Below are 130,012 nucleotides of genomic sequence, written 5' to 3'. Positions count from 1 at the left end.
TTTGAAACAATTTTTTTCTAATACATATTAGAAAGACTTAATAATTACAGTGATATTGAATTACCGAAAAAAAGATTGACAAATAGATTAATAGTTTTGAATAGATAGCTCTGAATTTGATATGTAAGTAAATGAAACATCTCTAATGGAGAGGACATGGATTATCAACAAGCAGTGCTAGAGATCCTGGCCAGTGGTTGAGGAGACATCTGACTGAACTCATGCTTCATACATGCTGGAATCCATCCCCGGTTAAAGAGCAAGGTGTGAAGAGGGTAAAGGGAGCAGGGGGAAACTGAACGTGTAGTGCAAGACAAAAGTTAGAAATAGTAAGTCGGAGTGTAGCTGTTGGTGATGGCTATCACGTAGAAGAGTTAGTATTTGCATGCTAACATCGGTCCTTCACGGTGATCTGGGACTTTGTACAGTTGCATCAATATACGTGTATGTCAGTGGGAGAAAACCCTCAGAGGACAGCTCTTTGAAAGACTCACTCATGCCATTTCTTTTGGAATGCTCAGGTTTCTGCTGTTTGTATATTCTGTGTGTTCTCATTTCTCTTCCATGTGGTAAGATTTAGGTTGTAAATGCTTTTTTCTCCAGTTTCTTTTTCAAAAGTGTCCCTGAAACATGGCACTTTCCTATATTCTCTGGAAGAGGAGGATTTAAAAATTATGCTGAGATCTATAAAACGACACTAATGTAAATGATAGGGAGACTGTCGAGTGACAGTGGAAAGGATGCTTTTGTATTAATTTACACAATACTTTAGCCTACAAAATGTTAGAGACCCAATTGACCTCTTTACAATCCTCATTCTTCCAGACTAGAAAGGATGGTTTCTTCGTGTGTCTGCATGCACACACACACACACACACACACACACACACACACACACACCTTTTAAGCACACATTGATATCAAAGTGAAAAGTCAACATAAACCATTTGAAGTAAATGTATTAATGAAGCCATGGGGGTGAGCTGGGTTTGGTGAGAGGCAAAGGTACCTTCTAATCCTCAGAGGACTGTCCTCAACCAGCATCCTCACATGGGTTTGGTGAGAGGCAAAGGTACCTTCTAATCCTCAGAGGACTGTCCTCAACCAGCATCCTCACACCTTTCTGCTCCCATCCTTAACTGCCACAGGCTACGCTCAGGGGCTCTAGCTTAACTGTAGAAGTCCCAAAACAAGAACATACCCCAGAGGCCTCGGGCTACAGAGATGGGAGACTTAGAGGAAGTACCCTGACTTCAGTGGGAAACCCTGTAGCTACCTGCATTTGTGTTGGCGTTTACAGGGAACAGAGATGGCTGTAAGCATGTCTGACCTTCTGATCTGCAGGAATTACCTCCTGTAACCATTACCGAACAACCCTAGAATACAGGTAGTTTGATTCTCTCTATTTTTCTACATTATGGAACTGAGGTGCAGAGAAGTAAAGCATCTTGCTATCATCCACTCAAAAGGAAAGTGGTGAGGCTGTGGTTTGAGATCTTTGTAGGAGTCTCTTACAATCTTCACAGCTTTGTGAGGAAGTCAAGAAATACAATCCCTAGTTTATACTAAGGCAGTGGGAAGCAGAAATGGGATACAGGAGCTAATACATTTTTGTTCAATGGTCAGAAAGAAACTGAGCAGGGATAGATATGTGATCAGGAATGAGTGGAGGGAAAACAAGGCTTAAAAAGCCTGGGTCAGAAAAAAAAAGTGCCCTGAACTTTTTCAGATGAAACATGAGCTCCACAGAGGGGAAGAAGCAAGCGGTGGTAGTGTGGTGGCTGTCCTGAGCACAGTGAGAATCAAGCATGCCAGCCTTAGAAGATCCACAGCAGTCTGGATAGTAGACAGGAACAGAAATCACACCCACACTGCTCCCTCAGTGGTTTTGGAATCTACTTTCCTGAAATACCAGCCCCCGTCTGGTATCACTGTTTATGTCAGACTCTCATTCATTGTGTGCAACTGTTTATCTAAGACACTTGTTAATTTAGATCTCTGCTTATTTACATAGCTTTTGTTAGTTTAGATAACAAGAGTGTAAGTTGAATGTAAACCACCAAAATGAAGTTTCGATTCAGCAGAAGGATTTTTGCTTACTTTCTGAATATAAGCGTGGCAATGAAGTTTAGGTAACTATTTTTAGAGTTTTAGAACTAAATCAATATCAGAGTTAGCCTCTGAACTTGCTGCTTGACTTTTTTAATCACACTTTTTTGTTTGGTTGGTTGGTTTGGTTTTTTTCAAGACAGGGCTTCTCTGTGTAGTTTTGGTGCCTGTCCTGGATCTTGCTCTGTAGACAAGGCCGGCCTCGAACTCACAGAGATCCACCTGGCTATGCCTCCCGAGTGCTGGGATTAAAGATGTGCACCATCACTGTCTGGCTTAATCACACTTTTTTTTTTTTTAAAATAAAAATTGAAATATTCTAGAGGTAACCTCTCAAGCAACACACATATGATGAAAAGCTTTTATAAAATGATTTGCTAAATGTGATTCTTTTCCATTAAGATGGTCACTTGCCTGATTTTTGTCTGGCTAATTTGATAGATATCAAAACTGATGAATTGTTAAAAGTGTTTAGTTTGGTTTTTTTTTATTTAAAATTGATGCTTATCTGCCAGCCTCAAGGGGAATTTGTTTACCCCTTCCTGTTTCAACGTTGTCTAGTTCTGAATAAAGGTATGTCCCTATCACAATTACCATTACAAATATTGTTTCTTTAGTGTTAACACATAAATAACTGGAAATTCTAAAATCCTCCACCAAAGTAGCAAATTCCGTGTCCTAAGCCCTTTCCAGCTTCCCCTGCACCTCCCCACACACATTCTTTCCTCTCTAATCTCTGTCATCCAAGTCCCTCGGTGACTTAGAGCAACCAAACAGGTTTCTAGTGTTTGAACTAATAGGTTTTTTTTTTTTGTTTTTAAAAGATTTTTTAGTCTGAAATATTTTGGCTATGCCTTAGGGGAGAAAAATAGAAGATACTTTTTTAATCCATGGTTATAACAACCTCTTTATGATTTTTTTAAATTGCTAGACCTGGCATGAATAAATACAAGATGATTCATTCAGTAAGGATTTGGATACTGGTGGAAATCCAGGTGAGTTGAAAGAAAGACCTGGAACTTGGGGGGAAATGGTGCCTGGAGGAGAAAAAAAAAAAAAAAACTCAACACATGCAGGAAACCTACACAGCCATCTTGAGCTCTAATGTTTAAGCCGGATCAAGGCCAGTAACACACAACAAACACCAGGAACGGGGGGAGGGGGGATCCAAGGGTGAAAAGTTTCTAAGCTGACTATTAAATAGATGTAACTCACTGACTAGTGTGCCCACATGGGATTGTAATTACTCGGACATCTGTTTAGCCAAGTGTACTACTAAATAGGGATCAAATACAGAGATCAAATTACGTGGGGAGGAGAGTGGAGATGGCATTCATGAGTCAGAAGGGAGAGCTATCAGCCAGGGGAAAATCAATCCTGGCCTTACGTCTCACCAACAGAGAAGCAATTATTTTAGATGCGGGGCTGGTTAGCATCCTCAGTCATGAATTTAATTAAATAAGCCTCGAGTGGCGGAAAACAGAACAAAACACTGTATTTAACTGTCAGTAAGACGTGCAGCATATAAATGATCCAAATGCCTCCTCCTTACCCCTCCTCCTGCATAGGTCTGTCATAATTTTCCTTCCTTTGCCTAACTTAGTCTTTCCCTCCCAAAGGCCTCCAGTGAACCCATTGGTATAAAGATGGTTTAAACCAGAGAAGCAGAATGTAGCATGGACATCATTGCAAAGGAGTGATTGAAAACATGGAAGAAAAATAAGATGCAAGGATTGAGTCACCATTTGAGCTCCTTCCTTGGGCTCAGCACAAAAGCAAATAAATTCACAGGAATATCTTGAAAGAAAACCCTTGTGACACTCTTACTGATCCTTATTTGGCACCTTGGATGGATGAGGCAAAAGACAGAAAACTTAAAAGTTTAAGTGGTCAGAACAAGAACTGTAGGAAACTTCCCTAAGCATAGAAGAGACCAAGAAGAGAGTACTTGGGTGCTTTCACAATGGATATGGCCACTTAGAGCCCTCTTCTGAGTCTTTCACTGTCTCAGGACTAGCTCCACACTCTGGTCACCTTCCCCTTCCTCAACTACTTTTCTGGGCAACACCAAAGTTCTTCCACAGCGCAACCCGGATTCATCTGGTTTCATCTCACAGCAGTGTTTGGTAACAGCAGAATCCAGCAGGAGAGACCCTGAGTGAAACCACACATTTACAAATGTGATACTAGCATGGAACAACCAAGCTACTGCCCTATAAAACAAGTACTGTGTGCTTAGTTCCTAGTGCCTCAAAGCCACTCCGAAAGACTCAGTTATCACTATTTCAGGAGTGAATCCTAAAATTCCCAGGAGACTCTGATTGGTGAGTTCACACAGTAAATATTTAAGCAGCAGTTATGGGATTCATGTTGAAGGTCTCCTTACAGTGTGTGTGGGGGGGTGTCATTCCTTCTACATAGTGTTTTTTGTTTGTTTGTTTGTTTGTTTTTGTTTTTTGTTTGTTTTTGCTATTTTTAAATCCTAAGAACTGCTTCAGACATTGCTAACAGAGTCCGCCGGGCCCACACAGCTAGTTAGAGCAGCAGTCTTGCCGTAGCAGAACTTGAAAAGAAAGAGCCTGTTCCTGCTTGGGCAAGCTGTCCTTTCATAGTGTCTTCACCTGGGCCAGAGATGTAGTTCAGGGACAGAACATTTGACTATCATCCTGTAGACCCACCTGGGTTTCATCGACAGCCCTGAAAAAAGAAGACACAGCCAGAGCAGAGTTCCTTTAAGGATCACCAATGGCCAGGATGGTTCTTGGGACTCTGCAAGCTCATTCATTCCATCATCTCCTCTTGATCACTTCCTAGCACCAGGCTGAACAAACACAAAGACCACCAAGTACGGCTCCTTGCTTGCCCTTGGGAGTAAACCTAGATGTGGATCTAGAATAAGCAGCAATCTAAAGCTACTTCAGAATAACTTCATGTGAACGCTGGGTTCCAAAACCTCTTCCCTTGTACAAGGAACCTGAGGATTTTGCCTGGTGTGGGGCAGTCATTGCTGCTGAAGGTAAGATATCAACTATTCAGGGCCTTCATTACGTCACATGGAATGAGAGCTGAATTGACCCCATGAGGAAGCAGAGCCTGGTGTTATTTCTCTTCATGCTATAATTCAGAGGATGTGGTTTGATTATGGAGTTGCTTTTTGAGAAGTTGATGGTGGGCTGGCCAGTGAGATAGCTCAGCAGGGAAAAAAGTGTTTGCCCTTGACACACAAAATTTCATATAAAAAAGTACTTTCTGCCACTAACAATTCCAGAGCTTACTCCAGAGACACACTGTGCTTACCATGTAAATTCTAAAATTCTCAGGAAATCTGAAGAACTTGGATTATTTTAATCTGGCTGGATTCCAATGTAACCCAGTTGCCTCAATGCTCTTAAATTACTTTAGTCAAATGGAGGTGTTAATTTTAAAATTTGACAAATTATTAAGATTCATTCTGGCTGTGAGTAGATTTAATTCAGTTCATTTCTGGGGTTAGGACGTAAAACATGACTAGCCATATGGAGTAGTGCACATCTGTAATCACAACACTATGGAGGCAGAGGCAAGAGGATCTCAAGTTCACAGCCAGCTTAGGCTTCAAGCAAGACCGTCTCAGAAAAAAGGAAAAGGAATTTTTTTTTTTTTAAAGTGTGACTCTTAGATTCTCCACTTGAAACGAACAAGTGCAGGACCATTGCTGGCCTTTACTCCTGAGGAAGCTGGGCATATTTGTGGGGAAACTCCAGCTGCTGAGGCTGCAGTGGGTCTCCAGTGTGAAGTAAGTACCTCTCCCTTCTCCGAACCCTAGCCCATCCCATGCTGGTACATAACCTAGTGTGTGCAAAAACCCAGCTACTCATAGTCCCTGGCTTCCATGCCTACCCCAGACATAATTTCTGTTCTTGTCAGTTCTCTGTTAAAACTAAGAATGGACATCAAGAGATACCCCTAAATTGTATCACATGTGTCAAATATTCTTCCCTTCCTGCCTTCTGTAATGCAGCCTTACCTCCTCTGGGAGACCAGGTTCAATAATCGCTACTGCTACAGTATTGAGTACTGCACTGAGTGGCAGCTGCATTGGAAAGTATAATCAGATCCTGGATCCTTTAATGACACACACCCCTCTGGGAAACAAGGTTTCCTGACCCATAGACTATAAGGTTTGGGTAACAGGAAGCCCAATTGCCCAAATGTACCACTGAGAATGACATGAAGCAGGGTCGTGCCCACTTCCCTCAGGCCTGTGTTTCCAAATACTTTGGACATAGCACCCATAAAATGTTCATTGATTTAGGGGGGCATCTCAGTCTATGAAGTGTCATCTCTAGGCTGGAATCTCCAAACTGAGTAGAACTAGTGGTCCAAGGCACTGTTAACACGGGCATCCGATAGTAACAGTAGCTGGAACAGACTTACTACTGAAACTCTACCTAACCGTTGTCCCCGCCACACTTGACCTATCCCTGTACCCTTGTGTCAGCACTACATTACACTGAGCTGACTTATGTACGTGGCTTAGTGGTGAATGTTTTTCAGCATCATTTTGGTAGCAGCTGTTTTGAGGATAGTTGTCATGAAATGGGGAAGTTCAACCTTCATATTCATACTAGGGTTTCTCCTGGGTCCCTGATCAAACTACTACCATGCACCTTACTTTGAGCCAGATTTCTTCCCATGAAAAGTGGGTAACCGGTGGATCATCAGAAACCTTTCCCATTTTAGGGATTTCCCTTCACCACCCCTTTCAAGGTCATCTCAAGATTAGGTAGCACAGCAGCATCCACTCTTGACTAAGCCATCTGTGAAAAAATAGGTCGCTGTCCCCTCACCCATCAGTTTGTTCAAACGGCAGCCCCATGCAGCCATAGTTATGAAGACCAGTACAATGGCAGTGGGTGACATTTGGGTCTAGTCCCTGAACTGGTGTCTTCCCTCTATGTTCATGCCCAACACCGTGTCTGCCACTTCCTTTTAATGACCCATTACTTCTACGCCCACCCAGGTTTATGACTTGTGTATAACCAGACCTCTGGCTACACATCTGCATGATGTCCCATGGACAGATGACCCATCTAAGTCAGGCCATAGTGGTCTACAAGAACTTTTGGAATGTTGTTTTTATGGGTGGTGTGAATCTTGCTCCAGGGTCCTAGATGTCTATGCTGTGACTCCCCTAGTAACTTCCTGGCCTCATTTTCCCAAGAAATCCCACTAATACCACAGGGTATTCTGAGGTACATGTCAGAGCTTCCTGCTGTAAAGCTCTTCTACCTGTAAAAGGAATAGAACAACATTCTGGTGGTGAGAAAACACCACGAAGTACATTTCTGAGGTGACCACTCCCTCCTTAGACCGTGGGATTGAGGTCTGAGACGCCCACCACTCTGGAAGCTGGCCTAGCGACTGCAGCAGTAGCTGGTGGGGTTTCCATTTCTGTGATGGAACACAGAGCAAAAGCAGCCCGGGAAAGAAATGGTTGATCTGGCTCACAGGTACCAGTCCATCATCGAGGAATCCTAAGGCAGGACCCAGAGTCAGGAGCTGAAGCAGAGGCCACAGAGGCCTCCTCCAGCCTGTTAAAATCCTTTTCTTCGATAGCCCAGCCCCACCTGCTTAAGGATGGCACCACCCACAGTGGGCGGGCTACTTCCTAATCAGTAATTAAGAAAATACCCCCACAGACATGGAGACTCTTCTTCTTCTTCTTTTTTTTTTTTTTTTTTTTGTTCTTTTGGTGACAGGATTTGCAGACCAGGCTGGCCTTGAACTAAATCCACCTGCCTCTGCCTCCTCAGTGCTGGGATTGCAGACATGCACCACCACGCCCAGCTGGAGGCCATTTCTTAATTGAGATACCCCAGCACAGGCAGCTACTGAAGTCTCCTACCCATCCATTCTTAGTTTATCATTGTTTAAAGCTGTTACCCTCATCTTGCCTCTGGAACATGAAGTTCTATTCACTGTCTTCATAGATACTTGGATAGGACCACTGGATGGCACATTACCTTTTCCTTTGGTTGCAATAATTGCACATTTTGCTTCTGGCGCTATCTGGCTTCTGTTATTCTGGGGTCCTATCCTTGTTTCTGTCAAAGAGTCCCACTCTATAACTGTGTCTCTTCGGTCAGCTCTCCATGCAGAAGACAGCCTCCACTCACGTCCTTGCTAATCATTACCCTGTTGATGTCCTTTATCACATGCTCTGCCCCGTGGTCTCTGGCTGGTCAGTTCCATCCTTACATAGTATGACACTTGGAACTGTTGGCACCTTTTGCCACTCTGCTTTGGCAGTTGTAACATTTCACATCTTTACGATAGGCTATTGTTTTCTCCATGTTTCTATGAGCTACCTTCGCACCTGTGCTCCCTGCCAGGATGATAAATTCCTTATCCTGACAGTGTTCCCACTATGGATAAACTCTCCTTATGTAATGCTAGCCAGTATTCTCTGTGACTGTAGTGTTAGGAATGAAAATGAGCCAAAGTTTTCCTTTCGTGTGCAAAAGAAAACTGTTGTCACCACAATAAGGATTTCCTGCTAGAACAGAGACCTGTTATATCCCAGCCCAGGTTCTTGGCTAAATGGAACACAGCAGACTTGCCTTCCTGGGAGAGACCTGCCATCTTGTAATAAAGATATATTATCAGTATATTAATTTTCATCCAATTTTTAAAACAAAAGTGCATTTTAAAATAAAAATGTTATTTTACAATATGCTTTGCTTTCAATACATTTACAAAAATCTCCTAATTTGATCTTATATCCAATGTTTATAAGTGTAAGATTAATGGCTCAATTCGTTTTTTTAAGATGATGATGATGATGATGATGATGATTTGTGTGTGTATACACATGTGCATGCAAGAGTGTGCACATGGGTACCTACGGAGGCCAGAAGATGGTGTCGGATCTCCTGGACCTGGAGTTACAGATAACTCTGGTCCTCTGCAAAAAGTTTCAAGCACTCTTGAACTGCGACTCCTCCCCCGGCCTCGGCTAGTATTTCTGCTAACTTTAACTCTAGGGTTAACTCTGGGGTGTTCTTTTTGGGAAAGAAGTGGGAAATGGTGGAAGTAGTGAGCACAAATGTTTCTAGGCTTTGTAAAAGAAAAATGCTGATTCCTTTTACTGAGATTAACTTTGCTGCTGGCTCCATGGTGTGGAGTTAAGTGCTCTGAACTTGAATCCAGAGATTAACTCTGAATTTTGAATTTTTCAAATTAATTTATTTATACAACAGTATTACCTGGAGTGCTTTTCTAAACAGCATTTCACCAAAGTTAGAAGAGTAGCAATTGACTGTCATTGAGAACTTGCATGCACAACGGTGCAGGGCATGTTCTATACAACAGCACCGGTACTTCTTGGTGTCATGGTCAATGCATTGGACATCATAGATTTGCGTATTTACAAAGAGAATTTTCCAGCAGATGGCAGTCAAGTGTCTATTTTAACAAAATAAGATTATTCCACCAATGTCTGCCATGGAAATAAAATGTCTTGAGAATTGGCCACCCTTTTCAACTCACACAAAGATATGTAGGCTAATGGTGGCACTGCTCACTCTCCTGCCGAGTCCTATGCGTTTTCAGCCTTGTTGAACCCTCAGAACTGTATCCAGGGAGTGCTGCTGGTAACTAGCCCATGGCCTCACTCAGCTCATAGTAGTTTGGGGATTCTTAGGGATCTTAGTCTCCTTAAAACTATTAGTCCCTTCTACACTACACTATTTCAGAAAATTAAAACTCTTCAGAACTTGAAGAGACTTGACTGACCACAGTGAGAGGGCTGTCTCAGCCTCAATGAGCCAGGGGCTAGCAGCCTGTGCTCCTTCTACCCACTGCAGGCTTTCTGTGGTGCTGGGCACACTGGCAGCACCAACACGTACATGGTTTACCCTGTACATGCCACAGAAATATGTAAAATGGAGAACTCAATGTAGGCTGAAATCATTCCCATGCCACTGAACATCTTCATATCCAGCATACTTTGAACATCAGTAATGTATACATTTTATATTTTAGTATAAATTTTTACTAAGAATGTGTTGCCAATAAATTCTATGCATGGACAAACTAACAGGCTTTGTTTAATGTGTAGATATCTGTGTAATAATGTGCAATGTGTGATAATGTGTAATGTGTGATATACCAGGCCATCTTGTGATGGTGATATATAAATTTTCTTGGTCCAGCATTCAGTTAAAATTACTATAGAAAAAATACCAATCATGAATAAAAGAACCTCAGAAATACATATGTTTATACTGAGCACTAAATTAATTACTGAGGAAATACTTTCCCCTAAACCCATTTTAGGTAAATAGTGAGAACTCTGCTCTGTAAAGCAAAGAAACTGCTGTGTCTCCAGGAATTTTATTTTAAAATTCTTGAATAACATGGATACATTTCCCCCAATTTTTTCCTAACTGAACAAGGCTTAGGAAGCCATCTGAAGTTAAGCTAACTTCTTAATGGCATCTTTCCTGGGTTCTGTGATCTGGAATCTTTTTGCTTCCCTCCCCTGATTCCACACTATAACTGGCATTCACAAAGCTCTGCATTCTTTAAAGAGGTTCCTCCAATTAGGATCTGACTGGAGAGCCTCCAGGACTAGTGGAAAACAAAATGATGTTCATATTTTACCAAAATCTAACATTAGAACTCAAAAGGCTTTGAAGCAATTGGTAAATACAACAGTTTATGTAGACTTGTCACTTGATCCCGTCAATCTCTAAAAAGTAACTACAAATTAAATTTTCTAAATGTCAAATTTGATGGCCAAATAAGCCTCAGCATTTGCTAGCACCTATCTTAAAGAGATGGCTACAGAAATTTCTTCATCCTTTCAGTCAGTTTCTAAACCTGACTTCTTGGGGATGGCCTTTGGGATTTAAGGCCAGGGTGGCTGTTGAGCAGGGCTTTATTTCTAGCAACAAGTAAACCTTTCATTCTTTAAGGGCTTTTCGTTGAGAAGAAAAACAGGCCAATGTCCTATGAATATGAAGTTGTCATTTATTTTCACATGTGAATGAAATATGACTGCTTTGTGCTCAGCGGCTTGTGGCTGTTTTGCTCCATCTGGGAGAGCATGGTATGTGTTAGAAAACTCCATGAGGGCAGGAAATATAGCTCTACTTTATTACAAATCATTGGGCTTAACCCCCACTTACTAAGAATGAGGACTGGGAGACACCATGTAACTGCTGGCCAAAATGTCTAACTTTGTCCTTCAGATCTCCCACAGATCACATCAAGTCTATGTAGAATGGAGGCCTTACAACACTGTCACCTGCTTCATGACAGGTTGTTTTCATGAGCATCTTCTGAGAAAGCTGAATGTGTATCCTCACCCTTCCTCCCTTCGAGGCTAGTGACCAGAACCCAGGCTTCACTATCCTTTCAGAAAGGTACTGCTCATTTTACCTCTTCCCACACAGGTGAGGTAGCTTCTCTACAAAAAAGAAGGTCTGGCCAACTCTACTGCCAAAGCCCTGACAACAGTTACCCCTCATACGTGAGGAAGCCGTATAAAAAGTTAAAATTTGAATAAACTGCAGGGAACAGTGAGAGGGAGGTTAATCTGCAGAAACACAGGCGCCAACCAAACTCAAACCAGGAGTGAAGATACCAGAGAACATCGTCAATGGCAGACATGACGTTTGCTTTAACACATATAAGAGGGTTTTTAATGCCATATTTTAAAAAGTTTAATGTGGCTTAAAGTGTCTTGTAAAGAAACATTGTATACAGGTGGGTGTGGTGGCATACCCCTTAAAGCCAGTATTTCAAAGGCAGTGGCGAGCAGACCTCTCAGAGTTGGAGGCCAGCCTGGTCTACATTGTGAGTTCCAGGACAGCCAGGGCTACATAAAAGATACACCCTGCCTCAAACAAAACAAACAAAAAAAGAAACATAACTTAAAATTTCCTAATCCCATCTGATCAAATTAGAGACATCTAGCAGAACATTATTATTTTATTCTTAGTGTAATACTCTTTGATGAAGATAAAATGACACATAGAATGAACAATGTCAACTACAAAGTATAATGGTAATAGGAAGAAGCAAGAGAGAAATTACCATTCCAATATCTAACGATATTTTAACCTAGGTAAATTAATCTTTGTTACCACCGCCATGGTCATCTAAGCAAAACTGCTGTCGTGGTTTTGATGGTTGTTTTTGTTCCAGACCAGTCTCGGACTTGAACTCCTGATACCATAGCTTCCCCAGTGCTGAGCTATCACACATGATTGAAAAAGTCTAATTAATGATGAAGTCAGGCAGTGGTGGCAAATGCCTTCAATTCCAGCACTCAGAAGGCAGAGACCGGTGGATCTCTGTGAGTTCGAGGCCAGCCTGGTCTACAGAGTGAGTTCCAGGATAGCCAGGGCTACACAGAGAAACCCTGTCTTGAAGAGCCAAAACCAACCAAACAAACAAACACAAAAAAGAATGATGAAAGCTACTTTTATCTCCTCAAGTCATAAAATGGCTCATAAGACAAACTAGATAGAAAGGAAAGAGAAAGGAAAGCTAAAAAAAAATTGGGGGGAAAAAGCAATATTTTTCTATGCAATGAGTTTAAGAAAAAGAAAGTAAGGAAGTAAAATGGGCTATGAAAGTGTTAAGAGAGGAAATCAGGATTGAGGTTATGCATTGTACACACATGACCATGAGTGCAGTCCTCAGCATCCTCACAAGAAGGAAACCACTAGACATTCTAGTTCGACCAAGTAAAAGAGATGGGAGGAGGTTTGGTGCTGGTTATGAAGAAGCTTTTAAAGCTGCGACAAAGCTGTTTGCTGGTAGAAGGTAAGGAAGACAGAGGTAAACCCAGGAAAGTGCTCCATGTAAACAGGTAGGGGTCTAGGAAGGAAACTTGAAACCAGGTTTTCAGGACTGGGCCCTCTGTAGCCTGGGAATTTTCTGACCTATCCTGTCTCTTTCTGTTCTTCAGATCTCCAGGAAAGGCCACTCAAGAAATATAGCTTTAGGAGCTAGAGAGAGATGGCTTAGTGGTTAAGAGCCCTGGCTGCTTACTCTTTCAGAGGACCCTGGTTCAATTCCTCACACCCACATGATGGCTTACAATTATCTGTAACTCCAGTCCCAGGAGATCTAAAGCCTTCTTCTGGCCTCTGTGGACACCAGGCATGCACATGGTACACAGATACACATGTAAACAAAACACTCATACACATAAATAAAATTAATTAGAAGGAGAAATATCCCATTAGACCCAAAGACAAAGGCATAACAACCAAGATTCCTGAATCCAAGCACAAGTTTCTAAGGCCAGAAGTGCACTGGCTAAGTAGAAAATATTTTTTAAAAATTGCAATGCTATTTTTAATGTTCTGTTGGCATCTTCTTTGACCCCATCACAGCTTCTGAAGTGAAATGCATTAAGCCTGGGTCTGCTGCTATTCTGCACAAATTACACCTTAAATCCCTGAGTATGTGAATTTGGAAAATATGTTGGGCAGGTGAAGCTGGGACAAGGGGATCCTGAAGACCCATTTTCCATGACTGCAACCATCAATGGGAGCCATGAGATGACCTCTCAGTGAGAATGGAGAGCTTAACCGTCAGAGTTCATGGAAGGTAAGGAACACTTCATGAAGGGTAAGAAAAAAAGAGTTTTAAAACTTGTAATAGAAGAGGGCTTTTCCCAAATCCTTAGATTAGACAGGCTGGCTGTAGATCTCTTGTGTTAATTCAATGCACTTAAGTAGCCACACATCATTTGAGGGCCTTCATTTCCATCACGCTTTCCTCTTTCCATACTCCCTCCCCATTTTCTGGGTAATTGACAGGTCAGTTTTCCTTACTCACACCTATGAGGAAATAACTAAGGGTTTTATTTTTTTCTTTTTTTAATCCAAATAATGCATCATATACTTTTTAATTTATTTATTTTTTATTAAGAGATTTTCTATTTGTTTTACATATCAACCATGGATTAACTAAGAGTTTTCAAACAGCATGTCTCATTTATATCTAGTCATAAGGATGTGTGTGTTGTGTTGTGTTTATGTGTTTTGTAGAAAAATAAGTACCTTAAAACCCTTTATTGCCTTTTAAATCTTCCTTTATGCATATCTCTATGCATGCAAATGTTTATGACTAGTCTTTATACATTGCAGCTAATAATTTATAAAGAATTACATACATATAGAAAACATTAAGGTATTTCACATTGAACAAAAACTGAGATGTACTTAGTTCAAACATTTAGAAAGCACTTTAACAACTGCTGTGCACACTTTCCTGTGACTCTGAGTATAAAAATAGACTTTGTTCAGTTAGTAGGCGGCTGATAGCTGTCCACCCTCTGCAGAAGCATATCTGAGTATCCAGGGGAATAGTACCTGAAAAAGAAAGTCTGCTATCAGATATATGGGCATGTCTCATACAGTAGTCACAAGAGAGTCTATATACAGAACTTACTGAGGTAATTATGGGCCGGTGAGACGGCTCTACCAGTAAGAACACTTGCTGAGTTCATCCCTGGAGCCCACATAGTAGAAGTGAGCACCAAACCTTCAGGTCTGACCTTCACATGCACGCTGTGGTACACGTGCACATACATATATGTATGTGTACATGTGTGTGCACACATAAACATATGTAAAATGTTTTAATATAGATAATCATGGGTGAATCACATTTGTTCAGGTAATGCTTATGCATAGGGTTAGAGCATATGGAGAAGGAGGACCTGATTCACAGTGTTGTACTAGACACTTCAAGAATGTAAGTGTGATGACAGAGGAGACATGTTCCAAGTACATGCCTTCAGTCCAGTGGAATATTTCAGAGACTGCCTTTTTATCACATCAAGTGAGTGATGGTTCTTAAGGAGCATAGCTGATAAATGTCATTTGTATGTATACCATACAACCTATTATTTCTAATCAATTTCTGAATTCCAGTTGCTTTAGAAATCACATCTTGAAATATAACTTGGTCAGAATCAGTCATAATTCATGTTGAAAAGAGTTGAAATATGGTTTGTAAATACTCATTTTATATAAAATAGAAAATTAACCATCTTCATTGGTTCTTGGGCATATATAATACCATACATTTACACTTCTAGACTTCTAAATCAAGCATCTTATACAATATTTAGTATAAAGTATTAAATATATGAACAGTGATATACTATGAAAAGACTTTTAATTTACATAAAAAGCCAAATAAAATCTAGTACATATTCTAATGTAGAAATGGATTGAAAAACTTAGGAAATTATTTAAAATTTTCCAAAATATTTACTCAAAGTGATTAAGCCTCAGAAAATGATTTTTATAAATAAAAGTTAGTGTTGGAGCCTTGTCCCTTGTTAGTTGTCTTTATGTCTACTTAGAAAGTCATAATTCTGGAGCTGGAGAGATGGCTCAGTGGTTTAAAACACTTATTGCTTTTCCTGAGTACTGGATTCAATTCCCAATTATAACTCCAGTTCCAGCTTCTGAGGGTACCATGCACACAAATGGTACACAGTCACACATATGGGCAAAATACCAATACACATAAAATAAAAATTAAAAAATCCTTTTAAAAGTCATAATTTCTTCCACAATGTACATGTTAAGGTGGGCAAAACAGAGATATATTTTCTTTAGTAGTATCTTTGTTTATAATTAAACAGAACACACACTACCTAAGACATTCTTTTAAAGAGTGTTCTTTCCCCATGTACTCATGTACATAGACACAAACATATACACATAATTAAAAACTAAAAAGAAGACAAAATTTTAGCTGAGTGTGGTAGCACACACCTTTACTCCTAGCTCCCAGGAGGTAGATACAGGTGGATCTCTATGAGTTTGAGACCAGCCTCATCTACATAGCAAGTTCCAGATCAGCCAAGGTTACATAGTAAGACCCTGACCCTGTCTCAAAAACAGTTTTCATCAAAGGGCCAAAAAGGCCACCTAATCTAGAAAAATCCACTTCAAAAATGGGTTTTTTAGTTAAATCTGGCCTTGCTTTCACTGGTGCCTCATAAATATGTCATGCATAAGACAGGTAGTTTTTATAAAAGTGTGAGGAGGCAGGGTTTTAAAAACCTTTTCAGATGTGCTATCCACTAGTCACATAGGTCTAAGAACACCAGAAATATAGCTACTATGCTTAAGAAACTAAACTTCTACATTTTAACTTCCAAACTGACAGATCAACAAAGAAAACCACAGACATGTTTGGAATCATTGGTGAGTCTTCCTTTCCAGTGTAAGTTTTCTGTGGTCTAAATTTAACCCAAATACTTCCAATGAGATTTACCACTCGAATTAAGATATGTTAAAAGTAACAAATGTAAAATAACTCACAAATTTTATATTGATTACAAGTTGAAATTATATGGTTTGGATATTTGGATTGTTAAAAAAAATCATTAAAATCTACTTACCATTTCATTTTATTTTCTTAAATGTGACTACCAGAAAACTAGAAATTATACATGTGGCTCATGTTATATTTTCTACTGGACATTGTTATTTTAAGAGTCCCACTCTATCAATTAGGATGTGCCAATAATTTTTGAGGCTTTACTAGATTAATTTCCAAGCTTCCTGCCCTTGCCACAGTCCCTTCCCAGAGACCTCGGGAAAAACCATGTAATTCCAGCTCAGCAATGAAAGGCATTTGAAATGCACCAGAATAATTTTCTTTTATATTTGTTTGCTATGTATTTATCATCAAAACAAATAGCAAAAAAATCAGGAACCAAATATTACTATATAGTAATATGATTATAAAATTAAATTTTATTTACCTAAAAATGCTAGTTAACCTCAAGAGAAAAAATGAGAATGGAACCACTCCAACAGGGACAAAAAGAGATAGTGACTGAATTGAATTCTTACCAATACAAGCCCCTTGACTATCGTGCCATTTAATCCTAATGTTATGAGATAGGTAATAATATTTACAAATGCTATCTTAAAGAATTTCAACAATTGCCTGTAAGGTCACACAGGAAATTATTAGAACTGAGATAGTGACCTAGGTCTGTCTGTCCAGACACATGACCTACACTTTCATCAAACAGCCATAAAGAAACGTGAGAAATTCCTTCCTTCCCTCTAGCTATCAAACACTGCTACTCTAACCTAGCTCAAATGGTCTCTAATCTGAGGGTAAGCAAATTAACCTTACCTCAGACTATGAGGAACTTGGGTTATTCTTGCCTTGGCCTTTGGCCTCGGATCTAGCTACACTGTTAAGGACTAGAACTGTGCTGTGAAGCAGGCTGTATACACGCACCATCCCCACACAGATGTGTCTGTCCCAAAGGCTCCTTTCCTCCTGACAGTGGGCAGAGATCCAGAAGGCAAGCTCAGAACACACCTTGTGGCTGGGGAGCGGGCCAGACCTAGAGCATAGGTCTGTGGAAAGCCTCGTCCAGACCCCTTCCCTCTTATAACACCCACCTGTGCTAGAAATGATGGAATGAAATTAAGATTGGAAGGAAATATGAAATGACTATTGAGCTGATGCTATCTTATAAAAAATAATCAGTCCTAAAACACTTGTCACCAACTTAGTTTTGAGAAATAGATAATTAAAAATAAAACTATTTTGAAATTGTACTTGTCTATTTTCAGTGTTTTAAAGATTTCCATAAAAATGTTATTTTCTAACACTATGCTTTCTTAAAAATCAGAAAATTAAAGTTTGGCTAACCAAAATCCTCATGAAAATTAGTTAGTTTTGGTTTTTTGTTGTTGTTGTTGTCCCCCTCCCCCAACCCCCGGAGCTGAGGACCGAAACAAGGGTAAGCACTTTACCACTGAGCTAAATCCCCAACCCCGAAAATTAGTTTTTAAAATGAAATCTCAGCTGAGCATGATAGTGAATGCCTTTAACCCCAGCACTGAGGCAGAGGCAGGATCTCGATAAGCTTAAGGCCAGCCTGGTCTACAGAGCCAGTTCCAGGAAAGCCAGGACTACAAAGAGAAATCCTGTCTCAAAAAAAACAAAATAATAATAGTAATAATAACAATAATATAAATGAAATCTCAAAGCACAGAATTTAAGGATTTCAATTTTTATAATAGTATTTTGACAAAGCACCAGATTAAATTCTAATATGATAGGTTGCTTTTTTGTTTTTGTTTTTGTTTTTTTAATTTTCACTGGTTCTTAAACCTAGAAAAGGAAAAAAAGAACTGAATTTATTCAAAAAAGCACCTTATCATTGGTTGATCAATAGATCGTTTCCATTCTGGGGATCTTTAGTTTGCCTTTGTTTTCTCCATTTTTACTTTGTTTCTTTAAACACTGAATTGAAAGTTATCTTAAGCTTACATAAAATATTCTTAGATTAAAATACACAATATTCTTTCATGTACAAAAACAAATTTTATTAATAAAATTTTTTCAGAATTCCTTCATTTTATGGTTTTACAAGTATTTTTATACAGCTTTTTATTATTAATTTGTGTATTTTATATATGCTCTGGCACACTACTCCTTTGACATCATATACTAGTGTATTAATATTTTCAAAGCTGGCTTATTGGAATTGTTTCAAGCTGTCTTCAGCCTCTAGAGTGCATAACTTGGACTGTAGAGGCGGCTCAGTGTTTAAGAGACATACTGCTCTTGCAGAGGACCCAAGTGGGAACCTGAGTTTTGTTCCTGGCACCACCTCAGGTGCTCCACAGGATCCATCTAGGGGCACTGCCCTGATGTACACATACAGAAATGTAACTGTAAGTGCTTTAAAAGAGTTCAAGCTAGACATGGTAGCACATGCTTGTAATTCTAGCACTTGGGAGGCAGAGACAGGCAGAATCTGTGAGAGTTGAGGCCAGCCTGAACTCCATAGTGAGTTTCAGGCCAGCCAGGGCTACATGGTAAGACTCTGTCTCAAACAAACAAAAACAAAAAAAGAAAAAAAGAAAAAGAAAGAAGAGCACATATAGTTGTGAGTAAAAGAACAATTTAATCTTAATCTTCTGCTTTTTAACTCAATGTTACTATGTTTTTAAAACATCTTTAATGTCAATACTCAGGAGGCAGAGGCAGGCGGATCTTGAGTTTGAGGCCAGCCTGATCTACAAAGCAAGTTTCCAAGACAGCCAGGGCTACACAGAGAAACCCTGTCTCGAAAAAACAAAACATTAAGTTTTAAGTAGGAAGAGTAGGTGAAAGGTATAATTTTATATGTTATAGCCTGTGAGTTGTTATGGGGGGAGTTTGTATTTTCTCTTATTTATGGAGAAAATACAATTATATCTGTACTCTGTGTTCCATATTGTTTTTTTAAGACTCAAGTCTTTAGATTATTCTATTCTTTTCTTGGCAAATTTCCTTTTATTTAGGGCTTAACCATATAGTTTTCCTCTAGGTTTATAAGACCTGAGACTTGGGCTTAATGCTGTAAAAATGGACTTCATTTTGAGAAATCTTAATTTGGGTTGGAGGTGTAGCTCCGTGAGTGGCACAGGGCCTGAGAGTAGGTTCGAGTTGAGCCTGGTTTGGTGTGTTCCTGTACCATCGGCACTTGGGAGGCAAAGAGGGAAAGACAATGAATTCAGGGCAAAGTCCAATCTATACAGCAAGATCATCTCAAACAACAAATAAACAGTTATGACCTCCTTCTCCTAATCGTCGTCTTCTTGTGTGTGTTGGGGGGGGGGGTGGCATGTATGCACACGTGTGTGGATATAAGTGCATCACTTACCACCTTGTGCTGGGGACAACATCTCTCAGTGAACCTAAGTCTCACTGACATCAACTGAGGCGGCTAGCCTGTGAGCCTCCAGGTTCCACCTGTGTCTGCCCCAAGTCCTAGGACGTGCGCAGCCCAGGCTCTACACAGGTGTAGGAATCCTAACTCAGGCCCTCTTGCTTGCAAGCAGGCACCCCTATCATTGAGCCATCTCCCCAGCCCCCCAAATCTACATTTGGGCACAGATAGAAAAGCTAACTTTGACTTTTTCTTAAAAAGGTGTTTTGTAAAATGGAGCTGTTTAACGTCCATGTCCCCCACCTTACTATTTCCTCTGGGTAACAGCTGTTAATGTTGTTGATGTATTCTTGAAGGAGAGAACCAGGTTCTGCTTTTATCTCTTGGATCTTTTTAAGTCCACCACTCGTTACAAAAAGACGGCGAGCTTTGCTGTCATGCGGCAGCACCTTAAAAAGAGAAATGGATAAAAACTTCATCTTCGCTTTTCCAAGTGAGGTCATTCCTCTTTAAAAGCCATACTGTATCAGCAATAATGTAGAAGAGAATTTGTGTTCAATATATCACCTCTAAAATAAAGAGCCGATGACTGGAAGTGAAATACACTCTCTTCAAATTACATTAACCCTTATGTTACAGAGGTAGAATGAAGCAATTCAGTGAGCAAAGCTGATGGGTCCACTCCCACCTGAAGCATGAATCTGAGGTCTCCCTGCTAGCTCGACAAGTGAGGGCGAGCTCCTTAACACAGCAGGAAGGTCCTCTCCCACCATCTAAATACTCTCAAGTCCCCATTCTAAGCTTGTCTCCGGCACATCAGAGCAGGCATGCTATGTCTCCAGTTGCAATTCCCACTGAGGAAATGTCCCCTTGCCTGGTTAACTCTTTCTTGTTGTTCAATACTCAGCTCCTATAGTACCTCCTTTAAGAAAAGAGAGGTTGGGTATGGTGGCATACATCTATATCTCAGCAGGCAAAGGCCAGAGGGTCATGAGCTAGGCAGATTATGAACTGGAGGTCAACCTAGGCTATACAATGATACTCTGTCTTTAAAAATCTAAGTAGTTCAATGATAAGAACATTTGGCAAGCATGTACAAGATCCCAGCATTGGGGATAGAGGTGGGAGATAAAATGGAGGGAAGGGGTTGGGAGGAGGTGGAGGAAATGATCTTGTTTATAATAGCATTAAAATTGACTATTCAACAGAGTTTGTCTTCTTCCATGAACTAAAGAGAATTTAGTTGGCTTTAAACACGTGAATGTTTGTTTGTTTACTTATTATTGTGGGTGGGCCACAACATGCATGTGGACATTAGAGAACAACTCCATAAAGTCGGTTCTCTCTTCCCACCTTTCCACAGGCTGCAAGGATTGAACTCAGGTCAAGCCTGGCTGGCAAATGCCTGTACTTGCTGAGACAGCTCACCAGCCCCAGTGTGCGGTGTTGTTTTAATGTTTATTGATCTGTGTGATGGGGGGTGCACATGCCAGAGCACATGTGTGGAAGTCAGAAGATAACTCGGAAGAGTTGCTGGGCTCCGGTTTGCACTCATGGTCAGGTGTGGTGGAAGTGCCTTTACCTGCTGAGCCATGTCGCTGGGCCCAAATGTCTTGTTTTTTAAAACAAAATTTTGCTTGTTTTTGTTTTCAGTTTTGTTTTTTATGTACCGTAGCTTGAATTAAACTCTTACCATATGCCATCTCATTTAACCTCTACAACAATGTAAGGAGTAAGTACTTTTATTTCTGTCTTCTGTGTAGTAAAACTAAGGGTTAGAGAGGTCAAACTTTCCTGGAGAACTGGAGCGATAACTTGGAAAATGACTCAGTGGTAGAGCTGTTCCCATGTGTGTGGCCTCAAGAGCCATCCTCAGCACCAAAATCAAAACAAAAGATGTAGGGAAACAGAACCGAGCCTAAACCAATACACTCACACATAACTTATGCAGACACCACTTTCTCTTTTGCTGTTTGTTTGTTTTGTTTGCTTGTTGCTTTTGTTTTTTGGTTTTGTTTTTTTTGTTTTTGTTTTTGTTTTTTTTTTTTAGATATGTCTTACTTTAAAGCTCTGGCTGGCCTGGAAATCTTTTTATTGATCAGACTGGCCTCTAATTCCCAGACAACCACCTGCCTCTGCCTCAGCCTACATGGTAATAATTTATATTTTAAAATGTGTATGGTATTTGGTCTGTATTTAATTCTGTGTACCATGTGCATGCCTAGTGACCATGGAGACCAGAAGAAGCCATGGATCTCCTGGGAATGGAGTTAGAGACACTTATGGGTTGCAGTGTGTGGGTACTGGGAATCGAAGCCAAGTCCTCTGGAAGAACAGCCAGTATTCTTAACATCTGAGCCATCTCCAGCCCCTGTAGACCGTGTATTTTAACTCAGATGTGCAGAGTACAGTTCCCCAGTCTCCAGCAGCTGAGGGCACCACTCTGATGTCAGTGGCGATGACAGTCATTCACCGTTAGCCCTTCTGTCTTGCTTAGAGTCACAGGAAAACGGAATTTAGCTGCTATCACTGCTATATATTAATTAGCTGGTTCCTAAAATTATTTTCTTGCATGCTCGCAAATTATTTCTTTGCGTGTATGTAAATAAATACATGCTCCTAACAGTGTATTTATTTAACATGCCTATCAGACATCCAAGGCCAAACGAAGCTACACCTGTCTCCTAGGTCAGGCAGATAGCTTTATTTCTTGTGCAATTTAGGGTGAGACCCTTCTTTCTTATACAACCTTACAAATAGACTCCTAACTTCTTACCTAACCACTTCTCGGAATGTAGACTGAGCACATAGGTTCCTTTTTGATATACTAACCAGTCATTAGCACTCAGTTGACCTCCTTTTCCACTCCCATTTTGTAAAAGAAGGCCTGACAGTCTCTACCTGAGGGAAATTCTTTCCTGCCTTTATGACCCTGTAGAATTCAAGCCTGGTGACCTTGCTCAACCAGGGGATTGCTATTGTTTGAGTTTATACTGGATTTCTGGGAGACTTAGGAGGAACATGGAGAACTGAGAGACAGAGAACAGGAGAAGGATAAGGAGAATTTTGACCAGAGAGAATGTGTGGACGAGATGGAAGATGAGGAAGAGTCAGATGTGGAAGTACTGGCTGGGTAAGAATGAGATAAAAAGGACCTAGATGGGGCATAATTAAGATGAGAGAATTAAGATAGAACTTAGAGGGGACAGCAGATAAAAGCAGAGAGAAATCAGGCAAGAAAGGAGCTAGGCATGAGAGCAGAAGAGAAGCTGTGCAGAGAGAACCGACTCAGAAGAAGAAAGTGTATGGACTTTGGAGTTTCGTGTACATAGATTCATTTCCTATCATCAAAGATTAGATTATCAGCTGGTTGTAATTCTTCCTGGACTCTGGAGGGGACTATCGAGGGTGGACCCCTGTCCTGTGACTGTCTGAACCTGTGTTGCTGACGATCTGCAATGATCGATGAAATGTGACAGTTCCATCTGTTTACACTGTTCCCAGGAAGTCACTGTATCAAATGACTGAGATCGTCTCCAGCAAGTTCAATTTCTGAAAAAATATTTCAGTGGCTCAAAGACATTTTTCTAAAAATGTTTGCTATTTTCTTAGACTAAAGGACATGGGAAATTACTAAATGATAAGTTTCAGCATGAATTATCTATAAGTTTTTTATGTGTTGACATATTACTTCCTTTTTATACTGTTCAAGAAGATAGTCCAGAGCTATGAAAACTATAGGAAGAAGGAATGAAGTGCTTCATTTATCGGAGAGTTTTATTAACCTATGTTACCTGTATCATTTGAGATTGGTGAGAGCTAAGACTTAAATATAAAACCCAAATTTTATAGAAGAAAGCAGAAAAACAAGTCCACAAATCATTTTCATTTTCTTCCCTTTTTCCAGACTATGAGAGCATTTCTTACCTTACTGAACTGCCCAGCCACATACTTCAGGATATTGGGAGGTGCATCATAGAGAAAGGGCTCGAGAGCTGGGAGGTAGGTGCATTTTTGTATGATATTCTTTATGGCCTTTTTACTCTATTGAGACACAAAGCAGAATGCATACAAAGATTGGCAATTCATGTCTCATATTCCCAAATTTTGAAAATGAAATCAGTTTCTTGCAGTTGCTTCATTTTTAAACAGTTTTCTGAGGAATTCAGCAGCTGAACTCTCTCTCCAGCCCCTGTAGACCCTGTGTTCTAAGTCAGAAATGCAGGGTACGGGTTCACAAGTCCTCAACAGCTAAAGAACTATTTTGACTGGTTTTATTATCAGTTTTATCAGCTGGATTCCGTTAAATTCAAAACTATGCAGTGAGTTGCTGAGCTCTTAAATACTTATCAGGTCATTAAAATTATAAAGTGTACTTAGGCACTGTAAATGAACATTGTTTAAGTATAAATATATGGATAAGTATACATGTGTAATGATGAAACAGATAATTAAAGCATCCTATTTGTTTTAATCAACAACTGTGAGATAATAGTTATGATAGAGTATTCTATATTACCTATATGGTATAGGTATTCTATACTGTCTAAAAGATTTCATGCTCGTATAGATGCACTGATAAACTGCTAGCATATGACTTATTCAGTGTGCATTTGTAGACACTGCTATAGCTCGTGGGTAGAAATTGACCAATTCTCAAGAGGAATCAAAACAGAATCTAAGCTGTTGAATGAACTGTCAACTGAGAATCACTCTCCGAAACACAGGCACCACGTGTGCCTTTCCCACCTCCCCTTCCTGCCAGCATGCTTCTTCCGTCTGTTAAATGAATACCACATTGCTGCCCCCTCCTCCTGTTAATGTGGCTGAAGGGCCCAATGTGACTGCGGAACACTGTTGCACCTATAGCTGGTTGTGATTCTGTTTCTTTGACTGACATGGCTCCCCCTTCATATTGGAAAGCTTTTCAACTGCTGTGTTTGTCCACAGCTGTTTCCCCTGGAATTTCACGTCTTGTATGTGGTGTGCATCTGAGCTGCCTCAGGGACTTTGCTCTTTTCTCCCCCTGGCGCCACAGCCAATATGGTCTTCTGGTTTTGTTACTGTATGTCTGGCAATGCTCTTGAAATGAAGGACCATTTTGATTTTTACACCATGGACTTTATAAATGGTCATTGTATTCAACAAAACTTTTATCATATTTGTGCTATCAGCAAATTATCTCTTGAATTTTAGGTTTCTTTAGAGATCCAGACTAAGAAGTCTTACACATCCTCATCTACAGAGACACATTTGACTAAAACCATTGCTGCATAGGTTAAATAAGGAATGTAGAACTGTAGCCCACAAGTAGTGTAGGTTGAAAATAAACCCCAAGCTTTCAACACACCTGATTATACTATACCTTTATAAACCATCTTAAGACCACGATGACCTTAGCAGACCAAGAAATTTAACATAACTGCCATTGCTAACAAGGCCAAATAGCTACAATAGCACAGACTGTATCCATGGCACCTCAGGATGGCCCTACTCTGACTCTGACTACTCCAAGTTGATAATGTGTGATCAAGTGTGATCAAGTGGAGAGCTCTAAAGAACAATCTAATGACCTTAGAAGTTCATTGAACATATTATCCTCAATCTGAAAGATACATACTTAATTTATAACTATTCTCTTAGACAGGCATAGATGTTAGGATAATGATCAACATAATAACACTACTACTACTAATTTCATGTCTAGCATGAAAGAAACATTAGTTAGTTAAGATTTGGCTTACCTGCCTACCTCTGAGCTGTAATAATTGACAAATGACTCAGTTTAAAAATGAACAGGGCTGGAGATATAGCTCAGCGGCAGAAGGCTTGCCTAGCATGTGCCAGACCCTGGGACTGATGCCCACCACTGCAAAAAGATAGTTTAAATAATAAAATGGATAAAAGGTCAAAGAATACACATAAACAGCCAAGACATATATGAAAATATTTTCAACGCTACTGGCCATTAGGCAAATCAAAAGTACACATTAGGATAGCTGCAGTAAAAAATAGAATGAATGAACAAAATTCATTCACAATAATGCAAAAATTAGAACCTCCTATACTGCTGGTAGATGTAAAGCAGTACAGTTGTGTTAGAAAACAGTCCAATAGTTCCTCAAAATTTCCAGTGACCCAGCAATTTCACTTATGGAAATATACCCAAAAGAAATGCAGGCATGCATCCAGCTTGGAGACATGCCTCAGCACGTAAAGGTGCCTACTGCTCAAACCCGGCCCAGCAGCCTGAATTTGACCCCTAGATGGAAGGACAGAATCAACTCCAAAGAGCTGGCTTCTAACCTCCACATTCAGCCATGGCACACGTGTCCATGCATATACATCATGCACACACACACATGAACACACACACACTAATGAAAAAAATTTAAAAATTAAAAAAAATCTGCATGAAAACATATGCAAATAGCTAAAGAGTTTAAATATCCCAGTGTCCATCAACTGGTGAATGGATAAATAATGGAATATTATCTAGCACAAAGAGGAACAAGGGACTGATACATATTACATGGAAGAATCTCAAAACTCAGGTTCGGGGCTGGAGAGACATCTCACTGATTAACAGTGCTGCTCTTCCAGAGGACCCAGGTTTGAGTCCCAGCACCCACATGGTGGCTCGCAGTGACTGGTAAATTCCAGTGCTAGGAAAGCTGGTGCCCTCTTCTGGCCTCCATAGGCACAAGGTACACATGGTACACAGATACACAAGCAGGCAAAACGTCTGCACACATTAACAAACAAACTAACAAAACACCCTCAGACTAGGTAATAAAGACACCAAGCACAGAAGGACACATCTGTTATAGGATCCCTCTTAAATGAAATGCCCAGAAGAGGCAAATCCACAGAGATGGAAAGGAAAGTGACAGCTGTCTGGATTTTAGGTAGAGATGTGCAATTCTGTAAATACACTAAAAACTATTGAATCTTATACTTGATATGAGTGAATTGTATACATTATATCTCAATAAAGCTACTTAAGAATGCAATGAGAATTATGACCACAAGAACTTGAAAGCTATGTGAAATAAACAACCTAGAAAGTTCCATAACGATTCAAATGCCAACATGAGCTAAAGCATTTCAGCAAGACAGATGATCTTATCAGCTAACAGAATTTTCATTCTTTATTAAGATATTAGAATAACGTAGGGGCAGGCAAACAGTGACCACACAGGAGAAACTTCGAGAGGCTGCTCACTGGTTGTCCCAGATTAGAACCAATTAGCCGTGCTTACAGAAGCTGACATGCCTTTGAGAGAGAAAGAACCTTGAGGTAGCTTTATTCTTTGAAAACTGCCACAGAGTAACAAACGAGAGGCCACTAGACAGTTTCTAATGCTTTTGGATACACATTTTCTCACAAAGCAAGTGTTAAACGGAACAGACTCCCCCGACTTCACTCTAAAGCAGCAGCTATATGCTCCAAGAGACCCTACAGAAGAACAAAAGAGATGACATCCCACAGTAAGAAGCTACTCAGAGGAACTTCAAGTTTGGGGAAGGTTTTGTTGCCAGGGAAATTACTAAAGGTTTGCTTTTTACCTATAATGCCCAGTATATTTCCTGAAAGTAAATATTCTATCAAAAGAAACTTCATTTCTATTAGTTAACTTAACAAAACCATCTTTGATTAATTAAACCAGAATAAAGGTTATCTTATTTTAAAAAGTAATGGTTTTACTCCATGGATATTTATATAACATAATGTCACAGTTCATTTAAAAAAGTATATGGGTAGGGGAGATAGCTTAGTGATTGGGGGCTTACATGCCTGACATGTGCAAGCTCTGGAGTTAATCTCCAGTACCACCTAGAAGTATATAAAAAGTATCTAACTACATTGCCAGGGTTTCTCAAGCTATAATTACTGTTGATTACATTAATCAGCCATAGCTGGACAGATCAAGACTGCAAATGGAGCTGGGATTTCTGACTAGAAAGTCAAGGAATCAGACACCCCTTGAACTAGAAAAGACCTGGGAGGGCCCACTGTCCTTCTTTCTGTCAGCCAGTTAGTGCTAACTTGTTATATCACCTCAGTGCTATGGTCTTATGAGGGGAGCCCTAAATCTATGTAAGCTGTTACTTTTTTTTTTTTGGTTTGGTTTGGGCTTGGGGTGTGTCCCCAAAAGCTCATAGGGAGTGGCACTATTAGGAGGTATGGCTTTGTTGGAGTTGGTGTGGTCTTACTGGATGAAGTATGTCACTGTGGGGGTGGGCTTTGAGGTGTCCGTTGCTCAAGCCATGCCCAATATCTCAGTTCACTTCCTGTTGCCTTCAGATCAAGATGTAGAACTCTTAGCTCCCTCTCCAGCACCATGTCTGCCTGTATGAACCCATGTCCTGCAAGCCACTCAATTAAATGTTTTCCTTCACAAGAGTTGCCATGGTCATGGTGTCTCTTCACAGCAATAGAAACCCTAACTAAGACAGGGTTTTGTTTTGTTTGGTTTGGTTTTTGTTTTCTGTTTGTTTGGTTTTTGGTTTTTCAAGACAGAGTTTATGTAGCCCTGGCTGGCCTTGAACTCACAGAGATCCAACTACCTATACCTCCTCCTGAGTGCTGGGATAAAAGGCATGAGCCACTAAGCCCAGCTGTAAGCCATTGTTTTGATCTGGAAAATCTTACAACTACTAAGAAAAATCTTACTCTTGGAAATCAATTTGTAGAAACTTATCATGTAAGCATAACTAGATAAAGAAACTCACTTTCATGAAACTTGGGAACTTCCTACCTTGTCATCCAAGGTTACATTCAGTAAATATGTTTACTATTCATTAATTTTACCATCTAATTAAATTTTTATGTCCTTTACTATTAATTTTATTTTGGGTTTTAATTACATTTATTTATTTATTTTGTGTGTGCCTGCAGCAAGTACGTGAGGCTCAGTGGGTGGCGTGGCCTGGGTCAGATTCTCTTCTTCTTCCATGTGTGTCTTATAAAACTTGCCTTTTAAAAATGCATGATTCAAAAATGTTAGTGAATCTCATACACGCTTTAAAAAGAAGTAAGACAAAGAATTAAAAGATCAGACATCCTTTTAGGAGAAGTAAATTATAGCTTCAGGAATGTTCTCTTACTAGTTATATCTTTGAAAAGCAACTTAAATTCTTTTGGACTCTGTTTTTTAAAGTAAAAAGGGACAGCATACTCTCTAGCAAATTCAAATTCAAAAATTCTATTATTCTTCCATTTCTATTTCATAGAAAATGTCAACAAATATAGAATGCAAAACCTTGACATTCACTTTACAACCAAGTTTTTATCTGTGCAAAATTTCCTTGAAAATATATACTAAGTGGGGGAACAAGGGTAACCAGTTTTCAAAGATAAGTTACCCAGTCTTCTGACAGATTTGTATTTCCCGACTCAGAAAAGCAACACAGTCCATCTGAAAAATCAAAATATTTAAACCACGTATCTTAAAGTCTGAGTCAGTGTCCGCCCAGTCTCCCCAGTCGGCTGGTTCAAAGCAGTACTCACTTTCACCTGCAGGTCCTCGGAGCTCTCTGGGGACAGGTACTGGGCCAGCAGTACTGGCAGCACGTCTGTGATGGCCACGGCCCGGGCATGCTCCGGAGTGTGTCTCCCAACCTGTCCAAGAGCCCAGGCAGCTGCGGCTTTAATATGATCTTCCGGTTCCTCTGATAGGCAGGCCGACAACTGGGGCACACCCTGGAGTGGGGATCAAAAGAGCAAGTGTTCCAAATCTAGAGCAGGGTTAAAGAGTCCACCACGTCTCTTGGGCGTTAGAAGAAATCATTTCAGCCTTGATCTCTTCTTTTCCTAAATGGTTCGATAAATGTGCACATCACAAGGGCAGTCATTTCTTAAGTCAATAAAATGTCGAGGACTAAATTGCCTTAATTACCTGTAACAATCCAACTTAAATAAGAATGTCTCTACCACCTTTACCCCCCAAATAGAGGGACATGTAAGCAAACAGCAGAGATGCCTCAGACCAGGCAGAAACAGATTCCATGGTGACAAACTGAAATGTTTAGGATCTCCAAATTTATTTTCCTTTGTTTAAAAAGTAAAGACTGAGGACAGCCCTCAGTTCAGTCCTCGGCGACATACCCACCGAAGGCACAGCAATCTGAAATAAAACAACCACAACAAACTAAAAATCAAATGAATGTGAGCAAGAGTCCGCTCTAAGCCTTTTACACGGAACGTGCTCCACTAACATCTTCCCTGAAATGCCACATGCCTTCCCAGTACTTTACACTGGCAGTTCTGATGCTGCCACAGGCTGAACCCGCCAGGTTGCTTTTGTTATACAGGTGGTGTGTGGACATTTTGCATTTTAGACTCTAATTTTATTTAAATAAGAAAAACATCATCAAAGTGCCTCAAAAATCAGTTTATAGACCTAAGGAAGAATCAAATAAACATATCAAATTTTAATTCCAGCTTTTGTAGAGGCATAATTTTGTAACTAGTTTGAGACAATAGTAATTATTTCAAGTTTAGTACTGTACGAACCAGTATCACATGTTGATGCTGCTGTGGCAGAAGTCAAGACCATCACACGTGCCTTCCCCCGGCCTTTTAATCTGCTTTTTCTTTTCTTTATTCTTTCACCCACACCTTGAATCAGTTTCACAAAACTTACCATGTTTCCATATCTGCCCTTTTTCCAAGCACTAAAACGGTCTGTCCACAACAGACCAGACCAGACCTGCTGAGGGTGGGGTAACTTTGGAAAACCCATGTTTGTGGGACATAAGGTAGAGGAGGAGGGGTGAAGAGAGGAAGAGCAGGTGGCTCTTGTACCTCATCCCATGCTCCACATACTGGCCCCAACTGTGAATACTCAGATGAGACCAGCAGCATCTGTGTGCTTCAGAGGTAAGAGACAGCCATGAAGAAGCACGTCAGAGGACAAGGAGAAAACGCCTCACTGCTGTGTGTGTGGTTTGCTTCAGACACTGGGAGAGACTGGCAGCAGCCCTCCACCAAAGAAGGGGAGAGTGCCCTGGCCAGATGCAAAAGGATGTGTAGGATGCACAAGCAACTGCCCTGCTCTTTCCATCCTCTGAGAAGCTATCTTCCTGACAAAGGAATCAAGGATCAAACCCAGACACATCCCTAAACGACCCCTCCAGATGCACAGTCCTGCTCCAGACATTGCTGAGTCTGCAGTGACCAAGAACAAAAGAAAGGCAGGATGAGGGAGCTCAGTACCCAGAGCATCACAGTGGGCTAGGTAGAAAATCAAGATCTCCTTTGTATTCTGAGGATTAGCAAGGGGAAAAAGATCCCCATTTTTGTTTAACAAACAGGAGCAGGTTTTCTATGCTGATAAGAGCCCTACCCCCTAGAGGGCTGCCATACACAGTGTGAGCACATGGTCTTTGGGAAATCCATGTCTATGTACCAACCTGTTTTGTGAGTACCTACTATGGACCAAGGCTAACTGTAGGGTGGATTCATAGAATGCTGTAATTGAGAAAAGGCTAAATCCCCAGAACATGAAGAAAAAAAAAATACTGCTGTCTGCTGTGCCCTCTGATAGCCTGGTGACCACGTCTGAAAGAGAGACGGCCAGCACCATCTCCTCATCCAAGTGACAGGAACAGGATCAGGAGGAGTGCACAGACCTCTGAGATGCATAAATGGGAAGGTCGTTTAAATGATGTTTTTAACTATAGTCTCTTTTGCATGGGTGCACAATTAATCCCTCAAGATATCATATATATATATATATATATATAAAGACAGATTACAGTAATGTTAAAAAAAGAGTTGATATTAGATGTGGAAAGCTGTACTTTTTCCGTGACTCACACCTTTTGCCCAGGCTCCCCCTGGACAACAAACCATTCAGCACTGACATTAGCAGTCAAACAAGTGAGCGCGTTTAGACAATTCTTTCGCTGTGTGCAGCTGTTTCCTATTTGGTGTCAGTCTATGCTTGTCTTGGGATGTCCTGCCACACTGTCTAGGAGAAACGGAGCGAGCACCGACCTTGGAGACGATCACTGCCATGGCCAGGTTCTCGGAATGAGCGGCCACGTAACCGAGCATCATGATGCCGGGCAGCCGTATGTTTCCTCTGCAGGTCTCCATGCAGTCGATCACAGCGGCCACACCTCCTGCATTGACAATCAGCTGGGAAAGCTGAAAGGAAAGGACAAGGCCCCATAGCACAATATGGCCTTTAAATATGACGGGGCCACTTTATGTTGGACTTTAGAATACCTGGTAAAATTGAAATACCATTCAAAGAGATTACTTGCATTTATTAAGGAAATGCTCAAGTATAATAGTCCCGCTACTTCAAAAGCTCAACTATTCATAGTAGAAAAGTTTATTCTGTGGTTTAAAAAAATTACACAACTTTTATCCCTCTTGTAATGAATTTCAAAATTCCTCACTTAGACACTAAGCTAAGGGCCAATTCATACCTGGCTAACTACAGAAGTGCCCAATCACAATGCCTTAGTATAAAGATGAATCAATGTCCAAAGACATCAGACTTAACGTCTGACCTAATTATCCCACACACTAACGGTGATTACTAGCTGGGTTCTTCCATTCTTGAAAAGTCTCAACTACTATAGATGTTGGATAAAATAGGAGTGAGGATTTTAACATGTAATAAAATGAAAACAGATTAGTCAAAATACACACAGGAAAAGTCATCTCAGCCTCAAAATCGACACAGGCATGCTTTGCCTCTCCTTCTTTTACATCTGAAAACTCAGAGCAGAAAATCATATTACAGCAGCCAGCTATCAGAGGGTCACAGTAGGCCAGGAGCCCCTGTGGTCTGTCCCAGCCTACAGATGCAGTATCGTTCTCACTGCCCCCAGCTGCCATAAAATGATAAGGACGACAGCGGTTCATAGTCCCTACAATCTAGAAATGGAAAACTAGCAATGATTAGAAACTGGATTTCAGTCTCGGATGTCATTAATACAATTCAGGGGTTCTCAAATGGAGGTGATTTTGTACCCTAGAGAACGTTTGACAACGTGTGGAGTCGGTTTTATTACACTATTTGCGGGGGAGGGACAGTGATGCCATCAAGTGGGCAGAGCCCAGGAGCCCTGGTGAACACCCACTCTACCATGTACAGACAGCACAGCATCCAAAACGTCTGCAGTGCCGAGGACTTGGAGCAATGACCTAGTTAGAGGGCCTTGGAGCAAGCCTCAGACCTCATAAACAAATTGGTGTTTTATTTTAAAAGCTGAAACTAAGTATAACTGCACCTCAGAGACTGCTTTTTTGTTTTGTTTGTTTTGCTTTTACCTCGGGTGTATGCTTTGCGATCTCTCTAATTAAAGTGCACGCGTTTTTCTTCACATATTCATCTTTGTCCTTCAGACAGGTAAGTACAACCGGGAAAATCTCCGCTTCAACAACCATCTCTGCCAGGTCCACTGAGTGCTTTGCGATGTGACTGAGAGCTGAAAGGACCTGGTGCTGATAAGCAGAAAAATAGATAAGTAAAGCAGAGCACCATATAGAGTCCACTAGTCCACCTCGGTGTTCAGATGGAACGTAAACAGCTTTATAATATTCAAATTTCTTCATGAGAAAAAAAAAAAAAGAGCTACATAGATATTTAGTACAATCTAAGATTTCTGAGCATTGAGACTTTCACATATTAGTCACAAACTCAAATTTTTAGGTTCCCCCAGTAGTTCTCTATTGAGTACTTTAAGACCTTTTACAGGTAATTAAAATGTGGGACCTTTAGGTAAAAAAATCACTTCTTAATTACACAGTACACAGGTTGCTAATTTATGGTATGTATGGTATGTAATACAATAACAAGCTGAATTAATGTCTTTATCGAATGATATTGATACCATCTCAAAGACATTCCCATCACTTAGCTAATGTTAACAATTAATGTATGTGTGTGTTAGTTGTATAATTGGTGAATTTAAAAAGCTAACAGAGAACTAATAAATGTGAAAATTTCATAAGCAATTCAAATACTCTAGTGGTGGACTGGAAAATCTTTAGGTCCTTGTACTAGTCAAAGGTTCCCCTAACCAGCTGTTTTGTACTAGTCAAAGGTTCCCCTAACCAGCTGTTTTGTACTAGTCAAAGGTTCTCCTAACCAGCTGTTTTGGCCAGGCCAATGCCTTATTTTAATGATTAATGTTAATACTAATGCTACCTGGAGTCTTCAGTATTGCACATAGATTTTTAAATAACCTCTTAAAAGTGACACCCAAAGCATTATTCCCATGTGTTAAAAGACCCAAGACATTGGGGTTGGGGATTTAGCTCAGTGGTAGAGCACTTGCCTAGCAAGTGCAAGGTCCTGGGTTCGGTCCTCAGCTAAAAAAAAAAAAAAAAAAAAAAAAAAAAAAATCATGGTCCTTTGAGCAGGTTATTTATTTTCCGGAAAAAAGAAAAAAAACAAAAACAAAAGCCCAAGACACAATATATTTGTATCTGCTTTCATTCTGGATTTGCTGATTGTTTTCCTCTGTAACATTGGTCTGTACACATCTTCGTGTTCTTGGATTGTAAGAACCCTGGCTTGTCTGTTGTCTCGTGACCTCCATTTTAAATACCTTCAATTTTTCATCGGGGTTGAGGATCATCTGGGCTAAGTGAGCAATAGCTCCGACATCCACCACTGTCTGTGCTAGCTCTGGAGAGTGCTTTGAAATGTCGCTGAGGGCCGAGGCAGCAATCCTTTTCAAAGCGATTTCTGGCTCCTGGATACAGAGCACTAGAAGAGGGACGGCTCCCGCATCCACCACAGCTTGTGACAGTTCTGTAGGTCCGAGAAAAGTCATTGAGTGAGTTCGGGTGACTGACCCTTGTGCAAGCCATCTTTCACCCTGACAGACACGGCAAAGAGAAGAGCGGAGGGTGCACTCCACGCTCTCGACATCTGCATTTCAAATCAGCCTTCCTGGTTTCATAAACCATGTGGACCAATCCCGAGCTGAAAAGAACACAGGTCAATAGATGGACCTCCATTTACATGAACACATTTGAGGTAGATTAGGCTGAAATGGCTTGTTATCCTTTTTTTTTTAAGAGAGTAAGCAGATGTCAGCTGTTTAAGCTCTGGCAATCCTGCTCTTCTTTCTCAATAGCAAGCGTTTTATGCCTGGTTTACAATAACAGAGAAAATTAAAATGCCAAAAATTTACCAACCACACTAATTAGGCAGTATTTTTTCTATTTACATGAGTAAACATTAGCATGAATCATGGACCAATAATGTCGATTTTTAAATTCCTTTCATTTTCTAATACTTCAAAAAGATTTTAAAAAATTGTTTTATACAAAAAATTTTATGCAAAGTAAAAGACTGTCTTTTCATTGTATGCTAAAACACTTTAAAATTGAGGTCTAAAACTTATCAACATACTTTTATATATAAGTATTAATATAATTTAGATATGTCTATATAGATAATTTAGACAAGGGAATAAATTTATATTTACCATGTTATACAGAGAGCAAACAAATATCTTTTGAATATACATATTGATTTACTCATATGTGCAAGAATAACAGCTATAAAATAATAATTTTACATTTCAGAGAATGAGAGATGTTGGGGCAGACCCTTATAATATACATGCAATAAATTCCATTTGAGAAGTAGGAAGCTCTGTCCAGTAACACATTCTACTTCTGATGCATGTGTGGTCTCATGGACTCACATACACCACTTCTCCAATTTCTTCCTCCCAAATTACATCTGTATTTCTCCATATTTTTACTGCCTTAGATATAAATAATGTCTTAATTGTCGAGCTAAAATAGCTATTTACCATGTCGCTTTAGTCTTTGAAGAAAATACTTAATTTTTCAAAAGATTGGTAATACTATATTTTCTATTGTTAGCAAATACAGGTTAGTGTCTATAATTTGTTTTCCTCAAATTATCATAATTATCTTAGAAGTCTCAATAAGTATAAATATTTTATTCTTTCTTTCATTAAACAAGTATTAATGGAAGGTTATCATGTACCAGGGTCATTGAGTTCTAGAGCCTGTGACACACTTCTACAAATTAACACTACATTCATTAGCAAATTTTGATTTTTTTTTAATACTGGTGTGTAATATGATATAAATGTGAAGTTTAGTTGCCATCTCAAAAACCTGGGGAAATAAGAGGGATTTTTTTAAAAAAACAAACGTAATATCAGAAAGATTTGGGTACCACACAACAATGTAACAGGTCCCTCAGCAGTATCTGCTGCTCCATCCACCAGAAGATGGACAGGGCAGCAGGCACAGAAGGCAATCCCTGGTTCTCACACACACACCCACTGGAGGGAAAGAGAAGAGAATATGAAGTTCAGTGTGTGTCGTTTCTGAATACAACATTCAAATTTCCTGTTAACAGGTTCCTGAGAGATTCAAACCAACCCAAATTATACAGGTGTTATATGGTAATACCAATTTTATATGTGCCTACTGGAATATAACGGACACGATGGTAAATACTGTCAACTTGACACCCAGGAGGCAGATCTCCAAGCACACTTGTGAGGGACTGTTTAGATTAAGGTTAGCCTCTAAGAGTGTCCGGGGAGGATTGTCTTATTAAGTTAATTGATGTGGGGAGACCTATTTTGGACAATACCGTTCTCTGATGGGGGGGCTCTATAAGGCTGAGACTGCAAACTGAGCACTACCATGGATGACTTCATTCATCCCTCTCTGCTCTTGACTACAGACGCAATGTGACCAGTTCTTTCAAGTTCCTCCCACTGTGATGTCCCTGCCCCGATGGGCGGAAATCTGGAATTGTGATAAACCCTGTCTCCCTCACAGTATTTTTCACAGCTGCAGGAAAGAAACTAAGACAATTGGGCAAACATTTATCTAAAGAAAGTAGAAAGATTAATTCACTCCAGTGCTCTCTCCCTCTCATATAGTTTCCAGGAGTAAAGAGCACCCAGTGAGCTTCAACTCTTTAAAGGGAATATTAAACCATCTCCTGCTAAATAAATAAGTCATTAACAACAAAAACTTAAGGTTCTTTCTACAAGACACCTATTTTATAATATGCATATATTTTCTCATTGAATGGTTGTTGGAGTAACAAATGCTCCACCACTCAAATGCTGAACCATTAATAATAAAGCACATGTCCTGAAACTACCTTGCTCCACCCTATGCTGTTCTGCAACCTCCCCAGGTGTCAAGAGGCTGGGGATGTCCCTGGAAAACGATTTGCAGTAAGGTGATGAAATGTCCAAGGACCTGCACTAGGCCCAGCAACTCTGTGCTTAGATTCTCCCATCCTTTACATCAGTAAACGTATATGGTCCCAGGATGCTGGGATCTGCCCTTGAATACCACATGGTGTTCCTTAGAAATAATATTAACCTGTGACCTTCACACAGGCAGTCTCTATTAGCTGCTCTTCCCCACGTTAGCCTGGGAATGTGTTACACATCCTGCCCTCAATCCCGCTCTTTTCAAAGGTGTCTCTTCCTTCTTTTCTCAATTACTGCTTCCTAGTGTGTTGAGCTAGTGACCACTGGTGTATACCCAGCATACTTGTCAATGAGGGCATGGGCTTGGGAGTCCATCTTGACCAAAAGGACCTGAGTTGAAGTCTTCTAGAAGCTTTATAAAGAGCTTTTCTGCAGTAGACTAAGATTCACAATAGCAAACAGTGCTGTTTCTTCACTAGGTATGGCCATGTCTGCAAATGACATCTGGAACACTTACCTCCATCTTGTGGAAGACATCACCAATATTTTGAAAATGGCTGAGTACAAAAATGAAAAACATCTGGGTCCTCTATGACACTGTTGAGCTTGGAACTGCCCTGACTCTGAACTTTATGTCATCTGACATAATTTTTTTTTAAAGTTCTTATTGCTTAAGTCACTATGGTCAATATTCTATAACCTATAGCTAGAAACATCCAGATACAATCCTTTTCTGTCCTATGCTTGCTGGATCCATTTATCCACATCTTCCTTCACTTGCCAAGGATTCAGAGTGTGCTTCCTGCTGGCTGGAAACTTGGCTACACTTGGAGGAAGTAAACAGAGTAAAACCTAGTTCTAGACTAGAACTGGATCCAGGTGACTGCAGGAACAGACCCCACACGCAGAGCAGAACCAGACCTTGGGTCTGTGGTGCATTCCAGGAAATGGGGGGGGGGGGCTTCATTCCAGGAAGCACTTCCCACCTGCTGCCTTCTCCCCCTCATCCTTTCTTTGACTTTTCTACTCTACACGAAGGACAACAGAAACTGAACATCCAGAAAATTCTGCATATCTAAAACTTCTCTGAAGAAAAATCTCGGGGAGCTTGCTAATTTGTTTATTTTTTGTGTCTGGGTGTTTTGCCTGCACGGTAATCATGCCTGGTGCCCACAGAGGCCAGGAGAGGGTGTCAGATCCCTTGAGACTGGAGTCACACCGATGTGGTTGCTAGGACTCAAACTCAGGTCCTCTAGAAGAGCAGTCAGTACTCTTAACCACTGAGCCGTCTCTCCCCAAGGAGCTCATTTTAAAACTGTTTTAGAAGCCAGCTTTTGGATGTTCAATTAACATGCTTATGAAAGCAATGATTGGTATGAACACAGTTGCTCACTGAAGGCTGTTTCAAAAGTAAATATAGTGGGTTAGGTGTGGTGGTGGATGCCTCTAACCCCAGCACTCAGGAGGCAGATGTAGGCAAGTTCTGTGAATTCCATGTTAGCCTGGTCTACACAGTGAGTTCCAGGTCAATCAGGGCTACATAGTAAGACCTTATCTCCAAAATCAATTAATTTTTTAAGTGTAGCCAAGAAACTTGTATTCAGTATCTGAAAATATCTTAGCCTCATTTTAAATTGTAAACTAATCTTCAAAATTAATTTATAAACATCTTTTATTATATAATAACATGTGACAATCTTACACTGTTCAACAACAGATTAGAAGTGTATATAACTATGTTTCAGAAGTACATGGGAGGCTTGGTATGGTTGTGCACTCCTTGGTATGGTTGTGTAATGCAGAATTTGGAAGGGTAGGCATGACAATTAGTCCAAAGTCTTCCTCAACTCCATAGCAAGTTTAAAACCAGCCTAGGCTACATGAAATCCTGCTTATTGCCATTTTATACATAATAGCTAAGAAACAGAAGCAGCCTAGAAGTCCACCAACTGATGAATGGATAATGAAAATATGATATATAAAATGTAATCTTATTAACTTTTCAGGTTAATGTATGAAATTGGAAAAAAAAATATATTCAGTAAAGCAACCCAGACATATAAAAACAAGCCCCTCCCACCAGGACTGGTGACATACCTTTAATCCTAGCACTTGGGAGGCAGTAACAAGTGACCCTCTATGAGTTTGAAGCCAGCATGGTCTACATAGTGAGTTCCAGGCCATCCAGGGCTACATAGAGAGACCCTGTCTCAAAAGCAAGACAAAACAAAAAACGAACACCTTATGTTCTCCTTCATATATGGACTGTCTTAGTTGAGGTTACTTTTGCTCTGATGAAACACCATGATCAAAGCAACTTGGAAAGGAAAGGGTTTATTTGGCTCACACTTCCACATTATTGTCCATCACTGAAGGAAGTCAGGACAGAACCCAAACAGGGCAGGAGCCTGGAGGCAGGAGCTGATGCAGAGGTCATGGAGGGGTTTTGTACTTAATGGTTTGCTCATCGTGGTTTGCTCAGCCCACTTTCTTATAGAACCCAGGATCCCCAGCCCAGGGATAGCACCACCAGCAGTGTCCTATAGCTGAATCTTACGGGGGCATTTTCTCAGTTGAGGGTCCCTCCTTTCAAATGACTCTATTTGTGTCGAGGTGACGGAAGAGCAGTCAGCACAAGACCCTCACTTCAAATCTTTAATTGTGTGTGTTTAAGTTAGAAAGGGGCTGTTCTTTGCTGCCAGCTTTCATGAACCAGAAGATGCTCGGAAGGCAGCTGTGGGGGAAAGGGCATCAGAGGTCTGTCTTACCCATCTGTGAAACACTGGGCTATGCCCTAAACCCTCAATCTTACTTCTTAATTATGCATTAAGAAGTTGTCTGTTAAGATCAAAGTATGTGAACTCAGTGCCTACAGGGCCCAGGAAAGAAACTAAATAAAGCCTGAAGAAGTAAGGCAAACAGGACCCTTTGGAGCAGTGGAGAAGGGGAAGACCGGTATCTACAAAGGACAGCAGTTCCCAGCCAGAGCCCTGTGTGGCCGCACCAATAGAGGCATGCTGTTGTTAGAGCCTTCGCAAATGTGAAGCTCCCTGCCCTTTAAGGGTTGGCAACTTTCTTTTTGAAAAGAACTCTGTGTGAGACAACATAATGCAGGCCAAATCAAACACATCCACCTGGGAGCTGGCTTCCAACTCAGCCACCGTTTTACAGCCTCGGGCTTAACTCTAATGCCTTCTTAAACGGCCTGTGCAGGGGCTTTCTTGATATGGAAACATGATGTTCTTTCTCCCTTTAATTCTTAAAGACATGTTCAGGGCTCTCATAGAGGGAGGCCCACGACAGTGTTGATAAAAAGGAGAATGACCAACACAACAAATCTAAAAACAGATGCAGCTGCTGCCTCTGCTCAGAATCATAGGGGAGAATTTGAGCAAAAGGAAGTGGCTCTGGGGACTCATAAACAGTACACCAAATGAAGAGGCCTTCCAAAATGAAAAAAGGAAGAAAAAGTATGTGTGTGTGTGTGTGTGTGTGTGTGTGTGTGTGTGTGTGTGTTCTAGCATACAAATTCAGCAACTCCTCTGGAAACCTAATTTCTTTAACTTTACTTATTTTTATTTTATATCTAGGTCCTGCAAAGTTATATTTCAACCTGTTTCCTTATAAAAATACAAGAAGTCATAATCCAATTCCTTGTGCCCTATTTCAGTTTAAAAATCGGCTGGCTAGTTTTTGCTTTAGTCATAAAAATAAACTACATAGCTGTATCACTTCTAAACTTTCCTTTATTGTTTATTTATTCTGAGACAGGCTAGTGGCCTCAATCTCATTATTTTGTTGAAGGTGACCTTCAATTTCTGATTCTCCTGCTTAGGTCTCAAGAGTGTCGGGGATTGCATGTTACTTTACACAGGGCTGGAGATCCACACTCTGCATGTGCTAGGCAAGCATTCTGCTAACTGAACTACATCCCCAGCCCAATTAAAACTTAATATATATATATAATACATTGAGAACATAATCTTACATTAATAATAATCTGACAGCCCATTCAACCAGTTGTTCATAATTAGGTGAAACTACAATTAAAAAACAAACAAGCTTCAGTCCCAAAGTTTCAGTATGGATTTAACGACAGTTCTTCCAAAGCGAAATTCATTTAGTTTGGGTCTAGTCCAGCTGCTTACCATTGGTTTGGTTATCTACTGCTGTGTAATAAATCACACCAAACTTAGAAACCTAAAGCATTTACTTCCTAGTGGTTTCTGTTAGTCAGAAATTAGGAAATGGCTTAGTCAAGGGGCTCAAGTCTTTCACTGGGCTACAATCAAGGAGTCAGTCTGCTGAGTGGCTGCTGTAGTCATCTGAAATGCACTTCAAGTGTTCTCGTGAGTCTCGGGAGAACCTGCCCTTTCCAGTATGTGGGCTTCCTGATAGGCCAAGGAGGGTGTGTCTAAAATGAGTGATCCAGAACATGTGATCTAGCACAAAACCTGCAGTCTGTCATAACCAAACTTGGAAGTTACAAAACATCGCTTCTGTTGGGGGAAAGGACCACACAGGATGTGCACAGCAGGAAGCGGACATCACTGGCCTGGCTCCCACAGCACCCCGTTCTTCACCAACGAGTTGAAAGAGGCAACATCCCGAGCTAACAATCCCTCGATGTGGCTATAATCTTGAGCTGACTGCTTGACATTTCAATTTGCAGATAGAAATGAGAAAAGCGTGGAGAGGAAATGTCCGTGTACTATGAAAATCTTCATGTGATTTTCCTTTCTCCTCCACATACAAGCGTCATTGTCTTTCCCTCATCCCCATCTCACATCCTCTACTAGATGCTCATAGTCCTTGGTTTAGCCCTAACATATGTATTGAATGGTAGATTTGGGGGGTAACATATACATACATTTGTTTCTGAGGCAAAATGATTCTGGCACCTTTAAAAACTCAAGTGAGTCAAACAGGCCACTGATCTGCAGACAGTGGGGCTTTAGTTAGGAATTACAGTCAGCTGTTTGGACAGAGCGGGCAGCGTTTCCTCAGGCTCCTGTGAAGAGGCTCGAAACATTATGTGGGAAAGTCAAGAGAGGGAGACCAAGGAACAGAAAGAAGGACAATGAAACCTGGCTCTGGCCTGAGTGACAGCGGGTAGGAGGAGCTTGAAAGCATCCTGAGCCCACCCCAGCTCCCACCTTAGCCTTGAAAGCATCCTGAGCACACCCCAGCTCCCACCTTAGCCTTTGACTCTCCACAGCTAAGACCCAGCAAAGCGAAGCTACTGAGCAGGTCTACAGTGCCCCGGTATAAAAGAAACCAACCCAGGGAAGGAAGTGGAACCAGAGCTTTACAAACTATGTGTTTTGTATCTAGACCTCTTTTTATGTTTTCCACTTGCTTGATAGTGCTTTGCACCCGCGGTTGGGATTTCACTTAGCCTACAATGTTAAAAACAAATATCCTTCTGATGGGAAAAGCCACTGTTTATTACTCAGACTTCACTGGTATTCCTTTTGCTTCAGCCCAGTGCTAGGTGAGGCCCCTGCCTTCTAGAAACTCAGTAGGAGGGGAGCCAAGGAAGGAAGCCACTGAAAGACAGACAAAATAAGACACTGGAGATTAAAAGGTCACACCCGATGCCAGGTGTGGTGGTGCACACCTTTGATCCCAGCGTGCAGGAGGCAGAGGCAGGGGGATCTTCCTGTGTTCAAGGTCTGACTAGTCTGCAATTAGTGCCAAGACTACATAGAGAGACCTATCTTAGAACAAACAATCAAGTCACACCAGGCTCTTAGAAAAGGTCTCTGTTTACGAGTTTCCACTGTGCCTTCCCTGAGTGACTCCTGCAGGCTTCACCGTCTATTTTTAATTCTGGAAGTGGATCTAACCTAACATTTTAAAAAATATTTACCTTCTTATGTGTGTGCAGGTAGCTATGTGGGTGTTAGGTGAATCCACGAGTTTGTCAAAGGATATCAAGAGTTTATTAAGATATAAAATGGGGAGAAATACACTCTCAGATACAGAACAAAGTAAACAGCCATCGCTGTCCTCTGTTCTGCCCGGGGGTGAATGGAACTAGCTGTCCAGTCTCTGACCACTGAGAGAGAGAGAGAGAGAGAGAGAGAGAGAGAGAGAGAGAGAGAGCGAGGGAGGGAGGGAGGGAGGACAGAGAGACAGAAAACTACTCCCTTTTCAGTTTTAAGTAGTCATCTACGGGGGGGGGGGGGGGGACCCACACCTCTATCGGGCCAGATACCCCAAGGTCTTTGGCGGAGCAAATTCCCACAACAGGTAAGTGCAGGTACCCATGGAGTTACAGCGTGTGTGAGCCACCTGACATTGGCATTGGGATTGAACCCAGGTCCTCTGGAAGAGCAGTGTGTGCTCTTAACCACTGAGCTATCTCTCCTGCTCCTCGACTAGCATTTTTAATGTTTGTCTGAAATCACAATGGGTAAATATTGCCATTATTTCCTCAGCCAGTATAATAGTACTTGGCTCTAAGGAAAAATTAATTTTAAAAAATGTAGGAATAATGGACTTTTATAATATTGAGATCATACAATCTGACAAATGGTATGTTCTCTCTCATATATGGAACCTAGGCAATAATATATGTATATATGTAAAGAAATGTACATGTAGGTACAGTATAACACATAGAAAAGGGAGAAAGGAAGGCTAACTGTGAATGGTGAGGGAAGACTGATGCAGGTACTGGATGTGGATTATGAAAAAAGGATATAAAGCTAACCACTTTTCTAGTTCTGATTTCATCACGGAATTCTTGTTTGAAGTGGTAGATAAGAGCTAAGATATATTTGATACTTAAAGTGTATCAAACAAAAATTTTGGGGTTTTTTGTTGTTTTTTTTTCAAGGCAGGGTTTCTCTGTGTAGCCTTGGCTGTCTTGGAACTCATTCTGTAGACCAGGCTGGCCTCGAACTCAGAGATCTGCCTACCTCCCAAGTGCTGGGATTAAAGGCCTGAGTTCTTAACAATAACAACAACAACAACAAAATAAAAATCAAAAAACAAACAACAACAAAAACCACAAGAATTTAATAATACAAGAAAATCACAGTGTACTTCTTACCCACATGCACACTAATGACTAGCAAAGTAACTGCCCAGTGGAACATGGTTCTAACTAGAATGACATTTTAACACACGTGGCCTCTACTCCTCCAAAACACACAAGAGAAGTTTCTTTTCCATTTTCCCTAACACCTGGGTCATCAGAAAGGAATTTGGGAAAACAAGTGTCATATATTTGATAAAATATATATAAAATCTCATGACCCTCTAAGACTCATTTTCCTTGGTGTACTACAAGCACTCCAAGATTAAATAAATATATACATTAAAATAGAAAGCAAAAATGTTACAGAAATTGGCATTACTGTTTACAGTTACCAGTCTACAGGGCTTCGTTTTTGTTGTTGAGATGGGAGTATTCTCTCTGTTGCTTCACAGGATGATCCCCCCCTCACCTCCCCAGTACCTGAGACAGTAAAAGTGGCTGCTTATCTATTCTTACACTATTGGTAGAACATCACTAATACTTGTCTTCAACACGGATCATTAAAATTTGCACTTTTAAAAGTTAATTACTTTGAAAAGTGTTAAGTAGATTTAGGCAGTTTCTTCATAAATATGTGGTTTTAAAGTTGATCATCGCTTCCTAGGCCATTGTATCATCTTTGTGCCACAGATATTTGCACATTGAAGGAGATGAATGTTTATAAAAATTCTAAATTTTAAAGCCTTCTCCTTTTTCATTTCATTATTCTGCATAAAATGGTTAAGATTCCTTCCACACGCTGCCCTAAAAAGCGGTTGAAATGCAGCAAATGTTTGTGTGGTGTCCACAGTGGCCAGGCCTGAGAGGAAGGCCTCGGGCTGCAGAAACTCCATCTCCGGGCTGAGCTGCACATAAGTCAGGCCTGAAGAGGAAGAGCACATACGTTGAAGCCTGCCCCTGGCAATCAGAGGCAGAGGAGCCTAATGTCATGAGGAGCTCGACCTGAAGAGGAGGGCATCCTGGGACAGTCTTTCCTCACACAGACGAGGGGCTGCGAAGCTACTGAGTCCCATCAGAAGCTGCTCATGGCAGAGGCAGCTTCCTCGACTTGGCCCTGGCAGACAATCAGGCTTACGTTATAGACTATCTGTCTGATCCAATGTACTCCTCACTAGCCTTGGGTTCAACCAAAGCTTACTACCAAAAGATAGCCTGACTTTTAACTAAAGCTCTCAACACCTAAAACTTGGTTTTGAGCCCAGATGTAGAGAGGTTTCCCTCAAAACCCCAAGCCATTTCTCGCCTTTCCTTTCAATTAGGCTACCCATGGCACGGAGCGGTTCAGCTGGGGAGGCCGGGGACAAGGCTCCCGTGGCATCTCTCTGTACCCACTGCCCATTGCCCAGGTTTCTATAACCCTACTGTCCTGTCTACCTCATCCCTCATGCTTCTGGGCAGACACTTATCTCCAAAAGCAAGACCAGACCCTGAAAATCGAGACAGTCTTGTTAAGTAACTGACCTGTTAGCCAAGTGGGAAGACTAGGAAGGAAGGAAAAAGACCATTCTAAAAAATGGGTTAACCTCAGACCTCCCATATTCTCGTCCTCTTGCCCTTAAGTAAAGTATACCTCCTTTAGCATTTTACTTAAGGTCTAGAACATTTTAAACCACGGAGTGCCTTAGCATGGATAGCAAGAAAAGGGCAATGAATAGATGTTTCCAAGTGATCTTGATAAGTTCCACTTTTGGGGACGTTGGGAAATAAACCAGTTATTTGGGAGTAAATGTTCATTGTATTGGTGGAAATATTAAGGCAACTCCATGTAGTTAAAAGGGAGGTTTATTTTGGGGGGATACCTTACAACAAGTAAAGGGATAGGTTACAGGGTCTGGGAGAGGGGACGTGCATGCAGTCCAGCAGTATTCTCCAGAGAATTCTGCTCAGTCTACCATCCAACATCCAGGATTACCAGACACCAAGATAGCAGGCACATCTGGATCTTGGCTCTTAAGGGCTCCCATCTCAGCCCCACATCAGGGGTAGGCCATAGGTAGTAGGTGTGACAGTTACTGGAAGCCTCATTGGGGGTAGTACTTCCAGGTCAAAGCTGGAACAGCTACCCACTACAGTCTAGAACATTTTAAACCACGGAGTGCCTTAGCATGGATAGTAAGAAAAGGGCAATGAATGGATATTTCCAAGTGACCTTGATAAGTTCCACTTTTGGGGACGTTGGGAAATAAACCAATTATTTGGGGGTAAATGTTTATTGTCTTCGATTTGGCTGTGCCTGGTGACGTCTGTGGAACTGGACAGTAGTAGTTCCTTTTCCTTCTGAGAAATTGTAATTTCTTTGAGGAGTAACCTGGGCCCCAGGCCCCTAACTCCCGTGAAATATTAAGTTAGAGTGGGAGTTCCACACAGGATCCAGGACACTGAAAGAAAGTGGAATGTGATCCTTAAGTTGGATCCTGCTTGTGAACTACAGTAACATCTCCCAGATGGGGCAAAAACGGAAGCTAGGCAGGACATCCATGGCACATGCCCACCAGCGCGTGGCTGTTCCACAGAGCTTCTGTGTACTACTCGGAGAGGCTTACCACAGTGTGGACCAGCCCTCTGACTTATCAGAACCTACCAGATCCAACTGGGAAGCTTTTGACTTCTGATTGAAAACACCGGGTTCTCTCAACACGGTACATGACAGGCTGACAACCTGGGAACTCCAGACACCATGGGATGGAAATTGACTGGAGTATGAATCTTTCTAAACATGACAAGGGTGTTCTTTTCCTTCAACTCAGCTTCCTGCCGCCCTACTTCTATCCTGTTGCTGGCACCGTCCCCATTTTAAGACCCAAATTCAATCAGAGAGCGCCTCTGCCTGCTTCTGCGGCTTTCCTCCAGTACTGCCAGGAAGTGGCCAGTCCAGCTGCATGTGCAGCAGCTGACAGGAACTTGGAGGAGACAGGTTTAGAGCCCGATTCTGATGCCACCGATCACAGCATCCCAGGCCTTTTCACAAGCCACACTTTTCTCATGACCTCAGGGCAGCTGCAATCAACATGAGATAATGGAGCAGAACTGCAAGGTACAGAGCCAGCCTCGGAATACCCAGGCTCCCCACCCAGCAGCTGCCGTTCTCTACACACACTGGAAAATCTGGAAGCGAAAAGAGGCATCTTTAATTACCAGCTTGGTAATGCAACCGCATTTTATCAGCTACATCCATAGGAAAGCTCATTTGACAGTATTGTGACTATAACATACGACTTTGTCCTTTCTAGTATTTAATTACTTTTCCTCGTTAACATGTAAGGACTCTAATTACCTTTTACTTTGCTGCATGAGATTTCATTAAATGGGTTACTATAATTTAACCACTCAAGTTCTGTCAAATATTTGAGGCATTTGGTACTATAAATAATGTTATAGTAACATTTTTACAAGTACAGCTTTCTCCTTCTGGGACAGTCTTGCTTCGGGACTCATTTCCAAAGCAGGTGTTTGGGGTGAGCCTGAACTCTCCCAAGACCTCCACTAATTTTGACAAACTACTTTCCATTACTCTGTACAACTTGTACTTCCTCCTCCAATCTTATAAATGTCACTCTGTTTTACCTTACTTTTTTTTCTAAGATGCAAGCTTTACTATGTAGTATAAGGTGGCCTCAGACTTCCATTCTTCCATCCTCCACACCTGGCTAAAAGCCACCAGTGTTAAAACGTCCTTTCCAGCATCTCACACTGATGTCGACATCTTGTGTTCACCAGGCACATGCCAAGCACTGATTGGAGCCCTTTGTTTCTAAGTTCGCCGCCCTTGGAACCTCGGAAACAACTGTTAGCCCCCCTCTGTCCAGATGAGGGTGTTAGAGTCAGAAGTCCCAAAGCTGTGGCTGAGGTCACACAGCAGCGACGTGTGCTAGACTGGAATTCAGACCCTAACACTGGGCTGTCCTGTCCTGTGCCGCCTCCCCATCAGCAGATGGCTATCCTGTTTTAATGTGCGGTCTATTGATTCCTAGCAAAGCTGATCGTTCTCATATGCCATTTGTCATTTGTACTCTAGCAACTTCTACAGAGAGATGGAGTGAGTCCATCCCCCACATATCATTTATCCATCATGTGTCTGCACAGCCTTCCCCCTGGAGACCCCATCCCATCTTGTTGATTTCACCAAGATGTCAGTTTATAGAAGAATGTTGCCTTATTTTTTTCTCTCCTCTTTCCTGCTAACATAAGGGAATAAAACATTTTCTACAACTTTATATCATCTTTTCACATAATTCATTCATGTGATTTGGCTCCTTGATTGGCTTGGAATGTCTTGTCATGAGTGACACTGAGCTCAGAGAATGACAAGCCACAAAAACATCATTATTAGACCAGTTATCAAGAATATATTTATCTGGTTGGTTGGCTGAACGTTTTTGTTTTGTGTTATCTGGTTTAGTTTGGTTTCAAGACAGTGTCTTGCTGTGTAACCCAGGCTTGTTGAACTTACTTTGAATCTTCCTGCCTCTGTTTCTTCAATGCTGGGATTACAGGCATGCACCAATCCCGCTCTGCCATACCACCCATCTCCTTCAAATTTCCCTTCTGTTGGGACTCAAATGTGGAAGTGTTTTGTAAATATGTGATCCAAACAGTATGGCTCTGCTCTTTCATGGTATCCAGCAACACCTTTAAAACTCCATCGATTTACTAAAGAAAGCTGTTTTTTATCTAATAAATCTAAACTTGAGTCACCCAATTTTCAAACATACCCCAGTACCTGCATTATGCCTTGCAATATATGCAAGTGCCCAGGCTGCAGCTTCCTTGACTCCAGGGTCAAAATCTTCCAAGCATATCACCAGAGAGTCCAGGGCGCCACAGTCAACTGTGGCCTGTGCCAGCTGAGGAGAGTGTTTGCCAACTGCCCGCAGCACAAAGGCAGCTGCTTTCTTGTAGACACACTACAGGGAAAAGAGACAAACCCAGAATCTAAAATAGCCTGAAAGCAACATGAAACATGGCATTAGTGTAAAGCACAATGCCTCTGAATGCAAACAATGCAAACATGCTGATTCTCTGATATCCCCCATTGCTTCTGTTCAGTAACTAACCTGGAGAAGAGGTAAGGTTTAAATTATGCTACAAATGTTTTACTCTGAAGCATGCATTTGGAAATTGCATAAAATCAAATACAAACATGGCACTTTCTGCAAATTCATAAAATAATGGGATTTCTGTATCTGCTTGACACTGAAAGATTCTGCTTGGCTCCTGGGAACTCTAGAATGGTTCCATCCACTGACCACCTCTTTTCCTTTACTTCCTCTCAGCCTCTAAGCACGGCAAGCTCTCCTGACCTCAGCAAATCATCCTGAATAGCAGCTATGCTCCAAGATACACCTGGCAATCACAGGCATTAAGGTAAAACATTCACATTTCTAAAACTTCTCCTGGTTAAAAAATAATAATAAAAAGAAGATAAACAATAGGATATCTTATTTTTCTATCCTAGAAAGGCTTTTTTAAAGATAAAAAAACAAGCCAGCCATTGTGTGAATTGTGAATGCTGCTTCATATGTATAGTATGCCCTGTATATAAATTTCATTTGGCTAGGGAATAAAAAACTGAAAGTGAAACATAGGAGTAACACATTTCTCTCCATTTGCTAAAAGGTTACACATGCAGGGAATATTTGGCTACAACACAGTTGTTAAGTGACTAAAATAATATAGAGATGATCTCATAATTCTCTGTTGGTTTCATCGCTTATTTGTTTTTTTAAGACAAGGTCTCACTGTGTGCACTGGGCTGACCTGGAATGTACCACATAGCTGATGCTGGTCTTGAACTCATAGAGATCTGCCTGCCTTTACATCCAGAGTGCTGACATTAAAGGTGTGCACTACCATGTTCAGCTAATCTCACTATCCTTATTAATATAAAATTAATATTAATATTAATATAAAACCCAATTAATCTCCCACTTGATGTTACCAGTTTGAGTTCTTTATACTAACTATTGTCTTGGTTCCTTTTCTATTGTTGTGAAGACACAATGACCAAGGTAACTCATGGAAGAAAGAATTTCATCAAGGGCTCACGATTCTCAAAGGTTATAGTCCATAATCATCAGGGTCAGCAGCAGGGCAGCAACCAGGCAGGCATGGCTCTGGAGCAGCAGCTGAGAGCTCACATCTGATCCACAGCCAGGAGGCAGAAAGAAAACTAACTGGAAATGGGTAGCACTGGCTTTTGAAACCTCAAAGCCCACCCCCAGTGACACACCTCCTCTGAAAAGGCCACACCTTCTAATCCTTCCCAAACAGTTCCACCAACTGGGGAAACAAGCATTTTATACATGAGCATAAGATGGCCATTGTCGTCAAACCACCACATTACTAAAGAAGCTACCTTCTCTGAAAGATTTCTAGTCACTTAGGCTAAAAACATAAACAATAAAAATAGTAGGAAAAGAAAACATACCAAGTGTATGTTAACAAGTCAATCTTAAACAATGACACGTTAATATAAAAAAAATACTATGCTAGTACTGATGTTTTAATGTGGCATATTTCCTTTTGTTTCTAAAATTATGTCAAAAACCCAATCTCTACCAATTTATTCAAAACTAAGGTAGACTTCTAAAATAACTTTCTAAAGACTACTTTATTATAATCATAAAAGTAATGTTGTCACATTTCTTGTCATTATCTTAAACTAATTTGACTTTTATTCTGTAGAATTACCAATTCATAATGTACTAGTGCCTAATTACACTTTCTGATTACTTTCTCCTGTACATTATTAACATTTCACATTTCACATTCTTATTCCTATAACCAAAGAATTGAATACAAAAAGTAAAGTCTCAGGGCCTAACTGACAAATAGGGCGTGGTTTGCAGCCACTGCGGGGGGTGGCAGAGCATCATGGGTAATAATGCCTCGCATCCTTGCTTTATTGTAGTCAAGCCCCTCCTCGCTTCTCTACTGTTAGACGTCGGTTTACAACTAATGCACAGTCATACTCAGCAAACTGTCAAGACCTTACACATGGGAGGCAAAAGCAAAGAACCTGCTCTCCAAGGAAAGACTGAGTGGTCCAGAGGAAGAAAGCCTGGCAGTCCATATAGAGCAGGAACACCCACAGAAAAATGAGATTTTTATAATTCCTCTAAAAGGCATTATAAATAAACTTATGAAATAAAACAAATTTCTGTAGTTAAGATGTTTTAGTCTGGTAAAATAAATACATCATGAAATTCCCATCATAATTGTGATGCATTCCTAGTGTGTGCAGGTGTCGCTGCTGTCTGGTTCTAGAACATTTTCACCACCCAAGAATCCTTTACGGGGCTGGGCAGTGAAGGCGCACACCTTTAATCCCAGCATTCGGGAGGCAGAGGCAGACAGATCTCTGAGTTCAAGGCCAGCCTGGTCTACAGAGTGAGTTCCAGGACAGCCAGGGCTACACAGAGAAACCTTGTCTCAAAACCCACCCCCCAAAAGAATCCTTAAAAATAACTAGTTGCTCCTTTACTTCCCTCTTCCCTCAGCCTTCGGCACCCAGGAGTCTGCTTCTGCCTGATGGATTTGCATACTCTGTATATTCATATAAATTATACTATGCAGTCTTTTGTGTGTGGCATCTTTCACTTGGAATAATGATTTAAGAGTCATGCATGGTGTGATATTTATCAGCACCCAGTTCCCTTTTCTGACAGAGCAGCAGTCACTGTGTGGATAATGGGGTGGGTAGCATTCTGTTTTCTCACTCATCTGTTGACGGACCTGCACTGTTCTCTCTCCAGACCACCGAGAGCCATGCTGCTCTGAACACTTGGACATGACTTTTGAGCCTTGCAGTTGGTTCTTTCCGATGCATAGCTAGAAGAATTGCTCGTCCATATCATAAACCCTGAACTCACTGCATGCCTGCAGAATTACCTTCCATAGTGATCATGCCCTTCCACATTCCTTCCGGCAATAGCCGAGGGTTCATTTCTCCACATCATCACCACACTGCCAATTTTCCTTGAAAATATTTGTCATGCTCATCCTGATAAGTGGGCCGTGATACCACACCATGCCTTTAACTTGTACCTCTTACCAGTGCTGCCAAGTTTCTCTTTGTTTGTTCACCATTTGGAGATGTTCTTTTGGGCAAGTATCTATTCAAGTTCTCTGCCCATTCTTCAGTTCTTTTTATCTTTTTGTTAGATAAGTAGGAATCTAGTCTTAAAGATGTTAAAGGAAGGAGCAAACCTGCATTATGATAAACTAAGAGTGGAATAAATAGTCTAAAACTCTACTTACAGATACCAAATAGTCAGAGAAGCATAGGATAACACCAAAGTGCTCTGTGTGTGCATGCCTGTATGAGTGCGTGTATGTGTGTGTGTGTGTGTGTGTGTGTGTGTGTGTGTGTGTGTAGACCAGAGGTCAACTTTGGGGTCATCCTTAGGAAAGTCTTCTGCTCTTTCCTTTGAGACAGTGTCCCTCTTTGGCCCAGCTCATCAATTGTGCTAGCCTGGCTGGCCAGTGAACCCCAGGGGCCCTGATGTTCCTGCCTTTCATCCCTAGTGCTGAGATTAGAAGCATGTGACACTGTGCCTGCCATTTGTACATGGATTCTGGAGATTGAACACGGGTACTGATGCTAATGGGGTAAGGAGTTTATGTACTGAGCTACCTCTCCAGCCCCCGAGAGTGTTCTAAAAAAGTTAGAATGCTTGTTTACTTGGAAAAATGCTTTCTCAAACTTTCCGTGTGACACGGTCTCTCCCTCAGGACTGCCTCTCACTCTCTCACCTGCATGTTAGGGTTGCTAAAAGCAGCCATGTTCCTTCCCGAGGTGCTAGCCTCTTCCCTGAGGTGGATCCTAGAGCTCTGAAGTGAAGAGAAACACTGCATATGTCTAATCGCCTGAACATTTGCATAGTCCTCTTAAATTAAAAGTAATGGGGAAAAAAACTATCAGTCTCAAAGCAAAATTTCCTCAAGATGTTCTCATGCACACATAGGAATCCAAGGTTGTGTTAATATCCTAGTATTGCTAATGCCTTCAAGTTTACAACTGTGCCAAGGCTATCTATTTTTTAAATCTAAGGGGGGAAAAACCAAAAGTTTTTTTTAAGAAGTCTTACATTCTGCTCTGCCAATGAATAGACAAGCTGTGGAAGAATGTCGCCCTTCACAACTGCTTCTGCTAAGTCATCGTTATAATTGGCCAGCCTCCCCAGAGCCAAGGCAGCAGTCTGTTGAATGGTTGGGACCACGTCCAGAAGAAGAGGCCTCAGCAACGACATTATACCTGAGTTAAAGTATGAAAACCAGAACTCAGCAAAATTTTAATTTAAAAAGCAAAATGTGTGAGTCAACACATATGCAGTGAGAAAATGAAAGCTTAAAAACAAAACAAAAATCAGTAAAAAAAAATAAACAAACAAAAGTGAGCTAGGCATAGTACTACACACCTGTAATGCCCTAATGCCCTGCTTTCAAAAGGCTGAGGCAGAGGAATCATGAGTTCAAAGCTCTCTTGCTCTCCTCTCTCTCTCTCTCTCTCTCTCTCTCTCTCTCTCTCTCTCTCTCTCTCTCTCTCTCACACACACACACACACACACACACACACACACACACACACACACCACTATCCAGTGAAAACTAATTGGATACTAATAGAGGTATCTAACTGGTCAAGAGTATCTAACTGGTCAAGACACAAAATCATGCTAGCCTCCAAAATGACTCACACAGTGGGGAAATACAGGCTCTGGAGCTGGGTGAGAATTCTCATTTCTTACTCAGCAGGTAAACACCTATGATGTCATCAGGAGGAATGTGGAGAGAGGTTAGAGCATCTGGGGCAAAGCCCAGCCCCCAGCCCACCACCTTTGCAAGTCCTCTCTCTCAAGGATCATTCCAGGTCCTTTGTTCCATTTGATCTCTTTTTTTGACTGAACTACATTTTATTATGGAAAATGTTTTCAGGCTTTATCTCAGACTTGTGAGCCAGGAGAGTCATTGTACCCAGCCAGTACTCACACTCACAAAAGGCACAAGTGGATCTTTAAGCAAATCCTTGTGCTAAGGAAGCATAATGTGTCACTAGCTCTCCCATAATATTTGTGCCAGGGTTGACTACACAATGGCCACAGGGCCATCATCACACAGTAAGTCATTTATATGGACTGGGCGCTTCATGCAAAAGCATTGCTCTGGGAGCCTTCTCCTATATTAACTCACTTAACTCTCATGACACACCAAAGAACTCGGCCCTCTCTTCATGTCTATTTCGCCAATGAAGAAGTTGAAGGTGAGCATGACTAAGTATATTGTCCGCAATTAGGAACTAATGGAATGAATCTAGAATTCAGACATTCTCTATTGATAATTAGTGGACAAATGTGTATTGGGAACCGAGGAGGCTGGGGAAGGGAGCCAATAGCAAACGCTTTGTGGCTGCCTTACAGGACATTTCAACTCTTCACACTGACTTTATCTTACTATCTAATGCCATCAAAGTGCCTTGTGATGGATGCTTCTGCCTTTCTGTCAATACCCAAGTCTACAGTTACAAGGCATAAGGACAGCATCCAAACTGGAGCAAAGTGCCCCTTGACTTTCTAAATGTTTTTTACCACACACATTTATTAAATTTCATATCACCACATCTATTCTTTAAAAATATATCCTGGTGGGGGCCAACAACTCAGCAGGTAAAGGCACCTGCCACCATGCCTAACTACCTAAGTTCCATCCCCAGGACCCACATGGAGAGAACCAACTACTTCAAGTTGTCCTCTGACCTCCACATGCATCCTGTGGCACATAGACACCCACACAGACACACGCATACACATGTTGCACAAAATTAGTAAATAAAAATACAGTATTTTTTATAAAGAATATATATGGGCCTTACCCACTCTGAGGAGTGGATGGGGGTAGAGCGGGAGGGAGGTGAGGAGGTGGGAGAAGGGGAGGGAGGGGGAACTGGGGTTGGTATGTAAAATAGAAAGAATTTTAATAAATAAATATATTTTTTAAAAAGAATATATATGTAATTACATATGTTTTATATATATATATATATATGTATATATTCCTGTGATAGACAAACTCGAATATTGCCAAAGAGTCTTGTATCATTTTTTATTTAGAAATATTTGAAAAAGAAAAAATAGCATTTACAGTAACACGAAATCAGACCAAAAATAGCACTGCTGAATAGCGCGAGCTAGAAACAACTATGCTTGTCAAGATGGATCTAATTATGCAGCCTGTGAGTCTTGCTAGTTTTCCAGTTTCATTTGGTTATTATTTCTGTGTTTGAATTGGCTGGATTGGACCATGCTCCATAAGACCACAGGTGCCTGTATGGGAGAGGCTGCCTGCTCACATGTGCTTCGGGATCTGTGTTAACCAAGCCCCAACATTCATGAATGCTGTTTATTCTTGTATCTAGACCTTCTAATACAGAGAGCATCAGAAGTCTCATGACAAAAGTTTAAAGCACAGAATAAAGGATTAAAATTATTACCAAATGCTGACATGGGTTACTTCTGGAAAGATTCTGGATATTAAAAATATATATGGCTGGAGAGATGGCTCAGTGGTTAAGAGCCCTAACTGCTCTTCCAGAGGTCCTGAGTTCAATTCCCAGCAACCACATGGTGGCTCACAACCATCTGTAATGAGATCTGGTGCCCTCTTCTGGCCTGTAGGGACACATGCAGACAGAGTACTGTGTACATAATAAATAAATAAATCTTTAAAATATATATCTATTTCTTTTTAATACTTCAGTATTTGTTTTGTTTTGCTATGATAAAATACAAATGCCAAACTGACCATTCTCATCGTGTTTAAGTATATGGTGAGGGTGTTGTCCGATTACAATGCTGTTTAACTACCCAGCTGAGAACTGTTACCTGTCTTCCAAAGCAGCTGCCCACAAAGGCTCAGCACCTCTGCACCCTCCCCATCACAGTTGGTCTCCACTTCTGAAAATGGCAGCTATGCTCATGGCTGTGCATTGGTACTTCACTGTGGCTGATCTTCACTTCCCCAGCTAAGACTGAGAATCTTCTCACGTGCTTACTGGTCATGTCTATGCCGTTCTTCATTGGGTTGACTTGTCAAATGTTATTTGGCATATTTATAATAAATATATGACAGTTTTATTAGAGGCCAACAGCATAAACAGTAAAGTATCACATGAAAGCACCTTTGGGACCACAACCAGTCAGCTGCTTAAAATAGTTTTTTAAGAACCACAATGCGGTTTTATGTTTTATTTTTCTTTTTCCAGATGAATATGGTATTTTCTTTTTTTCCTTTTCTCTTTTTGATATATGTATGTGAAGGCAACAGCTTGTCATCTTTTGAAATATGTAATGGAGAAAACAGTCAATACTGTGTTATTCACATTGGATTGCATTTTAAATTAAACCACAATAACTCTGAATTGTTGGGGATGTGAGAAATAGCCAGGCATGGTAGTGCACATCTTCAGTCTCAGCACGAAGGAGGCAGAGGCAGGAGAATCTGTGAGTTTGAAACCAGCTTAGTTTCTGTAGCATGTTGCAATCCAGCCAGGGCAACATAGTGAGACCCTTCCCTGTCTTTAGAATTAATAAATAAATAAAAATTTAAAATCTCACAGTGAATTGTATCGCGGGTCATAATTTAATTATAAGTCTTTACTGTTAGCCATTTGTTAGTTACAACTAACCAACTACAAATCTCCCAACTTTGGAAGTTTTCAGTTTTTATTTCTCCAGTCCACACAGTCAAAGGAACTTTCTTCCGTTTATGTTTTCCTTGTTTTCCAAATACATCTGGCTCATAAAATATGAAGCCAGGGCTGGAGAGAGAGCTCAAAGGATAAGAGTCTTTGCTGTTCTTCCAAAGAACCTAAATTCAGTTCCCAGTGACATCAGAGAACTTAAAACACGCGTAACTGCACCTCCAGGGGGCGCTCGTCTGCCTCTCAGGCACCTGCACATAAGTGCACACACACACACACACACACACACACACACACACACACACACACACACACCTTTTTAAAAATGCAAAGTCAATAAATGATCGGTAATTCTTTTTCTTCTATTCCTTTGCGCTCACTTTCTATGTGCCATATCATATTTCTAAATTCCTTATTTTAGACAGTAGCACAATGCAAATTTTTTAAACCTCCAAAATTACAGAAAGGAGGACAGTCAGTTTGAAATACTTTGATTTGAATAACTTTTTTCAGTAAATGACCTTGAGAAAGGTAACTTTTTATTAGAGAAGAAAATAAATTTTCAAATATTGCCCCAAATGCCTACCTCCTAAATTACAGCTTATGCAGTCCTCAGGCACTTCTCTTTACCTGGATGTGTTCTTACCTTTACACAGGCATGGAGACTTCACTATTCTAAGTTTGGGGTTGAACATGTACCTCAGTGGTAGAGAACACTCACTGTGCTGGCTGGTTTTCTGTCAACTTGAAACAAGCTAGAACTATCTGAAGGGAGGGAGCCTCAATGCCTCCATAAGATCTGGCTGCAGGGCATTTCCTTAAGAAGTGATTGATGGGGGAGGGTATGCCATTCCTTGGCTGGTGGTCCTGGATTCTGTAAGAGGGCAAGCTGGGCAGACCACAGGGAGCAAGCTAGTAGGCAGCACCTTTCCATGGCCTCAGTATTAGCTCCTGCCTCCAAGTTCCTGCCCTGTTTGAGATCCACCCTGGCTTCCTTTGGTGATGGACTACAATGTGGAAGTGTAAGCCAAACAGACATTTTTCTCCCCAGCTTGCTTTTGGGCCACGGTGTTTCATGGCAGCAACAGAACCCGACACTGGCCTAATGTGTCTATGACCTTGGGCTTAATCCACAGAACCATATGACAGAGGACAGAGAAGGGGAGACAGGTAGGTAGGTAGGTGTGTTCCCCAAACATACAGATATGAGAGGAATGCTGTAAACCAAGCACTCACTAAAGGAGGAAGGGAAGTGAGAGAGAGCCAAGAAGGAAGTAGGAAAGTAAGAAGAAAACACAGAGCAGCTTTCTTCTTACCCAGCTGTCCCTGAGGACCCCGCGGTCACAATGAGTGCATGGAATTAAGAGCCCATTACGGGGCACAGAGCCTCTGGTCACCAAGCCTCTAATGAGGGGCTCTAATGCTATTACCAGCATTTCCTGTGAAGGCCCCAGCAAGCACTAACAGTTCTAAAGATTAGTTTTTATTCCTCGATAATCAATACACACATAAAATGAATTTTGGTCATTTCATCCCACCCCACCCCCATTACCTTTTCCCATGGCCCTCCCTCTCCCACTAAAGTCCCCCTTCATCTCAGAACGTCTCTGCCCTGTCTTGATGTCTTGTGTGTGTGACCCACTAGGTTAAATTAGGATTATTTGCATGAGCAAGGGTGGGCATTAGTTATTGGTGCATGGGTACCATATCAATGACGACACCACTGAAGTAAGATGACACTATCCCCCCAGTAAAACCAATTGCCAGTAGTCCTGCAAAAGGGGTGGGGCCTCATAGTCCCTCCCTATTCATGATGAAATGTCCATGGCGCTCAGTATTGTGCAGTCTTTTACCGGTAACTACAGCTTCTGTTAGCCCATGAGTATAATGGCCAAGTCACATCCAGAAGGTTCTGTTTTTTGTTTTGTTTTGTTTTGTTTTGTTTTGTTTTGTTTTGTTTTACAACACTCTTTCCTCATCATCTGGTTCTTACGTCCTTTCTGCCCCCTTCTGCCATGTTGTCCCTAAGCCTTGGTGGGTGGAACATATGACATAGGTGTCCTGTTTAGGACCCAGCCCTCCAGCCGTCACTTATTCTCAGCCTTTTGATTAGTTATGAGTCTGCATTAGCTGCCGCCCTGCTAACAGGTCCTTCTCTGACCGAATGCTCCACGTGGCTTTCTGTTGCTGTAATGAAACACTAACCAAAAGCAGCTGAGGAGAGAACAGGGTTTATTTGGCTTACACTCCAAGGTCCCAAATCCATCACTGAGGGATGGCAGGGCAGGAGCTCAAACAGGACTTGAAGCAGAAGCCACAGAGGAGTGTACTTACTTCCTGGCTCACTGGCTTGTGCTCAGCTAGCTCTCTTGTACAGTCCAGACCCACCTGCCTAGGGATGGCGCCTCCCACAGCGGACTGAGCCCTCCTACACTGATCATCAATCAAGACGATCTCTCACAGACTTGGCTACAGGCCAGTCTGATCTGGGGAGTCCCTCCGTCGAGAATCCTTCTTCCCAGATGACTCTGGTTCTGTCAAGCTGACTATAAAACTTAATTTTAAACTAAGTTTTAAAGAAACTAATTGTTCTGATTTGGGGTCTGATATATCCACAAGATCAAATATTTGAAAACTTGGTCCCCAGCTGTGGTGGTGTTCTGAGAGGTTATGGAACTTTTAACGTGGAGCCTCGCTGTCAGGTGAAGGCACTAAGGGCAGGTGTTTGCTGTCAGGTGAGGACACTAAGGGCAGGTGTTTGCTGTCAGGTGAAGGCACTAAGGGCAGGTGTTTGCTGTCAGGTGAAGGCACTAAGGGCAGGTGTTTGCTGTCAGGTGAAGGCACTAAGAACAGGTGTTTGCTGTCAGGTGAAGGCACTAAGAACAGGTGTTTGCTGTCAGGTGAAGGCACTAAGGGCAGGTGTTTGCTGTCAGGTGAAGGCACTAAGGGCAGGTGTTTGCTGTCAGGTGAAGGCACTAAGAACAGGTGTTTGCTGTCAGGTGAAGGACACTAAGGGCAGGTGTTTGCTGTCAGGTGAAGGACACTAAGGGCAGGTGTTTGCTGTCAGGTGAGGACACTAAGGGCAGGTGTTTGCTGTCAGGTGAAGGACACTAAGGGCAGGTGTTTGCTGTCAGGTGAAGGACACTAAGGGCAGGTGTTTGCTGTCAGGTGAAGGCACTAAGGGCAGGTGTTTGCTGTCAGGTGAGGACACTAAGGGCAGGTGTTTGCTGTCAGGTGAGGACACTAAGGGCAGGTGTTTGCTGTCAGGTGAAGGCACTAAGGGCAGGTGTTTGCTGTCAGGTGAGGACACTAAGAGCAGGTGTTTGACGGTTATAACCACCTTAGCTTCTAGTCTGGCTCTGAGGTCCTGTTCTCCAAACCGCTAAGACCCTGCCACAAGGACACTGGCAAGGACAGAGCTGCTCCTGTCACTAAGCCAGCACAGAGGACGGAGCCCTCTGAGACCGTGAGCCACAACCAGCCTCTTCTCCGCTAAGTCACTCCGCTAGACGTTCTGTCATGATAAAGAACGCAATTACACTCGAATAGTCAAGGGAGGTTACAGCCTCTAATAACACAACGCTGTCTGCCAGGCAACCCCTTATGCTGCAATGTAGGACAAATTACTTGAACTCTACATGTCAATGTTGCATAGAAATCATCAGGAAACAATAACTATTTCCAATGACAAAATTATTTTCATTTTACACACAGGTTACACACACACACACACACACACACACACACACACATATATATATATGGAGAGAGAGAGAGAGAGAAACACTACCTCTATCTGCTGTTTCTTTCCTTTTCTTTTTTGAGACAGGGTCTCTTTAGGTAGCCTGGCTGCCCTAGAACTTGATATGTAGACCAGGCTGGCCTTGAACTCACAGAGATCCAACTCACAGAACCTGTTTCCTGAGTGCTGGAATTAAATTGTACTTACTTTTTTTTTTTTAAGTATTGCCAATTTTTTTCTTCTAGTTGTGAAGCTATATCATAAAAATATTTAAAAGTATCACTGTAATAAAAAGTTAATATTATTCTTAAAAGGTCTGCCAATAGGCCTTTGGTCTACTTATGTCATAGTAAAGCCTTTCAGGCAAGTGAGGTGGGGCCCACAAATAGAACCAGCTACTCAAGAGGCCAAGAATTGTCTTCTATGAGCATAGAGCTTGGAGCCAGCTTGGGCAACACGGTGAGATCATGTCTTTTAAAAATAAAGTGTGGCATGGCAGCTCATACTCAGATTAGTGGTACTACTTATGCCTCTAAGGAGAAGCACTGGGGCTTGAAATAGCCATCATAGGCTCAAATGTCTGAGAGCTTGGTCCCCGATTGTCATGGAGCTAACTTGGACTACACAGCAAGCCCCTGTCTCTAAAAGAAAACAAAAATAAAAATACAAAGGCTAGCAAGATGGGCTGGGTAACAGTGCCTGCCTCAGGATTGACCGGAACCACAGGCCTCACATGGGAGGAGAGAAAGGTGACACCTGAAAGCTGTCTTCTGACCTCACACGGGCACTACACTACACTTTCTCTCTCTCCAAACTTTTAAAAAGAATGGAGAGAAGGAAGAGCAAAGGGGTATCCATTGTTGCTCAGGTTCTCCGTCATCAGCTTTGTTTAAATTTAAATTTAAATTTATATTTAAATTTAAATATCTTAAATTTACTTATGACTGACAAAAAATATGAAATAAATTTTAACTGTTTTAATTTTTAGTGTGTGTGTGTGTGTGTGTGTGTGTGTGTGTGTGTGTGTGTGTGTATAGGTGTAGTGCACATGTGGGCATCCGTATGCCACAACATGAACTTGTGGAAGTCAACAGACAGCTAAGAATGCATGGCGACTACAGCCCGGGAAGACAGAGGCGGGAGGCAAAGGGCTGAGAGAGCAGACCAAGTCTTCACGTTTCCCACTGACTGTTTGGAGTATTTTGAACTTCATCCCAGGAGTAAGGTGGTAACAGAATCAAATGTTAAATCTCTGATTACAGTGAGGGGAAAGGATGGCAGGGGACCACACGGGAGGTTGGAAGAACAAGTAGGAAGCTCTGTGAGGAACTGAAGGTACCCAGTGGGGAAACAAAACCTAAGGAGGCAACTGAGGAGGCAGGAGGATGAGCAACACTGTTGTCTCTGGCTAGGAAGAGCGATGGATCTCTGATCCTGATAAATTCCTATGGCCCTGAAATACAAGATTGGAGAAGGGCCATAAGGCAAGAGGTAAAGCTAGAAAGGTTGGTTGGTGCTAGATCAAATTTAGCTGCTGGTCAAACGCAGCTTCCAATTAATGTGCCTGGAATTGTGGTGGGAATTCATTTTACTGTTTGCACCACTTACTCTGAGGGAAGTACATAAATAAATGATTTTTACTAATGCCCAGCTGCACTGGGGATGGCTAGTCAGGTCGTGTACTGCTGGGGACACCACTTCCTTAAATCCTGCTACAAATGGTGCAGCAACCGTCACCACTGAAAGGGGTTTGAAGATGCAGGAAGGCCCAGCAGCCACCTCTGACACACCACTGGGTAATTCTGCGTTCTCTTGTTTATGTGAGGAAGTATGTTCTTCAAGTTACCTAGCATAGTTCTGAATATGCGGCTTACTCACACCCTTGACAGTGGCCCCAAAACACCCATCCACTTTTTCCTATTGTAAGCGTGTTCTAGTATAATAAAACTGGTTATTAAAGCTTATTCTAATTTTTCCAAGTTTATAGTGTGTGTGTGTGTGTGTGTGTGTGTGTGTGTGTGTGTGCGCGTGCGTGCGTGTGCGCGCGCCTAGGTGTATGTATGTGTACTATGTACATGTAAGAGCCTAAGAAGGCCAGAAGAGGGCATCAGATTCCCTGGAACTGGAGCTGCAGATGGTTGTGAGTTACCATATGGGTAATGAGAACCCAACCCAGGTCCTCAACCAGGGAAGCAAGTGCTCTGGCCTGCTGAGCCACCTCTCCAGCCCTCTAGTAGGTTTGTAATTTTGATTCCTCTATTTAAGGGGCTATATTTTACTGAAACTAGTTTCACAACACTGATTATATACAACATGCTCTTGTTTCCTTCACCTTTTTTTTCATTATAATAATTTGCCATTTTGATGCTTGCTTGTTTGTTCTTTCTACATGTTTTTATTGATTATTTGGGAATTTCTCATAATGTACCCAGTCACACTCACTTCCCAGTGACCCCACTACCACCATTGTAATGACCTCCCCCCCCAATAAAAGAAGAAGAGAAAAACAAAAGCAAATCCAATTTATGTTGCCCATATACTCACTGGAGCTTGGTCAAACTCGCAGTGGCCAGCGCCTTAAAGAAAACTCCCACCCCTGTCAGAAGCCGTCAGCTGAGGAGAGGAGCACTTCAGCATCCCCATCGTAATTTCTAAGTGTGCTCTTCAATGGCTTCCTGTCCAGACTGTTTCTTTTCTTTTTGAGGCTGGGGAGAGGTTGTCACAGAAGTGTAATGAGTCTTTTTCTGTCCTCCCAGCCAGCTCCCAAATAATGACATGGAGTCTTCTTATTAACCATGAAAGCTTGGCATATAGTCTATGAGGGTGGTTTTTGGTTGTTTGGTGGGTTATGGATGTTTGTGATCATTTAGGGGGTTGGTTACCAGTTGTTATTGGTCATGGTCAGGAAAAAAGCAGAACAAATAAATTAGATTCAGGGATCTCTTTCTGAAGGGAACAGGGAGGATATAGTATAGAAATGATGTGATAAAAGGGTGGATTGTTGAGTCTTCTTTTGAACAACAACTAGTCTCAAATGGACTAAACATTGTAAACAAAACATAATTCTTAGCTGATGATTGTTCTTATTGTATATAGTTTTACTATGTGATAGTTAAAACCTTTCCTTTTTATTTAGACAAAACTGGTGTGGTGGCACACGCCTTTAATCCCATCACTCAGGAGGCAGAGCCAGGTGGATCTCTGTGAGTTTGAGGCCAGCCTGGTCTACAGAGTGAGATCCAGCACAGGCACCAAAACTACACAGAGAAACCCTGTCTCAAAAAAAAAAAAAAAAAAAGAAGTCCCCTGGTCCCGTTATTATTTGTGAGCTGGTGGCCCAAAGAAAAAATATGACTACATACGGCATCCAACATGGAGGCCTGAGAAATATCCAAACACAGGGCCTGAGAAAGCTAAAAACAGTTCTGGACAAGGAGCGGGATGTGGATTCTAGTCCTGCAGTCTCTCAGGCAGCCCAGTGCTCAGTGGCATACAGAGACTCTGCTCCTGGCCTCTGCTTGAGGGCTGGAGCCAGCCACCAGCACCATGCACCAGAGCCATGTGCTAGGCTGAGCCTCATGGCAGATGACATGGCAGTTTAAGATTTGTCTCATGTGGTCAAAAAATGCTGCAGGCAGTAAATCCAGCTCCAGACACAGAAAACCTCTAAAAAGGTACAGCATGTTTGAAAATATGCTTAGATGATGAATAAAGGAAAAAATGTGTATAGACAGTCAATAGAAAAAATAGTTAAAAAATAATGTCTTTAAAGAGAAAGTAAAGTAATATAAAAAAAATAAGCCACATAAAGATGGAAAATAATAGGGTGTCTGGATCCTGTATGGTGTTGTTGACTTTGAATTTTTGAAATGCTAATGTACAAAAAAACAAATAGCTTCTGAGAGACATTGGGTTATGGAAACTGCTAAATTAAACCAACCTATATATTTTAAGAACATCTTAACTGCAAAATGGAAGTCAGAAAATGTGTTGCATTGGGGGAGAGGTTATGCCTTTGTTTCCACAGAACACAAAAGGTTATGGTTCTCTTCAAAATTAATAAAGATCCACTTTGATTGGGGGAGATCTCCTGAGGATCTTGGCTGCAGATATGAGGGAAAAAGCCAAGGAAGACTACAGGACAGGTGACATATATGCTGATCCCTTAACATGGGAACAGCTCTGCAACTGGATGAGATATGATAAATCTTGTTGGCTACAGCGACCTCATGATTTATGATGATGATGATGATGATACCATCCTTTCATACAACATGGATGGAGATTTATATTACAGTTTAGTTATACAGTCCAAACAGACTTATAACGTTGACAGATACCTTTTACCTGCTCAAACATACAACCAAATTTTTAAAAAATCCTTAGCTGACCTATGCACACTGCATATTCCATACGTGTGTCAATGCTGATATATATATGTTACCCTTACAAGTTTGTGTTTTCAGAAAAAAGGGCCAAACACCAATGAAGACAAGTAGCCCAGGTGATCCATTTTCTCAGAATTTCTCTGTTGCAGTTTCCTCAAAATTCTGCATCTAGAACAACTTCAAAGCTGCTAGCTGAAATGGTCCAGCCTCACACACTACTCCAGCCAAGACTTCAGATAAGTCCTGCATTTTCCCATTACACAGAGATTAAACAAAAAATAATATTGCTAGCTCTCCCAGGATTTGACCATTATCCCAACTTTCTCAGGGTCCCCTAGAGATGACATTGCCCCCCAGATAGCAGGAAGCAATCTAGAGAACACGATGCCCACATTCCCAAACGTCACACAGTGTACAAATATCCCATAACACAGAAGTTTTCTATGTCTCTCATTCTCAATTGTGAGTCTACAGTCATCGAGACCACTGCAAAAGAAGTGTCCTTGCCATTTACAGTCAGTGGCAACATGGATCATGGACTTCAACTTGGTTGCTGGTGACAGCATGAACCACAGACATCCATCCACATGGCCTCCAGGATCAGCACAGACCACAGACATCAACATGGCCTCCTGCAGGGACAGACCATGGACATCCACACTGTATCCGGCTGCCACATGGACCATGGATCTCAGTATGACCTCCAACAGCAGGACACCAACGTGGCCCCTGGCTGCAGCATGGGCCAGCATGGACCATAGACATCTACATGGCCTTCAGTGGTAACAGAGGCCACGGACATCAACATGGCCTCATGCCACCACATGGCCTTCAGTGGCAGCAAAGGCCACACACTGCTTATTTTTGTTTAAGTCTTTCTTGCATTTTAAAAACCGTGGCCTTCAGGACTTCATCCAGTTTCTTCTGAATTTTATGATTATTGCCTCTGACCACTAAAACCGCCCTTGATTACTCATAAATTTTAGCATATTTGTCATAGTTTTAGTACTATTCTACATAACTCAGTGTTCCATTGTTGTAGTTGTTGTGATCTAAGATGCCATGGCCCTTCCAGCACAGAAAGTCTTGTCATTGACTTAAAAAGTCAGAACAAGCTCCCAAAAGTATATTGTTTTTACAAAGAGCATTTGTAATGGCAAATGGTTCAAAAAACAGCCAGGAGTAAAACTTGCTCATTTTTATCTTTTCTATTTATTCTCATTAGCTGTAAGAACTTCTGAGATCTGCTTGGAGCTTCACTGTTAATCAGCATTGAGTGGAGGATTGCCACACCTGATGTCACTGCTGGAGGAGGAGACTGGGGAAGGTGGGACAGAGGCCACGGACACTTGCTGACCAACTAGTGACTCTTCTGAGAAGGCAGAAGTTATTACAAATCTGTTTCTTGTTTAACAAACACAGTCTTATCATGTATCAGGCACATCCCTAAGAAACAAGCAGATACCAACCCACTAAATCCTCACTTCAAACCTTGGGGTAGAGACCACTTCTAGCACTAGCCTATGTTGTCTGCTACTGTCAATTGTATCTCCTGGCCAATGAAAAGTGGCTCATATGCTGACTTTACAGAGGACACCGAAGGGTTCAATCTGTTTAATTCATATTACTCTGCCATTAGCATTACTATAATTACCTTCTATGGACACTAATTAAATGAAAGCTCCCCTCATTTTCCTAGTGTATCTACCTCACTCTTGACTTGAGCAACACCACTGCCATCTGTCCATGAGATTTCTAGAGAGAACCTAGAGGTTATTTCAGGGCAGAGTGCATAGCTCAGTGATGACATGTATAGGGCCCTGGATTCAATCTGGCTAACTTCTAGAAAATCAACAGAGGTAATAACTATACCAAGATGCATCCTTGATTTAGGTGTCCTTCAAATAAATAGTAATATATAGATACATATAACAATAGTAATATATAGTTACATAACTATAATATATAGTACATATATAACCTATATCCATTAGCAAATAAGCTACAGAAAGCAAGAACTGTCCCTTTTAAAATGTTTGCATAATCAGTGCATATATTCAGTGTCCATCTGGCACCTGTGCATGCAATAAATATTCACTAATGGCAAATGAGCCAACCGTGCAAACTAGTGTGCTTCTCTCCTTTCAGATAAACTTTAGTTAAAAGCAAAGTAAAAAAAATATTTCGCTGATAGTTATTTTCATGTTTGGCATACAATGTTAGGTACAGCAATCATGCAATTATATATTCATAAAACTTTAGGGAACTCTTATTGGTCGTTTAAACTGTCCCCTCCCTTGAAAACCACCCCATACCTTTCTGGAGTCCACTAATTGTGGTAGGACGCCTTGCTCAGCCTTGATGGAAGGGGAAGGGGCTTGGCCCTGCCTCAACTGAATGTTCCAGGCTTTGCTGACTCCCCATGGGAACCCCTTCACTTTTGGAGGAGGCAGGGGAAGGCTGGGGGAGAGTAGGAGGAGGGATGAGAGAAAGATCTATGGTTGGTGTGTAAAATGAATTTTAAAAATTTCTTAAGTTAAAAAAAAAATCACACCCCCCCAAAAAAAATCACACCATACAGACACAGTTTTATGTATTGTGAAAGTCATGCACATAGCTGGAAATTGATTTTATCTTGTCTTCTTTTACTAATGTGTTATTCTTTACTTGATATATATGATTATTTAACTTCAGATGATTAAAATATCTAGGGAGAAGGCAAAATGCTAAGTAAAAAGAGCTGTACCAGAAGGACTAGCTGCTGCTACATATTTCTTGGGTAATATCTGCAGAGAAAATATTTGTAAGGCAGTTCATTAGAAAAACCTGTTTGAAGGGTTGGAGATACGGCTCAGCAATTAAGAGCACTAACTGCTCTTTCAGAGGGGCCTGGGTTTAATTCCCAGCACCCACATGGCAGCTCACACAGTCTGTAACTCCAAGACCAGACACACATGCAGGCAAAGGCACATAAAATAAAGTAAATATTTTTTTTAAATATCTGTCTAAGGCGTAGGGCATATGTAATTCAGTGGGAGAGTATATGGCTAGCATACATGAGACTGGGGTTTAATCTACAGCAAAACACACACGCAGCCACAATCTTCACATAGAGTTAATTCCTTATTTCACATACTTTTTCTAAACTAGTTAGACAGTTTGCTCTATTTGTAAGCATGTTAGAGGAGGTTTGCTTAAAAGATGTGCATACATGGCACACTGTATGTTAGCATGTTAGCAGCCCTGGGTTCAATCCACAGCAAACACAAAAATGGCATGTTTAAAGTGCAACAATTAATAGCTCTTATCAGCGGAGGGGTTTGATAACTGTCGCAGAGATATAGAGTAAGGTTATTATTGAAGTTGAGAACTGAACACAAGTTTCCTGGCAGCAAGAGGGAGAATATTTTATCAAATAAAGAGGAACAATATTTTTTTTACCCAGAAATACCATATAGAGTAGCTAACTTGACATATAGTAAATAATTAATTAACAAGTAACTCTGGGACAAATAACTGTATCTTTTGATAACTCCTTTTAACAAGATGGCCAATGTCTTCATTGACAGGTATCTAGTTCATTTTAAAGTTAGACTTCGGTTTTCTAAAAAGTACATGTTCTATGCATTGTGTCGTGGTGCACACCTGAAATGCCAGCACTCGGGGAGCTGAGGCAGGATTGTGAGTTCCAGAGAAACCTAAGATACATAGTGAGTTCAAGGCCAGCCTGGATGACTTTAACAAGATGTATGTTGCTATAAAAACATTTCTATGGAAAAACAATACAGTCCACGCATACATTGACAATGACTGACTTGACCGGCATAAAACTTAGACTGTCTAGAAAACTAGGCAGAGATTATTCTCCCTAGAGATGTCCACTTGTACAAATATCACTTATTTTCAGCTGGACTTTTGAAAGAACTCAAACAAGCCAGGAATTTAACATTGAGGGGCTGGAGAGATAGATGGCTTAGCAGTTAAGAGGTCTTGTTGCTTACAATCATCCAACTGCTCATGACTCCAGTTCCAGGGGATTCTCTTTTGATCTCCATGGATACCAGTCTTAAACATGATGTACATACATACATAAGTGCAGGCAAAACATTCATACACACAAAATTAAATAAATCTTTAAAAAGCCATATTGAATGAGCATCATGGCAAGAAGCATAGGCAAATGGCAAATCCACCATCCCCTTTGGAAAGTAGGGTACCCTAGCTTGTATCCTTGCAAGCCATCCCATTAACTCTTAGGCAAAGCCAACATTCTTTCCAGAATATAGCCATGGGTTCTCTGTTCAGCAGAAATCCCAGCTTTTGTTCCACTGAAAAGAACTTCATACAAAGTATGATCTAAGCCAAGAACAAAGAATAAAGTGTTCATCACAGATTTAGTCAACCAACAACTAGCTAATTCACCTCTTGTCTCCTTCTATTTCTCACAGTCAGTAAATCATAGATCACTTGACTGCCCAGAGCTTGAAACAATGCTCTGTGGACCTGCCTGGATGCAGGCAGATTATCAGTCCAATCCTTTGAACTACTATCTTGGTTCTCAGAGCCTAGGGGATCCTAAACTCTTCTCTGTGAACTTTTAAAGAGCTTCTGGTTTGATAAGACTGTTTTAGGACAGAGAGCCTAAAGCTCCCTAAGAGACCAGCTTATTTTTACTATCAGCCCCACTCCCTCACACCTCCAGGGATTATCTGTTAAGGTTTGTCAAGGCTGGCTCATTCACATTCCCATAGTGGTTCCCAAGGAGATCTCAAAGGCTGACAAGTTTCACTGTTATTTAATAACCACTAGTACCTAAATATATAAACAGAGAACTTCTTTAAACAGTTAACATCAAAGTTCATTCATTTTTACCTTTAATATTACTTTCACATACAATGATTTAAAATTTTTAGCAAGGGAATTATGTCTTTCTCATTATGCCTATATGGAAAATGTTTTTCCTATTATCCTGGATCCATGCTGCATGTCTAATTAAAGAATATCTTGGGGTTGGAAGAGCAAAATAAAATTTTGCCAGATACATAGGCCATGTGTCAAAGTCAAGAGTAAAATGCATCCATACCTTACAATATCAAAGGAAGGCACTTGTCTGATGAAAGCTTGCCTGTAATACGAAATGCAAACACACTCCAAAGCATGTTTAAATCAATAGCGATTTTTTTTTCAAGAATAAACCATTAGAATGGTTAATCTTATTGACTAGTAAGGAAAAAAAGTTTTCATAATAAAATTTGTAGGTTATTTAAACTAAAGGAATATATATATAATATATATGTATGTAATATATATATATATATATATATATATATATATATATATATATATATATACAGGGATATTCATGAGTTTAAAGTACTTAAAGGATTATCAGATTTAGTAAATGTAAGTATTTTTAAAATGTTCCCCCAGGGGGGAAAAAAACTTAACATGCCATTAAGATGATAATCAAAAGCAGATAATTTTAAAAGACTACTATTTCTCTTTCGTATCCATTTCTTCACAAGCCAAACATAAGTGTAGAATGTCAAGTCTGAGTCACGTGCCTCTGTAGTTTGGTGATCACTTAGTCAGCTAATTTAAATTGAATTCCTCATACACTTGGGGGCATAACCCTGGCTACTTGGTAGAAGGAAGCAGGAGGATCATTTGAGACAGGGAGTTCAAGGCCAACCAAGTGGCCAAAGCTGAAACCTTGTCTTAAAAAGAAAAACAAAACAAACAAAATACAATGTATTCTACCTTGTACTCTTATGAGAAGAGGGAACCTGCCATTAAAAATCCCCAAAGGCACTCTACATCTTCAGTGTTATATACATTTCAGTATTTCAGAATTTTCTCTAAGTATTTTCTCATTTACAAAGTGTTCATTTGCCTGTGTACACATTGTCCCAGCAGCAAATCCTTGTAAATAGCAAGCATCCATTCACAGAGTACACTGAGTAGGACTGAGAAAAAAATAAATGTTTTTTAAAATGTAAAATGCCCTAATAAATGTAAAGTTTGTACACAGAATAAAGAAAATAAATCTACATGACACAATAGCAGAACAAAATGAGTCCTACAACGACAACGTTTTTAAAATAGGTTCAGTGGATGCCCAGGGGTTAGTGAGAGCAGGGAGTAATCATGAGTGTTAAAGGACAACACAAGGGCTGGCATGATGGCTCAGTGGGTGAAGCACTTAATGATAAGCCTGACAGCCTGCCTCAATTCCCAGGACCCATGAGATGGAAGGAGAGAGCTGACCTCCTAAAGCATCCTCTGACTTCTACCAATGCACCATGGCATGTGCACACACGCTACTTCCTCTAGAATTTAAAAGGGAAACACAAAAGAGCTTTGCAATAATCAAAGTATCTTGACTATGACAGAGGTTCTCGAGACAAAAGTTTATAGAATGAAACAAAAGAAACAAAACTAGGAAGATGTGAATTAGGATCAAGGAATATCTGCGTCAGAATCCTCACTGTAACTGTGACCTAAACTTTTGAAAGATGTCTCAGGAGGAAGCTAAATAAAAGGACTGGGTTATTCCCTGCAACTACACATACACCTATAATTATCTCTCAGATATTTAAATATTTTTTAAAAATACTCTCTTCATTGTAAATGGCTCCCTATCACAACCACAAACAGCTCACAAACCCAGTGAGGAAAGAAAGTATCTGGTAAGTTGAAGGGTCTTTCCACAAAGAAACCCAGAGTAAACACTGTCTAAATACTGTGGCCATGACAATCTGTTCTTCATTTATTTTTAATGATGTGTTTCTTTAAATTAGTCTTAAAGACCGCATCCTATAAACTAGGGATTTCTTAAGACCTAGTAAGTCGCATCTAGCTTACAGTTCAGTCAGTGACTCTTGTGGAAAGCTGTCCTCTGAGCAAGGCTGGTGCCCTCTTGAACTCTCAGCAACTGTGGTTACCAGTAGTCTCTCTCTCTCTCTCTCTCTCTCTCTCTCTCTCTCTCTCTCTCTCTCTCTCTCTCTCTCCTCCCCTCCCTCCATCCCTCCATCCCTCCATCCCTCACTCTCCCTTAGAGGTAGATAAAATAAGGACTGATATTGCCAAAAGTGAACTCCCCTCTCTCCCATCCTCCCCTTCAGACTAAGGGATGAAAATGGGATGCCTCGTGGAATTCACAAAGCCCTATCCTTACCTACTTTGAATATCTCGGAAAAGATTCAAGCAAACGACCACTCCCCTTCCATTAATGTCAAGAGGAGAACTGCGAAAATAGCCTGAAATTTCTCCGCTTCTAGGAAGCGAACGAGATCAAAGAGTGACAAGAAAGGGCATCGGGATAAATGGGTCTGGTTAGGGTTGATTCCCATCCAGGAAAATGACTTCCAGGCAGTTCATATGGCTGGCCGATTGCAACGAAGATGGAAACCAGGATGGATACCAGGCCTCCTCCATCTTCTCCGCTTCACCCACAAGTTCCCGCGGAGAGGAGAGGGTCCGGAGGAACTTGGCGGCACTTAAGCCCATACCCAAAGCTCCCAAAAGTTGAGCTGGTGAGAGGGCAAGGAGGCTGACAGCTGGGGCGAGAAGGGGGACCCCCGAACCTGGTGAGGCCCGCGCTGGGTGGTAGGAGGGCCGAGGATGGATGCGGGACGAGGTGTGGGGCCAAGGCGCCATGCGTGGTGCAGGCTCACCTGCATTCTGCAGTGTCTCGATGTTCTGAGGTCTGGTCGCCTGCTCCGCCACCATCTGCACAAATCGGGTCCGGGCATTCTGGTACAACTCGAACACTGGGGAGAGAGGCAAGGTGGAGCAGCCGGCCCCCGGCGCCATCCCGTCGGGGCGCCCGCCCAAAGCTCCCTACCTTGCAGCACCTGCCGCTGGCTCATGGCTTCGCGCGTGGAGTCCGCTCTCGGCGCCCCTCGGCCTCCGGCGGGACTGCTCTGTGTACCCAGGCTCCGGGGCAACCGACCGGAACCGGAACGCAGCCGTCTCGTGGCAACTGTAGGTCCCGGGCGTGACGTCACAACCATGATAGAAGGAGCGGCCGAGGGAAGACCTTGTACCCCGGGACTCACGTCGCGCCCGGTCTGGTGTCACTTCCCTGCAGACCGGGAACGGGGCGCAGGCGTCCACCTGGAGAACTCGGTCGGCGGCACCCACGCACCCAGAGCGGCAGGGTCCCCCGACTGCCGCGGGCTGGGCGCTGAGGAAAGGGCGCTGGGGGACCCGATGTCAGTTCCGATAGATGGGCGTCATCGGATCAATACAACTCTGGCAGCACAACCTCAAGTTCCTCGGTGTTCCTCTTCATGGCTCTCTGACCTACCAGGACGGTCACAGCAACTGTGTTCACACACTAAATTACAATATATCAACAGCAATTAAGGACACTTAGTCCGTATGAAAGCAGAGAAGGAAAAAGATATGATGAATCTCCTATCGTGCAGATTTTCCTAATTACTACCAAATTTGCTGTCTCCTTATTTCAATATGATTTTTTTTAAAGAATTTCTTTTAAATTCGGGCGTCATTTTGTTGCTGAGTGACATTTCCAAAAGAAGAGCCTGTACCTGGAAAGACTATCTTACATAAGTTGGCCTCCTCGGCGTTTCTTTTTACCAAATTTAAGCACTGTAGCTCACCATCAGTTCTAGCTACTCTTTGAAAATTCTGCACCAAATGTTTCAGTGGCAAGTGTCAACTTTAAATATTTCTCTCTGAAACTACCATTTCGCCAGGTGTCAAGTGGGCAGCTAGCCACAGCTGCTACCTAATAGTGGCAGACCGGAAATCATTGATGTCTCTCTTCCTCCCCAGGAGGAAGCACACACATCACTAGCTTTCACATGTGGAATCTTCTGCAATCACTTTAAAAATCTTGTCTGAAGGAGTCTTGGTAGTCTGTGGAATCCCCAGAAGGCTGGGGCAAGGACTATCTGTCCAAGAAAGGGAGAAGTGTGTGGAGTCCTCTGCTTCACACGTCAGGGCAGGTACAAGCCTTCCCCTTCTTGCAGCTCAGAAGCCAGCCACACAATTCTCTGACTTAACTCAAGTATAAGTTTCACGGTGGTCTTTCACATTCTTCCCAAAAGGGCCTTGAAAGTAGAAGTGTCTGTTCCCACGTAGAGGTGTAGAGGGAAACCCTGAGGGAATGATTCAAACTGCTAATGAAGTGTCTGAATTTTATTTTTTCAGGTCCCTGTTGCATTTTGAAGAATAAAAATCTCTTGAATCTAAAGGGTCCCGTTGCTTTGTTTCAGTCTTTAAACAAGTCAAACTCCTAAATTGCTACATCTTCCATTTTTAGTAGATCCTTCACTATGTATTTCCTACTTTAAAAATGTTAAGAGCTCAGTAATCTGCTTATGGGATGCTACACAGTTTGAAAAGTTAAGTAGAAAAAGTATTTTAAACTAGAAAGTCTGTGTATGTCATGAACAATGCCCACGAATAGAATTTATTGTCCTAATGAAACACATTATAGGATGCCTATTTCTTATCTGGTTATATATATTAAAAAGAAGATACATCTTTTTATCTAGTATTTTCCCCAAAAGTCATTAAAGTTCAATGAAGAAATGTAACATAATGATCATATTATACCCATAAGTGGAATTGTTGGTAATTTCAATATAAAATATAGTGAAGAGATAACTAATTGAAAAGAAAGCTACTCTATATTTTCTGATCCACTTTCAATTTATTAACTTTAAAACAAAATGCTTCTCTAATTACATAGTTAAATGAATGTTCCAAGATCACATATAAGTCTCTAAACTATTGGTTAAGTGAAGAACTACTCAAAATGTTATCAAACTAAGATTATTGTTCTTAAAGCACCATCTGCATTTACAGGTATATCATGTACTTGCCAAATAAAACTATACATTTGACTGGGAATGAAATATTAACTTGAAAAACTGTTTCAATAAAGTGTGGAAGTCTTTGCCTCCTTTTGGAAAGGCTAATTATACAATTTCAAAATCATTATCCACTTATTTATGAAAATGAGACTGAAAACCCAAAAGTATAAAACCAGTTTGTAAATCTTGTTCCATTTCTCTTTACAAATCTCTGAGAATCCAGAAAGATCCCACTATTGTGGGGCTGTATGCTACTCATACCTAAAAGCTTTGCTAATTTCAACACGACTGCTTTCCAGTTCCTAGCTGAATTTTAAAGGTAAAGTTCTCTATAACCATAGACTGATGTCCTCATTTTTAGAAACCTGTTGAGGTCTCTGAAGTGCACAGCTGTTGAACCTAGCACATAACAGTATCACTGTGTGTCCGACACTCTGCTCTTGAGAGAATGTGCCTGTCTTCCAGAGTATAATAAGAGAAATTCATTCTTCATATGATACAATCTCTATTAATTCAACACGTGTACGCCTAACACTGATTTCAGGTCTAAAATCACTCCAGATACTGTGTCTTGAGAGCAAAGACACAGAGAGTATGGGTAAAGTAGGGAATGGTAAACTATCTGAAACATGTCAATAAGGAAAAACTTCTTATTGTTAACAGACTATTGTCTGTTTTATATAGGACATGAAATCTCTTCAATTCAAACATGTTAGCATTTTTCAAAGGTATTCAATTGGTAATTGAATGTCATTTGTCAACTTGTGAGACATCAATAATTCTTTTTGCCAACATCAAGTGTAAAAATCACTGAAGTAGCTTCACATTTCCACACTTCAATTAAAGATAGAAGTACTGTCTGCGCCAGAGACAAATTGGTGAACTCAAATGTTATCTATAATAAGAAAGCAAACATAGACTATCTGAATTACGGTACAACCCTGATTGAAGGATAAGCATCAGGATCTTGCGTTTAGGTCTGAGCTGACCAGTCAGTTGTGCCAGCAAATTTGCCAGCAGATCAAAAAAAAGATGTGGACACTTCCTTATGAATCGGAAGACTGACATTTCTATGCAAGGGTTGTGGTTGTGTCTTATTGTGTCAAATTTGCCTTTGCTTCTCAAATCTTTTACAGTCGGCCTCATAAGTCTTAAGGGTCTAGTGTTTTTCAGGGCAGTACAGTGTCAAGGTGACAGTGAAGTCCGACAGACCTAGATACACCTAGACATGGCTTCTCTGGAAGTGTCTCAGTGGATGCAGAGCTTCAAGGCATCTGGTCCACTCCCAAAGAAAGCTATGATCAGGGTGATGACTTCTTTCCCCCCACCTCACCCCCAAAAGAACAAGGAGCACAGTGGTGATTACTAAAACATCTACGTTTTAAAAGCAGAAGTCAAACAGTGTAATATGTCTCATGCTGTAACATGCAGAGCAAAATCAAATTATTGCTGCGTCGTGTATGCCCGTATGCATCTTACTTACACAAGCGTTCTTAATTAAAAGTTGCTCCAAAGCCAGCATGACTACAAAAGTGAACACTCTGCGTTTAAGATTATCCACCGCCATCTCAAGAAACCCTGTGTCTCACACATTTTATTAATTTTTACTTTTCTTAGAAATCATGTGGGGGTTTTGCTCTCCCGTGCTTAAAAATCCTATTATTATTACTGTACATAACACAAGAGACAATGCTGGAAGGTGCTTCGCGGGAGACGACCCCGACCCCGGCATCAAGGACCGAGCCCACGCATCGCTCAAATGCTGGTCCCCAAAGTACAGACCCGGGGGCGGGGGGGGAAGGGGGCACCGGTGGATTACCCTGTGCCACCGGGTCCCCAGAGGAGGGGGGCTGCCCGCAACAGGCCACGGCGTGCGACGCTGGGTCGAGGGCAAGGCCCCGGCCTCCTTTTACTTTATCACTCGCCCCAAGTTCTCCAGCTCCCAGGAACAACCTCAGGACTTCAGGCCCAGGAGAGAGCAGCCGGGTGGAGACCGGGGGCAAAATGGTGAGACAACCCTGAGGCCACGGGGACGCGCGGGCAGCAGGGCGGTGAGCGCGCGGGGCCCCGGGAGGGGAGGGCGCGCGCCAGCGGAGTGCGGAAGCGCCTCGCCGCGCACCGGGCCTCGCCCTGCGGCCTCTGCTCCGGGCTCCCCACTCTGCCCTCCCGCCGGGCCGCGCTCAGGCCCGGGAGCCGGCGGGGCTGAGCTAAGCCAGGCCTCGCTGGCCTTCCGCTGGGCTTCTGCGGCCCGGCCTCCCACGCAAGCCGCGAGGGGTCTCGGCGGGAGTCCCTACTCCACTTCCCCGCGGCGCGCCTGCGGAGAGCGCGGCCACGACACGGGGCAGGCCTCCGCCGCCGACCCAGCCCGGAACCGAGCGGCCAGGCCGCGGCCAAGAAACGCCCCGCGGCGGCTGGCCCGGCCCGGCCCGGCCCGTCTCCTCCCCGGACGCTCCCGAGCTGCGGGGAGAGTGGGGAAGGGCTCGGGAACCCCTGGCCTGGACTGTGTGAGAACCCTGCGAGGTCCTCCCCGCGGCCAGCTCCTTCCGACCCCAGGCGCACACCCCGACCCAGAGGCGGGGACAGGACACTGTAGCTTATTTAAGGGGAAGGCGGAGGACGAGGGTGACGGAGCAGCTGCACCTCACTGCGCATGTGCGAGGCTCCAAAAAAAAAAAAAATTTTTTTTTTTTTTTTTAAACTTTTGCGGTTCTGAACAGCCCCAAGCCAAAATGTCTTGTGCCGCGATTATTTCAGAAACTAGTTGGCCGTGTGCGCTGACTCCTGAAAGTCACTGCAAAAGTACAGAAAAGGTTTGCGAGGTTTCTGAAACCTTTGAAGTAAAAATAGCGTCCCTTGTTTGTCAACTCTGCAGGTCCGTTCCTCTAAGAGAAATGGTCGGAGAGGTCAGTGATCCCCGCTGAAATGTAGAGTGAATTCAAGGACCCCTCAGCACTACGCACCATTCCTACAGGGGACATGCCTGCGCTATCATTAATTATTGTTTCAGAAGTGACGTGAATATTCTAAACTAAGTTATTTAAATTAACTTTTCACTATTAACCCATATTTAATTTTATACCGATGAGCAACGTTCTCATACAAATAACACAAAAGATAGTTCACATGAAGGAAATATGATTACCTTTCCCATTGATGAGAAAAATGTAGTCTTATAGTTCACATGAAGGAAATATGATTACCTTTCCCATTGATGAGAAAAATGTAGTCTTAACTGCGAAGGAATGCTTTCTGTTCTGGGAGCCTTGTTCTGGTAAAACAATATGGAATTGCTTAATGTTTTATTTACAAAGCAAGGGTAAAGTTCTTGAAAGTTTACAAATAATTTCAGCATTTTTATGGACATATCCCAGAGAGAAACAGCTGATGAAATCTTGGCAATACCAAGATGTGTGATGCCCAAAGTGGAGAGACTTCTTGTAACACAACAGGGTAGAAAGCATTGAGTTTTGGGTTTTTGTTTTTGTTGTTGTTGTTGTTGTTGTTGAAATGTGGCGCTCCTCCTGTAAAATGTCGCACATTGAGGCAGAAGTTCCAGGAGTGCCAAGTAACTGGCACTATGTATCTTTCTGGGAAAGGGTAACCCCAGAACCCATTGCAGACCAAGATAACAGAGTAAAATTGGGTTGCTCTAGTGTCCACCTTTAAGTTAAAAAAGACTACATATACTATGTTAAAGTTCATGAAAATGCATTTTCCTAATCCTAGATTAAAGGTTGCTCAAATTATCCAGTGTAAGGTTACTTTGTTGTAATGGGTCTCCTAAAAATGTGTTTTCCAAAGGGGTGGTGGCATGCTAATAAATGAATTCTTTGATCAGAATGAACATTTGGTAAAAGTAAGCAGGTTTCATTGAATCTGGTAGCCTCTTTCTCAGGAAAAAAAAAAAAAAGAGTTTGAAGAAAACCCAAGTGAAAATACTTTAAGAAAATTGTCATGAGGCGTAGATAGAAACAGCTGGTAAACACATTTTCTCAAGCTCGCCCCAAATGAGTTCTTCAGTTTCACTGGGGAACAAACTGTAATGAATCATGTTCAAAGCAAAAGTCACTCCCATGAACTAATTACTGATAACACTAATTTGTCTGGTTCCTGAACAGTTAGAAGTGTACCTCTGTACCTTCTCTTTGGGATCCATCCCTAGACATTTGGGAAGTGTTCTTGCTGAACACAGGAGTTTTGTTTTAAAAGCTGGAAAGAAGTCAAAATTTGAAGGCAAGAGTCTATAGAAATGTAACTGCTCCAGTGTTTTTGAGAATCGTTTGTACGTGCATTATGGAAATGGCACGGTTTGTCAGGCGTAATTGCTTGGTCTTTGCGTCCTCATACAAGTTCTACAGCCTTAAGGGTGTAGCCTCCAGAGCAGCAGTGTTCCAGGTTTCAATATAAATAACAATATAATCAATCATCATTCAAGTCAAAAGCAAGAATTCACATAAATATGAATACTCTTTGGTCTTCCCCTTCAGGTCACTGAAAGACCCAGTTGTAATGAAAAGGGGAGATAATCTCTTGAAGTTGGACCAAAGCAAGTTGTTGGCACTTTCCTTTTTGGAAAGAAGGTAGAAAGGAACTTTTCACTACAGCCTTGCCTTCCTGTTTTTAAGGGGATGATGGGAGTGGTTGGTAAAATACAGGTTTAGGTTGCCTCTAGGAACCAAGGAGGGCTATGTTTCTTTTTTGAAGTAAACTATCTTAATGAACTTGACATTTTGTAAGGCTTGAATGTGAACTACTTTTAGTAACATTTCCATGAGTCATTTTAATATACTTTACCATCGTAGATGATAAAGACATTGTAAGCATTTATTAGTGTAATTTAACATTTACTGCATAGGCATTTCAAAGTGCTCTGTCACAGCAGATCTACAATATCCCTCCCAGTCATTTGAGCATTCTCATAAACTGTTTGGTGAGTGTCCTATCTATGTTAGTTGAAAGTATGAAAAGCAATTTTAAGATCCTATCCATGGGCACTTAAGCAAAATTTCAGACATTTTGGATGAGAAAGGAACAATGTTACAAATTCTTATGTACAGGGAATCTTAGAATCCAGAAATATCTGTCAGATGTTTTAAAACACAACCCACCACATTTGAAATATAATTAAGTTAAAATATGTGTAGAAGATGGTGTCTGGTTAATGCCTCTAACTGGGAAAGATGCTGAACTTTTCATTGAATCCATTAAACATAGTTAAGATTGTGCTCTAATACTAAGTTTTTGTTTTCTGCTAAGGGTAGTGGATTTCCTCTGTAAATCCGACAAATGTCTGTTGAGTTGTAAAGAGGATTCCGGAGCATACAAAGGTAAATAAGACAGGTGCTTGTCCCCGAGGAACTCTGAACTTAGAAATTCCACCTCATTTGCGACTTAGGTAAAATTTCAATCCACAAAAACCACTCAGCTAAAAGTAATAGATACTTAAGGCCAGAACAAGTGTTAAGACCCAAAAAAAATCTGGCAATGTAGATTATATAATAGTTAAGTAAATCACTTAGCAAGATACTTTAAAGACCTTTCCTCAGTAATACCTGTGTGAAACACTTAAGATTTTGTTTTCCAAAGTTAGCGTCCTAAAAACATAGCCCCCCACTCACACCCACCCCGCGCGTACACACACACACACACACACACACACACACACACACACACACACACGGTGGGGAGGGGCGCGACATTTCTTGTCAATCACTTTATGCAACTCTTAAGTCTACACTGACTAAAGCTGCTGTGGGTCATCAAATGAAATCGGGTGGAGGAGGGGGGCTCTATGCACTTAACAAATAACAGGAACCAAGACCCTGCCCGCAATGCTGAAGTCAACGTGGCAAGTGATTACATATTCGTGGTGCACGAAGAAGGAAAAGCAGAGTGTGTTTATGCGTGTAGGAAAGCCACCCCTCACCAAGAGCAAACACAGTGAGCACGGCTTTGTGTCCGTGTTGCTAGAAAGGTGGTGACCATCTTGGTGTCGCTTTCTTTGACACCATCCTTGTTCCAATTAACTGGCCCTAGAGGAGGGATTTTGACCTCAGTCAGAGAAGAGGGCATCTACGGCTTGGGCTCAGGACACCGCCCGCATCCCGGAGGTGTGGGTTCCGCCCTGCGCTGCGGTGTGCGCCGGCAGCTGTCCCCATTGTCTGCCGTGGGGGCAGGGCGAAGCCCCGCACTCTGCCTTTGCAGCCCAGCGGAGGATCCTGCAGGATGCGGTCGCGGGTGGGGGAGAGAGCTGTCACCGAAGGCCACCCCCAGATTCAATTGCTCAGTCCCGAGGCGTCCGAGGAGGCGGCGGTCCCCGCGGCTGCGGCGACGGTCCGGGCTGCGAATCGCCGTCGTGTGGTTGCTACTGGCAACCGAGCCTCCGCCGAGCGCGCAGCCCGCAGCCGCGGGAGGAAGGTGGCAAAGGGAAGCGACTATGGCGCTGGGTGCTCGGCCCTGGCTGCCCACGGGACGGTCACCTCCCGCCGGTCCCCGTCCCCCCTCCCTCCCGAGGCCCTCCGCACCCCCGGACCGCAGCTGGGCACGGCGACGAGCCGGAGGCCTCCGCGCTCGGCCGCGGCGCTGCCCTGCCTGCGAGCGTCAAAATCCCGGCGCCCTCCGTGAAAGCAACATGGCAGCCCGGCCTCGAAGCCCCGCCAGGCCCCGGGCGGCGCGCGAGTCGCCCTTTGTTCTCCACTCGGTGGCCGGCCGACTCTCGCTGGGGGAGAGGGAGTCTGCATGACGACCCCGAGACGCCGCCACGGGGGCGGGGTGGGGGATCGGCTGTCGCACGTAGGGCTGTGACCCCCCGATCGCGTCACCCCTCCGTCCCCGGGCCCACGCTCGTCGGGTCGCCTCTTTCCACCCCGCGGGCCTGGGTTCCCATTTCCCCCTTCTCACACCTCGGAGGTGCGAAGCGGGAGACCCGGGAGGGGAAATGGCAGGGACGGAGAAATGAGATCTTCCGGACCGGGCAGAGGACATGCGGGCTCCACTGGCTGCCACACCAGCCCCCGGGTACAGCGGTCCGAGGGAAGGTCCCCCCCGGCCAGGCAGGGCGGTGCATTGGCCCGAGAGGAGGAAAGGCAGGCGGGGGATTTGCATTCGCGACCCTGGAGCGGGGTGTGCGTTGGATTTGTCAGACCGGAGCCACGTGCGCCGGCCAGTTGTGACGTTCCACACGGCGTGCTGCAGAAACCCCGAAAGCCGTCACCGAATGGCGGTTCCTGCAGCCGGCTGCACTGATAGGGCATTGGCCAGCCCGCGTCGCCCGTGGCAAGCCACTTTCACTTCTCCGCGGTCAGAGAAGCGCTGGCGCCGTCGCGTCCCCGCGGTGCCCAGCCTCTGTCCCCTCCGCTGCCCTCCCATCCCGGGGCCCACCCGGGAGAGTGGCACGCTCACAGACGGCGGCCCCGCCGCCTCCCGCCCCGTCCCCCGCGGGGACCTCGGGGGGCTCCGCGTTTGTTAGCAAACTTGGCTTCGGACCCATCCCACAAAGCCCACGGGCTCCAAGCTCCGACGACACCTCGTCGTCGGTGAGGGAGAAAGGGCCGTGCGACCGAAGCGAGCCGAGGGGAAGGGGACAAAGAGGCGACTGTCACGCCACCCCGGGTTAAAGACCCGGCCCACGCGGGACTCCGGCCTGCGCCTCGGTGCCCGCGCCCGCGCCCGCGCGCGCGGTCCTGGGGAGTGGACGGCCTCGGAGAAGGAGCCCCGTCCGGAGGCTGCAGCCCGGCAGTGGCCGCCTCTCGGCCCCGGGGCTCCGGTTCTGCAAGCCCGCAAGCCCGCCGAGTGCAGCGGCCTCCGGAGCCCGGTGGGGCCTGACAAGCTCCCTTTCGAATTTGGCGGGAGCGGCGTCCGCGGGGCCGAGGGCGGCGCGAGGCGAGCGGCGCACGCGCAAAATGGCCTCCCGGGTCCCCGCGGCCTGTGCTGGCGCGGGGGGAGAGTCGGCGGCGCGCGGCGCGCGGCGCGGCTGGGACCCGGGAGGAGGCCGGGGTGCTGCTCGAAGAGGGAGCTAAGAGGAGGGGCGGAGGGACGCTTTCTCTCTAGCCTGCCCCCGGCGAGGAGGGCAGCTCGGCCGTCCACGCGAGGTTACTCCCTCAGGCGTCCCGCTCCTTCCCACCCCGCACTGGAAACTGTTTTGGTTTTGAACAGGTGCGACAATCCAGACAGTCACCCTGGTCCCCGGCTTTATTGTCTGCAACTCTTTGGCTCGGTTGGACGGGAAGACTCTCAATCTGCAGCAACTCTTTTAACGTTTCTCGCCCCCAGTTTTCGACGCGTTTCCTTCTTACCCTGGTCCATAGCTTTCTAAGTCAAATTGCTCCCATCAGCCTGGGTTCTAGCTGATTGGGGACAGACTTGGAGATCTTCCAACCTGCCTGAACCTTGAAATCACGTCCATTTTGAAGTTAAGGTTTTAATGATAGCCCAAAATTAATGCCAAGCAGGGGTATTTTTATTGACGTGTAGGACCAAGAGAACACCAGCTTTTTTTTTTTTTTTTTAAGTTCTGATAATCTCTGGAAGTAGTATTTTTATGGCGAGGGTCAGAGAAAAGGTAATTTAATTCAAGTTTTTATTGAGTGCTTTACTATTTATTCAGAGGGCTAAATGAGATTTCAGGATGAGTTTTCTACGTGAACGTTTTCAGAAAACCTGTAAGATCCCTGGAATGACAAATGACTTCTGATGTCGTCGTCTTGGTGAAGGCAGTTAAGTGAAGTTCTTCGTGTGACAAAGACCTCCAGAAATTACACACTATGAAAAAGAAACTGATGCAAATAAAGGAAATCCGTTTCAGGAACCAAAAGAAAAAAACGTTTTAAAAATTAACTGCGGAAACAGGAAACACTAGACTGTGTAAACATTTTTCTGAGACTTTCATAATCAAAGCTCGGTGATCTTGAGATTTGCAGGGCGATTCTCTGGTTCAAGGACTTCGCGGGACTGTTTCTCAAGTCATTTTTACTGGAGGCTGGAATGTGTGATAACTTGTTTCTCTTCCTTACATAGAACCTGATCCTGTGGTCCCATTTGAGTTCAGGGGATATTTTTCGGAGGAGGGCTGTTATTGGTTCAGGAATCGGATTTTTTTTTTTTTAAGCTAGTTTTGGAAATAACCACCTGTTGTACTGTTCATTTTATATAGGAAGAGACTTCCTTAAGAGGTACATGTGTATCTAACTCCAGAGCTTTTAATTAAAGCCGGCGGTCCGTGCTCCATTCCATTAGGTGTCTTACAGGGATGTGCAATTTTTGAGAAGGGTTTTGTGTGGTGTTAGAAGATGCACAGATCTAAATGGTGGAAGGCAAGTTATTTTAAATGCAATTTGATTAAGAGCTTTTTGTTTGTTTCAATCTCTGGTGAAAGCACCATCAGAACTTGTCATTCCTGGTGCAATGGGAGGAAAGGTGTAGATCAAACCTTTAGAACACAAAAGAGAAAAGCAAAGCAACTTCCTTCCCCCCAGGATGCTGAGTTCCTGGTGCAGCGTGCTTCTGAATCTTATTCCGTCTAAAGCTATAAACTACGTTTAAAAAAGAAAATCATACATCTTCATTTCTTGCTGGTAGCTACACGTAGTATTTCATGTGGGTATTTAAGTTCCTGTTAAAGGCTTCAGAAAAAAAACTTTTTGATAGGCCCAAACATTACAGTGTAATGAAAGACGTCACTAGTTTAATTTCCACCCTTGGAGAAACAGGAAAAGGATGAAGGAAAGGTCCCAGCAGCTTGCTCTTGTATTTTACTTCCTGAGAACCCACCACCTGAACATACACATATGGAAATGAAGCAATGTGCTTGACTAGTTGAGTCAACCGAAGGGCAACCCTTTTCTACACGGTGCAATTCACGGCCTGCAGGCAATTTAGAGGTAAAAAGTACTTGTAAAGTGTTATGCATGTGTAAAGCAAGATAGATCACTATTTACACAACAGCAGCGGGGGAGGGGGGCATTTCTCTTTCTACCTTTAAGCTAAGTATCTGTGGGATCAATTTAGGCATTTTCTGTAGGCTACTTGGTTTAGCTTTGTATTCTAGGATTCTAGAATACATTTAGGAGTAAGTGTAAAGTTTAAAGTCAGTTTTTCATGTACTCTAACAATGACAAATTCAGGAGACTTGATAGATTTCACTTTCTTAAGGTGAAGGTTTTCAAGTGGTAACTTGGAGAGGTTTTAAATCTAGTGTTAAGAGCAATAATGACTAGTCATTTAAGAAGCAAACCATGATTCATCTTTCTCTTGTTTTATTAAAAGACAGGTTTTTGACTGAAATATCTTTTAAGCTTAAGCAATTTTTCAAATTGAATAAGGGTAAAAAGCCTCTTCCCAGATACAATAAATGGAAATGTTTTCAAGTATGATGACATACTGCCGAATAAGCCTCAAGTGCCTCAGTGCACTTTCAGAAGTAAGTCCATCATAGAGGGTGAGATGTCTTCTGTCTTAGATAACTTCATGAAAACCTTGAGGAAAAACCTAGAAAAATGAGTTTAATTCACCAAGAATTGGCAAACAGTGGTAACTTTCGCTTCAGAGATTGTAAATAAACAGATACATCTTTCATTGGGCTTTCAAGCAATATACAACAAAGCATTTACTTAGCAACATCATTTGAAGACAACAATGTATTCTCCTTAGGTTTTAGCTCTTGTAATCCACTACAGGGTTCCCAAAACTTATGCACATTGTGCTTTTCATAGCAAATTTTTAATTAAAGATGATAGCTATTTTCTAAATGAATATCCTTTTATTGAATTTTTCCAATTAAAAATGAAATTAAAATTTTACATCTATAATTAGAAACAACACACACAATAGGACTGTACAAATTTAGGTCAAAATAAAAATATATGTATTTTGTAGCTTCATAAAACATCATTTACTGAATCTTTAAAGAAAGCGGAAGTAACGTCAATGTATGTAAAAGTAATGATTTAATGGCTATAAGCAAGACAAAGCAATAGAATTGTGCTTCTTTTGCAGACTGGGGACAATGAAATGCTTAGCTACAATTTCCCATACAAACATGAAACAATATTCATATAGAATAAACATCCTCACAACCAACCGATAGATGATGAACACACACTAAGTTCGACCAAAGCAAAACAGAATTGGTGGGTCATTGATATCTTAAATTCAACATGTTTGCTCTATTTCAAAATACCTGTAGAAACTCATAATAAATTGCTTCTATTTCCAGACATTACAGAAAAGGCAGATTCCTTTAACTATGAAAACAACTCTTAAATTTGAAATTATTATTACGCCGCATACACTAAAATAATTGTAGATAAAATGCTTTCCTTCAGCAATCAGCTGGTTGACTTAAAAATCTACTTTAGAATTCCAGTGATAAACAGTATTTAAAAACACATTAATTCTATTTTAACCAATAGAAAATTAAAACACTATATTTCCATTTGCCTTGGTTAAAATTTTTCTTTACTGAAACATTAATTTTGAAAGTATTATTGGAGAAAAGCCAGAACTATGATATCTGCCATTTGGTTCTACGTGGTAAAGTATTTGAAACTAGTCATCAACATTAAAACAAATTCTGTGCTGGTGTAAGTAAGCCTCAACAAGGGGTGCACTATGGGTATCTGCAAAGGTCGAACCAGTTTGGAGAAGTTTAACAACTGTTTTTGAATGCATGAGACACACTATTTTTATAGTATTTATAAATATATCATACAATACTGTTTCCTGTTATGTCATATACCAATATGGCATTGTACAACAAGCATAATGCCATCTGATTCTTACAAAAGCGAATCATTTAAACAAGTCAGTAAAATAAACGGTAGTACCCGCTTTTTAGGCATACAGATTGTAAAACTGAAGTTTCCTTTGATCATTTTGCGTAGCAACAGAGAAGTAAAAATCAAACAGGAATTAAAATGGCTAAATATGCAAGAAATTGTTATTCACAGTGACATGGCTACATAGAATGCATTATTCTATGCTTATTCTTTCCATTTGTTGAAGTTCAAGATAAAAAGCACTTGTTTTCTACAGGTCCACAAAACAGCATAAGAACAAGAACAATCAAAGAGAATGTGATGTCGACAATGTTAGTTGAGATTAACAAACTATGGCCCAATGTTTCTACCCACTGCAGAACATTTCCAATCCAAACAATGGTCACAGAAGCCATTTCACATCTTTCCTAACACAGAAACAATCTTGCCTGCCTTCTCAGAATCCAATTCTTTACAGAAAGAATCTGTCTTTTCAATTAACATCCATATGATGCATCATATCACATATAGTTCATCTTTTATGGCCAAATTTAATGTCACTACAAAAGAAAGCAATACTGGACGACAGTCACATGTATTAGCATCTATAAAGCTGTAATGGATTTGAAGGTATCTAAATCAGGGTTGAAAAATCTTTTCCTTAACAGTCTCAGGTTTCAACCAGATGAAGTTGCTGATGAGCCATTTATTGATGATTTTCGAGGTCTACTGGCAAAGGAAGATTGGTGGTTACCACTGGGGCTGTTGCTGCTTCCATTCATAGTACTGGAAATGTGAGGGAACTGTGGGTGAGGAGACTGCACTGGAGTACTGGGGCTGGGCAAACAAGAAGAGGTGGAGGGGATACCTCCTGCTGGGCTGCTAGCCTTGTCACTTCCAGAGTCACTTTCCAGTTCTCCAGTGTTTGGCAGTCCATCTCTCTGGTGACTGATCTTCATTCTTTTACAAGTTGGCCGAACTCTGTATTTCAAAGGAAGTGGGCCATTCTACAAAGTTTAAAGGAAAAAGAAATATCACTCTCAATTCTTTACATGAATTTGGCCAACATAGGTTAAGGGTAGAGAGCCACTTACTCTTCTCCAGGTATAAATGTAGGCAATGTCCATCAGTGTATAGTAATCCTTTAAAGGTTCCTCTTCATACATGACATCAATCTATTGAAGTGTGTAGTTCAGGTATTCAGTGATAAAAAGACAAAGATCAACTCTTATGTTTTTGTCATCTAAATATAATCCAAAATGTTTTTAAAAGCATCTTCACCAGCTATTTTAAGAGAGATCTTAAACTTTGCCACCAAATGTAAGGTTTCTTTGTATTGCTTTTTAAGGTCCAGGATCAGAACTGGAAACGTAAATGTCCACATAAGTGCATGAGGTAGGTACCTGGAAAGTGTTCGGTATGTCCATCTTACTCCTGAGAAACTTCCTCAAGTGCATCACGGTCATTGCGGCTGGGCAGCGTAAGTATCTTTTATCATTCACCTAGAAGCACAGTTACAAACATAATTTTCTCCCAATTCCTAACTTTCAGGTAAAATCAAAGTTTGAATTGCCTATGATAAAAAGTACTACTATCCACACCAAAATGCAACAAAACTCTAATTATATTTGAATTTACTATTGAAAATACTAAATCAACAAATTCCCAACACAACTTGGCCATTTAACAGCATCATATGAGCCCCAAGTATTGGAAAGGACAACATAAAATGGAGAACCCCAAGTCCCCTTGTGTTCTTTAATGTGGGCTTACCTCCTCCTTAGACTTCTCTTTGTTGACCTTCCGATCAGATCTAAGAGACATACAGTGACTGGTGAAACCAAGCATCTAATAACCACTTTACCAACAAACACATTTCCTGGAGAACTTACCTGCTCTGATCAAAGAATTCAATAGATAAGCTTATTATCTCATCATCAGTTATAATTCGCTTATCTTCATCTGCAACTTCTCCCCTGTCTTCATTAGAGCCATTAGCAGCTATAAAGACATTTTGAAATTCTATTTTAAAAAACTGAATATTTTGCATATAAAAAGATAGAAAGGATAATTTTGAGTAGACACAATAAATTACTAAACAGATTTTCTTCCCCAAATAAAATATCTTTTGTCCCACAAAAGTTTACCATCAGCTGAAGGATGAGCTGCATAAAAATCCCTCCTTCTCTTCATTTCATCTGAAAGGTATGAGAAGGGAAATACAGAAATTTGGTCCAACAGGTAACACCAACCGTTTTTAAAATTCATTTAATCAAGTTACTCACTTTTGAAAAGCCCTGGAACTAGTTTGTATACAATATCTTGAAGAGTTTTATCTGACCTGAAAATGGAAGAATCAATTAATATGGCAAAACTAGAAATGTTCTTAAGTTTTGGGTATTTTTGGTGTCTTGGTTATTTTACTATTGTGATGCAGTGTGAAAGGGCACAATAAGAAAACAGTGAGGTCTCTGTAGTAGTTCTTCAAATCTGCGGATCCTTTGTATTTAATAATTAGTTCTTCACATTCATTGGGTCAAGGGAACTGGGTCTTTCATGTAACTAACTTCACTAATAAGATACAGAAAAGAATAGCGAAGCATTGAGAAATTATTCTTGTCTGTCATTATATCAATAAAGCAACGTACAAGAAAGGGCAACTAATTCAGTTTTAAAGGACAGAAAAGACACCTTATAACACTGGATGATACTGCTGAGCTTTGTCTAAACATAGTCATCATTAAGATGGCAAGAATTTAAAGTTCTATCCCCTATAAATCACATATCAGAGTAAGACTCAATAATAAGTATCCTTCAAAGCAAAAACAGGAATGCCTTCACCACTTGTGAATTATGCAATTCCAATAACAACTACCACCAAGAAATGTCAGCATTTCCCTACCTTATATTCAGTAGTGGTCTAGTTTTGTGAACTTGGACATCACAAATAGGACAATACTTGCTGGTCTCCAAGTAGCGCACAATACATGTTTTACAGACTAGAAAGAGGAACATAAAAAGGTTTCATAAGTTTACAAAGTAGAGGTTCAAGTATTAACAGTATCAGAACTTAAAATTCAAGGATGGGAAATGACAAGGGTTTTTCTCAAAGTAAAAAGTGAAACCAATCAATACCCTGAACACTACATACTGCCTAATTGTAACAAAATCAGTAACAAATCACTGTATGTAAAAGAAAGTAAATCCCACAACTGTGTACTAACATCTAAGAAATGTGGGAATGTTGTTAGTTTTAACACCAGGATGAGCTGTGAACTCTGCAGACACAGGAAGGCTAAGGTGTACTTACAGGAATGTAGACATTCTATTATGGTAGTGGCATCAATGAAGTACCCTCCACAAAGTACACACATTAGGTGGGGATTCAGCTCAGTGATCTTGATTCTGGTTGTTCGATGCATTTCTGCCTGATAAAAGATCCTGCAAGGCACAAAAATATTGGCTGTAATTCAAACAAAGAGAATCAAGATTATCTTCACAACTCTTAAGTAACCGTATACCCTGAAACACTGGGTAGTTCATAAAACTCGTTTAACACTGTACAGCTGGACTCTCCAAACAAACGTTTCCACTGAAGGAATTTACTAATGAGATCAGAATAACCTCCACTGAAATGGTGTAAAAGGATCCAACTAAATTTACTTCTGGCCTCTCAGGTCATTTCGGAGAGAGATGAAAAGGCCTGGGGTGGGGGCTGGGAGCTGAGTGGATTCAGGTCTCTTTCTTCCATCTGTCCTCCAACTCCTCAGACACACCATGAAACTCTTCCGACACCATGCAGTCCCCGCAGATATTTACCAGCCACTAGGGCTTGATCTAAGTCTCCGAATTTACTGTGGAATTTCCTGCAGGTCCTCCAGTCAAAAACTTCGGGATATTTTAGACAGCTCAAGCAACTAGAGCCTGGCAGGGCTCAGGCCCCACAAAGAGAAGGCGCTCGGTGCTGCCTCCTGCATCCCTGGCATTTCCGGACTGGGTGCAGAGGACAGAAGCACCTCGTGGGCCTCCGCTGAGGCCTGGGCGCCGAGGACACCGGCGGGATGTGAGGGGCGGATCCCGAGGTGCCCCAGGCTAGGTCTTGCTCCGGATTCGGAACTCGCCTCTGTTGGGGTTTCCATAGCAACTTACACTTACACTTGGCATCCGGCCACCGCTGCAACTCTGCCAGGAGCTGGCCGAGCCGAGCCTCTGCGGGCGTGCGGGGTGGCGGGCGCGGGGGAGGGGCGGGGCGGGGTCGTAGGGTGCGGATCTTCGGGTGACCGCCACCGCAGTTCCAGCCCCAAAGAGCGTGCACTGGCCATCCCAAACACTCTCCGGGACTCTTCCACATCCATTGGGAGGGAAGAGCTACTTTCTTATCTTGCCCTTTTTCTGTCTGTTAGCAATCGCTTCGCCAGAAATTTCACTTAGAGATCTTTTGAGAATTGCCAACTGTGCACTTAGCCCCAACCCGGCAAGGCTCGAGTTGCAAAGACGTTTATTGAACTGAACCTCTAAGGCTCCCTTCTCTAATAAGTCCTCCAGTAGATTAGATGAGCCATGTAAAGTTTTTAGAAGGGCTAAATACTGAAATCCGTTTTACAAGAGCAGAAGGAGAGCAAACTTCCATTTGATTAAACTACCCTGGAAGCAAGAAAAACTACTTTAGTGCGCAGGATAGTGACAACATGCAAAAAAGCCATGTGACCAGCCCATTCCCAGAGCTAAATGCAGAGCCAAGCTTGGGCACGGAGAAACAAATGTTATTTTCTCACCTAACTTCCATACAGTAGTCACAAGATGAAATGATAATCCCAACAGATACATTTTAGAAAACTCACAGTTGAGGACTGTCCGCAATACCATACCAGAAAGTAATCAGGGAAGTCAATTACCTAGATCACTGCTGTGGGACGTACCTTCAATTATGACCCTTTCATTCACTACAGACTTCTAAGTGCGGCTGACCCTCTACACCTGACTGAAATACATCCTCAAAGCTGTCTGCAATGGAAGTCTAGGAACTTGCATAATTTGTAATAAAATGCACCGGGGGGCTTTAATTTTAAGGAAATTTTCATACAGCCGGGGGAAATAACAACTAGCATACCCCAAATGGCTGGAAATTACAGCAATGAGCACTAAAAGATGGCCCAAACACAAAACAAGCTTCTCTGTGGATGTGGCTCAGTGGCAGCCAGTGACTTCAATCATAGCATCTTTGATGACTTGTTTAGAATACTGTCAACAAATAGCATCAACTTAAGTAGAGTAGTAGAGGAGGTGTGGATGGAGTCATGTCTCCAAAGAGCAAGATCCAAATTCAACTCTACTTAGTGATTAAAGACCACCCTGCCTGCTGCTGAAGGGAACTCTCCTGGTGAGACCACAGGCTCTTTCCTAGAAAGATGCTCAGTGAGCTTGATACTCAGCCTGTGAAAGAAACCATATCCTACTCATACCACCCATCATAAAGTTCACCAAAGGGCCTGCTTTCTCCCTCTGTGTTACAGAAGGCACATTCTGTTACTAAGTTCAGATACTAACTCAAGACAACAGTCAAGCCTCAACACAAGGGGATCACTAGTTATCTTTCAACACTTCAGCTGCATGCACTTGACGAAAGCCTCTCAGATCACCTTAAATTGGAATTCACGCAACTCTCCTACCTCAGTTGAAAATAATTTGGCCCCTTTTCCTATAGCCATTCATGATGCTAATCAATTATCACTTGGTTATTAATACAAACACGACTCTTCATCGTGTTGTCCTATTGGACAGGACTGGCAACCTAATAAAGACTTTCTGAAATGCTTAAACAATCTCTTGCACCACAGAAACTGCCTGTAGTAAGCTAGTGAAAACACAACAAGCATACAAAGTTGAAAATACTCAATGGTTAAAACATGCCTTTATGGCTGACTCAGTTGAAGCTGTCAGTTTTTAGTTGGAGGCCTAAGACCATTAGGTCAAAATGACAGAGAACAGAAGCAAGCTCTTAGGTTAACAATCAGCTTGACGACTGTAACCTAAGAAATGCAAATGAACTCCATAATCCCTTTGGGGGCTCACTGCTCAAATGCCAGTATGGGTAAAGTTGGGGGTGACGACTCATGGGGAGAACTTTGCCTATTTGGACATTTAACATACATCCAAGAGCTCAGTGGTAGAATATTAATGGACTTCTCAAATACATCTAAATGCTTGCTTGCCTTACAAAAGTGTGTATGTGACTGTATTTGAGTGTCTACACATGCATACACAACCTCTTACATAGCTTTAAAGGTATTACAAGAGTATAATTTGCTCTGGTAGGCTATTTCAAATACTGCACTTTCATAGGAGATATATGGAAATAAACTGGGTAAAAAAAAATTCTAATTTTACTTAAGAAGAAGAATCAACCTCTGAAAAATACTCCTTAATCTGTCACTATTCTATTTAAAAACCAAATGTTACTACATAGTCTCACAACTTGGTTACACACATACCGTCAACAATTTACATCCTTTAGTATCAAGTCTTTACTACGTTTTACAACGTGATTCCATAGGTTGGGGGGGAGCTCCTATAAAAATATGTTGAGCTAACATCATACTTCTGCATTTGGGTAAATATGCCCGGTATTTTTGCCTACTTTAAGGGAAGGGGTTAACACTCAGTTCTCTTTCAGATATTGAACCGTGACCACTAAGCCCACTAAATCCTTTTATTGCAATTGGGAATGATCAAAGTCTCTCTCCTTGTTTATTTCCAATTATTAACTGTAAAGCTCTGGGGAAAAGATCATGCTCCAGCGCTGTCAAGTCCAAATGACTACGTAAACATAAGTAATCAATGCGTTAGTACTCCTTCCCAAAGCATCCCCTTACTACATGACCTATGCTGACATTTAGCGAAATCTGTAAAACGTTGTGGACCTAAGTCACGAGTCTCTGCGCACCCCACAGAATAGGGGAAAGTTGTAGTGTCTTCGAAGGAAAAGAAGAAAAAGGGGGGAAGAAGAGGTCAGAGAAAGGGAGCCTTCAGCAGGGCTAACGACCAGTCACCGTCTTCACGACAAAACAAAGCTCTAAATTTGAAATGCCCACCTCCTGGAGAGCTCGCCCCAAGTACGCATGGAACCCCCATCCAAGACTCCCAACAAATACCACCTTGAAAACTTTACCCTTTCCAACACAAATGCACAAGACCTTGGAAACAACTGGGAACCGCCATCTTACCAGCCATCCAATTTCACACAAGTGTCCCTCCAACTTAAGTTAATAACATTTTTGTCCGGGCTCCCCCCAGCCTAACACCCACCTCGTCGGGATCGCTGCCCCCCACAGTACCCGTCCCTATAAAATGGGGGCGTTCCCTGGAGGTTCAAAGACCTCCAGAGCCCTTTCTTCGGGAGAGGAGGGAAGCCACTGGACCCAGGCAGCGCCCGATCTCGGGATCCCGTCCCCATTTCAGCAAAGTCTACCTCTCAACAAAGGGCGCAGCGGCCGCGGGAGCCGCGCAGGCTGAAGACACAAGTGCCGCTCTCGGGGACCATGTGCGGCGCGAGGGTGCCGGGGGGCGCTCGGGGGAGCGGGGAACTAAAACGTGGGGCGGCGCGGCGCGAGCGGGCGCGGGCGGCGGCTGGAGCGGCTGGAGCGCGGCCGGGCGGCGCTGGTAGGGGCTGCGGGGCGTCCGGCGCCGCGGGAGGTGGCGGGCGCGCGGGCGCGGGCGCGGGGCGCGGGCCGGTTGCCCACGCTGTCAGCTCGGCCGCCCCCCCCCACCGCCCCGACCCCCACCAGTCCCCGGCCACGGCCCGCCGGCGCCTCGCCTCCTACGTACCCGGAAAGAGCGGCCGGCGCGAGGCGATCGGAGCGGGCGGAAAAGACAATGAAAGTTAAAAGTCGTTCAGCAGAAAATGAATGCGAGCCAAGCGGCCATCTTGGAGCGAGCTGCCGCCGCCGCTGTCAATGGGCACCGAGCGCGGCCGAGAGCAGCCGCGGCCGCCGCGCTCGGCTCATGCCGCTCCCCCGCCGGCCTCCTGCTCGCGCGCTGCGGCCTCCTCCTCCCGCGCGGCCTCCTCCGCCTCCGCGCGGCCTCCGCCGCCGCCTCCTCAGGGCCTCTCCTCCTCCTCGGCGCAGCCGCCGCCTCCCGGCCGCGCTCGGGGGAGGGCGCGCGGAGGGGCCGAGCCGTATTATTCTGCGGGGCTGGGAGGTGTTGCTAAGCCGGCGCGGGGCTCCCTCGCCAACCTCCCCATTGTCTCGCCCGGTCTCTGCCTTTAATAGTACGATTATTATTTCAGACTCGCGTGGGGGAGGCGGGCGGGCGGGCGGGCGGGCGGGGGGCGCCGAGTGTGCGTGCGGGCGGGGAGGCGGGGGAGGGGAGGCAGGGCGAGGAGGGGGAGGGGAGGGTGGAAAAAAATGCACCGCTGAAGGCAGAGTGGAAACTGACACCGGCTCCAAAATGGCTCGGAGTCCGCCCGCCCCCTCCCCCCGCCCCCCGCCGGGTCACGTGCTCCCCTCATTCCTTAAGGGCGGCCTGGGAATTAGTGTCGGTGTAGTCGGGCCCGTGGCCGCCCCCTCCCCTGCGCGCCGCGCGCCCAGCCCCCTCCCTCGCTGCGCGCCGCGGCGGCGGCGGCGGCGGCATTTCTCCACAGCGCCACACGCCGCCCGCTCGGCGCGGCCCGCTCCGCTCGGCCCCGCACGCCGCCCCGCCCCCCACCATGTCTCCCGCTCGCGGCGCACACGTCCGCGGGGCCCGCCGCCGGGGGGCGCCCGGCCGCTGCCCCCGCCCGGCCCCGCGGAACCTGCGCCGAGTCAGGCCCGCGGAAACAACAGCGGCCGCCCCGCCCGCTGGTGGCCGGGCAGAGGCGCGCGCGGGCAGCAGGCGGGCGGGCTGGGCGCGCAGGGTCGGGCGGCCCGGCGGGCGCAGGTAACGGGCCGCCCCGCTGCGAGCGCCGCTCCCCGCACCTTCCCCGCGGCGCCTGGGCACGGCCGGCGTCCCGAGCCAGCGCCAGTGGGCTCCGCTCCGCACACAGTCGTCATTCACACACAAACTCCAAACAGAACACCGCCCTTCGTGTGGGAACACCACCTTATTTATTCGGGGTCCGAGACTTCGATAGGGCTTGAGAACGCTCAAAAAGAGGAATGCATGCTTAATACTGAAAATCCAAATGCTGAAGAGTTTCCCTCTTAACCATTTCACAGGGGTAAAAAGTGTCAAAAGTTGATGTGTGGCGTAACTTCAAAAGGACGCTCCTTTTCTCCTGAAAATGACGTCCAGCTCGCATGGTCCTGCAGGAGGCAAGGCGCGTCTGGTTTTCCTCTGGGCTCCTGGGGTCCCAAGTTACAACTGAGTTGCTCTTTCCAGGCTTTTTGAAGCATCCTTAAGTTTCCCCACCAAATCCTAAAAGATGTACAGCTCATGTCACAATTTTGGGATACAAGTAAGGAAGCACCCAACCTGGAGGCAGCTGCAAGGAAGAAGTCGGGAGAGCACCTAACGAGTCTAAAATTAACGTTGGCAAACCACTCTCAACAGAAGCGCTTCCCTTACGGGATCTTGTCTTCGAATCAACTATTCGAGTTCTAATTAAAAGAGAATACTAAATGATGTCACAACTTCTCTAGGGGAGATTACTATTTACACACATTTTCTAACTTTTAAAGTGTCATTATTATTTGCACTGAAATGACTGCAGATGTCTCCAGAACATTCAATTTCATCTAAATTTTCAGGGATGATCTTCATTTTATTTAACTGGTAAGAAATAAATTCGTTGTCATATCCATCAATAAACGAAAATTTCAATTCTTCAGCTTTACACTGACAATATAAACAGTTTTAAGAACTTATGTGACTTTCCCTTTATTTAAAAACTACTGCTTAAAAATACAACTTCCGAAGTTTAATTTGTGAAAGGCATTTTTAAATCTTTGCTCTTACTTTTGCCCAGTTTTACTGAATCAGATGCATGACAAATTGAAGGAAAGTGTACCGAACACAACATTTTAGAAGTATGTTTTAATTAGAACAGCAAATACAGGTTACTGGAGATATTCCTATCTTACTTTGAAAAGTGAAGTCTATGTTAAATTTCTGCCATTCTCCTTTGCCATTAAGTCCTGAAGCACCATTCATTACCTGATGACAGGCAGATAGCAGCTCTCTAACAGAAGAAGTATGCTCAAAGAGCCTCATACTGTACCTGTAGCTCTTCCATGCTGCAGCTAAAACTAATCTCTGGAGAGGACTTGGAATCACTGTTCTATGGAAGAAAAAATGCTGTTTATTTCAATCAAAGAAATGAAAACTTTTGTTACACATTTCATTTTTAGACAAGGATCTATACCTACCTCTACATTTAAGGTCACCAAATATCCAGGTCGGTACATCTTATGAAGTTGATTGGTCTAAAACAACACAAAACACCAGTCTTTAACCTAATTAAAAAAAAAAAAAAAAGTTCCCTAAACCCCTCTATAGAGAGTTTGTTAAACTTTACCTTTATCTGATATTCCAAGCGCCAAGAAACATCAGTTATATGAGGGAGAGACCTGCCTATACTGAAAGACAAGGATAATTTTGTAATATCTACAGAAAAACTTGCAGTATCTGCTAAATGATGTCTTTCTCTGCTCCACCCATCCATGCCACTCTGGACTTAAGGTACTGCTGAACTCCATCTTCAAAAGAGTAAAAGCATCTACGGTCATGTCAGGCTCTACCTTTAAAAACATTAGCTTAACTTCAATTGTTCCACATGCCCTTTGGCCCCTTTATTTTGGGTCAGGATCCCAGGATTTGGGGCCCTGTTTTGGTTCACACCAGCACACTCCATTCATTACCCACAAGTGAGAAGTGCCCCAGCTTGACACCTAATACAGTACCTACCTTCCCAGTAGGATTTCAAGAGAATTCTTATTATTCTGGGGAGTGGGGAAAAAAGAAGGAAACAAATTTTTGCAAACAGAACGGGAAAGGGGACTAATTGTTAATTTAAAAGTTTAAAGTAAGTAACCTGATACTCCGTACAAAATATTTCTATTCGATCTTGGTCAAATTTACAGTCTTCTAGATAAGTGCTGGAGGGGTAGGAAAACAAACCAAGGTTTTAGTCTCTGTCTTTAAGGGCTGAAATTACAATCACAAAGATACCACTTAAGAATCAATGGGCATTTAGATAGAGCCTGTACCTTAGAGTAGCTTTGTCAAGTCCGTGCTTCCCTGCCTCCAGAATGCAAGTTGCAGCTGCTGCATGACAATGCTTTAAGACCACTGGGTCGATATGTTTCAAGCCTGGGTGATCTAAAATAAATTAATTGCTAATGATTACAAATTCTTTAGACCCCTGTTCTGAAGAGGGATATTTTGGTTTGGGTAAAACTTCCTTTCAAAAAAAGATAACAAAATTCAAGTGTAAATGAATGAGATGAACAAGGTCAACTGCAAAACTAAATAAAGAGAATAATACATCAATAATCTGCTGTCAATCTCTCTTCAATTACCTTCTTTTCTTTTGTCTTAATATTTTTAAAAATACCAGGCCTCAGAGAAAAGGGGGCAGTGGTCGCTGGAGCGACTGGAAGCAAAGGAGAAACTGAAGATAGCTTACACAGTGTAAATTTCAAAATGAACACACTTTGAAAAAATGACATTTTAGACTAATTGGTTCCGTGGACATAAATACACCAAGGAAGCTTGACGGGAAGGCATACACTAGAATATACAACGTAAGTCAAAACACACACACACACACACACACACACACACACACACACACACACACACACACGGTTCCGAGATTAACCCAGGTGGTGGTTACTATTTTTTGCTTGAAGAACAGCTTCCACTTTCATACTTTTTGTCCCAGTGTCTAGTATGAAACCGGGAGTGAGGGGTTGGGGGCGGGGGACGGATACAACCAAAGAGATCTGAATTGTGTTGATACATTTAAGGAAATAACCTAGACGTGATTTGTCTTGAAGTACGCTCTTAATCCAGAATGCCAACTGCATTCTGCGACCAGACATTTAAAACTGTCTCTCTTCCTGGTAACCGCGGCAGAACAAAACATCATGCGCCCTACTCGAGGGTTCTGGGAGAAGAACCTGGACTGAACACCCTGCACTACGGTGTTGGAGTGATCACAGGAGCCGGAGGTGTTCTCTAGGGTGGAAAATGTCAATGCTGTTTGACCCAGCCGAAACAGACCCTTTTCCAGCCCCCCTAGCCCAGCCGAGGGAGCATGAATCACAGGACCTCCCCAGTTGAAGTCCAAGTGTCAAAACAGCCGCAGCCTCCGAGAAGGCTGAAAACCCCACACATTTAGGCCACAAACAAGACTTGAACGCGGCTTTACAAAGGAACAAAGAGCCTGGCAGGGAAACCGGGCCAGGAGCGTGGAGCTGGCCGCCGGCAGGGGCTGAACGGCGCTCAGGGCCCGCTCGGGTCCCCACACTCGGGCCGAGCGCTGGGCGAAGCCCGGGGACTTGCCCGGGCCGGGGCTGTGCCCACGGCGCCGGGCTGGCGGCTCTGCCGGGCGCCCCTCCGCCCAGGCCACGGCGGCGAGCGAGCCGCTTACCTAGCGCGGCCTCGTCCGCCCGGGCGTCCAGCAGGCTCTGGAAAGCCGCCCGGAGGAGAAGCGCGAAGGCGTTGGAGTCAAAGGAGCCGGGATCCGCCAGCGTCTGGACGCCTCTCTGCACATACTCCGAGAGCTCCATTGTGAGCGCGCCGTGACCTTCGACATGCGCACCACGTGACTCGCGACGCGCGCCCAGCTGATGGGGGCGCGCGCGCCCGCGGCCGGGCGGCTCGGGGAGGTTCGGCGACGGCTCGGGACGGTTCGGGGAGGTTCGGGCCGCGGCTCGGAGAGGTTCGGGACGGTTCGGGCAAAGCTCGGGCGGCGGCTGGGCCTCTCGGCCTCGGGCCGCCCTGCGGGCCTTGCGCGGAGCGCCCCGGCCTTTCCTACTCTCTCGGAGCCGCTGGCCTCGGCCTCGGCCTGGGCGACCACAGTCACCTATTGGATGCGCCCGGCGCTCACCTGGGACCGCACCCGCTCTGTCCCCACCGGGCCCGGTGCCGACAGGCGCGGGAATCCCTCCGCCGCCAGTGCGGCGAGAAGCTGGGCTTCGGGACGGCGGGAGACCGAGTGCGTGCCAGCCTAAGCCGCAGCGCTGCCCTTTTGTGAAGCTGTAGGCAGCGAAATTTACCAATTTCCCCTTGTCTTTGTCACTTCGGGAATAGGGCGGTAGATTGCTGCGCTGTGTGCACCGAGACCCAGGCGTCAAGAGCGGGGGTGCGCGCGCCGCACTGAACAATTGGGGGATTAATAAATTATTCATGAACACCTTTGACAGGATTATTAAAATGTTTATATGCTACTGCAAATAAATACCTTTCAGAAGCACTCTGTGATATAAATTCTCTGCTCCCAAACTCATTACGTCCCTGGCTTTAATTAATCAATGGGGTCTTCATAAATATATATGAGATAGTTATCTTAGTAAAGTCCGGTTAGGAACGGCAGGATCTTTAGTAGAAATGAATTACTTTTTCAGATACCCATAACTTCAAAGGCAAACCCTGTGTAAAGTTTAACTTCCCCCTTTTTTTTTTTACTCCGAAGGTGGTTTAGGAGAACAAGAATAGTTCTTTGTAAAGAAAACCGCGAAGTAAGATACATTAGACAATTTTTTTAAAATTAAGAGTTTGAAAACTTAAAAGAAAAAAGAAAGAAAGAAAGAAAGAAAAAGAAAAAGAAGAAAATTCCAGTTCTTGAAGGATGAGGGAAAGGGCCATGGAACAAGAAATGTGTTTTATTCTTCCGGAGCGATAATACATAGTACCCCAGATTCAACACGAAATACTCTTGTTTGCCCTAATTTAGGAGCCTATTTGTCGGGGAAAGGTTGTTATCAATGAGTAAAGTCAATATGGCACGTTACACCGACGTGTGGACAGTACCCCTCTTCACAGTAGTAACAGGACGCGGATGGAATGTTTTCGCCTCCAACAAGTTGAATAGCGCTGCTCAGGCGAGCTTTGAAAAGCTGGAGCAGTCCTTCTCTAGGTGAGAACAAGCTGCAGGAAAGGCTTAGAGGTCTCCTTAGGGCTTTTAGGAAACAAATACCCATTAATTATGCTCTTCTTTCCATTTCTCTATTTCTTTTTGAATTCTGAACCCCCATAAAATGACAGATGAAAATTTCAAGATACTTATTTTACAGGGCAGAACCATCTATATGTTAATTTTAACAACACCAAAACACCCTGTTTATTATATATTTTATGACCACTGAGTGTTACCACTCAAATAGAATTTGAGTTGATAACTCTGATCAAACTTTAGTATCAAAAATGGAAAGATTAATGTGTGAGCATGGGCTTTTGAAATGCAGTTTAAAAAAAATAGTAAGCAAGTGGTAGTGAGTTTATCTTCATAAAAGCTAAGCAATTCACAATGGTTGTTTTTCCCTATAGCCCTCACATTACTCTCTTGCCCATGAGTCAGTAGCTGGAGAATATGTATCTCTTCTGTCTAAATATATTCATGTGTTAGGCCCACAAAATGGGTACATTTCCTGCTCTCACAAAAGTTAAACCATAATGTTTTCTCATTCTAAAATTTGGATTTTCTTACTATAGGTCAATTTTTTTTTTATTCTCTTTGGTGAAGACACAGGATTAAATATTTTATTTAATGAACATGTGTGCCTTTGATAAACTGTGGCAATGTATAGAAACATGATCACTAAAAGTCATGCTGTAGACCTCCTCGGCCACAGTCATAAAACCAATGCATCTTATATTGTTAGAAAAACTAAGTAACATTCTGAAAGTGAGCAAATAAGAACTTAAATTTTTTGTTTCCATGGCTGAGAACAGCTTTGAAACTTCCATTAAACTTCACAAATTTTTACAGACTCACTCAAAGCCAATAGACTGTATCTGACCTCAAAGGGCATTTTAAAAGAATAGTTTTTAGGGAGCTGAAAAATAACAGTATTTAAATATCTTCATGTCAACAATGTGGCTTGCTCATTTGTTACAAATACTGAAGTACCAGGTACTGATAAATTTGTTTTGCTTTTTAGGAACCAAGAAGTTATTTCAAGAACTAAAAAACATCATTAAACAATGTTTTAGAGTTTCAGAGAACAGTGTATCCTTTCAACAGGCTGTTGTTTTAACAGCTGAATGTTGGCCACTGCACTGCCATTACAACGGCAAGTGACCAGGGCCTTAATGTGATCTCTGTGTTCAGCCTTTCCCAAAGGCCTTATTGCTGTATGTTTGTTAGTTTTATGAATTAAAAAAAAAAAAATTAGGTGAGTAAGTACTTTGCTTTTGTGCAAAGCAAGCTGAGAGAAAGTATTCTTGTAAATTAAAGAGGCCATTGGACATCTGTGGGCAGGAAATCAAAACCAATATTCGGTAAGACCTACAAGATATCCAAAAGTTTGCCAGACTGTGGGAAAGAAGGTCTGTTTGATTCCGGCCCGTCAAACAACCTGCTCATTTTCTATGGAGAGAGAAGGCAAGAAGCATGTGAAGGCTACCCATACAAAAGAAACCTTTTTGCTTATTATTCCTAATACATTGTCTCTGATGGTTAATTATAATAAACTCTTGAAAAATTTACTAATAAAATGGAATTTATTGCTTTTCTTTCCCACTAACCTTACCACAACCGGATAGTTGAAAGGAACATTTAACTGATATACATGACCTTTGAAGAGTTTAGATCAAAAGCATTTCAGTACAGTTTATAAGACTATCCACACACATTTATTTTATTAAGTATATTAACTTGGTCAGGCACACACTGGGCCTAGAGATTTGAATGGTCAGGTTTTTGCACATTCAGGATCATAGAGTTCAAGAAACCTGAGTATTAAGAGGAGATACTAAAGCTTTTATTTTTGGGTTAATATATAAAATGAAATCTCAAATAATTTTTAAAATGGTCATTGCTACAATAATTAATTTAGAAGCATATAACAACTTTCCTCAAGGTGGTCTAGCTTAGTCTGTATATGTGGATTTAAGAACAAAATGCAAGTTCACTTCAATGCAGTCAGAGTCAAAATAGGAGGAAAAGTGAGATGTGAGGTAACTTTAAAAACTGGAACCACAGAAATAGAAATCAGTGATAAAACATTCTCTTAAAACACCCAGGAAAAGCCAGGATTATGATGTTGCACAAGCATTTTGGGTTTTCTCCTTGAAATTTTAATTTAAGACATTAAAATTAAATACTAAATAGCTTAATTTCCATTTTGATAAGATTTTTTCACCATTTTGTACTATTTTCTCACTACTAAATGAATACATATAAAGTATAATAACTTCAAAATTGAACAATAAGGAAAATTAAATAGTTTAAATCTAAAATTCAAAAGGCCAAAGCATTATGCTGACAGGAGTTTTTTTTTAGAGCAACATCTTAAGGCCTTTCCTGAAAGAAGAACGCTAACTTTGTTAAAACTTTGGAAATAGAGAATTCTATAGTCAAGACAGTGACAGGAAATCTTTTGCATGTCTGAAGCGAAATGTGGGAACTACTGTCCCTGGTACCATGGCACAGTTTTGTTAGCAACTAAAGGGAGAATAATATGACTGTAAAATTAAAGGGGTACACATGGACACCATGTTACATATGTTTAGTATCAGGTCTTTGTAGCTAATCAGTGTAGAAAATAAGAAAGACCTTTCAGACAGGCTCTCTACATATTAGTAAATAATTTCTTCCCTTTAAGGATAGGGTAACATAAAAATAATGATGCCCAAGTCCTTACTTTGAAGTAAAGCGGTTCAGTTACATGGGAATGCATGAGCCACAGATGCCAACGTTCAGAAAGAGAAATGAGGAAATGTTTCGTGAGTAGGAAGTGGATGAGCAAATGACGTTTGTCAAAAGATGAAGGCAAATTTTAATTTCAAGGTGAAGAAACTAGGAAGAAATGAGAAAAAGAATATTCATGCATCATCCAAGGAGAAAAGAATGGACAGAATTTTAAGTCTTGGAATTTCTGCACAAATAGGAAAACTAATTTGTCTTTAAACTCATCAAGTGGTCTAAATGACAATTTCCTAAAAAAAAAAAAAAAAAAAAAAAAAAAAGATTATTAAAAGCAAGTTTACTCCAGAAACAGCATTGTTTTTATTTCCATCACCAGGGAACAGCTGTGACAATCAGAAGTTGGTCAGTCATCTAGCAATTTCTATAAAATAGATGAAATAGAACACTTAGACAAAAAACATAGGCCCTCAATAACAGGCTCGCTCTCTCTCTCTCCCTCTCTCTCTCTCTCTCTCTCTCTCTCTCTCTCTCTCTCTCTCTCCTTAAATTATAAAGATCACAGCTTCAGTTTCCAACGTCATTTCAATTCAGTCATTCGTGAATGACCCATAGTTGAGCTAAAAGAGGGTAAAAAATGAAGCACAGACTTGTGGAGACAAGTTCATGCTGATGAATGTATCAAATTCCTTGTGAGTACAGCCTGTCCATTACATTGTTAGGATATTTTTAAGAAGAGAGAAAGGAAGAGAGAGAAATTAAAAGTAAGGAAGCGGGTGTAAGCAGGAAGGAGAAAGATCAGAGGTTTATGTTCGCCCAAGACTTCCTTAGCTCACTGGTTCTCACAGAGCATTGTGGTAACATTCAAGGTGGACTGAGTGGGTCATCATCTAGCGTGTCCAGAAACCATTTGGTTTCCAGGTGTTCCATATCTCAACCACAGCAGGGAGTGTCTGACAGTATTTCCCCTCTTTGCTTCTAGAAATATTCTCAGGCCTCAGAAATTGGAATTTTAGTCAGATCCATGAATTCCAGCTAAACCACAAACAAACAGGCCTATGCCGTGTAATATGGTTACCTATAGCAATAATTTTTAAAGTTTGTATTTTGAGAGCATGCTTTTCACATATTAAAATTTAAAGTGTAAATAGACTCATTTATTTTAATCAAGAGAATTTAACTTTCAAAGGTAAATCAAAACAAAATGAGAAAAGGGAAAGTAATGTTTTATGGAGGAAAACACAGATAATGAGACTCTGTCCTTGCTTATGAACTGCATGAGTTGACACATTCTGGCAGGAAAATTACACCTAGAAAGGGCGTTTTGAATTAAATGCATTATAAACACTAAAAAGACTATGTTAAGCGTACTTTGAACTCACTTAAAATGAGCATTTAAAAGAAAATTAAATTTTAAAAGAGACCTGGGGTGTAGCTCAGCAACAGAACACTTGCTTAGTGCATGCAAAGCCCTGGATTCAATCCCTAACACAGCCAAAAACAAACCCACAAAAATGCAAATGACTTTTAAAGAGCTTAGCAAAGAAAGGTCTAGGAAAAAAAAAAAAAAAGGTTTGTTTTCAGAATAAATGTGAGATTTAGTGATGAGCATGCTTTGGTGGGGTGGAGAGGAATTTATCGGTGGAAGCCCTCAGGCATGCAGAGCTTGCCTTTCCAGGGAACCACAACCGGGATGTGTTTGACCCCCACAGCCATCAGAGATGAGTTTGGCGACCATATCTTCAAATTAATCTGCATTAAGCTTGCTGAAGCCCCAGTTCTTCAAATGTGGATCTTCTGGTGGCCAGGGGACTTGAACTTGGCTCTGCAAAGAAGCTCCAGCACAAGTCTGTACTCTGCAGCTGGATGAAGATGGACTTGATGACCTCATGACCTCACCAAGGTTTCCAAGGTGCTTTAGGGCAAACTGTAGAAGCAGCAGGTTATATACATTACCAATGAGACTGCTGTTAGCAGTCAATAAAAGTTGTAGAATGTTTTGAAATACATATGCAATTTAAAATAATACTGGCTTAGGACTTAATATTTTAATTATGATTGTTAATGGATATGTTAATTTCAACAAAATACATACTCTATTTTCTCCTTCCAAAATAAAACACAGACTTGAAACAATTTTGTAAACAGTTCAGCCAAAAAAGTAATTTGTAGAAAACCTTAGTAGTTTCACTTTCTCAAATTTCTTGCATAGATAGAATTTTTCTGAACAACCTTTGCATCATTATACTAACTTCAATTTTTTTTTTACTGTTGAGAAAGCAAGTGCCACAAAAGCAGACACAGCTTTCCTACTGTTTCTTCCCATGAGTTCAGTTTTTTCTCTTTGTTTCATTAATTTATTAAGGTTTAAAATATAATGCTGTAATTTCTTCAAATGTTACATTCTAAATTAGAATTGTTTTCTTTGGGCTTCTGGGGATTTATCCAGGGCCATGTGTTTGCTAAGTAAGCATAGTCCCAAGCCCAGGTTAGAAGCTCAGTGCAAGCATTTTCTGTGCAAGCATTTTCTGTGCAAGCATTTTAATCCATATTTTAAGTAAAGGGATTGGGTTGAGGCAAATTTTACAAAATCTTTTCCTTTTCTTTTTTCATCTCCTGCCTGGAGGTGGGGTTCAAACTGAGGGCCACGCAGGCTAGGTAAGTACTCTGCCACTGGGCTACATCCCCGGGCTTATAAAATCTTTTTAATGTAATAAAATACCAAGAAAATATTGTTAACTGTTAACAGGGTGAAACGGGGAATTGTATTATATAGTCAATTTAGTCCGTGAAATTAGAAACTTGGGCCTCTATTATCAGTATTTATGTAATTACTCAACCCCACAGGCGTGTGTGTGTGTGTGTGTGTGTGTGTGTGTTGATAGAAATAGGTCTTTATCATTTGGAGCACCTTAAAATCATCATAAAATAATAATTTAAATCTTATTTATAGTTCCCTATAAAATCCAGGTCAAGAAATAAAAAAATTCAGAGAATAATAATAATATGGATGGATGGAAATGTATGGGAGGGTGGTGGAGGAGGGATCCCAGACACTCTGAATTGCACAGAAAATGCTTGCACAGAAAATGCTTGCACTAAAGATGCTTGCACAGAAAATGCTTGCACAGAAAATGCTTGCACTAAAGATGCTTGCACAGAAAATGCTTGCACAGAAAATGCTTGCACTAAAGATGCTTGCACAGAAAATGCTTGCACAGAAAATGCTTGCACAGAAAATGCTTGCACTAAAGATGCTTGCACAGAAAATGCTTGCACTGAGCTTCTAACCTGGGCTTGGGACTATGCTTACTTAGCAAACACATGGCCCTGGATAAATCCCCAGAAGCCCAAAGAAAACAATTCTAATTTAGAATGTAACATTTGAAGAAATTACAGCATTATATTTTAAACCTTAATAAATTAATGAAACAAAGAGAAAAAACTGAACTCATGGGAAGAAACAGTAGGAAAGCTGTGTCTGCTTTTGTGGCACTTGCTTTCTCAACAGCTAGAAAATGAAATAAGCTTTTCTCTGCTTTAAAAAAAAAACAGTGAAATGTTCTTAATTTTTTTATTTTAATTTATTCATTTATTTTTATTTATGAGACAGAATTTCTCTGGGTAGCCCCAGCTGTGCTGGGATTCACTCTGTAGATCAGGCTAGCTTCAAACTCAGAGATCCGCCTGGCTCTGGCTCTCAAGTACTGAGATTAAAGGCGTGCACCACCATGCCTGGCACTCATAAACTTTTCTTAACTCAAGACAGAGAATTTTAAATGAAGCCTAAGTATAATAGGTAGATACACACAGATGATATATAATATATAAACATATATAGGCCCAAGTATATTATGTAAATATATGTATTTCTTAAATAGTAGAAGAAAATTTTTAGTTTTCTAAAACAATAATAGTGTCATACATGTATTTGTGGATAAAAATGAAGAACAGTTTCCTAAGACCACAGGCACCGATGAAAGTGACAGGTTTTGTTCCATAAATTACTTTAGGCAATATACATTCTCCTTTGCAAACCTGTCATTCTTGGGCTGGAGGGTTGGCTCAGCAGTTAAGACCTGGATTCAATTCCCAGCACTCACATGGTGGATCCCAACCATCCATAACTCCGGTTCCAGAAGATCCAATGTCCTCTTCTGACTACCTTAGCCACCAGGCATGCATGGGGCGCACATATACACATACAGGCAGAACACTCAAATATAACATAAAATAGATGAATCTAAAGAAAAAAAATTTAAGTAAGTCTTTCTCTTAGCAATATGCACTAGAAATATTGAGAAATAATGATTTTTTTATTTATTAGTAATAACATAGGAAAATATATTCTACATACATTGTTGTAGTTTTTGAAAATTACCTTAGATAGTTTTGGTGGCAAAATGGGTGTAAATAAAAATATAAGGATACATCTTTTGTGAGATATTTTAACCAATGATTAAAGAGAAACTTCAAACTGATACTTTTAAATTAATTTACAATTCATTTTTTATTTCTTTATTTCTAAGTTGCTATGATCAATATTTGTCTGTTTATAGAGACAGTGGCATTTAATGTTTAAGCTGAGTCATAATAATAGTCTGTTAAATTAAAATCAAGAGCAACTATAGGAAAGTAGTCATTTTGAAAGCAAACATCCTGCCACGTGGAGGAGGCCAGCATGTCTCATAAGTAACAGACTCAAATACTTACTTCAGCCAACAAGTGTCTGTCCCTTGATGTAAATGGTTTAAAGACAAGTTAATTGTATTTGCTTAAGACTTATCTTAGTTCCCTTTATTAGAATTTTAGAAAATAGTATTCAGTCTTGGTCAGATTTAAACATACAGTATCAAGATGATCCTAAGGTGGATTTTAGAAAACGTCTCCGTGGGTGGGAAAGAGGGCTCAGTGGTTTTAAGAGCACCTGCAGCTTCTCTCAAAGGACTAATGGTTTGATTCCCAGCCCCAACATGGTGGCTCACAACTTTCTGAACCTCAGTTGCAGGGGATCCCACACCCTCTTCTGGCTTCTGTGGGCAGTGCATGCACAGGGAGCACACAAGACACCCATACACATTAAAAAAAAAAAAAAAAAAGTAAAAGTAAAAATAAATAAATCTGTAAAAAGAAAGAAGAAATCTTTAAAAAGAGAGAAAGAAAAAAAACCACCAAGGCTGAGTACAGCTCAATGGAGTGTGTGCTTTGCATAGCAACACCCTGAGCAGAGTCTCAGCACCAGCAAAGACAGCCAAGTTTGTAGCACAGTTGGCTGAGTGTTTGCTCAGCGTGTACAAAGCTCCAGGTTTCATCTCCAGCATCTCCCAAAGCAGACATGGTGATCCACTGCTGTAGGCTCAGCATGTGGAGATGGACGCAGGAGGAGCAGGTGCTCACCGTCATTCTCAACTACAAGGAGAATTTGAAGTTAGCCTGGGCTACATGAGATCCATCTAAACAAATAAATATTTTAAGCCAGGGGGTGGTGGTACAGGCATTTAATCCCAGCACTCGGGAGGCAGAGACAGATGGGTCTCTGAGTTCAAGGCCAGCCTGGTCTACAGATCGAGTTCTAGGGACAGCCAGACTATGCAGAGAAACCCTGTCTTCAAAAAGAATTTTATTAATTAATTAATATTTTTTTTAAAATTTAAGAAAGCTGTTCCAACTCAGCCTTAAAAGGGATGTCTCCATCAAATCCTTCCTCTCAGGGATCAGGAGGCAGAAAGAGTGTAGGAACCGGAAGGGATGGAGGACACCAAGAAGACAAGCCTCCTAAATCAACAGCTCAAAGCTCAAATGAACTCACAGACTGCGGCAGCATGCACAGGGCCTGCTCCGGTCTGCACCAAGTCTCTGCGTGTATACTAATGGCTTCCAGTTCAAAGTTCTTATGGGATTCCTGAGTGTGTGAACATGTAGGTCTCTTGTTTCTTGTGCCTTCTCTTGACCTCTCTTCCTTCTGTTTATTTGTTTTGTTCAATTCCAATGTGTTAGTTTTTGTTTTAACTTATTGTATTTTATTTTATTATTATCCCTTTGAAGCCTGTTTGTTTTCTAATGAGAGACAGAAACGGAGTAGTTAGAAGGGAGGGGAGAAACTGGGAGGAGTAGAGGGAGGGAAACTATAATCAGGCGAGGAAAAATATATATTTCTAATGAAAGGAAAAATAAAAGAAAGAAAATTCATAAGAGAGAGAGAAAGGAAGGAAGGAAGGAAGGAAGGAAGGAAGGAAGGAAGGAAGAAAGAAAGAAAGAAAGAAAGAAAGAAAGCTGTTCTGTAGAATTGGCATCAGAATTTCATACAGTTTTGCTTATGACAATTTTTAATTAAATATTTATTTATTTATTTGTAGTGCATAAGAGCGTAGATTATCTCTGTGTGGGCATTTGTGTGCTCCGTGCCAACGTGGAGGTCTGGGAACAGCTTAGTAAAGGTGGTTCTCTCACTCCACTTTTGTCTGGTTCTGGTCCTGGAAGTCAGGCTCCAAGGCTGTATTGCTGAGCCTTCGTGTCTGCAGTCATTATTAAATCACATTTGCTTTTTTATTTATTTGTATGTGGGCCCAGCATGTCATGTGGAGACACAACTCACTAGTGTGGGTTTTCTCCTTCTACCGTATGGGTCCTGGGGATTGAGATATGCAAAGATCTTTAAATCTTCATTCTACCTATAGAAAACGTGGTAACAAGAGAGTAGCTGTATTAGGATTCTCTAGCATCACAGAACTTAGATGAATCTCTCCCCCCCCCCCTCTCTATCTATATATAAAACATATATTCTATATATAGACTATATATCCTATATAAAGTCTCTCTATAGAATATATCCTATATAAAGTCTATATATAGAATCTATATATCCTATATATAGAATTTATTGGAATGACTTATAGGCTGCAGGCCAATTAATCCAACAATGGCAGGCTGTGCACAGCAAGTCCAAGAATCTAGTAGTTTGCTCAGTCCCACAAGGCTGGATGTCTCATCTGGTCTTCTGTACATGTTGGAATCCTGAAGAAGTAGGCTCTTATGTCAGTGAAGGAATGGGTATGCCAGCAAGGTGAGAACAAGCAGGCAAAGAGGAACACCCTCCTCCTTCCATGTTCTGATACAGACTTCCAGCAGGAAGTGTAGCCCAAATTACAGATGTGTCATGTGCCTCCAGACTAGAAGTGGATCCACCCACTTCAAACCAAGCAGAAACTCTCACAGATGTGCCCTCCATTTCTGGACTGTAGTTCATGCCAAATATAGTCACGTTGACCATCAGGAATAGCCACCCCAGTAGCCAAACAACTGTGTGCATTATAATAGCTCACCATTCTCCGAGTGAAAAGATCTCACTTTTGTTAAAGATGCTCGAATAATTACATGATTTATTATTAAGGGAGATATAAAGTGGCAATTTTCAGTTGTTAGAGTTTATTTTCAGTTCTAAGTAGAACATCGAATTTTCTAATAGCATAATCAGCTATAGCAAGGTTGATTGAAAAGGAATAATTGGAACCTTTTTAGACAGCATTCATCCAAAGGTATAATCACATTTTTTTAACAGAAGATTTCCCTAACTTTTCTTTAAAAGTTAATTTTTATCTTAATAATAGTGAAGATCAACAAAAAGTTACACAGATAAGCTATAGTGCCTTCTCAGCATCCACTAAAGCTCAGGGGATATATAAAATAGATTATCAAAAGTGGCATAGGTGGTTACTTTTCACTTTGCTGTTCTATAAAGAGCCCTTTTATTAGGGAAATGCCTGGAATATAATAAATGGCCAGTAAGAATTTGGCCAGTAAGAATTTGCTAACTGAATGGAGGTGGGAGAGAACAAGGAACGGAGGAAATTGGGGTCAAACCCCCCTCCCACCTGCTCCCTCTTTTATGACCTTGGGCTACAGATACTCTCTCTAAGTCTTGTTTTCTCAAGTGTACCGTGGCGATGACAAAGACATCTTTTCCAGAGGCCATTGAAAAGCATTCGGAGAAAATGCGTGTGTTTTATACATGCTGTTTCAACCAAATGCAAGAATTCTGCAATCATGAATTTTGATTCTACTGACACAGCTTGCTTCTCAGTTAAGTTTATATCTGTTGCACATGTGATTAACGGTTTGTGGACCCCCAAGTGCCTACTTAGAAACTAAAATAAAAATCTTAGGGGCTGCCTGGCCCTGCATTCAGGGACTCAAAAGTGAATCTTTTAGAGTTTTGTTTTGTTTTGGTTTCGGTTAGTTTTTCAAGAGAGTTTCTCTGTGAAAAAGCTCTGGCTGTCCCAGAACTCACTCTGTAGACCAGACTGGCCTCGAACTCACAGAGATCCACCTGTCTCTGCCTCCTGAGTGCTGGGATTAAAAGTGTGCACCACCATTCCTGGCTAAGAAGTATTATTATAACACTAATCATATTATATCCTCCAAGGTTTCAATAATAATACTTTTCTTACCCTCCCATCTCTTGATATCATCCTCCCCCCACTCAGGAATCTTAGAGTCCGCGGTGCCTGTCATGGTCATCCTGTAAATCCCTTCCTCTAAAGGGGGCTAACTAGCTTTTACTTCAGGAAAGTTGTTTTTATTAGTATTATTTTTAAAGTAAGTGTGTGTGTGTGTGTGTGTGTGTGTGTGTGTGTGTATGTGTGTGTGTGTGTATGTGTGCATGTGTGTGTGTGTATGTGTGTGTGTGTATGTGTGCATGTGTGTATGTGTGTGTGTGTGTGTGTGTGTGTGTGTGTGTGTGTGTGTGTGTGTGTGTGTGTGTGTGTGTGAAGGCCAGAGGCACTGGATCTCCCTGAAGTTATAGGTAGTTATGAGCTGTCCCGTGATAGAAGCTGAGAATTGAACTTGGGGCCTCTGCAAGAGCAGTATGTGCTTTTAACCACAGAACCATCTCTGCAGCTCCTCCAGGTTTTCTTGAAACAATTGCTTTGGTTAGTGTTCCCTGAGCAAAGTCTCGGGGAGAGCAGGAGAGATGAATCAGTGGGTTAAGGTGTTTGGTGCCAAGCCTGGCAGCTTGAGTTCAGTTCCTGGAACCGACATGAGAAGATGAACAAGTTGACTAACCTGCACATGTGCAAGCGAGTGTGCAAGCGAGTGCCCGTGCACACACAAGACATAAATAAATGTGCTTTCTTTTTTTAAGTCCGGGGAAGCAAAATCAAGATACATACATATACTCCTTAGGATGGTCTCTTGTCTTATTTCAGAGAGTGGTTGTCACCCTTTTACTGAGTGATCTGTAATTTGTGATCCCTTCTAACCTGTTTGAAATGTCTTCTACAAAGACCCACACGTTCATAAGGCATTGAGAAAAGAAACCATGTCTAATAGCAGTGAGAACTCTCATTCACTGTGGACTGAAGGACACAGCACTTGGAATATAGGGGCTCAAGCCCTATGACCCCACAGTGTGAACGGTTCCGAGCACCTGGCTCAAACCCTATGACCACACAGTGTGAACAGTTCACCATGCACTGGGCTCAAGCTCCATGACCCCACAGTGTGAACGGTTCACCGAGCACTGGGCTCAAACCCTATGACCACACAGTGTGAACAGTTCACCATGCACTGGGCTCAAGCTCCGTGACTCCACAGTGTGAACAGTTCACCGAGTACTGGGCTCAAGCCCTATGACCCCACAGTGTGAACGGTTCACCGAACACTGGGCTCAAGCCCTATGACCCCACAGTGTGAACGGTTCACCGAGCACTGGGCTCAAACCCTATGACCACACAGTGTGAACGGTTCACCGAACACTGGGCTCAAGCTCTATGACTCCACAGTGTGAACGGTTCACCGTGCACTGGGCTCAAGCTCCGTGACTCCACAGTGTGAACAGTTCACCGAGCACTGGGCTCAAACCCTATGACCCCACAGTGTGAACGGTTCACCGAACACTGGGCTCAAGCCCTATGACCCCACAGTGTGAACGGTTCACCGAACACTGGGCTCAAGCTCCGTGACTCCACAGTGTGAACGGTTCACCGTGCACTGGGCTCAAGCTCCATGACTCCACAGTGTGAACGGTTCACCGAGCACTGGCCAGTGAGAGCTGCAGTGTCACCTCACCACACTTGGGATCAAGTATTACCACATCGAACACGTTTCCAAGCCCCTTTCTTCAGGCATCATAACTGGCCCTCCCCTAAACACAAATAACCAATGTACCCCATTGTAGCTTTGCCATTTCTGGACCATCATGCAATAGGGGAGGCTTTGTGTCTGGTTTCTTTTTCCTCACATAGCAACTTGCGGATTTACCATTATTGGCGCCTTGACGGTTCCCTACTCCTCCTTCCTGTTGTCCCATATACAGGATATACCACCTCGAGTTTCCATTTGCTGCTGATGAACACGTGGATTGCTCCTGGGTTTTTGAAAAGTATGAATAAAACCTATATAACGATGTGTGGGCTGAATTTGTTATTATTTGATATTTTTAGATTGTTGGGAGGCATATTTTTATTTTGTGGGGAAGCATATTTTTATTGTGTTGGAACAAATTCCGAGGTGTGGAATTGCTGGTGTATATAATATGGGCACACCTAACTTTATAAAGAATTGTCAAGCTATTTCCTATAGTAGCCAGGCCACACTGCATTTCCCCCCATTATTGCGTGGTGTGGTAAATGGAAGTTCGGCTGCTTCACGTGCCCATCCATGTGTGATTTTGAGACTTTTTGCCTCTTCCCCTCTCTTCTAGACAGAACCATGCTATGTTGTCTGTTTTAATAGCTACACAGTGCCGTGTTCTAATACTAGGCTTTTAATGTGTATTTCCCCAGTGACTAACAGTGAGCTCCTTTTCTGTGTTATTTGTCATAATGCAGTCTTCATTAGTGAAAGTGTATTCAAATCTTTGGCCTTCCCATCAGGTTATTTGTATCATTGAGTTCCGGGTGCTCTTTATAGATTCTGCAAGCATCCCTTTCATTAGAGGTGTTGCAAATATTATTGTGGACATCTCATGGCTTGCATTTTCACATTTTCATTGTGCCTTCCAAATAAAATATTTTAATTGTGTAAACCCAGTTATCATGATGGCTTACACTTTGGAAATTGCATATAAAAATTATCTTCTAACCAAGTCATGAAGAATTTCTCCTTTGTTTTATTCTTGAAGTTATCTAGCTTGTCTTTATTTTATATTCACGTTTGTGATGAATTTTAAGTCAACTTTTATGTGTGACAGAAGATGAATTGTCGTTGGGTTTTGTTATTATTATTTGTTCCATAAGAATATTCAGTTATTCATCTTCTAAAAAAGATTTATTTATAGTTTTTATATGCGTGAGTATTTTGCTGGCCTGTGTGTACACCACGCTCATGTCTGATGCCCCTTGAGGCCAGTAGAAGATGCCAGCTCCCTAGGAACTAGAGTTATAGATGGTTGTGAGCTGCCATGTGGGAGCTAAACCTGTATCCTCTGCAAAAGCAGCCAGTGCTCTTCTAAGGAATGTGGTGGTTTGAATAGGAATGGTCCCTTTAGGTTCATCGTTTTGAATGCTTGGTCCTCAGGGAATAGCACTATTAAGAGAGGTAACCTTGATGGAGGAAGTGTGTCACTGGAGATGGGCTTTGAGGCCAAATCCAGGCCCAGTGTTTTTCTGCCTGCAGATCCAGATGTAGAGCTCTGCCTTCTTCTCCAGCACTCTGTCTACATGCTGCCATGCTCCCTACCACTACAATAACAGACAAAGCCTCTGAAACTGTAAGTAAGTCCCACTTAAATACTTTCTTTTATAAGAGTTGCCATGGTCATGGTGTCCCTTCACAGCAATAACATGCTGACTAAGACAACCACTGAGCCATTTTTTTCCGGCCCCAATTTTGCCACCTTTTAAGACTGATCTACACTAAATTATTATAACACTTTTTTCAAAAGTCAGTTGACCTATTGGGCCTACTTCTGGGTCTTCTATTTTGTTGATTTATATACCTACCATTTTGCTAATATTATTCAGTATTGGTTATTACAAATTTATTTTAAGTCTTAAAATAGGGAGTGTGAATCTTCTAAACCTGTTTTTTTTTTAAGTTGTTTTGATAACTTCTTTTGTTTGCTTTTTCCACATTAATTTTAGAGTAACCTTGTTAATTTATAAACAATAACAAGAGCCTACAGAGATTTTTGTCTTACATATAGGTTTGTTTTAAAACAGAATCTCATAGCCTAGGCTAGACTGGAACTCAATATACAGCCCAGGCTAATTTTGAACTTGTAGAATGCCTGAGTCTCCTGATTCATGTGATTATAGCTATGAACCTCACTGTCTGGCTTTGTATGACCTTATAACTTCACGAGAACCCATTCACAGCTTCCAGCAGTTTTTATAGACCCTAAGATTTTTCTATGTAGATAACTCTGTCTTTTTTAAAGAGGCAGTTTTATTCCTATCTTTCCAACCTCTAAGTCTTTTATCTACTGTTCATGCCTTAATACACTGGCGAGGATCTTCAGTATGAATGTTGTCATAAATATAAATACTAACCATATTGTGTTTGGTTCTAAATGTTTCATTTTTATAAGGGAGATTGGCTTACTCTGATGAATAACATTAGAGGGTATTACAATCCCAGTCCTTAGGAGACTGAAGGAGGGAATTACCATGAGTTCAAGGCCAGTCTGGGTTTACAGACTGAGTTTTAGACCAACTAGTCTCAAAGAAAAAAAAAAAAGCACATATATATATATATATATATATATATATATATATATTCAGTCTAGCCCTTGCATATCTGGTTTGTATTATGTATGAGAAAACCTGAGGAGGGAGAAGAGCAAGCCATAGTAATCCTTTGGTGGGGCAGTGTTGAGATAGGGTGTTATTATGTAGTTCTTGTTGTCCTGAAACTCACTATGTAGAGGCTGGCCTCAAACTCACAGAGATACATTTGCCTCTGCCTCCTAAGTGCTAGGATTAAAGGCCTGCACCGCCACATCTGGCTATAATAGTCTTAACAAATCAGATAACTTGAAAAACAAAGAGAAAGGCCATATAACTGACATTAGGACTTTCAATGAGCTTGCCTCATGAGATGACTATGAAGGGCTGTCTACTGTATCTACTAGGTACCGTGTGCTTGATGTTTGAGCACGCATCCTCACAGCAATTCTTTCAGGCTGACTTCCTTCTTTTTCACAAATGAGAAACTGAGGTTAACCTGCTCAAGAGAGGACGGTAGGAGCCAGAGTGGTCAGGGACATCACAAGAAAACCCACAGAATCAAACTCTCCTGGCTCATGGGAGCTCACAGAGTCTGAACCAACAACCAGGGAACATGCATGGACTGACCTAGGCACTCTACATCTATGTAACAGTTGTATAGCTTGATCAATTTGTGGGACTCCTAACTTTGGGAGCAGAGCCTGTCCCTAACACTTGGGCGGGCTCTTGGGAACCTATTCCTCATGTTGGGTTGCCTTGACCAGTCTTACTACAAGGGATGGTGCTTAGTCCTAAGACAACTTGATATGCCATGTTTTGTTGATACCTTTCTGAACAGAAACAGAGGAGGAGTTGTGGGGGGCGTGGAGGGGAAGCGGGGAGAGGAAACTACAGTTGGGATGTAAAAATCAATTAATTAAATAAAAATTTAAATTTATTTAATAAAAAACCGTCAATGATTTGATAATGCCAAAAAAAAAAAAAAAGGAAAAAAAAGAAAAAGAAAAAAGAAAACTGAGATTAAGAGAGTATTCGTCTGTTACTTGAGAGAACAGTGTGCTGGCTTTATATTGGGGACATTGGCCGAACTAGAATGATTTTGTCCAGAGTTCCAGAAACATACACTGTTCTGTAATGATTAATACTGTCAACTTGACAGCCCTAGACTAAGACAACAAACCTCTAGTATGTTTGTGAGAGACTATCTGGAATGGTTTATTGGGATGGGAAGATCCACCTTACCTGGGTGCTGGAACACTGGGTGGAGAGAAAAGGAAAAAGGATCTGAGCACGAGCATTCGTGCTCTGCTTCGTGGTTGCCATGTGACCCAGCAACCTCCAGATCCTGCCACCGTAATGAAGTACATTCTCAACCCTCAAGTTGATTTTTATCAGGTGTTTATCACAGCAATGAAAAACTTAACACAGAACGTTGGAATACTGAGACGTGGGCCTGTGCCTATAATAAACATGACCACATGGTTCTTAGGCCTCTGGAGTTGGTTTGTGGGAGGACTATGGAAAAGTTTGGAACTTTGGGTAAGGATAGCCAGCCCTTGAATGTTGTTTGCAGAGCTTGATGGACTTTTGGGAGCTTGGAAGACGAGAATGCTAAGAGAAATGCTGGGGGGTAGCTTTCTGTGTGCTGTGAACATATATTGTTCCCATTGGTTAATAAATACGAGGCTTTGGCCTATGGCAAGGCAGCTTAGAGGCAGGCGGGAGAGGAGACAGGAAAGAGAAAGGAGGAGTCTAGGGAGACACCAGCCTGCCAATCAAGGAACAACATGCCAGCAGACCGGTAAACCACGGAACACATGGCAAAACATAGATTAATAGAAATGGGTTAATTTAAGATGTAAGAGCTAGCTAACAAAAGAAGCCTGCCATAGACCATACAGTTTGTAATTAATATTAAGCTCTGAGTGATTATTTTTTAAGGGGCTGCAGGACTGCAGGGCTGGGTAGGACTGGAGAAACCTTCTGACTACCAAAACGCAGACTGGGGAGGCCCAGTTCATGACGTTTCAGAGGTGAACAAGGACTTTATTGGGAACTGGGCTAGAGGCCATTCAAGTTGTGTCTTGGCAAATAATCTTGCTGTATTCTTCCCATGTCTTGATAACTCGGATGAGGTTGAATTTAAGAGCAATAGACTTGGGGGTAAAGAGATGGCTCATTGGTTAAGAGAGCACAGTGCTCTTGCAGAGGGACTGTGTGCAGTTCCCAGCTCCTGCACTGGGTGGCTCACAATAGTCTATAACTCCAGGGAAATCTGATGCCTTCTTCTGTTCTTCACAAGCACCTTCAATTATGTGCACACACACACATAATTTTAAAATAAAAATAAATCTTTTTTTTTTAAAGTAATGGACAAATACTTTTAAAAGAAGAAATTTGAAGGCAAGACCGCACTTAGTTCGTGGCATGGTTATTACTCACCACTCTTACCCAGGTTAAAAGTGAAAAAGAGCAACAAGTGGAGTAGAAAGACACTGAAAATACAGTTTATCAAGGAACAGAGCTAGAACAAGTTTAAAGTTTCTGCTGGGGAATGTGAAAGAAAAAAAAAAAATCCTGCTCTCCAATCATTAAAGAGAAACCTTCTGTTCTGCTCTGGGACAATAGGAAAGCACCTAGAAAACAATACCCTACCCACCAAAGGTTCCAACCTGTGAAAATGAAAGTTCATTTGAAAGGAGAGAGCGTGAATTGGGAGTGCTGAAGGAAACGTTCCTGGAAAGCAAGGGCCTCGGGAAGTGTTTCTTGTGCTTGTGACCTAAGGCAGGCCGGTGCCATCTCAAGCTGGCAGCGTTGTCCACATGCCACGTGGTATTGCTTTTGTAGACATGAAAGATGCAAAACTGAAGGAGTCACGGAATCTTGCCTTTCAGCTTCAGAGAGCTACGGAGGACAGGCAGTGTGTGGCAGGGCCACCCATGCGACGTTGTGGAGGTGAAGCCTGAGTTGCAAAGGAGACTCCCCTATGTTGTAGATACCAGCACCATTCCCAAGAAAAGCTACATGCACAGATTGGAGTTGGTTCAAGAAAGAGGCTGCGTGGGCTTCAGGCAGCGTGGGCTTCAGGCAGCAGGGCTGAAGGGATGGAGGTACCCAACCCCTTCGGAGCCCAGATGATTCCGTCACCATTCCCAAATGCTCAACATGTAGGTGCAAGATTTGATTTTCCCCCGATGTGTTTCATTCTCTCCCTGGCCTGGTCATTCCTTCCTGTGACCCAGTTCCTTCTTTGGGGAGCACTACCTCCCACTCTTTCCACAGTGATTTCTCTACCACGATGGACTGCACCCTCAAACTGTGAGCCAGAGCAAACCGTTTCTTCCTTAAATTGCTTTTGTTAATTATTTTATCACAGTGGTGAGAAAAGTAACTAATATACCCTACCTCCTGAAAAGAAGCAGAATCCTTCCTTCCTCAGAACTAAGGCTTCTCACAGGGATTTTTAAAATGCATTTTTGAAAGGATATCTATCTCATTACAAACGGAGTAATGTATGCAACACGTTTCTTATGTTTTTGTAAGTGATTTTTTAAAAAGATTTATTTTATTTATTATGTATACAACATTCTGCCTCCATGTAACCTTGCATGCCAGAAGAGGGCACCAGATCTCATTATAGATGACTGTGAACCACCATGTGGGTGCCAGGAATTGAACTCAGGACCTCCGGAAGAACAGTCAGTGCTCTTAACCTCTGAGCCATCTCTCTAGCCCCACATTTCCTATGTTTAAGAAACAGACTCTAATGTCCTCCCAAACAATCCTGGCGGAAGTGCACTGTGGTTGTGGCTACTATGGATAACAGCTTGACATTTCCTTATCTGCATTCTATGTCAGCAATTCCACATCCTCAAATTTTTTTCTGGCAAAATTAAACCATATCTCTATACAAAATCAGCCCACTCCTCTTTATACAGGCTTTATTCATGATTGTCAGAAAGTCGGTGGTGAATGAGACACAAAGTGGATTATCCTGTCTGTGGGCCAGTAGTAAGGAGAGGGAAGGCACTGTTGACACATCAACAATGGGCAGATCTCCGTTGTTATGTGAGAGAAAAGAAACCAGACCCAGACTGCGTGACTCCGTTGTGTGATGTTCTAGAATGGCAAAGCTGTGCTAGGACAGAGGAGTTCAAGAGGCTTCCTGGGGTCAGGGGAGGGCAGGTGGGCTTCCAGTTCTAAGCCTCCTCGTTCCCACACTCAGGGATCTGTGCACTTACATAAAATTAACCACCAGGTTAATTTATATAAAATGGTGTGGAAATGAGAATTGGGAGGAGGAAAATTAGAAAGTGATTATTGCCAGGCTTTGGAGAGAAACATATTGGTCCTCAGTTATGTCATGTCCTCTTCTGTTTCATGTTGCTTGCCTTCACAGATCTTCACCTGGTTGAGATTCAGAAGCCGAAGAAAGAGCTCCATCCACCATTACTATGGTACGTGAGTCCTTTAAGGGCCTGCCTACATGGAGCAACTGAAATCCTCACAGTGGCTAAGGTGGTAGTGAGAGATGACTGAGCGGCTAGAGAGGCAGTTCAGTGATCAAGAGCATGCCCTGCCCTTGCAGAGGACCCTAGTTCAGTTTCTGGTCCTCACGTGGTATCTTACCACCATCTGTAACTCCAGATCCAGAAGATCCAATGCCTTCTTCTGGCTTCCTTGGGCAACTGGACTCCCGTGCACATACTAACACATCCACATAAATTATAAATATTTTTTTTCAAAGAGAATTTTTCATTAACTTTTATTTAATAGTAAACTTACTTACCTCTAGTAGAGGACGTCAGAGGATAGTGAGCTAACTTTCTTAAACAGCTGATGTTAAATTATAGCTCTGAATCTTTTTTTTTTCATTTATACTGTCGACTTTCAGTGTTTAACAGTGCTAAATTATTATAAGATCCTAGGCCAGATTACTTAACCTCATTAAACCTCAATTTCCTAATTTGTAAAAAAATAATGGGCATAATATTTATTTCCTTGCTGGGTAGGGTTATTATGTCAATTAAATACAGTAATCTTTAAAGTGCTCAATGGCAGAGGCTGAGAACCCAGTAGTTTTGTATCTTCTATTTCCTAAGCTACTAAAAGCCTTAAAAGTACCTGGTGTCATAAGCAGGACATGGACAAATGACCATACCGTACCTCAGGGGGTGCCTAATATCACCCACCAAAAATCTGTCATTGTTAAGGAGGAGCCCATGGACATTCCCTCAGCTCTAGAATTCTTGGCGTCAATTCAGAGAACAGTGAAGCTGCCTCTTGAGTTCTGGTCTCTTTTCTTTTCTAGGGCCTGGCTGTGTGGTTTTGAATGTCCAAGCCTCCCGCATCAGCCTCCCAGGTGAACAGTGCACCTAGCTCCTTCAGTGCCAAGCACGTCTTGCTTACCACTGTGCCCCCTTCCAAGTGACAGCATCCCAGGAAAAAAATGTGGCAAACACTAGGCACTGATGAAGTGTCCCCTGAATAATTATTCTTTCTTCTGATCATGTCTCCAAATTCTAGAGGTACTTTTTTTTTAACCTTCAACTTCTAGAGCCCATTGGAATAAGATACTCCCAGTTAAAAATTCCAGCAAGTTTCTTTTTCTTCTCTGTACTAACAGAAAGCCAATTCCCCAAAGGTAGACTTGCAAAGGATGGAGGGTGTGTTACAAAACCTTGGAGAGACAGAGAAGAACTGTTGTTGCTCTTGCAGAAGACCCAGGTTTGATTCCCAGCACCCATGCAATAGCTCATAACCATCTGTAGCTCCAGTTCCAGAGGATCTGACACCGTTTTCTGGCCTCCATGGGTACCAAGCATGCATATGGTGCATATATATACATGTAGACAAAACATTCATACACATAAAGTAAAATAAATAAAAAAGATTTAAGACAACTTTGAAGAACACAGCTGGAGGACATTCACTGTCAGGTGCTAGGACTGCTGGTGTGGTGGGGACAGTGACTCCTGTGTGCAGGTAGGCAATCTTCTGTGCAGGCAGAAGAGAAATGTAACAATAGGAACTGCGTGTGTGCTTATCTGATTTACTATATGGATGACAGTGAAGGGCAATGAGGAAAATATTGGTGCTGGATCAATTAGATATTGCTAGAAAAAAAAATGTACCTCAATCCTTATCTTCCACCCTATACAAAAATAAGTTCCAGATAGCCTGCATGTAAAACAATAGTGGTTGCTAAAGAAAAACACAGAAGAAATCTTTTTGACATTGCCATGAGCAAAGAGATGATTTACTCACTGTACAAACAGGCAACCACACAAGACCACAAAGAGATGGTGTGCCAGGGCTATATTAAATTAAAAAGTCTGTTCATCAAAAGAAGCTCTTAAGGGCTGGAGTGATGGCTCAGGGGTTAAGAGCACTGGTTGCTCTTCCAAAGAACCTGGGTTCAATTCCCAGCACCCACATGGCAGCTCACAATGGGAAGGCCTAGACTTGACTTTACAGGCTCTACCTTAGGGAAAGGGCCACCATCTCAGACCACCTGTTGTACTCAGTTCCAGAAAGGACCTCAGGAATGTGCCATGACAACTGGAACGGATACAGAGCAGTATCCTCCTGCAGACATCCTGTCTACAGTTCAGGCCCTTGAAGATATCTAGATAATCCTGCTGAGCAGTCCAGATAATCCTGTTCAGCAGGTTGTGGTTCCCCGCCAAAAGTCTAACCCAATGGTTTCAAATGTGGTTTTGCGCCCAAAGTCTAGACCAATAGTTTCAAAAATATCCCCTTGCCCCTTCTACCCAATCCCAAGTTGCCAATTCCCAGCTTGTGGATTTTCCCTATAAAAACCCTCTATACCCGGGCTCGTGGCCGCCGCCACATTTCCTTCCATCTGCCGCACAGTGGCCCAGGTTAAACCTGAATTAAAGGACCCTTATGTGCTTACATCCAGAAACCAGCTCCTTGGTGATCTCTGGGGGTTTTGAGAAACAGGTACAACATGACAACTGTCTATAACTCCAGTTCCAGGCATCCATGGCAAAACACCAATGCACATAAAAAAATAATAATAAAAAAATAAATTTTTTAAAAAGGAGCCCTTAAGAGAATTAAAAGGAGTTATGAGATAGGGGTGCCTACTTATAACCTCAGTGCTTAAGAGGCTGATGCAGGAGAATCAGGAATTCTAGGCCAGCTTGGCATACATAAACAACCCTGGAGAAAAAAGAATCTACAGAAGGAGAAGAGCTGACAATACTGTCCCCGACAAAGGCAGCATCCAGAACACATTAAAAACTTCTGTAAATCAAGGAAAGAAACAATGCCAATTGGCAATGGTCAAAAGACTGGAACAGACTTTCTCAAAGATGATGTAAATTGTCCGACAAGCCTGTGAAAAGATGCCTAACTCCGCTGAACAAAAGAAAACTCAAACTGAACCATATTACGTTCACCAAACACTGGCAGAGAACAGAAGAGAAGGAAACCCTAAGTCACTCTGTGTGGCCCGTACTCTCCTGCTGAAGACAGGCAGGCCGCAGCGGAAGAGTCTACAGACAATATTCCATACGGCTGTTCAAATAAAACCCTTGGCCAATTAGTATCCATCCAAACCGAACATCACAGTAGGAGAATTATACACCGACTGAGTGGATTACTTTCTCTTTGCTTTTGGTTAGGGTCTCACCACTTAGCTAGAGCACGCTTCAGACTCTCAATCCCACTGTCTCAGGCTCTGAGTGCTGGAATTTCAAGAATGTGCCACTATACCTGGCATGTAGGTTTAACTGGGGATGCAAAGGTGGTTGGAACCCAAGATAATTAGCACCCTACACCACAGGATGAAGGAAAAAAAACACACAAGAGTTTCAGTTGGGTTAATTGAAAGAAAGAAAGAAAGGAAGGAAGGAAGGAAGGAAGGAAGGAAGGAAGGAAGGAAGGAAAAGGAAAGGAAAGGAAAGAAAGAAAGAAAGAAAGAAAGAAAGAAAGAAAGAAAACGAAAGAAAGGAAGGAAGGAAGGAAGGAAGGAAGGAAAGGAAAGGAAAGGAAAGGAGAAAGAAAGAAGAAAGAAAGAAAGAAAGAAAGAAAGAAAGAAAGAAAGAAAGAAGGAAAGAAAGAAAGAGAAGGTATTTGACAGAATCCTTTTATAAACAGAAAAAGGGAAAGGAAGGAAGTCTGTCAAGTTAGAAAAGTAGGACTAGCCGGGCAGCAGTGGCGCACACCTTTAATCCGAGCACTCCGGAGGCAGAGGCAGATGGATCTCTGAGTTCGAAGCCAGCTGGTCTACAGAGAGAGTTTCAGGTCAGCCAGGGCTACACAGAGAAACCCTGTCTTGGAAAGCAAAACAACAGAAATGTGGTCATGGAGGGGACCTCCTCACTGTGCTAAAGGGCACATTTACAGGGTGTCCTCAGTGGTAGACCACCTGCCTTTCGTGCACAAGGCCTTAGGGTCAATCACCAGCAGTGCAAAGGAGAAGGAGAAACTTGTTTGTGAAGGACTTACAACTAACATTGTACCCAATGGTGAGAGATGGAAAAACTTCCCCCCAGATTAATAATGAGATAAGGGTATTCATTACAACCTCTATTAGTCAACAATGTGCTTCAGGCTCTCCATAGAGCAATTAGGCAGGAAAAAGCAACAAGGGTATCTAATTTGGAAAAGAGGAAAGCAGAGCAAATATAATGACAGAGGACATCAGAGGCAGAGATGTTCACAGATCACAAAAACAAGCCCTAAAGCCAACAAGCGAATTCCCAAAGCTGCAAAGTCAAAGGTTAACACTCAACAAAAACAGTTTTGTTTGTTTGTTTGGTTGTTTTTTTTTTTGTTGTTTTTTTTTTTTTTTTTTTAAATGGGGTCCTGCTATGTTGTCCAAGCTTGTCCTGAGCTCCTGGGCTCAAGCCATCCTCTGCCTCAGCCTCATGATTGGCTAGGATTCTAAGTGCAGGCTACCACACCTAGTTGAAGCTGATTTTCCATAAACCAACAATGAACAGACCAATAAAGAAATTAAGAAAGTAATTCCAAACTTCTGTGTAAAAAGTTGGAAGAAGTTGTCTCCATGTGACAGGGTGAAATGGGCCAGAATAAGACATAGACTATATGAGAGAGAGAGAGAGAGAGAGAGAGAGAGAGAGAGAGAGAGAGAGAGAGAGAGGAGAGGGAGAGAGAGTCAGAAATTCACACAGGTGCGATTTCTGACAGCACAGAAAGGCCAGGGACACACAAGAGAGAAGAAAGCAAAGCTAAACACAGCTCCAGCAGCTGCACTCCCCACTGCGTAGAGGGGGATCTGATGAAGCTTCCCGAAGGTGACCCAAACAGTCCTAGTGACTAGAGACAGGGAATCCTACCTCCAGACCCAGCCACAGCCCTGACAAGCCTGGGAAATAGTTGTGGTTTGGTGAGAGGATGAAGTCCTCCGGAGGAGAGGAGCCCTGCAGCCGCTCTGTGTGACTCACAGGGCAGAGGCCTCCGGCAGTCTTGGGACAGAACCTGTGCTCTGGGGGCCAGAGAATGGCCCAGATTTAATCTGCCATGGCCCGAAGGTAAGCAACAGCTTTGCCGGCAGGACTGGGAAGGCCTGACCCTGAAAGGCCGAAAATGCATGCGGGTTAGAAGGTGCTTAGAAAAGGAAGCACACTCTCCAGCCGCTGGGACCAGGCCTCAGCCACCAAGAGTAACCTTGGAGTGGACAGTCAAGGTTATTCTGCCTCAGTGGAGGAGACTACCTCCAGCAATGTCATCAATAGCTTAGAGGCCTTGAAAGGGCAAAAAGACAATCCCGGTGCTGTGATTGTTCTAAAACACAGAAGCACTTGGGAGATAGTCTACAGTAAAAACATCACCCTCCCTAAGGAACAGGCTCTGGGGAGGTGAGAGTTCCGGGAGGGTGAGAGAGCTGCAGGGAGAGAGCTCTTGGGGGGGAGAGAGCTCTGTGGGGGAGAAGGGGGCGGGGAGAGAGCTCTGGGGGAGAGAGAGCTGTGGGGGTTGAGAGAGCTGGGGGGGGGAGAGGGAGCTGTGGGGGTTGAGAGAGCTGGGGGGGGAGAGGGAGCTGGGGGGGTTGAGAGAGCTGGGGGGGAGAGAGAGCTGGGGGGAGAGAGAGCTGGGGGGGGAGAGTGGGGGGGAGAGAGCTCTGGGGGGAGAGAGCTGGGGGGGCGGTGAGAGTGGAGGGGCAAGGGGGGCAGGGTGAGAGGATCTGTAAAGCTAAGCATGGCCAGCAGAGGCTCCTGGTACTCAAGGAAGGGAAGCTACTGAAGTGGAGACAGCCTTGGCAGACATCAGACACTTGTCCAGTACAGGCTCCAAACCAGCATAAGCCATAGGAAAGACACACATCTACAAGACCCCCAAAGAGACTCTCTCTCCCTCCCTCCCTCCCTCCTTCTTCTCTCCCTTCTCCCTCCCTCCTTCCTTGCATCTCTCCTCCTTCCCTCCTCTCTCCCTCTCTCCTTCCTTCCCTCCCTCCCTCCTTCCTTCTCTTGCTACTGTCAGTATTTTGACTTAATAGTATCTTCAAAATATATTTTCGTTTTATTAACTTATATGCATACATCTAACTTTGTATCTTCAAATTATTGTTTTATTATTATTCATTTGTATCCCCTTTATTTCTCTTTTTAAAAAATCCTTACTATACTTTTAGTAGTATTTTGTTGTTGATTTAAAAACACTCCTGTTTTTAAATCTTTCTATTTTTATCTAGGTTTGTATTCAGACTTTCTTATTATCAGAAAAACTTTTTATTTTTTTCCTTAAAAAGTACTCTCTCGCCAGGCAGTGGTGGCGCACACCTTTAATCCCAGCACTTGGGAGGCAGAGTCAGGCAGATCTCTGTGAGTTCGAGTCCAGCCTGGACTACAGAGCAAGATCCAGGACAGGCACCAAAACTACACAGAGAAACACTGTTTCGAAAACAAACAAACAAACAAATCCTCTCTCTTTCTCTTCTATAGTATTCTACTCTACTCCTCCTCCATTTCTTTAATGTATTTAATCTTGCCTCTCCTCTATTTTCTTTTTTTCCTGCTTCCTTTTACCTGATTCATTTATTATTTCCACATTTATTCTGAAAAATTTTAACTCATAGCACATTCTACGCTAGCTTTCCCTTAACTGGGTTATAGTCATTAGTGATGGATTCATGAACCTTCACTAATTTTAAGTTTATTTCTGTTTTGTTCAAATCGATGTTTGCTGTTATAATGATTTGTGTGGTGGTTTGAACAAGAATGGCCCCCATAGGTTCATATATTTGAATGCTTAGTCACCAGGCAGTGGCACTACTTGAGAAGGATTAAGGAGGTGTGGCCTTGTTAGAGGAAATGTGTCACTGGAGGTGGGCTTTGGGGTTTCAAAAGCCCGGGCCAGGCCCAGTGTCTCTCTTCCTGCTGCCTGTCAATCCAGATGTAGAACTCTCAGCTCCTTCTCCAGCACCATGTCTGCCTGCATGCCACCATGCTCCCTGCCATGATGACCACGGACTAAACCTCTGAAACTGTCAGCCAGCCCCAATTAAATGTTTTCCTTTATAAGAGTTGCTGTGGTCGTGGTGTCTCTTCACAGCAATAGAACACTGGCTAAGACAGTTTGTGTTCCTCACTGAGTGGAGCAGGAGCTCCTGCACCTAGGAGAAGACTACTTGATAGGGGAATCACCAAATAAAACTGAAGGAGGTACCCACACCAGCCAAGGTACAAAGGCACTATAGAAATCCATATGGAGCTAGCACGTACCTGCAGAATATTCCGTCCAGAGGAAACAGAATACACATTTGTTTGGAGCTTTCTCTAAAGCAGATTAAAGCCTGGGTTACAAAGCAAGTCTTAGTGAATAAAAAATACAAAAATCAAAATAATTTCTTCTGTCTTGCCAGATCATAGTGGAATAAAACTAGAAACGAGTTCAAGAGAAGCCACACAAGGAGACTGGACACGACACTCCAGAAGGACTGCCGGGCCATTGAACAGACCAGGGAAGACACTTTAAGACCTCTAGAATCCTGTGAAGAAGATACTAAAAATGAAAAGACTTCATACACTGATGGGCTGGAAGAACTAATATAAAATGGGTATCTTACCGAGAGAAAATCCACAGATTTAATGTAATCCCCATAAAAGTCCCAGATCTATGCTGAGTGTGGTGGCATTTACCTTTGATCCCAGTACTCGGGAGGCAGAAGCAGGCAGATCTCTGTGAATTTGGGGCCAGCCTGGTCTACAGAGTGAGTTCTAGGAGGACAGCCAAGGCTACACAAAGAAGCCCAGTCTCAAAAAAAAAACCAACAATAATAACAAAAATCCAAGATATAATTTCTACATGACTAGGAAAAAACATCTCAAAATTCATATAGAAGCATAAAAGACCCTGTCTTGTTCCTCCCTCCTAACAACACCCTGGCTTCTTTTTTTCTTTAATTAGTATTGTTACACATAGGAATACACAAATACAACCTGATGAGTACACTTAACGTTTCTCATCCGTATGTTTTTAGAGTGGACTGCTTGATATGGGTTAACTAATTGGGGCTCATCCCTGGGAAAAACTGATTCTCTCTCTTAGCAGTCATTAGCTGTCTGTAGCTCTTAATATAGGAGTGGGACCTGTGAGATCTCTCCCCTTCATTCACACTGCCAGGCCAACTGGTGTGGTCATTGTTCAGGTCTTGCTTCGGCAGCCATATTGTTGAGATTTCATGGATACACCTTCCTTTTCACATGTGTAAGAACCTCACAGCAGACATTCTGGTCCTCCGACTTTTAGAGTCTTTCCACCTTCCTCTTCTGCGATGTTCTCCGAGTTTTAGGTGTAGGGATTGAACAGCCCACAGTCAGTTGTTCTCTTCATTTTGGCCAGATGTGACATTCTGTAATGGTCTCTGCTGCAAAAATAAGCTGCTCTGACAAGGGGAGAGAGCAACATTTACCCCCAGGATAAAATGATAAGTATTTATATTGCAGTTAGAAATTACATTTGTGGGATTGCAAACTGTGTGCAGCCACTCTGGAAATAAGTGTGGAAAATTCTCAAAAAGCTAAAAATAAATCTACCACAGCCCCAGCTATACCACTCCTTTCAAGTGCCAAAAGGACTCAACATCCTCCTCTACAGATACGCGCTCAGCCACTCTATTCACGATAGCTAGGAAACAGAAACTTAAGTGTCCTTCAAGAGATGAATGAATAATGAAAATTTGGTACCTATATACAACGAGATACTATTCAGCCATAAAGAAAAATGAAGTAGGGTTGGGGATTTAGCTCAGTGGTAGAGCGCTTGCCTAGCAAGCGCAAGGCTCTGGGTTCGATCCTCACCTAAAAAAAAAAAAAAAAAGAAAGAAAGAAAAGAAAAGAAAAAGAAAAAAGAAAAATGAAATAATGAAATTTGGAGATAAGTGGATGGGACAAAGAAATATAACTCAGACCCAGAAAGACAATGCCACATGTTTTCTCTTATTTGTGTATCTTAGCTCTGAATATTTTTTTTTTCCTTTCAGTTTTTTGAGACAGGTTTTCTCTGCATAGTCTTGGCTGTCCTGGAACTCACTCTGAAGACCAGGCTGGACTTGAACTCACAGAGAGCATCGTGCCTCTGCCTCCTGAGTGCTGGAATGGAAGGCCTGAGCCACCACACCTGGCTTAGGTCTTCCCATTTAATGAATGTAATCAAGATACTTTCCCACAGGCATACTCAGATGCCTGTCTCTCTAGTCCATATCTCTCACCCTTCATAAAAGTCAACCCAAAATGTATCAAAGACCTTAACAGTAAGACCTGACACCTTGAAACTTCTGGAGGAACACACAGGGAAAACACTTCACGATAAAGACATAGACAGGGCCTTTCTGAAAAGGACTCTAATAGCACACGAAATAATTCCGAGAATTGACAAATGGGATTACCTAAAACTAACATGCTTTTGCACAGCAAAAGAAACAAGCAGCCACAGTAAAGAGACAACCACAGAATAGGCAAAAAATATTTGCCAAGCACATATCTGAAAAGGAATTAATATGTAGTCTGTGATGGCTTGTTTTATGGCCTCTTGACATAGGCTAGAGTCATTTGAGGGGAGGGAAGC

The 130,012-nt window shown here is 42.2% G+C and overlaps 3 protein-coding genes and 1 pseudogene across 7 annotated transcripts; all 4 read right to left on the bottom strand.

Moving 5' to 3' along the window:
- Positions 1 to 14,077: 14,077 nt before the first annotated feature.
- Positions 14,078 to 72,847, bottom strand: Spag6 (sperm associated antigen 6). 3 transcript variants are annotated; one of them, XM_036188457.1, is made up of 11 exons: positions 72,746 to 72,847; positions 72,576 to 72,671; positions 53,162 to 53,328; positions 48,793 to 48,976; positions 34,403 to 34,608; positions 33,120 to 33,293; positions 31,830 to 31,982; positions 29,340 to 29,531; positions 23,753 to 23,869; positions 20,129 to 20,274; positions 14,078 to 14,486 (listed from the first exon to the last, which is right to left on the bottom strand). In XM_036188457.1, the coding sequence occupies exons 1-11, from the start codon at positions 72,768 to 72,770 to the stop codon at positions 14,417 to 14,419; spliced, it is 1,530 nt and encodes a 509-aa protein (XP_036044350.1). In that variant the 5' UTR covers positions 72,771 to 72,847; the 3' UTR covers positions 14,078 to 14,416. The 3 variants fall into 3 exon arrangements, with proteins under 3 accessions (XP_036044350.1, XP_036044351.1, XP_036044352.1); XM_036188458.1 differs by lacking the exon at positions 20,129 to 20,274; XM_036188459.1 differs by lacking the exon at positions 53,162 to 53,328.
- Positions 72,848 to 84,985: 12,138 nt separating this feature from the next.
- Positions 84,986 to 94,978, bottom strand: Bmi1 (BMI1 proto-oncogene, polycomb ring finger). Of its 2 annotated transcripts, none has more exons than XM_036187660.1 (10): positions 94,325 to 94,978; positions 89,811 to 89,941; positions 89,403 to 89,499; positions 88,786 to 88,841; positions 88,648 to 88,698; positions 88,393 to 88,501; positions 88,274 to 88,313; positions 87,904 to 88,002; positions 87,595 to 87,675; positions 84,986 to 87,507 (listed from the first exon to the last, which is right to left on the bottom strand). In XM_036187660.1, exons 2-10 carry the CDS (start codon positions 89,920 to 89,922, stop codon positions 87,178 to 87,180), a joined length of 975 nt encoding a protein of 324 aa, XP_036043553.1. In that variant the 5' UTR covers positions 89,923 to 89,941; positions 94,325 to 94,978; the 3' UTR covers positions 84,986 to 87,177. The 2 variants fall into 2 exon arrangements, with proteins under 2 accessions (XP_036043553.1, XP_036043555.1); XM_036187662.1 differs by lacking the exon at positions 94,325 to 94,978 and adding an exon at positions 93,969 to 94,090 and having other exon boundaries at positions 85,521 to 87,507.
- A 579-nt stretch (positions 94,979 to 95,557) lies between these two features.
- On the bottom strand, positions 95,558 to 99,289 carry Commd3 (COMM domain containing 3). Of its 2 annotated transcripts, XM_036187663.1 has the most exons (8): positions 99,069 to 99,284; positions 97,681 to 97,792; positions 97,506 to 97,569; positions 97,379 to 97,413; positions 96,990 to 97,050; positions 96,841 to 96,897; positions 96,693 to 96,752; positions 95,558 to 95,890 (listed from the first exon to the last, which is right to left on the bottom strand). In XM_036187663.1, exons 1-8 carry the CDS (start codon positions 99,205 to 99,207, stop codon positions 95,831 to 95,833), a joined length of 588 nt encoding a protein of 195 aa, XP_036043556.1. In that variant the 5' UTR covers positions 99,208 to 99,284; the 3' UTR covers positions 95,558 to 95,830. The 2 variants fall into 2 exon arrangements, with proteins under 2 accessions (XP_036043556.1, XP_036043557.1); XM_036187664.1 differs by lacking the exons at positions 97,379 to 97,413; positions 97,506 to 97,569 and having other exon boundaries at positions 99,069 to 99,289.
- A 5,896-nt stretch (positions 99,290 to 105,185) lies between these two features.
- LOC118584927 lies at positions 105,186 to 105,279 on the bottom strand (annotated as a pseudogene).
- Between the last annotated feature and the right edge of the window lie 24,733 nt (positions 105,280 to 130,012).

Source organism: Onychomys torridus, chromosome 5, assembly GCF_903995425.1.
Source record: "Onychomys torridus chromosome 5, mOncTor1.1, whole genome shotgun sequence".
In the NCBI taxonomy this organism is placed as follows: Eukaryota; Metazoa; Chordata; class Mammalia; order Rodentia; family Cricetidae; genus Onychomys; species Onychomys torridus.
The sequence above is the reverse complement of the archived record's forward strand: the minus strand, read 5'-3'. Positions and strand labels throughout refer to the sequence as shown.

What these genes read in the sequence shown, in the direction of transcription:
- Spag6 (XM_036188457.1), bottom strand. Translation starts at nt 72,770, where the DNA reads ATGAGCCAGCGGCAGGTGCTGCAAG. An exon ending in ATTCATTGGCAGAGCAGAAT is followed by an intron (nt 48,977 to 53,161) that starts GTAAGACTTCTT and finishes TTTTCCCTGTAG; the next exon opens with TGTGTCTACAAGAAAGCAGC. An exon ending in ACCCCGATGAAAAATTGAAG is followed by an intron (nt 33,294 to 34,402) that starts GTATTTAAAATG and finishes TCTGCTTATCAG; the next exon opens with CACCAGGTCCTTTCAGCTCT.
- Bmi1 (XM_036187660.1), bottom strand. Translation starts at nt 89,922, where the DNA reads ATGCATCGAACAACCAGAATCAAGATCACTGAGCTGAATCCCCACCTA. An exon ending in AATAGAATGTCTACATTCCT is followed by an intron (nt 89,500 to 89,810) that starts GTAAGTACACCT and finishes TCCTCTTTCTAG; the next exon opens with TCTGTAAAACATGTATTGTG. An exon ending in ACATTTATACCTGGAGAAGA is followed by an intron (nt 87,508 to 87,594) that starts GTAAGTGGCTCT and finishes TAAACTTTGTAG; the next exon opens with AATGGCCCACTTCCTTTGAA.
- Commd3 (XM_036187663.1), bottom strand. Translation starts at nt 99,207, where the DNA reads ATGGAGCTCTCGGAGTATGTGCAGAGAGGCGTCCAGACGCTGGCGGAT. An exon ending in CTTGAAATCCTACTGGGAAG is followed by an intron (nt 97,051 to 97,378) that starts GTAGGTACTGTA and finishes CTTGTCTTTCAG; the next exon opens with TATAGGCAGGTCTCTCCCTC. An exon ending in TGGTGACCTTAAATGTAGAG is followed by an intron (nt 96,753 to 96,840) that starts GTAGGTATAGAT and finishes TTTCTTCCATAG; the next exon opens with AACAGTGATTCCAAGTCCTC.